Source organism: Centroberyx affinis, unplaced genomic scaffold (genome assembly GCF_046629955.1).
Source record: "Centroberyx affinis isolate AG114_WGS23_722 - 3 ecotype Tasmania unplaced genomic scaffold, CSIRO-AGI_Caff_v1 ptg002758l_1, whole genome shotgun sequence".
Classification (NCBI taxonomy): domain Eukaryota; kingdom Metazoa; phylum Chordata; class Actinopteri; order Beryciformes; family Berycidae; genus Centroberyx; species Centroberyx affinis.
The window spans coordinates 1-106,741 of record NW_027280919.1 but is presented as its reverse complement, the minus strand read 5'-3'; the positions used below and the strand labels follow the sequence as shown (position 1 = coordinate 106,741).

General features: G+C 40.1%; 1 protein-coding gene across 1 annotated transcript; it reads right to left on the bottom strand.

The window, feature by feature from the left end:
* Nucleotides 1-15,420: 15,420 nt before the first annotated feature.
* Nucleotides 15,421-64,487, bottom strand: LOC139657805 (neurexin-3a-beta-like; the record flags this gene model as incomplete). The annotated part of the gene is made up of 5 exons (XM_071535734.1): nt 64,457-64,487; nt 63,761-63,942; nt 35,664-35,835; nt 17,705-17,794; nt 15,421-15,728 (listed from the first exon to the last, which is right to left on the bottom strand). Coding segments are annotated over exons 1-5 (783 nt in total), but the record flags the coding sequence as incomplete, so codon positions are not given.
* Between the last annotated feature and the right edge of the window lie 42,254 nt (nt 64,488-106,741).

The following is a 106,741-nucleotide window of genomic DNA, read 5'->3' as shown; positions in this document are numbered from 1 at the left end:
TAAACCTTCTCCCTGCTGAACAGAATGGGTGTCAGAAATGTCTGCTGGCGTGACACAATGATAGTAGACTAATACTGCAATGAATAACTAATGGAAAGTACTTCAAGCCATTACCACGAGAAGGCCATTATTACGCTGACAACATCAAAGTCCTAAACATGTAATTACACATTATTCAGCACAAAGAGGAAAGGCGAGAGAGTCTTAATGCGCGTGGATATTCGGAGGAATTTATGTCTGGAATCCATGAAAAGTACTTCTGCCTGAGGGAAAGAAAAAAAAAAAAGATTTTCCTACTGTGCCGCTATTGCGATGAATTTTTTAAGAGTCTTTGAGCCATTGTGTTCGCTGTGTGTTCAGTCATGTTGCGAGATGGATTTTGCTGAATAGGAAATGAGGCACAACTAAAAGACTACAAAAACATGACTTACACTCCCGCACATTTGCTCTTTGTGAACTTATGAATAGTGACGTTGGGTGCTTTTTAACGTCAATACATTGCATGGTCATTACTAATCTGCCATGTTGTATTTGCTTAAAAAGCTTGTGCAAAGTGTTGACTCTTGTAGGAGAAAGCTTTACAAGTGCAAGCTATCGGTGGGCTAGATGCATCAGGGGCCAATTTGGTCTCATTCTGAACATTTTGATGGCACCGATCCGTCCCCGCTCGCTCGCCCTCTCTCCCTCACTCGCTCACTCACACACCCTTATACGTACATCCATATGAAGAGCTTCCATTGACTAATCTCATCTAATTTTAGCCCGAAACCCAAATCCGAATCTAGCCCCTTGAAAACGTGAGGATCAGCCAAAACGACCTCACTTCTCAAAAATGTCCTCACTCCGAAGGTCTAAAACTCAAACTGGTTCTCGCAAGGGTAGAAGTCCAAGAACACACACACACACACACACACATCTAGGAAGAAATCAAACCAGCTGTAAACTCATTTCAAACACTGTAGTTTTGCGAGGCCGTGAAGCAAAACCATTTCCTCTGACTGTACAGTTCTATTCCAGTTGAGCTCAGCTCAAATGCAGATGGCCAATACATCACCTTGTCGCCGGCATAAGGAGCCTTGGGGCATACATCATGTAGATGTACTGTACAGCCCAATCGCCTGTGGCCTGATTTACGGCGGAAATGGTGGCATGCTCGTTTATTCTGGCACCTAGACACCCTCAGGTCTTAATCGATTACACGGAAGACCCCGGGACCAAAAAATGCTGACTCTCACAGAAACTTCCCCCAGGTTTGTGAACTTCCTCGCTCTCATGTTTTTACACCTGGGCGAGATTGGAAGAGGTAAAAAAAAAAAAAAAAAAGTTCAATTGATTTGTGGATGTACTAATTAAGTGGGAATTGAGATGGAGGTTTCTGGCTTGAGGCTCCCTCACACTCCTAGCTATGTATGATGTAGTTTGTGTAGGGAAAGTGGTGCACAGTTGCTTGCTGGTTTCTGAATGACTGGCAAAGATTCTCATTGAGGTGCAGAGCTGTCTACGGGGGATGGGGGGGTACATGAAAGGGTGCTGCAGTAGAGGAAGGTGAGGTTGAATGCAAAAGTGTGTTTTACCAAATGAGAAGCATACTTATTTCCCATTCCCTCTATTCCTCACTTAACAGATACTACAGGGCCAAAGACTTGGCCCTTCATACTGTCTCAGCCCCTGTTTAGATTCCGGATTAGAGATCTTCACGGATCTACCCGGACCCTAGGATCCGAGACCCGACCCGGGACCCATACGGGTTCGGGTCCACGTTTCATTATGGTCAATCGGGTCCGGGTCGGGTCCCATTCTATTACCGCAGGTCCCGGGTCTGTTTATCATTATGTGTAATACCCGAGTGGATCCGAGAAGACCCGTGATCAGAGCTGATCATGTGACGAGACGAGAAACGCATGGAAGCACTGTGTAACTTGCGTGATGATTAGGCTGACCTAGGATCAGATTACAAGAGCGAAAATAATGTGGAAAAAAACGTTGAGCAATGCCAGCGAGTTGGAGCGGAGGAAAGGCGCAAGATGGATCCCTTCTTCACTGAGGTGAAAAATAAGCTAAAAGAAAATGAATATAAAGAGGTCAAACCAGCTGCTAGATTCCATTATGGAGTCTCACTGCCATCTACTGGACAAACTGTAGAATGGCACAACTTGACAAGTCTTTCTGTTATTTTGAACTCCTTTTATTAGGCTACCATATGTTGTATCCGACACGATAAACGTTTTTAGCAGTAGAACGGCATTTTTAGTATCAATTTTAATTAACGGGTTTGTCGGGTCCATAAAATAGGCCCGAGACCCCGGGTCTTATTACATTTTCATCAAAAAAAAGTGCAACTCCCGTATTTTGTAATAACCACCACAATATGTAATAATTTCTTACAAAATACGAGGAAATTTATTACATATTGCGTTCAGGCTGTGTATTACAAAATGCGGCAGATTATTACAAAATGCAGGTGTTATTACATAATGAAGTGAAAATGTATTACATTTTGTCGATTTATTACATAATGCGGTGTTATTAATGCATGGTTACACGCTGTTTCAGAGGCTTTTCCACCCTGACAAGAATCCAGTTCTGGGAGAAACACTGAATACTTAGAATTTTACGGGCATGGAAAAGGAAAAGATATTGAATATCGGCACAAAGTATTGGCTGTTGGCAGTGTCATTACAAAAATATCAGTATCAACCTTCAAATTCCAATATCAGTGGAACCCTTTCATACTTTGAAAAACCCTGTTGTCCTCAGCTCTTTTTAACACACATTTCCCTATCAGCTAGCACAATATTTGACTCTCTGCTACATTTTATTACATTTTTATTATTTTGCAATTAGCCCACAGCCTTACATTTATCCTGGTTGTATTTTTAATTTTTTTAAATTTTTTATATTTCCCTCAAAACTTTGTCAGCATCTTACTTGGCATGCACAACCATTGCTCTGAACAGATTTTTTTTTACCTCCAGGACTTCAGTATTAAGACCTAGCCCTAGACATTTATCTTCATGTTTCTAAGACTTCTAAATCAATGTAATCTGAACCAGCGGAGGGGAGGATCCCATGGTCAACCGCTGAGGTATATCTGTTAAAATGATCCATTCATTCTCCCGTTGATAAGAAGCGGCGTCTCCGGCTGTGAGCTTTAATCTGTCACTTGTCACCAGAGCTCAAGGTCACGGTTCGGTTTAAAGGACAGTGCTGAGGGAAGGCACGGGGCTTCAGGAAAAACCGATAGGGAAAGAGATTCAGCCTTTCGGAGAACAGCAGATTCAAAACTACACTAGGCAGAGCGTGACTGGTGAAAGAGAGGGAGTTGGGAGAAAGGGAAGGAAATCGACAGATGGGAAGGGTGTGACATAATGACAAAATGATGTATTGTTATTCCAGGATTTCAAATTGAAATCCTGGAATGGCAAATCCATGCATGTGGCCTGACCAACCCCTTTTCCTGTTTGTACAGCATTTCTGTAAGTGGAAGTGATGCTTCTGATCATTTTACAATTTTAGCTAAATGTTAAACTAAAGAAAAGCTTGACATCAGCATAATGCTGGGCCATAGTTGTATTGGGAATCTAATAAATTGGGAACTTTTAGGAGGGTCAGACTGACATGGCTTTATGAAGGCTGATACTGACAGCTGATATTTTGCGCCGATACGCAATATCTTTCAATTTGACCATTTTCATTTCAAAAAATGTCAATTGTCAGGGTTTAAAACGTCTCTGAAACAGCATTTAGACAATCACAGGACACTAAAACTCTCCACTGAAAGCCATACTAATGAAATCATTGTGGGTGGGTTTTGCAGACTGTTGAGTAAAACCCACCCCCACCACACTGGAATGATTTCTCTGGTCAGACATCTCATATACAAACAATAATAATAATAAAAACATATTGACTAGCTGTGGTCAGGGAGGAACCCAGAGGTGGACCGCACTGACTGGACCAGATCTGATTTTTTAATAATAACAATATCAGCTTGATATATCAGCAAACCGATATATCGGTCTAGTCCTGATTGTCATTCAACTGGGCAAAAAAAAACACTTTTCTACAAAAAAACACATGCAGCAACTTAAGCAAGTTCTGACCTGTTAAACAATATTTTAAAAGAGAAATGTTTTTTTTTTTAGCCCCATTGACTTTCCCTTTGCTAACAACTCCTGCTTCTAATATCTCGACAAAACAAAACAAGTGCTTTTTGATGAACTGGTAATTGGTTCTTGGTCAGTGATTTGGGCTTCTTAAAAATCTTATCTCGTTAATGTAAGCGCTGTAGCATAATAAATACTGTTGATCTTTATAATTTCTCATGGCTTCTACACTCATTTCCCCACATAGAATAGAGAGAGGGGGAGGATTTTCTGTGTGACACGCTTCATTAGGCAACTTCCACAGTCATTTATCACAATATGCGTTCACACTGAGAAGACCTGACTGCTGCAGTGGGGCGGCGAGTTTAATATAGAGGGCTGGCTCTGAGAAATCCACCAGACTGAAACAAGCAAACACACCAACAGCATACTTTCTACTGCGTCACATGCTTCCTTAAGACTCCTGTCTAAATCTTAAGTGAAAGTACTAATAAAGGTAAGGAACAAAACAATAATGTTACCAAACTGCTAGACACAAAATAATTGTCTACACACACACACACAACTGGCCGATTGTTCAGTTTCTGATGCTTATGGAAAGCCACAAAATGTGTACTCCGTATGGATGTGATTTAAAATATATCTTTAATAACATTTAGATTTTTTGATAACACTTTACAATAAGGGTCACTAAGGTAAGGGTTAGTTAATGCTCAATAAGTATTAACTAACCCTTAATGAACAGTTAACTAATGTGTCTGGTAATCATTTACCTAAGGTATTTATACATTATTTAATATTTCTTTATAAACTATTAAATAATGTATAAATTAATACCTTAGTTAACATGAACACCATTAGTAAATTACACATTAGTTAACTGTTAATTAAGGGTTAGTTAATGCTCATGAAGCATTAACTAACCCTTAACTTAGTGACCCTTAGTGACCCCTTGTAAAGTGTTACCAATTTTTTATATTTTGACATTTTTATATTATTATTCGTAATATTTTTTTTATATTAATATGTATATTTAAGTGCAATACTTCAGCAACAACGTTAAGTAAAAGTCAAATTACTGACTTTACAAATAGGCTACTCAAAAAGTACAAGTACAAAAAAAAGCTACTCAATAACAGTAACGGGAGTAAATGTAATTAGTTACTTTTTTTTCCCACCAACTAATCAGAGTGCCTCTATGCTTTTTATTATTATATTCTATGTATATCTATCTATATTCTATATATTATGGAGAGGGGATTTTTTGTTGTTGTATACTTTAATATTCTTACTCATTTCTCCAAAGTTGCCTATACACCCCAGCTTTAATAGAAAGAGGCCATGTTAATCATGTCATTAATTTGAGCAGAGGGACTCCAGCATCTCACCACGGAAATAATTAGAGGCTTCTGTCTCACTGACCGGGTAATAAATCTGTTCTGGCTGCTTTCATGGGACATTTGGAAATCAGTCGATGCTGTGTTGGGGCTGAGGTGGTTTATGATTTGTCCTAAGCTGTCCTGACATGCTAATAAAAATGACTGAAAACAGAATACACACTCATATATCCAAAGATGAAGCACATAGACAAACTGGAACCCCCTGATTTCCAATCAGTAGAAGACAAAGCTTATTTCATCTCTATATCAGATATATATTAGATATTTAAATCATCCTGAAATTTCATTCAGCCTAACTTTTAAAGCTTCAACCCATACAAATGGAGATGAAAATACATAAATAATAATAATAATAATAATAAAAATAGAAAGAATAATTGTTTATTAATACTTTACCAGTTTGTATTATTGTTATTATTATTATTACTACTATTATTGTTATTATCCAACCCCCATGAATCCTACTACTAATACTGCTACTACTACTACTACTACTACTACTACTAATAATAATAATAATATTAATAATGATAATGTCAATAGAGAATTGATTAATAAATCAATATTTAAAGCTCAATAAATTGACATAATTTTCCTGCATGTTGCAAGGTTGTTAGCGGATCTTTGGTTTTAAGTGTGTGTGAGTGTGTGTGTGTGTGTGTGTGTGTGTGTGTGGTGAAGGAGGGGGTCGCCGGGTGAAGGGGACTATTGAAAGCGGACACCCTTCCGGCTTGTGCATTATGTAGCAAGGGTGATCGAGGCCAAAACATATGAAAGCAAACTAATACCCCTTTGATGATCGATCCATAGGATGAAAAGCCAGAGAGAGAGAGAGTGAGAGAGAGCGAGAGAGAGAGAGAGAGAGAGAGAGAGAGAGAGAGTTATCTGTGGTGAAGCATGCTAAGGCCTCGCAACGTATAATAATGATCACGAATAAATGGGGAATTAATCATTATGTAGTATTAATATACTTAAGTAACAACCAATTGATGATCAGTTCATCTCCTAGAGCAGTGGTTCTCAACGTGCGGTCCGGGGACCACCAGGGGTCCTTGAGGGGATTCCAGGGGGTCCCCAGCAAACCGATGAATTGTTAAACTAATTGTTAACACAATTAGAAAATGTATAAGAATGACTATTTTGATCATAGTTTCACTGACATCTCTCCACCTACATTGCAGGTAGTCATGGGATTCTGGACAAAATCATATCTAACAATAAAAATATTTTCAGATTTGGGTCTGAGAGACAAAATCTCATCAAATGGGGGTCCGTGGCCCTAATGTGGACTGAATTAGGGGTCCTTGATATGGAAAAGGTTGAGAATCACTGTTTACTAATCAGTGTTTACTAATTATTAGTAAATATGTGCATTATTGAATAAATAATATTTATTTAATTAATCATTATTTAATTAATCATTTACATGTATTATATATTTTAAGAAATGAAATCAATGTTTTTTTTACTGGCTAATTTGTTAGCCATCATGTTAAATACTTTCAAATAGTTAAACAAACCAAGGGGAGCAAAGAGAAACCAAATTAGGGATCAATGTGAAAAAAACACTGTCTGACCAAACAGAATGCAGCACGCACCTGAAGATAAAGACCAAGAAGTAATGTTAGTTGCATACATTTTTTTACATGCATACAGTTGACAGTGATGCCTGATAATTCTGGTTGTTTTCAACCTGGGGCCTTGTATGGAAGAGGATTAGGGCCACATGTGAAAAATGTATTCAAATTCTGAGATTAGTCTCAGATTTCTGAGAATAAAGTCAGAATTCTGAGTTTAAAGTCGGAATTCTGACTCGGAATTCAGAATTCTGACCTGGGACCTGCGTACATCCTTCATAAATGCCGCGCTCAGTGCCACCTGTGCCCCACCTCGGCCACCCCAGTCAAAATGGCCTGGACACGCCACTGCTCCAGGCAGGCTTGATGGATCATGCAAACAGAAGTGAAATTGAATCTGACTCCCGAAGCATACAAGCTATCTGTAATATCTTGGTGCTTGCATTGAGTTAGAACCTACTGTTTCACACACTGGGCCTCATTTATAAAACTGTGCCTAGATTCCACACTAAAAGGTGAATAAAGCAGACATGGGTCATAATATCATTCTTACCAAGTGAGGTATGATTTGTAATGATTATCTCCACCATTCCCAATCTCAGTCACTATAAGGTTCATAGGGTGCAGCAAAGTCACAAGGTCATTGGAGAGGGACTTAAAACAAAGAAAGTGAAACGAAGAGGGAGAGAAGAAGAGAAAATGGCTCCTGTTTCATTTGAAGACGTAGCTGCTGCTGAATGCCAACGAGACAGTTTAATAATCCAAAGTCAGAGGTGATTATAGCATTTACAAAGTACTAAACTTCAGAAATTACATCGTTCGCCCCTGAACCACTCCATTACACACCGCAAGAACGGAAAGCATGCGACTGAATAATAAGTTAAAATATACATATTTAATTTGTAGCTGTTTGTTTGGGGAATATCCCGTGCAATACAGAATGAGCATGGCTTTATTACTGCAGCCAAACAAAACAAATATCAATTATTTGACTGTCTGCTGGGAATAATAGAAGTAAACAACATACTGTACATGAAATCCACAATCAATCAGGGAAAATAGAGACAAAGGCTGCCAATTGATGCGGGGGATAAACGGCAAGATAAAGGAATGCATTTTTCGTCACTGCCAATCATATAGTACATAATCAGGCTCTTACATACACATTTATTACTATACTTGTGAGGACTAGATGCGTTCCCTAACCCCTCACCCTAAACTTAAAAGCCCATATTCTCCACCAGTGTTTTATTTTGTCTTGAGGTCCGTTCAAAGCTGTGTGTGTGGTGTCATGTACCAAAAACACTCTCAATCCATTTTTCCACGTTTATTTTCCAGCATCTCTCTGAGCCTTACCAAGAACAGGCTGTTTCTGTCGCTGTGTCTTTAAGGCTCATTAATATTAACGACCCCTCTGTTCTGATTGGATAACCGTTTCAAGAGTTAAACGTGAGACACCGCGGCCAGGCAGCTACAGGTAGGGAAAACTCTCCGGTAATAAACAATGACAACCGCTCAACCGCTTTGAAAAAAACACTTTGTTAGTCTATTATTTCTTACAAAAATGATAATGAGCGAACCTTTGTGACGCCACAAAGTTACGGAAGTCCAAACGGCTCGTTTAGAGGCTCGCTTTTCTAATATGGATTGCAGGGCAGGAATTATACCACGGCCAAACGGCCAGAGCCGTGGATGCCCCGGAGTGTGGCCGTAATGCCCCTTCTAAAATGAACTATCCACACGGCCAGTTTGGCATGTCCTGTTTTCAACTGGCCGTTGTCCCTTAAAAGAAAGTTGACAACAAACTCACGTTTCCCAGAGTCTCCGTCGTCACGCCGGACATCAACAGTAGCGCGAGATTTCTCCCACTCCCGCAAATATGTGTGTAACGTTAACGCAAACATTAACAACACAATTATTAATTAAACTGAGAGGGAGAGAGAGAAGCCATCGCTAACTGCTAAGATATCGCTAACTGCTAAGCTAAGTAACTAGCAGATGTGAAAAGCGTGTAAACAACTGTGCTATTAGCGAGAAAGTCGCTAAAAGAAGGAGAGAGCTATGAGTGCTTGAGCAGAACTAGTGTAAGTTTAAATGTACAGCGGGTAATTAGCCGCTGTAATGAAGAATATAGCAAAATTAACCAGGTTGAGATCGAGCAGCAAAAACGCTATCAGTAGCAGTAGCCTGCATATGAGGCGTTTAGGGGACATCGGTAAATTGTAGCTACAGAAAATAACCTGGGTTACACTTACATTATCGTGTGTTACTGGACATGTAACTAACTTTGCAGTCTGAGCCATCTTACATATGTGCTGTATCACACTGCAGCACTTCATTTTTCTATTAGGATATTTATTTTGTTGAGGAAAAAGGACTGAAAAAAGGATTTTAATAACCATTGGTTTTGGTGCCTGACATTTTGGCCGCGATGCCCCAATAAATTTGTATCTATCAAAGGCCAAAGTGGCCTTAGGGTTAGGGTTAGGGTTAGTAATTTATCAGCAAATTTTCCACTACATGCCTACCCTTAACCCATACCCTAACCTAAACCTACTAATATTAATCATAAAACCAAATCCTAATTTCTACTTGTGACCAAGTACAGTAGAAAAGATTGTTTGACAACAATCTTAGTTTTGAGAACCAGATTAAGGCAGTCATTCAGTCAAATTGTATTCATTTTTGTCTTATAAGCACCTGGAATACCTTCATCTCATCGCCGTTGGACTATTGTGACTCTCTTGACACCTGCCTGACCCAGCAAAGTCTTCACCGATTAGCCTGCAGCGTATCCAAAATGCTGCTGCCAGACTCCGGTCTCCATTGGCTCCCTATATATTTCAGAATTGATTTTAAAATTTGACTTATTATTTTTAAGGCATGCTCTGGAACAACACTTTATCCTCTTTTAAATCCCTCTTAAAAAACAACTTTTTAGACTTGCCTTTATTGATTTTATGGGTTTAATTATTTGCCTACAGCTACACATTTCAGTGTTGTTTATTATTATCTACTATTGCTTCTCTTTTTTCTTAATATCTGCATTCTGTCAGGAACGTTTTATCTCATTTAATTTTGTAAAGCACTTTGTAACCGTGTTTAAATATGTGCGATATAAAAACAGAAATGAAATGAATGAATAATTATAAACTAGCCTTAATTTTAACTCTTACCCTAACCTAACCCTAATTCTAATCTTAATCCTATGCATAGATTCTACTCCTACCTTGTAGATGAGGACATTTGAGGACATCATGACTATGGAAATACACACACACACACACACACACACACACACACACACACACACACTCAAAGCCAGTGTGAACTTCCCTGAAAGACACTCTCCATTAGTCCTTGCCCCTCCTCAGTTAAGCCCCGCTCAACTGTTGTGGTGTGTCAACATTTGGGCTTCTGGGAATTCTGCCTCATGCTTCACCATCCTTAATGAGGATTACTATTAAATTAGAGACCTAATTGAGGACATGGAGATACGGGCTGGGCTTTCCTTAAATCCCTACAGTGGTACTCCACTACTACACCCAAACCTCCTTCTTCCCCTTTCTCCTCTCTCTCTCTTCCACTCCCTCTGCCTTAATTAAAGGGGCGAAACAACAACAGCGAGACCTTGTTCTGATTCCAACGAAGCCGATGAGCGCAAACGATGTATAAATAGAACGCTTCCCCCATTTCCCCTTCCCATGCAGACACAACAACGGTGCTCAATTCAATCTACCTCCAAACTGTGACAGGCGGCCGGTCTACCCTGGCTGCTAGTCCAAAATAAGACGAGAGGAAATCCCGATGTGACCAGAGGAGTGTGTGTGTGGTGTGTTTTTTTTCTTTGTCCATAACGGAATGAAATCATGACAAAAGGTTACGCATGTGTGAATGGATATATGTGTGACTACATGCGCATAAAATAAAACTAACAAAGTGGTAACACTTTACAATAAGGGTACAATTAAGGGTTAGTTAATTAGTTGGTTAGTAACCCTTTATTAACAGTTAACTAATGTGTCTGGTAATCATTTACTAATGGTGTTCATGTCAACTAAGGTATAAATTTATACATTATTTAATAGTTTATAAAGATGACTGTTAAATAATGTATAAATTAATACCTTAGTTAACATGAACACCATTAGTAAATGATTACCAGACACATTAGTTAACTGTTAATTAAGGGTTAGTTAATGCTTATTAAGCATTAACTAACCCTTAATTAATGTACCCTTATTGTAAAGTGTTACCAGCGAGGTCGCTGTTGAGGTTCTAATGAGAAATTCTGCTGCTAATTCCCCTAACTGCATACACACACTTGTGCACACACACACACACTGAAGTCCTATGGAAAAAGCATGTGTGCATGAGAATATGTACCTGTTTATATACACAGCCACACCCGCACACACATAAAAATACAGACATGCACACACACACACACACACACACACACACACACACTTTGGTCCGTGCCTCTGGGTTTTGCATATGATTTGACTTCTATCCACCTGGAGCAGAGAGCAGTTTGGGCATGCATGACTTTGTATACTTTGGTTTAGCATGGTTTCTAGCCTTGTACAGTTGCATAGTCAGATCAGAAAAAACAGCACCCACCCTCAGATGACATCTCATTCATTCATTCATTCATTCATTCATTACACTCTTACTCCTGTTCAGGGTCACTTTATAAAGCTGTATCTCTTTGATGCTAATTTTGGATATCATTAATGCCTGTTAATGAGGCGCTTGCAAAGCCAGGACACTTTAATTTATGACTAAGGCAGTTCATTTTTTAATTGTTTGGCAATGCAAGTAGCTAGCATTTAGGAAAACTCATGGCTGGTCTGGATATAAACAATGTCAGTCTTAGATGGCAGACACTGAGCGAGTGGAACAGGAAAGAAATCTGTAGGTACAGTAGAGGCAGTAAAATAATGACTTGCAAATAAACATATGAGCGGTGAGTCTTAACTCCTCTGGATTTCCCCTCCAGTCTTTGGCGAGAGAGAGAGAAACAGAAGACCCCATTCCTCTCCAGTCGTTCGAACTCCCATCACTCACTGAGCGGCGAAAAAAACAAAGCGCCCTACAAACACACTTCAACAGGGAACCCATTAAATCGTTCGGCTGCAGGAAAACATAATCGCGCTGACCGTTTTCACAGGCGCCGCAGGACAAATTGACCTGGCTGCCGGTCAAGATATTAAAGCCGTAACTCTTGGCAGAATCTTTGACGCATGGAGCGGCTAAGGTCCGCTGATGTTCGCTTTGCAATCTTAGCGCTGTGTGAGCTTCGCGGTCCACTTCAAGACAACAATGATACGTCTTGCAAAGTCCCTCTCGTGAAATTTGATTTGATCCTCGGTGCTCTTGTCAGACCGCGGGTCTTTATGCCGCGTTCGCATCAGACAGGAATAGCCGTTGGAACGATTTGATGGGTCAAAGCAACGACGCATGGAAGCATAAAGGTGTTGAAACTCATTAAGATGCGGTGGCTGAAGTTTTCTGTCGACTTTGGTAAGCTTTTTCACACTTAACATACATCAGCTTATCGATGCTACATATGAGTTCTTGTTTTACGGTACACCGAACATTGCAAGATGTCAACCGCAAATGAAAACTCCAGATAATTTCTAGCACGAAACCCTGAGTTCCCACGTGGTTTTACCATTTGAAAGTGGAGTTGAATTGTATTTTCTAGTAGTATTTACCATCTGAAAGTGGGGAGGAATGGTGTTTTCTAGTATTTGCCAGCTGAAAGGTGGGGTGAGCGGTAGTTTCTACTTGTACTGTACCACTGCCATCCTACTCTGAAGTAGCTTTCTCTCTACTTGTGACCTGGGGGATATTTGTTTCAATGGTCACATGACAGTGATGAGTGGCTTTCATATTACACCATGTGTTACCACGGAGACAAAAACCGAAACTTAAAGAGTAGCTAAATCTGTGGTGAAGCCTTACATCTAATGGTGAAAAGTAGGGTACTGAACTGGCCCTCTGCTATTGGCTGATCTTTGGTGCCAGGTGATGTCACCACCTGGCACCAAAGACCAGTCAATATCAGAGGGCCAGTTCAGCACCCTACTATTGACCTACTATTGACCTATTGCAGAGATCACTTTTTCTTTTGGTATGCTTCAACATTATCATCCATTCCCAGTATGAGTCAGTAAATGCCACGCAGCTCAGCTTCTGTGGAACTAAACCCTAACCAAATATACTTCTGGTTGCACCTGCTACAACAACACACATGTCTTTTGAAAACAAACCTACGCTTGTTTGCATATGGAAATCCCTCTCATGCTCGCTTGAGCGTGGCAATACTTCACATCTGTCTTTATAAACTGGCTGAAGTGAGCGTAGAGTCAGTTTTCCATTGTCCATGTCCTCATTTAACTATCTGGGCCACGTGGTTATTTGTGGTGGGAAGCAGGCAGAGATGATGAAAGGCTTTGGGCTAATTTCTACATCTAGACCACAGGGTTTCTGAGACTGTCTCTCTAGGGAGAAAGGAGCTCTTCTTTCCCAGCTGTTCTCAGGCCAGCAATCTTGTCTATAAGATACACTGTGGGACAAAAGGGAAACTCTGGGTACATTAACACTACTTCCAATACAGCGTTGTTTTTGTCATGATCCAAAGAAGAATTCTTGTTGCTACAATTTGTAAACATGGTAACACTTTACAATAAGGGTACATTAATGAAGGGTTAGTTAATGATAAGCATTAACTAACCCTTAATTAACAGTTAACTAATGTGTCAGGTAATCATTTACTAATAGTGTTCATGTTAACTAAGGTATTGATTTATACATTATTTAATAGTCTTCTTTATAAACTATTAAATAATGTATAAATTAATACCTTAGTTAACATGAACACCATTAGTAAATTACACATTAGTTAACTGTTAACTAAGGGTTAGTTAATGCTTATTAAGCATTAACTAACCCTTAACTTAGTGACCCTTATTGTAAAGTGTTACCGGAAACATTCATGTGTTTAACTCGAAAGGCCCACATCCAAAATCAATTTTTATTTATGAATTTAAAATGGACCATAAACAGAACAGCAGCAGATATTGCCTAGTTTTCGTAAAAGGAGTTGATTGTGTTCGTTTGAATATAACCGATAATCTAGATTTTTCTTACCTTGGACAGCCGACATTAGTGGATATGCTGCCATGTGTTGACACACTTCAGCAAGTTGTGACGCCAAGTGGAAAATATTACAGCTCACAAAAAATTCCTATTCCCATGCCCTACTTGTAATTACCACTAGGGGGGGTGAGGCAGCTTGTATTTAAGGTAAATCCGACAACGTAAATAGAAATAAATTCATGGACGTCAACTGGGTATTTGTGGCTCTCGTGCCATATACAAATTTGATCTTGTATTTTTTATCATTATAATGGGGAGAAAAGATCAAACAAATGCTAAAAACAAATGCTCCCTCTAAACTTATATTTTGGTAACCAACTGTATGTCTAATAATTTATGATACTGACCTGTCCGTCCTCAATCATTGCTCTACTTTCTTCCCAGAAATATAGTTTATTTATATGAGAAGGTTAGCACGTTTTGGTGATGATAACGGATGCAGGGACTTTGCCATAGCTTAGAGTATGCAGGGCGTACGTAATGTCACAATGGCCACATTGGTGATATTGGGTTAACAACAGCACTATCTCTTAAATTGACAGTTTGTGTATTTCTACAAACAGGTACCTCATCAGGTCCCTGTAGGCGTATTTATTACTGTGTTTTGTTCTTGTGTCTCCATTCGCAGGCAAGGGGAAAATTCAACTGTTTGCAAACTGTCAGTGAATTGTCGCTGTTGTTGGCGCACTGAATGACTGCAATTTTGTCCTTTCCCAGGATTGCAAATGCACAGAAACAAAGTTTTTCTCAGGGCTATTGCAAGTTACTGTGGGGTTTGCAGAGTCCTCTTGTCAAGGGCTAACTGCTTTCCGCACACTAGTATTTGCTCAAACAGGGCAGTGTCATTTTAACTGAGCTGTACTTCAGTTCAGTTTGTTTGCCGTTTTTTTTTTTTTTATCTCACCCTTACAAATTAGTAATCGCATCGCTTCTTTAAGTGTGTTTTATTGCCGTATTTTATCACTGTTTATACTTATCACTTCTATTTTTTATCACTGTGCAAATAAACAACACTAAATTGCAGTTGCCTACTAAGGTCTGGAATATCTTCACTAAGGTCCATCCTTGCATCATTACGCTCCTTGCATGCCTATATTACGTCACTGTCCACATTTTCTAATGTTAGAAGTGTACGTGATATTTCTTATCAATACGGTGTCCTGTCCATACCTGTACAGTGGAGGAAGAACGGTGTTTCCGGGTGGTGGTGGTGGACATGGTGGTGGTAGTCTCGATGAAGGTGGTGGACATCTCTGGGGGCATGGCGGTGGTCCTGGCTGAGCCGGCCACACTGGGCACATCGCCCACCAGCCTCACGCTGCCGTTGATCTTGATGTTAGGGTTGCCCTCGGCAGCCATGTTCAAGACCTTGAGGCCATTATAGTACAGGCCAGACAGCTGACCCTGAAACGGCCGACCGCGGTCACTACCACCAATGGCGACTGTCGCTTGGGTGTTGAATATCGTTAGCTGCCGGCCTGGAGGAGAGATCCAGATGTAAGTCATTATCAACAGAGGAAAGGGTCACACTTTATTTGGATAGTCCGATGTTGATACTCAACTTCCTATCGGGTGACTATTGTGTATCACTAAAAAGTCTGCCGAGTTTCAAGTGATACTCGTAATTGTGTGAAAAGTAGTCTATAACTATTCAGTATCTGGACTTGGGTTAATCTTAGGGTTGAGTTTAATGTTAGAATTAGGGTTAGGGTTGGGGTTAGTTGGGGTTGGGTTTAGGCTAAGGAGGTTCATAGTCTTTGGAGATGCACAAAAATGGGCAAAAATGACACTTTGTTGAACATCTATGTTTTGTCACCTAATAGGACTTCAAATAAAGTGTTACTGAGGAAAGTTCAGCTTTACAAAGATACTTTGTAAAGCTTCGGCTTTCGCTCTCTTGGATTCCCACCAGTGACCATACCTGACTTCAGAATTTAATTTGGAGAATGGTGCGAATCTACTGGGCCTCATTTAGTGGTGATGATATGCTCTTCTCTGTTGGAGGCCCACTTAATGATTTAGGCTGATTTTTTTACATAAAAATCTGTAAAAATGCCATGAAGCCAGAGGGATTATCTTTCCTCCACACAATTTTTAAATTCCTAAAGCACTTTTTTTTTTTTTGCGAGTTTGTGTGTCTATAAGGCCTTCAAAAAAATCCACTGAGTGCCCTCTAAGGTCGTGGAGTGGGGAATTGTGAAAACGTCTGGGACTATAAACACAGGTCACAGTGGGTGTAACATCTAGCATGGGAGCACAGAGCTAAACCCACACACAGAGGGTCATGGCTTCCAACTATGGGGTTGGTGGCTGCTTAGATGGAGATATCAGTGGAAAGGTCATTGTGCTGCTATCCGGTATCGTGGAACATAGTTGTTCAGCCAGAGGAAAGATGGAGGGAAAGGTCAAACATTTTATACCCACCTCCTTAAACAGGCCATTTGGGATCCAGCTACATCCCTATTCTTCAGTTAAATGGATAAGGGTAATCATTTCTACAAGGCTATGGAGACCAAGGTTATTATCGTTAACGAAAACTAATTAAATAACGAAAACTAGGTGTGAAAAAACATTTTCGTTAACTGAAATAAAAATAAAAACGAGGCTTTACAAAAAAACAATAACTAACTGAATTGTGTGTTTACAAAACTAACTAAAATAAACTCAAATTATAGAGAAAATGTCTTTAGTTTTTGTCTGTGTCAATTTATTTCATACATAAGTCTAGTATTTTGAATTTTTGAATCTCGCCCCTGACAAATACCCCATATTACAAAAAAAGACTAAAACTAACACTGAAACTAATAAAAACTAAACTAACACGAAGCATTTTCAAAAAATAAAAACTAAACTAAACTAGCAAACCCGCTTTAGAAACTAATTAAAACTAAAGTCAAGTCAAAGTCAAAACGAAATAAAAATAAAAACTAATGAAAAATGCAAAACTATAATAACCTTGATTGGAACATGCATGTCAAGTACAATATTTTAGTCTAACAGTTACCATATCATACCATGACTAACACCAAAACCACATTTAGAATCAGTCATTTACATTCCTTTATGTTGATGCTAATGCTGTTAAAGGGACTTCATGAGAGATAGAAAACATAGTTGTGGCCATACAGCATTAAAAGAGGTTTTCATGAAGATGCCACATTCTGGATCGATGTGGTATCTTCAAGGTTACACAGATATTAACACAGGGTATAAGCAAATGACAGAGCCTCCATTATTTGCCATTGTTGTTTAAACACTATGAACTCCCAGTCCCTTTAACCCTTAAACAGTGCGAATGAGCTTGAACAAGATTTCCTTACTATGCCTTAAAAACAGTGCATTCATGATGCAAAGTTGAATATTTAACATTTAACATTATGTCAGTGTCATTTCCTTAATTCATAAAAATTTGATGCAAGCAAATGAGGGAAAAACGGAGTTTGTCTGGGATTACCTTTCTCTTGTAGCCACTCCTCTACTGGTCTGGTGTATTTGAAAGGGATTTTCTTATTGGCCATTTGATAGCGTTCAATGTCGCTGTTCCCTTTAAAGTTTAAGAAAACATTTATGAAAAACATTTATTGAGCATCAGCATCATGTCACCTGGAAGAATTAATTATCATTTACATGCTAACATTAGAAAGATGTTTAAATGTTTTTAAGCGCAGATTATAATTTTTTATTCAACTTTTTTTTTTTTTGGGTTACAGGATAACTGAGAGGTTATGAAAATGGTAGCAATGAACACTCAAAATGTCAATTTGCTGCTGGACTTTGCATGCAGCCTGAAGAGATGTGTTGATTTTTCACAGCATGCAGTATCACATAATAAACAGTACATCAGGCTATAGCTAAACATATTATAAGGGTTATATATATTGGAATTTTTCACTGGACAGCATGTGCATTTATGGAATTGTTCTTTTCTTTTCTTCACTGTGTATTTTGTATTCTTTCATCAACATATAATTGTTTTTTATAACTATAGGTACATCTGTGTTCATGACATCATCCGAAAGCATCTTGGTAAATATAGCAAGTGTCAAATGTCAGTGTATTGTGTATGAAAAGTGTAATGAAAAAAATGTGTTCAGCAGTGTTTCTGTAGGTGTATATTGTGTATTTAAAGTGTAGCCTACTGAAAAAACATACCCCCATGGTGGATTATACCATTTTTTATCTGCGTAGTGCCATCTATGTACAGTAAAAGTGGCTGTTTATATGTAAAGCGGCATCTAATACATAAAGTAATGGGGTGGTTTATCTGTTGAGCTCCATCAACATGGACATGTCACTCAGCGTTGACATTGTCATGTAGCGTATTTTATCTGTCAGCTGTCAGTCAGCATCGGTGTGAGCGGTAGGGCTGTAGTCGAGACCGCCTTGGTCGAGTCCAAGTCCAGATCGAGTCATTGGTGAATCGAGTCCGATTCAGGACCAAGACCGAGGGGGATCGAGACCGAGTCGAGACCAAGACCGCAAAACTACAAGTCCAATTCGAGACCAATACCATAGCAATGTGTTATCCAAGGCTACCATTGTATTTATTGACTAAAATAGCATATTTTTGTTTATTGCCTAAAATAGAAGGGAGGTTTCTAAAGACATTTCAACAAAATTAGCATGTTTTGAGGACAAAATTAATTGTTGTTGTTGTTTATGTTCATGTTGCACCTTTACTTAACTAGAAGTGGATTCATCTATTTCACCTACTTAAGAAGGCGAAGACGAAGGAAAAAAGACAGAGAAAGACAGAGCGAGAGCAGGAGTAACGTTACATATGGACATGGTGAGTTTTTTTGTTTTTTTTTATCAAAACGAAGTCATTGGTTGGGTAGTTGGCATAAATGTCAGCCTATGTTTGTGCATGATGTATAAATATGGGTGTGGTTTCCATTTTTCAAACATTTTGACCTGACAAAGATCCAAGTAGGATCAAAATCACTATTAAACTTTTGTGGCATGGAGCAAGGCGGGTGTGCAGGCGTTACTCCTTTCTTACTGCTGACTGACACAAATCTTTATTTTCTCGCCTTGCTGAGAAGGTTAAAGGTCACCATTGCGTGATAACTTGGAAACTCAGGTAGCAAAATGTTCTCAGTATCTGACTTAATCATCCGAATTTTCAAAGTAAAATACCAATTAGGAAATACAATTTTCCGATATATCGGAAAAAAAGGTAAGCCTAAAATGCAGACTAAAAACAAATGACTATAACATTTCTATACTATTACTATAGGGCAGCGGTTCTCAACGTGGGGTCCGGGGACCATCAGGGGTCCTTGAGGGGGTTCCAGGGGGTCCCCAGCAAATTGATGAATTGTTAAACTTCACCATTATTTCATTTACAAGAAGTTAACACAATTAGAGAATGTAGAAGAATGACTGTTTTGATCATAGTTTCTCTGTTATCTCTCTACCTACAATACAGATAGTCATGGAATTCTGGACAAAATCATATCGAACAGTAAAAATATTCTCAGATTTGGGTTTGAGAGACAAAATCTCATCAAATGGGGGTCCGTTGCCCTAATGTGGACTAAATTAGGGTCCTTGATATGAAAAAGGTTGAGAATCACTGCTATTGGTGCTTAGCGTGTCTATGGTACTCAGTAGTGAGTTTATAGTCAGTGGTTATCTTTCATTCATTGGTTTCAGTTGGGAAACTGAAATTTTGGCACACGAAATAAAGCGAACATATGGCTAACATATTGATTTTCTATTTGACTTATACTAGCTGCCGGCGACAGCTTCAAATCTACAATCTTTTATTGTAGATGAAGTTAAAAGTAACAAATAAATTATCTATTCAAACTCGGTGATGCGGTCTGAGCACCAAAAACAACCCTGCAGGGATCAGGTTCTGAGACTGGCAGGTTGGGAAAAGATGTTGGACTCTAGAAAACAGAGTCGCCGCCCGATGACATGACATCACTTCATATTTACATCAGCCGCTGTCATAACATTGCGGTATCATCACGATGGCCCAAGGACACTCCTCCTTGTCTTTCTTTCCACTCTCTTTCTCACTATACACCCCCACCCACCCCCCCACTGACACTGGGAGGGACCCTCATTGTGAAAGATTCCCTCTCAGTGTGGCGGAAAAGTGACTTTATCAGACCGTCCGCGGTGTTTTTTCCATTTAATCGCAGGGGATTAGACGGCAAAGTCATAGTGAACGGCTTATCTTCCCCTCCTCCCAACCTCCCAAACACACACACACACACACACACACACACCACCCAGCAGCAAACCCCAGAACGGATTTATAAGGGTTCCAGATTTTGTTTTCCGATAGCGGTAATTGTATTCCGGCTTGTCGGGGTACACCGGTATTTATTTCCCCACCTAGGACGTCGCTGTCACCCCAAATTCTCCCTTTGGGGGCGCCTGAGGTCTGCACGCCCAAGGTGGATTGCTCCTCCCAGTCTTCCATCTGGTTTTCTTTTCTTTTTTCTTTTTTCTTTCGGCATTGCGCCTCCTCCAAAACTCATTTTCGTCTCTCTCTCTGCTTGAAAAAGTGTTCTCGGTTTCGCGAAAAGGTGACAGTGGATCCATTTCCCCGATCCCGTCCTCTTTCTCCCATCTGCACTGCGGCAGTATCAAAGGTCCTAAAACGCCAAAAACAATATCTTTATCCCCCCACCCGCCCCCCTCTCTCTCGGATCGCAAACCACGGCGCCTTATCGTTTCATAGGCCGAGCGTCATGGAAACTGATAGACCTATCTATCCGTCGGGCCCGTCTAACGCTGATAGCGGGGGTGGGGGGGTGGGGGGGGGGGGGGGGGTCAATTTCCCCCCTTGGCGGTTATCAAGTTTTTGAGTTTTTGAACCGCAGGCCTTGTGTATTCCCGCTTGTCAAAACCAGGCCTAAAGAGGCCGAAGCCGCGTCCCTCCGCACCCCCCCCCCCCCCCCCGTCCACCCCCCTCGCCGGCCCTCCATTGTGTGTCGAGCCAGTAGCGGCGAGAGAGAGAGAGAGAGACAGAGAGAGAGAGAGAGAGAGAGAGAGAGACAGAGAGAGAGAGAGAGAGAGAGAGAGAGAGAGAGGGAAAATAAACCTTGCAACGGTGCGGCCGCCTTTTTGACGAGCGTGAAAACAGGGGTACGGGGCGGGGGGGGGGGGGCTGTGCAAATGAAAGCAATCATCCTCAAACATGCTGTGCCGTTTTTCTGAATGCTACTCCCGATAAGCCAAGGAGGAGGAGGCCCCGGCGTTGTTGAAGGCAATTTGCCGCAGAGTGTTCTCTTTTTTTTTTCCCTGCTTTCCCCTTTTCTCGCTCTCGTTTTCACACACACACACACACACACATGTACATACAAACACACACGACAGATCCCAATCTTTGTGCGCTTTACCTCTCAGACATGGGGAACGGCGAGGCGGCAGTGAGGCATGCTGGATTTATGCTAAGCTATCGGCACAGAAACGGGCAGCTCTGGATGGCAAACCTCGGAAGAGAGGGAACATTTTTAGAGCCAGAAATAGCTGTGGAGGATAAGAGCTCCGGAGTTTTGGAGATGCTGCCCAGTCATTGTGGAGAAGGACCATACCTTGCCCATGTAGTCGGGTTCTATTTCAACCATAGTGTGGCATACCCAGTGGTGGAAGAACTATTCATATCTTTGACTTAAGTAAGAGTAGCAATACCACAGTGTAAAAATAATTTGTTACAAGTAAAAGTCCTGCATTCAAAATCTTACTTAAGTCAAAGTACAAAAGTATTAGCATCAAAATATACTTAAAGTAGCAAAAGTAAAAGTAGTCATTATGCAGAATGGCCCATTTCAGAATCATATATATCATGTTAATGGACTATAATTATTGATGCATTAATGTGTTCATCACTTTAATGTTGCAGCTGGTAAAGGTGGAGCTAATTTGAATTACTTTATATACTATAACCTATAAAAATATAAAATAATTTATTAGTTGATTTATAATTTGTATTAATAATCTGAATCTGCAAAGTAACTAGTAACTAAAGCTGTCAAATAAATGTAGTGGAGTAGAAAGTAGAGTTATAAAGTAGAATGAAATGGAAATACTCAAGTAAAGTATAAGTAACTCTAAATTGTACTTAAGTACAGTACTTGAGTAAATGCACTTAGTTACATTCCACCACTGGGCATACCACAGGTATCTTTAGAGATGTCGCAATCAATTTTTAAATAATAAGCATAAGCATTAACTAACCCTTAACTTAGTGACCCGTATTGTAAAGTGTTACCAAATATGGTAGCTAGCTAGCTAATGTTGAGCTATGTTAAGTTATTAAATGCTAGCACAGCCACAGTAGCCTGGTTGGCATCTGCCATTCATTTAAAGACTGTCCATCAATCAGATGGTATTAATTAGCCCTTTGCGGGGCAGGATTTTCAATAGTCCAAATATGTCAATATATAATTACCATTTCACTGAAAAAGGGCACTTTGGCCAATAAGGGCAAAGTGGCAGGATCTCAAGCACCTGCAGCAAACCCCTCTGCACTGTCTGCGCTAATATCTCGAAGTCGTTGTATTTGTTAGAAAGGCGTTTATTCAAGTGTCTGATTGGCAAATACCTCTTTATGTTAATTTGCATAAATGGATTGGAGGGGGGAAACTGAATAAATAAATGGATCGGAGACTGATTGGAAAAGCTGTAGCCGATATTGAGCATTTGGAAATGGAGGGGAATAGACTGGGAGTGTCTTGCAACTCCAATGGGTGGAGAGTTTTTGAAATCGGGCCTGTACCTGTATTGATCTTCTGTGATCAAAGGATAGTCTTTCCACTCATGATCCCATTAGCTACGTAAGCATGAGTCTGCTAATATCAGCTATGTCCAAGACAGGTAATGTGGGTGTAAAGCTGATATAAATTACAGGCATAGCAGATATCAAATATGAAAAGGTAGTGACAACAATTCCATACCTAGCCAACGAGCGTGGGAGGTAACCAATTCCCTTTATAGCATTTCAATGGAGATCATGTTGGCTCTAATCATTAGAGCAAATTTTTTCGGTCGGGTGTAATCCCTTTTTTGTCGTACAAGTTGACTAGGCGCTGGTGTAATGAGATAAGTCGCATGATTAGAAATTGCCTGTAATTAGAGATTAATCAAATAATGCATTCGCACATCACTATGGAATTTGACAAAAATAACTGTCAATATGATGGACACGGCAGAGGATACTGTCCTGAGAAAATCATTACCATTGTTACAAAAAAAATGACTGAAATTAAGAACTTTTTTTTACCAAGACATCCTGAAAGTCTTGAGGATACAATAAGAACTTTGGACCATGATTTCCAGAGTAACTGCAAAACAAGCCTTCTTGATTGAATAATATTTCAAATCTAAACTACAGTAACTCCAAGTTTATACATGGCAGCCAGAATAGAACATTAGTTCAATGCCACTATGATTACACCTGCGTAACCTGGTACAGTGGTATAACTAAAAGAACAAAAGATAAGCTTCAAAAAGCTCAGAACAAAGTAATAAGGGTCGTCCTTCATCTCAGTCCAAGAACACACATTAGCTCAAACCATTTTAAAGAGTTGAATTGGCTCCCTGTTGAAGGTAGAATTCAACAGTTAAAACATATTATGGTCTATAAGATTTTACAAGATCTATGTCCAAATTATTTTACCGGGTATTTTCACTATGTTCGGGACTCTCATGGCCTGAATACGAGGGCTAGTGTATCTAACCTGAAACAACCCAATCTAAAAAGCAAAGTAGGGAGAAGTACATTTCTCTACACAGAGGGGGAGGAGTGGAATAAAATCCCAAACAAAATTAAATCTGCCCATTCTCTGAATAGTTTTACAAAACAACTGAAAACAGTTTCGACTGGTTTCTGAACTTGTGTGTTTTTTTTTTATTATTTTCATAATTGTATAATATTGATGTTTCTGTTAGGTGTTTCAGTGTAAAAATTGGAAATTAGTAGCATATGTCACTCCCTTTTCCTGCCTGCCTCCTAGCCTAGACCTCAGGACCGCAATGGAAATAAGTCATGTGACCTTATTGCGATATCCTGATGAATTTTAGTACTGTATGTACATTTGTACATTGTATTTTAATTTATCGAATAAAGTCAATCAATCAATCAGACAAGGCAGTAAATGGGCCATATTCTTTTTTTCTTCAAAAGGAGAATGAGTCCACTGAATTCTAATAGCAAGAGAGATGTAGAACGCTCTAATGGAATAAAGGATCCAGATGTGGGGGATGTAACATCTCAGTGACTGTCTCTTAGTAACTATCTGAAAGCTGTTTTAACAGCTTCAAGCTCAGTTTTTTTTTCATTCAATGAGTCACATCGATATATATATATTTTTTCATTTAAAACGTTACACATAAGAAATAGTACCAAGATAGATTTGCCTGTACCTCTACTCAATATATACTTGCATCCTTACAAAATGACTGTATCTTCTGCTCTCAAAAGTCACTAAATATTTTTATGGAAATTTCTTCCATATGAGCTTGCCCCAGATCCTCAAGCAATACCCCCCCCCCCCCCCACACACACACACACACACACACACACACACTCTACCCATTCAAATACCCCCCAAGAGTCCCAAGAGTTCAGTTCCTATCAGTGCCTATGGAAACTAGCTTCCCGATTGGTGTTACCTGACAAGATATGCAACAACTGCCGCACCATTTATTACCCTAAAGCCAGTGGAGTGATGGTCTTCATATGGAATGAACTAACATAAAGAAACTATCCACACAAACAGTCACACATTCACTCATGCAAACCATTCTCGCATGCCAAAGCATTGTGGCGCACTCCTACAAACTTGGGCCACATGGGATTACAACACACAATACTGTATCTGTCTGACTTCTAAGTGGTGAGATGTTATGCTATGCAGGGGAACTACCTCTCCATCTGCTGCAGAGGAGGTGGTAAAGGAAGGCTAATCAGAAACACACAAATGGATGTCCTATTGAGCGGAATGGGAGCAAATGAAGGTTAAAGTGCTTCATTATTTATTGAGGCCATTTTAGAAAAATGGAATAGAAATAACAGGATAACTTTGCATTAAATAGCTTGGAAATAATGTGGGAATTAGAGGGGAACAGGCACTTTTTAGAAATGTAAATAGAGGTCTTGGTAATCCTGAGCGGAGTGCTTCTCTCTGTTCAAGCTCTAGTCTATATGCCCCATCTTACAAATGCACGGCCCCCAGGAATAATCATGAATCGCTTTGGAGCTGAGCTTGAAATAGTTCTACACCATAAACCTGCCATCCATTTGTAATTGTAGATTCCACACAGAATTGAGGCAAATGTTTGTGTGGAAGTAGCTTTTACGGATTTCCAATCAGCGCAGCTAGATACAAATCAGCAGGAAGTCATAGGTTGAACCGCTCCAAGCCAAGAACGATCCACAACTGTACAATAATCAGAACACAAACCACACATCATACCTTCACTGAATAAGACTCTCACACTCACAGATAGAGAGATAATGGTCTGTTGCTCTGTCCCTTAGATCCACAACGGAACTGACAATGTGCTAAGTCCTTACATGTGATGTGTCATGGTGATTTTGCTGTCACACACAGGATATGAAGGCTGGCAGTAACCTAGGCAACAGGGTCAAACAAGCATCTGTAGACGCAATTGTAGGCTATTTTCCCTGCTGTCATTCGGTTTTACTGTGGTTGCGGCCCGGAGGGTGCAGATGTAGATACAGGGAACAAGCCTTCCCAATGTTCTCAATGGGAAAACCCACCTTAAAACACAATTTAGTCATACTATTTAGAGGGTGCTCCATCACTGGAATCATATTCCTATGTAAGGGGGGCTTCCCTTGGCCCAATATTCCCTCAGCCCTTTGTTTGCCTGGTCCTGACCAGAGACACCCACAGAGCGAGAGAGAGAGAGAGAGAGAGAGAGAGAGAGAGAGAGAGAGAGAGAGAGAGAGACAGACAGACAGACAGACAGACAGACAGACAGGCAAAGAAAGGGAAAGAAAAAAATCTAAAAATGCCACTGCCAAAAATGCTGAATCTGCTTAAAAAAATGTGGCAGCAATTCCTCAAATTTAACATTTCAGCATAATTTGACATTATGGTGCATACACGATAGCTCAGTATATTGTGTTTGATAGATTGGTTTGTAAAGCAGCATGTCGGAATTTAAGTACAAATACTGTACATCTTTCCTGATATAAGGTTGCAGCTTCAAAGTTTGGGTGAGGGACTACACTCACTCACTTCACTATCATATGCTGTTTGAATGCATCTAATGCAATATTACAGGAGGGTGGAATGCTCACTACTGTTCAAAAAGATGGTGTTATGGGTGCTGTTCCATAAGGCCATTGGAACATGAGGAACATAGGGCTAAGGGACCATAAGGCTGTTGGAACATAGGGAACATAGGGCTAAGGGACCATAAAGCCATTGGAACATGACTAACATTGGGATGAGGGAACATAAGGCCATTGGAACATAAGGAACATAGGGCTAAGGGACCATAAGGCCGTTGGAACATAGGGCTAAGGGACCATAAGGCTGTTGGAACATAGGGCTAAGGGACCATAAGGCCGTTGGAACATAGGGCTAAGGGACCATAAGGCCATTGGAACATAGGGCTAAGGGACCATAAGGCCGTTGGAACATAGGGAACATAGGACTAAGGGACCATAAGGCCGTTGGAACATAGGGAACATAGGGCTAAGGGACCATAAGGCCGTTGGAACATGGGGAACATAGGGCTAAGGGACCATAAGGCCATTGGAACGTAGGGAACATAGGGCTAAGGGACCATAAGGCCATTGAAACATGAGGAACATTAGGTTGAGGGAACATAAGGCCATTGGAACATAAAGAACATAGGGCTAAGGGACCATAAGGCCATTGGAACATGACTAACATTGGGATGAGGGAACATAAGGCCACTGGAACATAAGGAACATAGGGCTAAGGGACCATAAGGCCGTTGGAACATAGGGCTAAGGGACCATAAGGCCGTTGGAACATAGGGCTAAGGGACCATAAGGCTGTTGGAACATAGGGAACATAAGGCTGTTGGAACATAGGGAACATAGGACTAAGGGACCATAAGGCTGTTGGAACATAGGGAACATAGGGCTAAGGGACCATAAGGCCGTTGGAACATAGGGAACATAGGGCTAAGGGACCATAAGGCCGTTGGAACATAGGGAACATAGGGCTAAGGGACCATAAGGCCATTGGAACATGAGGAACATTAGGTTGAGGGAACATAAGGCCATTGGAACATAAGGAACATAGGGCTAAGGGACCATAAGGCCATTGGAACATGAGGAACATTGGGTTGAGGAAACATAAGGCCATTGGAACATAAAGAACACTGGGCTGAGGGAACATAAGGAACATTGGGTCAACAAGCCTTGATATTCTATGAAAATATAACATTGTTCACAACAGTGTTAGGATTTTGAACAGGTTTGATGTCTGTCCAAAAGTGGTTTATTGTGTTGTCACTCCTTAATGGAAACGTGCAGAAAACCATCAGGTAAACTATGGGGTGATGTGTGTTGCTACAAAGGTAGAAAGAGAGAGTGCAGTGCAAAAGAGGTGGTAGGAAGAGAAAGGTGAAAAAGGAAGCAAAGCAGTGAATGCCTTTTTCCAAAAGCTATACTAACAGATGGCCTTTGAAAGTAAGGGTGAGTGGACAAGCACAGCACATGCCATTTTGGTCAATATGAGATTTCTGGAAGCGCTTCAGACCTCCTGGAAAAGAGTTTGTCATCTGAAAATGGCTGGCAGCTAAACAATAATGAAGGTGATGAACTCTGATGGCCTCATCATCAGGTGTCTTTGGTTAACCCTTCACTGGCCACTTCAAGCAGCCTTTGGGTGCGTTCACACCAAGCATGTTTGAGAACAATACCATGTTCTTCAAGAACGTCCTCTTCTAAGAGAACTGTGGTGTGGTTGTGTGAGTGAGAACTTTATGTGAACCAACTACAGGAAACAACCCCAAATGCAAGGTTTCATATTAATAGATGGATGATGATATATTTTAGCCAGCATTTACTCATGCTTAGAAATACTAGCATAACAAAATGAACCAAGGGCAAACCTCAGTCTGGACTGATGCTCATATTCAGCTATTTCTTCATAGGTTCTTAACTGGTATCAACCCCAGAGAGGGTCAAATTATTTTTACATAATAATCTATAATAACATTATATAAGAAAGGAGTTCAAGCCTTTACTGACTGGTAATAATATGAATGCTTGAACCCCTAATTACAATGTAGAAATGGGTTGCAGAAATGGGTTTGGCTATCTATCAATATAGTCCTGAGTTTCTAAAATTTTATTTGAAATATATTGTTTACTGTTTGTAATGTGGAAAGCATGCAAATTAAATTATTTTAACATGCTTATTTCAACAGAAATTGTTGAGTGAAGCATTTGCACATCAATATCTATCATTGGTCCAAATTTGATGTGTCTGCTGGTCACCAGCTCACGGCAATTTGAGATGCGGCAGAAGAACAAGGATGAAGTTCACTACATGGGGACAAGAGATGGGAATGACCTGGTTGCTATTGGGAAATGTTTGGAGCATATGGTGTTACAGTTATGCAGCTGTGCAGAGCAATTTTACTCCAACTCACAGATGTGTTACATGAATGTTGACAAACTGGGAAGCAAAAGTTTCAGACTTAATCATTCAATGTGTTCATGTGAAATTTCCAAATTGGAAATGAGTTTTTCTGATGAATGAGCCTCTCCGGTACTTTTTGGCAATTGCAATAAGCTATTTTTGATGACATCTAGATGTTACCAATACTTTGGTAACACAACTAACACTATTGTCTGCATTCAACACATGCAACCTGCCAACCTGGAACTAACTTTATTTAAAGAAAACAGAATTATGGTGTCCTGGTGGCTCAGTGGTCTATGGTAACCGTAGGACGTCTTAGGTTCGAATCCGGCCTAGGACCTTTGTCACATACTGTCTAATGAAGCAGAAATGCCATAAAAATGATCTTAAAAAAAAAGAAAAAGAACATAGAATTAAACTGCTTATGTCTAACAGGCCCGAATTTAAGAAAATTACTGTATTTTGCTCAAATCTCAACATATTAACATTTAGTTTGGTATATCTATTTAAAGTGAGGTTTCTGACCAACCTGAGGAATTTCAAGTGGACTAATTACTGTCATGATTTTACAGTCAGTTGAACTTTCAGTGCAACGTCAAACAATTGATAGGTTAGTAACTTTTTTGTACTGATCCCTTGGCTTTTCACAAAGGCACACCAAATTTGGTGAAAAAATCTAAAATGGGGCTGAAAATGATAGATGGGCATTATGGGTCCTAGAGACAAAAGTGTTCAGTATGTCCAGATACATATCTGTACCAAATTTCACATCTGTACAACTAACGGCGCAGGTGTTTAGGGCATATTGTAGCGCCCCCTATGGGCCAGTCAGTACCATTCTTTGTGTCCAAGTAGTGAATGATCAGGACTATCTATGTGCCAAATTAGAAGAAGGTTACTGTGCAATAACAATGGGGTTTTACTGCTAGACCTACTATAATAATAATAAACTAGCACAAAAACAATAAGGTTTCAGCCCTATGGATTTGAACCCCTAATTACAGCAATGAGCACAGGCAAGTCCATCATCCTTAGCTTAAATTACAGGGACCTTTTGACCCCAAGCCCCAGGCAGTGTGAACCTAAACGAACCAAATGAAAAAATACAAAGACCAAAGAAACTTTTCCACTGTGGTACAGACCAAAGAAAACCGACTGTAGATGTGATTTTACCCTTAGAGAAAACTATGTTTGCTGAAACTATAGCAAGCAAAGTCAGGCCCAGGTGCATTCACAGATGGCGGCAAACAAACAAGGCCTTTTACTCAAGTTTAGAAGTTATTTTCAGAAATTTGTCATTTCAGTCTAATCTAGTCTTGTTTATTCATGCAGCCCTTTATCACAGTCAAGTCTCAAAGGGCTTTACATGCCATCATATAGCATACTACATCATATATATAGTAGCTACATACAGTATACACTACCAGTCAAAAGTTTGGACACGCCACATTTTTCCACATTTTGGAATAAAAGTAAAGACATCAAAACTATGAAATAACACAATTATGCAGTGACCAAAAAAGTGTTCAACAAATCAAAACTATCTTATATTTTAGATTCTTTAAAGTAGACTTGATGGAAGGGCAACAGCTTTGGAAAGAAATTCATACATAAGATCAACTTCACTATCTATATTTGTCTAAGAAACTAATTTCAAGCATTTAAGCATAAACCTTTAGATCAAAATGGCTTTAAGATCATGAAAAACATAGTATATTCAATCGGGTGTGTCCAAACTTTTGACTGATAGTGCATACACATCCTATACATCCTATACATACATTGTTTACTACATCATATACATACTAGACATCATGTACTACTCACTCATGCCTATGGTCTTCAATTCACCTGACCTGCATTTCTTTGGACATGCAAACTCCCCACAGAAAGGAAATGGGCGGAGATTCAATCCCACAACCTTCTTGCTGTGAGTCGACATGTACTAACCACTGTCAACAGTCCATGAGTGAAAATATCCATAATACATTTTAGGTCCACTCTAACCCAATCCATTGTCATAATCCAAATGAATGATGGTGTTACAGATTAACAGATTCAAACTATAGATTCAAATATATTGCAACAAATAGGGATCCCATATGTAAAACTGATGGGAATGGTGTTATTTTTGCTTAGCCAGCTTATAAAAAAGCTCTAAAATAATGTGAAAAATATTTGCTACTCCTCTGGCAACTCTCTGAGAAACTGACCAAGACTAGCTTGAGTAGTTTTGCAATCAGTGACTTTTGGAAAGCGCTGTGACAGATCCATTAAGGACTAATGCCCTCTAGCATTAAGGAAATAAAGCCACAGCTGTTTTGGGCCATTACTGCAAACCACCTTACCATCTCGACTTTATAGTTGATAAACTTCGCAGTCCCAAGGGAGCACTTATGCACAGGAGATAAAACAAATGTAATTTGACTCTGCTGAATGTCTCTCTCTCTCTCTCTCGGTCTCTCTGGAAACTATTAAATGGAGACGCCACGCTCACCACCTGGCAAATAATGATGATGCATCCGTTTGATGGAGACAAGACGCAGATGCCATTATGTTCACTGGGACTGCTGAGTTTTGGCTTTACATATGCACTGGAATAACACTTGCAGGGTGCGGTGAGGATGTCTAATCGTCGTTATTAGGATTCAGCCTCTGACATCCACGTCCATCAACGGCATCAATGTGCTTCAGTTCTCTACAAACTTAGCTTTTACTTCCCCTTAGAACTTCAGAACACTTTTTATTTTACCTTTTAACGTTTTTCATTTTGTGCATGACTGTACAGTGTCCTTGGGTACTGTGAAACGCACTAAAAATAAAGCATATTATTGCGATGATGATAATGATAATGATGACGATAATGACGATGATGATGACAATGATGATAATGATTATTATTTATTTATTTTATTTATTTTATTTTTTTGTATATATATATATATATATATAATGAAAGGGATGAGAAAAAAAATTTAGATTCAGTTACAGGCATTAAGTTCTTAGAGGAAGAGGGATGTCTTGAAAACCAGACAACCGGAGAGGAACAAAGTAACAAAACTTCTATATTATAGTAGCATTTTTGAACCCCATTAGAACCCCCCCAAGTCTAACCCTTTGAAATAGGGGTTATTCAAACCATCAAAACCCCTTGTACCATGTAATTTGCTGAAAGGCTTCCTGTTCCAGTCTCAAAAGTCACTGCGCTCTATTAATAGTGTTGGGCAAGTTACTGAAAATTAGTAATTAGTTACAGTTACTAGTTACTTCTCTCAAAAAGTAATTGAATTACTTTACCAATTACTGCATAATAAAAGTAACTCGTTACTAGGGAAAGTAACTTTTGCGTTCCTTTTAAATGTCTGCTTCAATTCTCTTATTACACATAGCTATATTATTTTAGTGTTGCTGTGGCACAGTGTGGGACAAGACAACTGTCACATTATATCTATCATTGTACCCATTATCACTATGATGACAAGTAAGTAGTGGAACAATAAAACACAATAGATATGTTTTGATAGGCGTATTTATTGTAGCCTCGACAGGCTTCAGATCAGGCATTAGTTCACTGTGTGGGCTGAGTTACCGCACTGGTAGCAGTGTTGCCAACTAGTAGCTATCGGCTGCTCAGAAAGTCGCTAGAAGTCGCCAGATGATCAATATATAATGCGAAGCGGAGTAGCCCGTTTTAATATAAGTGCTGACTCCGCCCACCCAGGCCAGTTTCGGCGTATGCCAGTGACAATTACAAGTGGACCCTATCCTACAGTCCCTGCTCTCAGCAGAGGGAGGAGCTACACTGTGATCATCAGACTCTCTGGATTAGACAAGCAAGTAGAGAAAACCAGCATCAGCCAAACCAATTTATTGCCAAATGCTTTGGGATTCAACACATTAACTTTGCTTCTCATGGTCAGAAAAAGTCTCCAGATTTGTCGCTGGTCGCTTTTGAGAAATAAAGTCTCAGGGAGGTCGGTCGTCTTTTGATTCACTTGCTCCACCGTAAAGTCGGATGGTTACTCGTTACTGGATAATCCAGTAACGAGTAACGAGCCCATTTAAATTTCAGTAATTGTAATTGCGCTATTTAATTTGAAAAAGTAATTAGTTACATAACTAGTTACTGACAAAAGAAGTGGAATTACTTTGTAACGCGTTATTCCCAACACTGTCTGTTAATATAATATATTTTGAACCTGCTAAATGTCCATGCACATTGCCGGATATTCATCTTCCAGACCGGTCAGCCTGGATGTCAGAAGTTGAGGATGAATGAGCTTCTGCTGTGTGCCTGGTGCAGTGAACTCCAAGCGAAGAGAGAGAGAGAGAGAGGGAAACAGAGGGAGAGAGAAGAGCGACAAAGAGGGGGAACGCAGCATGGGAGTTGGGGGGGATGAGATTTTTATCCTGCCCAACAGTGAGGTGAACTTTCACATGCTTCCCCTTAGCTCATGTCTCCAATCATGAGTCCCACTCCTGTTTAGATTTGAAATAATGAGGCCGTACGGGATTTGCGGGGAGGTCTGAATGCTGAGCGATAGCGGCGTGGCTGGCGGCCTCAGAGGGGACGCCCCGATCTGTGAGTCTGCATGTGAGACAGCGGATCAGCCCCCTATGGAAAAGCCTATAAGGTATGCGTCTAGATCTCTACGATCTCTGTGCTGATACGACACGGAGACATCTGTGCTTCCTCGGGGGGGGGGGGGGGGGGCGGCTGGTGCTCTACGGAGAGCGGTGGCAACTGTACTGGATTAATCTTCGCGGCTCAAACAAACCAGGCTGAGAAAGCAGTCTGGGACAGGCAAGGCATCTTAATTATGAGGGAAAAACAAACTCACTTATCCAAACCTCAAACATTCAAAAATGCTGGGCTTCCCAAATGGGTATACAATATAAGAACACTATGTCGTGATGTGAAAATTGTATTCTACCAAATATGGAAGGTTGTTATGAATGTCTCGCATGTGACACTCCACTCGATTTTGGAACGTGTGTGAATCCGCGTTATATATTTTGAATAATCTTTTGCCTGCTATTTCAATGTACGTTGCTTCTCTGAACGATGTTAACTCAATTCGATCCTTATATCTCGTGGGATTCAGATTACCTATAGGCAGTGGTGGAAAGTAACTAAGTACATTTACTCAAATACTGTACTTAAGTACAATTTTGAGATACTTATACTTTACTTGAGTATTTCCATTTGATGCTACTTTATACTTCCACTCCACTACATTTCAGAAGGAAATATTGTACTTTCTACTCCACTACATTTATTTGACAGCTTTAGTTACTTTTCAGATGGAGATTTGACACAATGGATAATATAACAAGCTTTTAAAATACAACACATTGTTAAAGATGAAACCAGTGGTTTCCAACCTTTTTGGCTTTTGACGTCTTACAAAAAGCAGTGTGTAGTCGGGTCACATTTCAGATGTCTATGAGTTGTTAACAGCTCCACCAAATAGTGATTTTTCCCTCTAAACCTCACATGGTTTAATTTCAATAAATGTTCAAATGATCCAATATTTCAGCAAAAATCAAAGATTAGAGAAAAAGTCCAAAAACTGAAAACAGATTTGTGTATCAGAACTTTGTTTTTTCTTCTTTCCTCTCCCATTAATCATCTCACGACCCCTCAGATTTATCTGGTGACCCTTTGGAGGGGCCCTACCCCTAGGTTGGGAACCACTGGACTAAACTAGCTAACTGTATATAAAGTAGTTCAAACTAGCTCCACCTCCAGCAGCTACAACAGTAACATGCTGCTTACACACTGATGCTTCAGTATTAATAATCTAATGATGTCATATATAATAAAATATCAGTCAGAGGGACCAAACCACTACTTTTACTTTAATACTTTAACTACATTTTGCTGCTAATACTTATGTACTTTTACTTAAGTAGGATTTTTCATGCAGGACTTTTACTTGTAATGGAGTATTTTTACATTGCTGTATTGGTATTTTTACTTAAGTAAAGGATCAGAGTACTTCTTCCACCACTGCCTATAGGTTTACCAATCCAAATATTGTTAACAATATGGAAGCACAAATATACTTCTGAGAGATGCTCCCACTCTGACCTTTTCATCCTGTTTTCCAATCCTAAGGTGTTAAACAGTTGTTAAAGGGGCAATACGTAGGATTTTTACTGCCCGTATAGCACAAACAGACCGGAATCTATCTGCAGGGGGTTGATAGAGTTGTTGATCAATAGCAGTGACTCAACGATTACTTGGCCAGCTGCTGAGCTGAGATTTCTCACTTTCTCAACAACTCATTTTCTGGCCTGTACTCCGTAACACCCCCCCACCCATTGGCGTTTCAAGACCCCCCTTCCGCCTCCTGCATATATAAGACCTGCCACGTCTACTGAAATAAACGGTAAGAGACGGAACACAGACTGTCTGGCTGGGCTTTTTCTGTGTTTTTTTTTTTTTTTTTTTTTGTTACTCCCATCAATTTAACTCCGCACTGACAAATGTACTCCATTGTGTGCTAATTGCCGGTACGTGCTCAATTAAAACAGAGTGCTTAAAAGCTTAAAAGGATAAGTTAGATATAAGGAGAGAATGAAAAGCTAGAGGATTTAAACAATGCGGCTCCGGTTCTCAGAAGCAGATGCTGTCCAGTGAAGTTAGAAGTGTTAACGTTAAGTGTTTTAAACTCTTGCATAATGAAGTGGTCCCATTGCCTATACCTCTTTTTTTCAACTTGATCACCAGTACAATTTGTATAATAAAGACATCGGATCTAAAATATATTGGCATTCACGTTGTACCTGTTGGGAAGTGTTCGTTGATGGCCCAGTTGTCCACCTGCAGAGTAGCGTTGCCCCCGTTCCTGGTGAAGCGGACCACATGGTACTTCCCATCATTCACCGGGGTGCTGCTCTCCTGCACAGTGATATCCACCGTGCCGATGTTGAACGTCACACCGATTTTTCCTTGTTGCTGGAATAAAACAAGAAAACAAAATGATTCAGTATAAATGAGATAAACTTTCACCCTATGACTTGGACTCCGGTCAGACTCAAGTCACAGTTTTAATAGCTTGAGACTTGACTTGATGCACGAAGAGAAGACTTGAGACTTGACTTGACTTGGGTTCTGGTGACTTGGGACTCGACTCTGACTTGTACTCTGATGACTTGATGAAAAGGTTTCTAAAGTCTTGACTTGAGATCTTGTGTTTGTGTAAATGACTTAGATTGAAAGTGATGAGATTTGTTCCAGCAGACGACTGAATTTAAATTCTGTTTTCTGAATTTGTATGGAATGATTGAATTTATTGAAGATGAAACTGATTATAGAAATCAAACTCATGATGCTCTTACTCTTAAGTTTTTATCCTATTAAAACCATATTGCATTGAAAAGTCCTAGATATTTAGTTTTCTTTAAGATATTAAATTGATACTGGACTCTTGATTTGTTCTGACTTGACTTGGTGATCCACATTTAGACTTGAGACTTGACATTAATGACTTGGACTTGACATTAATGACTTGGACTTGACATGGTAATCTACATTTAGATTTGAGACTTGACATTAATGACTTGGACTTGACTTGGACTTGACTTGGTAATCTGCATTTTGACTTGAAACTTGACTTGAGACTTTTGCCTCAAGACTTGAGAGTGACTTGGGACTTGAGCAAAGTTGACTTGGTCTCACCTCTGATAGATACTATAAACTTGATTAGCCAACACATGTGAGTGTCCTTACAGTGCAAAAAGCTAACATCCCTGAAGTGGCTTAAAAGAAATGCGAAAGGTCATCATTGCTTTTTTTTCCTTCATCATCTAGCACAAAGCGCCACCTTAAGCTGCGCTCTGCAATGTGTGTCAAGCGGAGCTCGTCCTATTTCTTTAGATTTCTCATAAACTGGGATTATGCTCTTATCTTTGGCTACAATAAATTAACAAGGGGACAGATGATAAATGGCATGGAGGAAGATGCGTATCACCATGTTATGCATTATCACTGCTAATCAGTGCTCAGCGCATATGGGGAAACTAGGCCACAGAACTCAAGTTCACTTGGAAGACTGCAATAGTAGAGTATGGTAACAAGCAGCATCAATCCCTTTGGGCCAAATTTGAGCTTCTTGATAAGCAGCTGAAATTCTATTTTGATCTTATCGTGGAGAATCTCTGGAAAATAAGGACGTGCACAACAAGTGTGTCTTCAGATAGCACTTGCCTAGAATGGGATTGGGTATGCAGGTAAAATCCGGTTTTAACTTAAACGTTTTTCTGCCTAAACCAGAAGGAAGATCCAAAAAATATGTTTCTTCATATTTGTTTTGTATAGTTTTCTGACAGATTTAGCTTGGGAACATACATACTATGCTCAATGCTGCTAGCAATGACAAGATGATAAATAAATGGTAAATTCTCCCTGCTACTCCTACACTGCAAAAACTGACAAACTTGTTCAGTTATTTGATCTTGTCTCCAGACTTATCAAGCTTATTTTAGGATTTAGTGAAATCATCTTATTGCACTGGGCGGATCATTTTACCGCTTTCAACAAATGCGACTTTTTTTCAGGAGAACTTGTTTCAGGACATTTACTTGGTAAAAGTCAAATAGTCTTGGAGAAAGTTTCTTGTTTCCAGATTTTCTCCATTGTTTTGTGATGATTTCTTGAAAGAAGTCACATTGGCATGAATCAAATGAAATGGATAACACTTTACAATAAGGGTCACTAAGTTAAGGGTTAGTTAATGCTTAATAAGCATTAACTAACCCTTAATTAACAGTTAACTAATGTGTCTGGTAATCATTTACTAATGGTGTTCATGTTAACTAAGGTATTAATTTATACATTATTTAATAGTCATCTTTATAAACTATTAAATAATGTATAAATGAATACCTTAGTTAACATGAACACCATTAGTAAATTACACATTAATTAACTGTTAATAAATTATTAAGCATTAACTAACCCTTAACTTAGTGACCCTTATTGTAAAGTGTTACCATGAAATGTATTGAAGCCAGCAAGATTATCTGCCAGTGCAGTGAGAGAATTTGACTAAAAATATGATGAAATAAGCTTGATAGAGACAAGATAAAATCATGTGACAACTTGTCATTTTTTGCAGTGGAAATCAAGAGCATGAAGAGTCAATAGCTGAAGCATTACTTTTGATCACAGACTGTCCTGTATAGTCTAACTATAACTACTACTAACTACTACTAGTCTAACTAACTACTATACTACTTGATTTGATTTGATTTGGATCTCCTTTAGCCCATTGGCTAATCTTCCAAGAGTCCACATTAAAACATGTAAGCATACAATAAATCATAATAATACAACACATAATTGTTGACACACACATATCATATAAATGCATGCATACATACACACATATAACCTACATACATTTGCACCTATCCTGTATGGACCTACATATATACACATATTCATCTACATGTGTGTACATATAATACCAATACTCTACAAACCTACTGACAGTGCAATACAATAGTGTGATGATAACTACATTTGAATCTATAATCTATCAGAACTATGACTATCAAACAAAACTGCTTTGATGAACACTAACATAGTTATCAACTGTAATTGCCTGCGATATACTCCTTATTTGTACTGGAGCTGTTCAGCGCCTGGTGTGAAACATGAAACAAAAAATTTACATCGGTGTGAGAGCGATCGTTTATTTAAAATGAGAAAAGGCATGCAAAACACACACACACACACACACACACACACACGTCCATGTGTGAAATACGAGCCGGTATCACACAGCCACGGGGCGCGGAGCAGTGAATGAATCTGAAGACAAACAGCTTATTGTCAGAGATATCCCCATGACGGCGAGGCGTTTTTTGAAGCCCTTCAGCCGACCAAATGGCCATTTATCCTTTTAAAAACGCCTCGGTGTTTTTGCACACAGGAAGAGGAAGAGGTTATTTCACGCTATCACCTGCCCCGCATTGATAAGTGTGTGAAAGATGAAGAGGCGCAAACCCCCGGAGAGTGCGGCGTGTAAACGGCTGATAACATAATGGCACTTTTGGTTCTATACCGAGGGGAGAGAGAGAGCCGAGACGAGCGAGTTCATTACGAGAAAAGGGGGGTCAGCTAGAAGTCAGAGCGTTTGAAGAACAAATGAAACGACGGAAATAGATTATTTATTGATAAAAAAAAAAAAAAAAAAAAAAAAAATTCCGAAGCATAAACGGGGGCTTTTGTTTATCACCTTTGTTCTAGCGTCTAGAGCGAGTTTTTTTCCACAAAAGCTTTTTCCTTGGCAATTAGTACGAGAGTTCGCGGAGTTTTCTGGAATAATTACTATAACCGGCACTGGCGCCATGGTCGTTATTTCCTTTATCGCTGTCAAATAAATGGTGAAAACAAACTTGGGTCACGCTTTATTTTCCGGGTCCGCAATTTCCTAATAATAATTCCTGTTAATTTCTTAGGAGGTTTCCTGGAAAGAACCATGAAATGATGTAGTAGTTATATAGAAGATGTAAGCAGTCTGGTGGAGTCGATAAGATACTGACCATTTCTGAAAGAGTTTCCTGGAAAGAACTGCAAAACTATATTCTATTTATTGGAAAAATAATAGGCTGAGGCAAAGTCATTATTCATATAATTATATAATGTAGTTATTTGTTGAAGTCCTTCCTCTAATTCAAAATTTTCTATATAACAACTAAACACTTTCATGGTTCTGTCTTAGAAACAACAGAAGAAGTTGGAGGAACTTACCAACTACCAACTACCATTGAACTCTTTCTCTATTTTCCCTATAACTAATACATAATTTCATGGTTCTGTTCCATAGGCCTATGAGCGGCTTTCCATTGGCAGCCACACCCCGTCTCTTCTAAGACTTATTAGTCTACCTGTAGGGAACTTTACAGGAAATTCAAAGCCTTCATATTCGTGGACGGTTTTGCTGAGCTGTCACGTTCTCTTTTCGGCGACACCCCGCTTCATATTCAATTCAGTTAGACACGTTCACACCCGGGAGCTGCCCAGTATGACCCCTAACCAGGCTCTTTACTGGAGCAGCTGAGGGTTAATTAGGTCACCCAAATCAACAGAGATGGTGGTCATTGAGAACTACTCATTCACTTTGCCCACCCAGATTTTAGCAGCCGGTCTGGGGATTCAAACACGCAAATTTGTAGTCACATTCAAGTCAAATTCTCGACCGTTTAGGCCGCTGTTACAGTGTAGTTCTAGTGCAGTGATTCTCAACCTTTTTCATATCAAGGACCCCTAAATTAGTTCACATTAGGGCCACGGACCCCCATTTGTCTCTCGGACCCAAATCTGAGAATATTTTTATTGTCAGATATGATTTTATCCAGAATTCCATTACTATCTGTATGGTAGGCAAAGAGATAACAGTGAAACTATGATCAAAACAGTCATTCTTCTACATTCTGTAACTGTGTTAACTTCTTGTAAATTAAATAATGCTGAAGTTTAACAATTCATCAATTTGCTGGGGACCCCCTGGAACCTCCTTAAGGACCCCTGGTGGTCCCCGGACCCCACGTTGAGAACCACTGTTCTAGTGTATGCTGCGCTCAGTCATTACTGTGTAATTAACCCCTTGTACACTGACTTTACCCTTAAATTTCCCCTTAAGTAGCTTCAAAGTTAGAAAAAAAAATATCCTAACTGTACAACAACATCACATCCATATTCTGTATCTGCTGTTCCAACGCTTTCTTGAAGCTCTAGCTGCTTATATTGAATGAAATATTCAAATACAAGACGCCGTGTTTTTATGGCTGCACCATTACATCAAATGGAAAAAAATCTAGATGTTTGTGCATCATTATATACACATTTCCCTGTATGTAGCATATTTGGTGTCTTTGGAAAACATGTTATCTTGACTAGAAATTTAAATTAAGTTCTGTGGGTTTGAACAAAGCTTGGCCGTGCAACCTGCGTTTGTAATGATGAAACCAGTGGTGGGGGCGGCAGGGAAGAACAGGTTAAAGGAATAGTTCACCCAAAAATGAAAATTCTGTCATCATCTACTCACCCTCATGCCAAATGAAACACAGGTGAAATTTGTTAGTCCATATAACACACAGGGAGGTTGCCAGCACAACTTGGTAGCAGACTTCTCCAAAACAACTGAAGTCAATGGGGACCTGTCTTTAGAGTTCCAAAAAGACCTACAGTATATTTAATACAGTATAATTTTCATTTTTGGGTGAACTATTCCTTTAATGGCCTGTAATTTAAAGGGTTACTGAAATATCTTGTCACGTCATCTTGGTCAGTTATCCACAGGAATGAGAAAAATACACCACCGAACAACAAAATGGGCCCAAATGAGCTTGCGCACTCTCTATGTTAGCAGTGTGTCTGTGTGGCTTGACTCAGCATTGAAACACTGCAAGTTTGATATAAGAAGAAAATCAAACTATCACACCAGTCTTGCCAAGGTCAAGGTGCTAATATTGTTTGAAATGCCTTTGTGCTGGTGCGTCTATTTCCAGCAAGGCAGGTGATCATTTATTCAGGGAGCGAGGCTGGGTGTGATGCAGTGGGAGATTAAGTGAAAAGGAAAAGTAGCAAGGAATGAGTGCTGTGGAGAAATATGCCAGTGCAGAGAAACCATTATATCACTGCTGGACGAAAGATTGTCACATCTCCGAAGTCCACCTTGACGAGCAGTGGTGGAAGAAGTACTCTGATCCTTTACTTAAGTAAAAGTACCAATACAGCAATGTAAAAAAAACTCCATTACAAGTAAAAGTCCTGCATGAAAAATCCTACTTAAGTAAAAGTACATAAGTATTAGCAGCAAAATGTAGTTAAAGTATTAAAGTAAAAGTAGTGGTTTGGTCCCTCTGACTGATATTTTATTATATATGACATCATTAGATTATTAATACTGAAGCATCAGTATGTAAGCAGCATGTTACTGTTGTAGCTGCTGGAGGTGGAGCTAGTTTGAACTACTTTATATACAGTTAGCTAGTTTAGTCCAGTGGTTCCCGACCTAGGGGTCGGGCCCCTCCGAAGGGTCACCGGATAAATCTGAGGGGTCGTGAGATGATTAATGGGAGAGGAAAGAAGAAAAAACAAAGTTCTGATACACAAATCTGTTTTCAGTTTTTGGACTTTTTCTCTAATCTTTGATTTTTGCTGAAATATTGGATCATTTGAACATTTATTGAAATGAAACCATGTGAGGTTTAGAGGGAAAAATCACTATTTGGTGGAGCTGTTAACAACTCATAGACATCTGAAATGTGACCCGACTACACACTGCTTTTTGTAAGACGTCAAAAGCCAAAAAGGTTGGAAACCACTGGTTTCATCTCTAACAATGTGTTGTATTTTAAAAGCTTGTTATATTATCCATTGTGTCAAATCTCCATCTGAAAAGTAACTAAAGCTGTCAAATAAATGTAGTGGAGTAGAAAGTACAATATTTCCCTCTGAAATGTAGTGGAGTGGAAGTATAAAGTAGCATCAAATGGAAATACTCAAGTAAAGTACAAGTATCTCAAAATTGTACTTAAGTACAGTACTTGAGTAAATGTACTTAGTTACTTTCCACCACTGTTGACGAGCAGCAACAACAGGAGGTGGGTAGATGTTGTCGATTTTTGCTGACTGGCTAGAAAGGAGGAAGGCAAATTTGATTGTAAAATTGAAAGGTTGGAGAAAAGAAAAAAAAAAGAGACCACTCCAGAACATCAAGGGCGTTGCTCTAATCAACGCTAACTTCTGGCTGTAGATATCGCAGGGCAACAAGCCATATGGTTTAGGCTTGGCCGACATCCAAAATGTAATATCGCGATACTTTCCTGCCAAAATATCGCGATATACAATATTATTTCCCAGGGTTTTTTGGGGAGGTATTTTATTTTATTTCTTCCAAATTACATCAAATTTCTAGGCTATAATAATAAGAATTATTATAATTAACAGCCTAGAAATTTGATCTTACTATTCAAGCATTGGAGGAAACAATGGCCATTTGATATAAAGTGCTCATTCTATTTCCAGAAAAACGGGCTGATTAAAAAGACACATTTTTCACTTCAAGTATGATTATTTTTGTTTTTTTTACCACCACTAGTAGATTATAGGTTTATAAGTTTGTACAATTTTATTTTGTTAATTTTTTTTTCCGATTTGATAATATTGAATATCGGCCCAAGCCTAATATAGTTATCATACACTGACAGTGCCCAGCCAGATACAATGGAAAGACAAATACACACACATTCACACACAGGCCAATGTGGGTGGGAAAATATCGGTATCGGCTTAAAAAAAAACGTAAAAAAAAACGGATTATTACTTTAACTCTGGTTACAATCTACATGGGCTGGTGAACAAGGGGATGAGAATAAAAGTGGGGGTTAAAAAAAAAAAACGGGTCTACTTCATTGGAGAAGAATCGGGCTTTTGTGTGCCGAAGAGTCCCAGGGTCTGTGTTGTGGCTTATGAAGATATCAAACGCGTTGATGAGGCAGAACGGGCCTTTTAATTCGCTGGCTGTTGCCACAGCAGCCACTTCCATCCCCTGCTCTGCCTGCCAAGGCGGCCCGGGACACTGCACACACAGGCAGACGCCAAGACAGTTTGGATCTGCTGAGGGGGGGAAAAAAAAAATCCAACATTCCCATGAAGTAAGAGAGGGGGTGAGAGAGGTAAACAAGAGGGGGACGAGGAGGGAAAGAGAGAGACCGAGCTCAGGAGAGGTATAAACATCTATCCTGTCTTCCAATTCTCTATCATCTTTCCTACTTGTCTCAGGGAAGAAATAAATGCTCAAGGGGATCCGATTGGTCCAAAAAAACAAAATCGCAAAATCCACAGAGGTGCGACCAAGCCGACTTTGCTGGAGTCCCAAGTCAGTCTCAAGTCTTGAGGCACGAGTCTCAAGTCAAGTCCCAAGTCTAAATGTAGATTAGCAAGTCCAGTCCCCCACCTCCGCAAATCCAGATCACACCGGAAAGTTTGATCTCCAGCGGGTTTGCGGACCAAAAGCGGTGAAAAGTTCAGATGTGTCAAATGTTGTCATTTATCATCCAGATGTAAAAATGAATCATTTGCCAAAAAGTGCTACATTGACCTATTTAAGTCCTAACCAGTGGGGGCCATCTGTTTCAAACTGACAATGAAACTTTTTACATATTTCAACAGACTCGGGTGAAAATACTTTTGGCTCCGGTAGTTTTTCGGTTCATCTTTCAAGACACAGGCAGCAACAAAAATAGACGCACCACTTGTGAGATAAGACAAATCAAGCGCTCCTCGCTTTTTCATGTTCTGTCAAGTATTTCAAATATGGAACTTTTCCTTAACTATACTGCAGTTTGAACGGCTGTATTCAAAAAGCACAATCGCCTCTTTTAACCTCGTGTTTTCTCGACTGAAAGGTGACACGGTCTTGGCCACATACTGTCACTCTTATTCACACTGCTTCATTTCTGTCTCTGCCAATGCTGATGCTTAAGAAGAAAGTGACTGAGTGGAGCACTTTATTTTGAAGGATTTTTTATGTTACTGCCAGGCTTAATCAGTTGGAAAAATACAACACAGCATATACAATTAATTCAAAAATGAACATCTAAAATTCACAATAGTGAAGATTTACTATTACTAAAAAACAAGATGGGACTTGGTCAGAGCAAGATTACAATGATATTCTGTATTTCACATAAGCCCAACTTTTTGATACAGGATAAATATAAAATGTGTATGTGTATATATATATACATAGAGAGGGATTCAAACTGTATATATATATATATATATATATGGTCTATTTTTCGTTTCAGGCTAAATAACTTGGGGGAAAATTTATTTAAAAAAAGGAGAGTCTAAAGCAGTGGTTCTCAATGTGGGGACCACCAGGGGTCCTTGAGGGAGTTCCAGGGGGTCCCAGGCAAATTGATGAATTGTTAAACTTCACTATTGTTTAATTTACAAGAAGTGAACACAATTAGAGAATGTAGAAGAATGCCTGTTTTGATCATAGTTTCTCTGTTATCTCTCTACCTACAATACAGATAGTCATGGAATTCTGGACAAAATCATATCTAACAATAAAAATATTCTCAGATTTGGGTTCAAGAGACAAAATCTCATCAAATGGGGGTCTGTGGCCCTAATGTGGACTAAATTAGGGGTCCTTGATATGAAAAAAGTTGAGAATCACTGGTCTAAAGATGTAAATGAATTGAATGTGGAATATGATTACTTCTTATGGAATACTGTAAATGAACTGTAGTATAAAAAATCACAATCAATCAAATGCTAGAATACTATACGTCTAAGATTTCACTAAAATAGTTTTGTTGTTTTTTATACAATATTCATTCTTGTAGTAAGTACATTATTTTCTCACGTTGTGGATATTTATTGATAGCTTGCAGTAAGTATAAAAATGCTATGTGCACCGCTGATGCTACAATAATGCCCCTTTTTTCTTCATGACAAAGTCTGTTATTTGGAAACACAGAAAATGCAGGTAACAACCGACAATGACAGCTGTATCACAGTATATCTATATATTTATCTCTCCCTAAAAGGTATTTCTGTTGCCGCTATGTGTGGCACTGACAGCAGTAATAACGCCCTTACCATAATGGCACGGTAATTGGCCGGCCCTCGTGTGGGAGTAGCGGGGCTTTAGGGCCCGAAGTGTACCAGGAAAAAAAAAAAAAAAAAAAAAACTCGCCAAGAGCATCGCCCTCTGTAATTTGTTCGGGGGGGGAAAGCACATCGTGTGGTAATTGCCGTCACATCACAGATGCTCCGGAGACACGGTGGCTCTATCAGGCGTCCGTGTCCAGCAGTGAGGGAAACCATTAGTGTTTACTTTCAACGCCCCGGTAATAAGAACTTTGCTTTCCGTACTCGGGAGGAACCGTGAGCGAACGTACAGGGCCGCCATTCCGCGTTCGTTCAGATCCCCGAGACGCGGCCGTGGTATTTCCGCTTATGGGTTTGTGTTAATTAGATCCGATATTCTCTGCTGTCTCTAATATTGCGTCCTCATGCCTTTGGACGCCGTCGACTCTCACAAAGCATTTCACAAGGCGTCTTGATGAGGTGGACTTCAGAAATGACCCACTGGGGAATTAAGAAAAAACCAGTGGATTGAGTTGATTTTTTTTTTATTTCCCATGTGTTGTCACATTTAATCGTGTTACCACAGCACCTGAAAATGTTACAAAACCGTACATTTGAATGAATGAATTAAACTTTATTTATATAGCACAAGCAGAGGTGGAAAGTAACTAAGTACATTTACTCGAATACTGTACTTAAGTACAATTTTGAGGTACTTGTACTTTACTTGAGTATTACCATTTTATGCTACTTTATACTTCTACTCCACTACATTTCAGAGGGAAATATTGTACTTTTTACTCCACTACCTTTATTTGACAACTTAAGTTACTAGTTACTTTGCAGATTTGGATTATTAATACAAAATATAATCAACTAATAAATTGTGATGTATTATTATAGATTACTGTAAACTACCCAGCAGTATATAAAGTAGTGGAAATCAGCCCCACCTTTTCCAGCTGCAACATTAAAGTGATGCTTACACATTAATGCATCAATTATTATAATTCAATAATATAATATATACTGTATTATTCTGAAATGGGCCATTCTGCATAATGAATACTTTTACATTTGTTGCTTTAAGTACATTTTGATGCTAATACTTTTGTACTTTTACTCAAGTAACAATGAATGCAGGACTTTTACTTGTAAGAGAGTATTTCTATACTGTGGTATTTCTACTTTTACTTAAAGACCCTATAGACAACTTTTTAGCTTTAACTTATCATTATGAAGTAAATGTTGATTGCACAGTGTAATGTCTATAGAATAATGACACCATTGGCGTTTAGATTGGTTCCCTATAAGCCTCGCTTTCACTATGCAATTCTGTCTGCCACCGGGTACGATCTCCCAGGAGAATGAAGGCTCCATTTACGGCACAAGGTCATCCATTGCGCAACCAAAAGAGGAATATTTTCCCCAGTAGCTATTGGTAGCGGTAGCGTTAGCCATGTTGCTAACCCTACCGCTAGCAGCCAGAAAACGAACCAGGAGCTACAAGGAAGCCAGGACCAGCCAGAAACAAACATCTATGTTTGTTTCTGGCTGGTCCTGGCTCCATGGAACAAAAGAAACAAACATCTAATAACTATGTTTGTTTCTGGCTGCTAGTGTTAGCAACGTGCTAACGCTAGCTAACTCTAACTCTAGCAGCCAGAAACAAACAAATGATCCATTGTCCGTTTGATAATCTAAACAAAGAACAGGTTTTCTTGCAGTGGCCTTTCTAAAATGAGCAGTGGTGAAAGTTACTATATTGTGTTATGATCAAGGAGTTGATAAGCAGACAGATGGTTTGTTCTATTGCACTGAGCTAGGCTCTAACAGAAAGAGATCCGGTTGTCTTTGCGACAGCGGCGCAAACAACAATACCACTTGGAAACACTAGGGGGGGACAACGGGGGGAAAGTTGAAAAGCTGTCTGTATCCACTTTAATAAAAAAAAAGTCATTTTGAGTCATCTGTCTCAAGTCTAAGTCAAGTCTCAAGTCATGAATACCAAGTCAAAGTCAAGTCGAGTCTTTTATCAGTGTTAGTCAAGCAAGTCTCAAGTCCTCAAATTTGTGACTCGAGTCAGACACGAGTCAAGTCATGTGACTCGAGTCCCCCACCTCTGGCGGCCCGTGCGGCTTGCAGCAGCTGTGGTTTGTGCTGCGATTCGCACAGAAAAAAAAGACGAAGAAGACGGTCACGTTTCTTTTTCTTTCCCTGCCATTGCGTACGTTGGATCTTGTGTTTGCACTTCCGTTTTTTTTCCCCTCTTCCTTTGTCTGTTGCAAACTCAGTTTTCATTGTCTGTTGAAAATTCATGATTCGAGTCAGGATTATGCAAAGACTAGCCCTGATAAAATCAAACATGTTTGATTTAATCGCGACATTGTGGATTTGGATCATACAAGAGAGATTTCAGTCTTTCAATTACAGCTGCGACTATAACGCAACTCTGCCTGGTCTGAAATTGTTGCCAAATTGGGCTTGAAAAACGTGTAATGTGCCCCCACACAACTGCACCTCTCGCACTTTTGCATTGTAGCAGATGCTATTTTTAATTCTACTCATGTTGACACGGTAGGCATTTCAGGTAAGATGTGTCGTTTCTTTGAAATCAGGATTTGGAAGGGTCTCATCTCTCCGCTTCTGTTCCTTCGCAATACATGCAGTAGCTCTGATCCAAATTTTGGACTTCACTCCAGTCAGTCACACTGCTCGGAAATCAATAGGAGACGCCTGCCACCTGTACAAGCTTTCATGGTGAGGAGAGGGGAAGAGTGGCGTTTCTTTGCTACGGAGCTTAGAGCATCTGAAAAATATTCTTGTAAACTCACTGTGGAGAGTACTGCATGTTAAAGCAATATTCCACTTTTCCAGTTTTAACATGGGGGTTATTCGGCACTGGACCGCCATGAAAACCAGAATATAAAGATCGGATGCAGCTGGACGAGTTTGTAGCGTTTGGATTTTTACTTCCCATTCATTTGAATGAAGCCATGAAAATAGCCTGAAAACTAGGGCTGGTTGAAATCAATATCATGATAATCATAAGGAATTTCCTCGATATCAATATATATCATGATACGGTTCATGTATGCAAAATCACGTTAAATAATCAAATTAATGTTCATCTCATTGAACCGAATGGTGATGTTAGGTGTAGTGTCAAACAAAACTGAAAATTTCAAATAATATACCTACCATACCTCATTTTATTACAGTTTTTAAGTAAAATTTGCTTGTCGTCATCAATTTAGACAGCAGAAATGTGTGTCACGATGTTCAGATATCTTCATATCATCACGATATGATTCCACTGAAAGACGATAAACGATAATATTGAATTATCGCCCCGGCCCTACTGAAAACTGACATTTAACACGTTTGTGAACAGATTCAACAACAGATCCTGCTTCTAAGACAACAAAGTAGTCCTGGGTCTGTCCTCATTTTGCATTTCTGTTCTTGCTTCTGTACACTAAAATTAGTATTTAAAAGTAAAAATAGATCCGGTCTCCCAAATAGGAACTATCTCTCTTAAATGGTATCCCTCCGCTATGTTCTCTTCTATCAATAAAAATGCTTTTTGCAAAATTATGTTCTAAAACGTTGGACCCACAGTCAGTTGAAAATCACAGCAGCAGGATCTGTTGTTGAATCTGTTCACCAACATGTTCAATGTCAGTTTTCAGTTTATTTTCATGGCCTCGTTCAAATGAATGGGAAGTAAAAATCCTAACACTACAAACTCGTCCAGCTGCATCTGATCTTGGTCAGTAGTTTATATTCTGGTTTTCATGGAGGTCAAGTGCCGAATAACCCCCCATGTTAAATCCAAGTGGAATATTGCTTTAAACTCCTGCCAGACAAAGTAAACTTTCTCTATTTCCCTGAACTCCTCCAGTATCAGTATAAACTAACCTTCAAACAAGATTCAAACGGACTGAAATCAGCAGAAATAAATGGTCGAGGCACCATGCCGAGACTGCAAATAATAGACATTACAGGGGTGGAAGGTAATGAGTGCTCGCTGGAGGTGTGCCGTTAAAAAAAAAACATTAACCTGGCGGGGGGGGGGGGGGGGGGGGGGGGGGGGGGCGGGGGCACATGCTTACCATATTCACAGACAAGCATAATGCAGCCATGTACTGTGCCTGCTGCTTATACATGTGTCATTCTCATGGAAAGACACACACACACACACACACTTCAATTCAGTCAGCAATCAATGGGTATAATCTCAGTCCCTTTGATAATAAAACTATAATAAAAATGTATCTTCCACCCTCATCTTCAGAGGTTTAACATGGCTGCTATGTAACAACGCATTACGTAATAACACCGCATTATGTAATAACTCGACAAAATGTACGAAATTTTCACTTCATTATGTAATAACACCCGCATTTTGTAATAATCTGCCGCATTTTGTAATACACAGCCTGAACGCAATATGTAATAAATTTCCCTGTATTTTGTAATAAATTATTACATATTGCGGTGGTTATTACAAAATACGGGAGTTGCACTTTTTTTTTTAAAATTAAAATGTGATAATATGGTGCATTATGTAATAACCAACCAAAATGGATGTCTTCATTAATAAAAATCGTTATAACATTATAATAACAATGTTTATTTTATGCATTCTGACATGAATCATCAGCATCTGCAAACAATGCTAAAGGAGAAACATTAGAGGCCATTAAAAGAGCTGCTGACCTGGTGATATCTTTTATGCAAAATATGATTGTAGATCTGTGTATATTTTTATGCGAGGAAGGGCGAGTTTGAGGGGGTACATGCCTAGTTTTGTGTACAATTATGATATGTTATATTAATTTGTTTTATTTTATTTTATTTTATTTTTTTTATTTATTTGTCTGTTTATGCCACCTTGTGAGGATGGCGTGGAAAAACGAATAAAAAGTTGGTCACAAAAAAATCATCTCATTGGTTGACTTAAATCTCAATGGGCGGAGCCAAAGTTTAACTCAGCCAATGAGATTATGTCTGCCTCCAGAGCAGCTCTGCCAAGAAGTATCTGAAGAAGTAAAACCCCAATCAAGAACAATATACAGCGGTATAACAGTTCTATTCTTTTACTTATTTTCTACTTTCCCCTCGATTTATTTAACAGTATTACTTTACCTATTGATTTTTTTTAATATTGTTTTGTTCTTTCTAAACTTTTTTGGGGGTTTTATTACACTATATTGTAATTATGCATGACTGTTATTAAGGGAGACACTCCATAAGCCCCTCGGGGTTTCTTTGGTCTTCCTTGCACATGCTCTTTATGATGTTGGTATACATTATGGATATTTTGTTTGAACTACTATAGAGTACCAGGAAACACTAATTGTACCATGTCCATTAGTGAAGAGAAATTATAGAATAGATAATTCTGTCTAAATGTTTCTCATTATGGGAGTGCTAGGCCTGTCTGTTTACATGGATCAGTTCTGTGTATTGTTAATGTCACCTGAGCAGCTGTTTGGTCATTCTTCTACAAGACAAGGCACCACAGGCGAATGGGAAAGAAAATCCCCTTTCATCCTATCAGAATGACATTTCATTCGTGTCCACTGAATACGGACACAAATACAACATTGTCGTTTTCGTTATCAGCATATTCAAATTGGCTCATATTTCATAAAGATGCAAATTTGCATATCAGTCACAACACTTTAAAGTTGCATATTTTCCTGCTGAATACCTAACCTAACCTACCTGTGTTTCATTATTTTTTTTAATGAATTATTTACAAAATACTATGTATATGGCAAAAATGTCAGATTAAATTTTTTTTATGTAAAATACCCTATAAACATAAACGACAAAAGATAATAAAAAAGCCTCTGTAAATGACCAGCTATTATTGTGAAGAAGCAGAAGGTCGTTTCTACAAGTTTTTGTGTTTGGTGTACTTGATGCATCTAGTATAAAAATTTTATTTTATATTATTTTACTATATTATTTTCTAAGTACTGTAGTTCTAGAAGCAAAACTGACTATGTTGACTATGTTGCACACGCATATTACCTCTGGAACAGATCCATGGACTTATCTGAATCTGCTTTTATTATTTGCATTAATTATTTGCATGTATTTTCATTATTTGCTCTCTATTGTTGTATATTATGTATATTACCTTCATTTTATTTTAGTACCTATTTTCTTTTATTACCTTGTACTTGACACATACTTGACTTCCTTGGCATTGTCCGCCAATTAATGATGTGGCACCTGAATTTCCCCAAGGGGATCAATAAAGTCCTATCTTATCTAATCTTATCTTATCTTATTATTATTATTTTTTTGTAATTAAATGTTTTTTACTTTTAAAATTTTTAAATTTCCCTTTCATGGGGTGAATGACATAGTACAGATTACATTACATTTCACCCCCTACCCCCCTCCCACCTACTGTCCCTCCCTCCAAGGGGCACACAAAACAGAGAGATCAGGTCCTAAAATAAAAGTAGCAATATCCAGTTAAATGTAAAATAATCAGGCTTAGGATATTAAGTACATACAAAGTAAAATTGCAATTATACAAAGAAGAAAAAGAAAAAGGGGGTGAAAAATAAACAAAAAGAAAACACAAGGACACTTTAAATTAAACAGTTTTTTCACATCCTCTGCAGCATCCAATGTTTGTGTTTTAGCACTATTAACCAGTGGTGGAAGAAGTACTCAGATTTTTTACTTAAGTAAAAGTAGAAATACCACAGTATAAAAATACTCTTACAAGTAAAAGTCCTGCATTCAAAATGTTACTTAAGTAAAAGTACAAAAGTATTAGCATCAAAATGTACTTAAAGCAACAAAAGTAAAAGTACTCATTATGCAGAATGGCCCATTTCAGAATAATACAGTATATATTATATTATTGAATTATAATAATTGATGCATTAATGTGTAAGCATCACTTTAATGTTGCAGCTGGAAAAGGTGGGGCTGATTTCCACTACTTTATATACTGCTGGGTAGCTTACAGTAATCTATAATAATACATCACAATTTATTAGTTGATTATATTTTGTATTAATAATCTGAATCTGCAAAGTAACTTAAGTTATCAAATAAATGTGGTGGAGTAGAAAGTACAATATTTCCTTCTGAAATGTAGTGGAGTAGAAGTATAAAGTAGCATAAAATGGTAATAGTCAAGTAAAGTACAAGTACCTCAAAATTGTACTTAAGTACCGCATTCGAGTAAATGTACTTAGTTACTTTCCACCTCTGCTATTAACCCTTGCTGATGACAACTCCAAGTATATCTTATCTTATTTTGATACAGATATACAGTACTGTGCAAAAGTCTTAGGCACATGTAAAAGAAAAAAACATAAAATGAAGCTGCTTTCAAAAATAATTAAATGAAAAGTTTCTAAATTCTAAAAATGTACTATAAAGCAGTCTACTGACACACTAATGCAGAAAAAAAACGAATAAACATCTAAGACATAATTTATATAAAAACTCTTGGGTGCCTAAGACTTTTGCACAGTACTGTATATATTATTATTATATTATAATATCTCATAATTGACCAATCCAGCCAAAATCACCATGGCGGTGCCTCTCTCTCATGATAATTGGCTCAAATGCTTTCCTCATGACTAGAAGACACATTTTTAACTTGAGTCGATTATCTCCCAGTTACAGTGTACACGCGATTATCAACAAAGATACGCAACACCTATGTTTGCCTCAGTGTGGACACAGTTTGAGAGCTGCAGAGGCACTGCCTGTCAAAACTGCAATATCTCTCCATATCAGAACGAGGCACAACAGAGTAGCAGATTTCATCTCATCGACATACATCTGTCAGTGTCGGTCACGTTGGCGAAGACGCGAGCGGGGCCGGAAAAAAACGATTAGCCGGCGAAATCGGAAACCAGCTTCAAAGCGAGTCATCCGGTATAGCTGCCCTCCCCTGCCTTTTTTTTTCTCTTTTCCCCGAGACATCGTTCTGAGTTTTCCCCAATCCCCCCCCCCCCCCCCGAACAGGAACCTCCGGATCGATGGGCCGCGATGGCTCTGACCTTTGTGGCCGCGGGTCTTTTTTTTTTTCCATCTTCCTCCTTATCTACCACTCGAGCTTCGAGCGCAATCTGAAAAAGCCCCCGGCTCCGGTTCAGCGGCTCTCAAAGCCGCCGGGCCGATCTGAAGGCAACGTCCAGATCAGAAAATATACCTTGGGGAGATCGTGTTACAAGTGCTCAGTGTTCATTCTTTTCCAACCTACTCAGTCTAAAGGAGAGCGGGGTAAGGAGGCTTCAGGGACAATGAAAATCTGTCACTCGGCCTTTGATTCTTTCGTTCTCTTGATAAAAAAGCCCTGAAGTTGATTCATAGAGAAATTATATTTTTACTGAATAAAGCTCCAAACAGAAAAGATATAAGGAAAAATAAGCCCATGCAGACAGCGTAATGTAAAATGCTGTAAACAGAACGAATCACTCATGTGAGAGTAACGTATTTCTGCTTCAGCTCCCCCATGGATTTTGTTGCTATTTACATTTCAGGCTCATATTCAATTGCAACTATCTGTGGAGTGAATGGCAGTGTGACTGACTGGATACCCTGATGTTTTGAGTCCATCACAGGAAGGAGACAGATCGAAAATAGCTATTGCATAACAAGCCGGTCCTAAAGAGCAGCCGGCTGCAAAGTGAACTTGCAGTGGATTTCTGGAAGAAACATGAAATATTGTTTTCCAAAGAAGGCAAAATGAGCGTCATATTTTGTCTACATTTGTCACAAATATAAAACAGCAAATCATACTGTTGGTGCTGCAGCTACACAGTCATTAGACAAATGTCACAGTGCTGGAAATTGAGGTGACAGTTTTCCGAAAGGCCAAGAATGACACGTTTTATCCAAATGAAATAACACTTCATGTTGCGAGCACTGCATGTGGAAGTTGCTTCTGTTTGAAATGAGTGTACCTTTTCCCCTTAGCAACACACATCTGCACAGCTTTCTATCTGTTAGATGAAGAAAACGTGAAAAACAAAGCGACAGTCTGCCCTGGAGGGACTGGCAGCGTTTTAGACTGAAATTCCAATTGAAGTTGTGCAATAATTGAGTTTAGAAGTATATAATTCAATTATCTTTGGTCAACAACTGTTTTTAGATATCTAATAACTTCATACCGGGAAATCATTTTTCAAGTAGCTTGTTCATATGGTGGATATTCTGTGTTGCGACCAAACTCTAACTATAACGGCAGCGGTAACACTTTACAATAAGGGTAGATTAATTGTACCTTAATTGTACCTAACAGTACCTTAATTAACAGTTAACTAATGTGTCTGGTAATCATTTACTAATGGTGTTAATGTTAACTAAGGTATTAATTTATACATTATTTAAGTCATCTTTATAAACTATTAAATAATGTATAAATTAATACCTTAATTAACATGAACACCATTAGTAAATTACACATTAGTTAACTGTTAATTAAGGGTTAGTTAATGCTTAATAAGCATTCTAATCAGTGGTGGAAAGTAACTAAATACATTTACTCAAGTACTGTACTTGAGTACAATTTTGAGATACTTGTACTTTACTTGAGTATTTCCATTTTATGCTACTTTATACTTCCACTCCACTACATTTCAGAGGGAAATATTGTACTTTCTACTCCACTACATTTATTTGACAGCTTTACTTTTCAGATGGCGATTTGACACAATGGATAATATAACAAGCTTTTATAATACAACATATTGTTAATTATGAAACCAGTGGTTTCCAACCTTTTTGGCTTTTGACGTTTGACGTTTTTTACAAAAAGCAGTGTGTAGTCGGGGTCACATTCCAGATGTCTATGAGTTGTTAACAGCTCCACCAAATAGTGATTTTCCCCTATAAACCTCACATGGTTTCATTTAAATAAATGTTCAAATGATCCAATATTTCAGCAAAAATCAAAGATTAGAGAAAAAGTATATAATAACTTCAATAATAATCAACTGTGAGATTTATTTTCATACCGGGAAATCATTTTTCAAGTAGCTGTAGCTTGTTCATATGGTGGATATTCTGTGTTGCAACCAAACTCCAACTACAAAGGAGTTATAGTTAATGCTTATTAAGCATAGTTAATGCTTATTAAGCATTAACTAACCCTTATTAAGCATGAACTAACCCTTAATTAATGTACCCTTATTGTAAAGTGTTATCATGGCAGCTTCATTTTTCCAAGAAAAAAACAAGCCCCCTCTTTACTGCTGCTGCCGGGGGCTGGGAGGAGGGGAACAAGGCCCCGTGGTGTATTGATGGCTCTGTGGACAAGGTCTTCCACTGGACGAACAATCAACCAGTGAAGTGTGGTTATGGGTTTCGAGCTGATTACAACGATCGACAGTAGCGATTTTCTGTACAGTCGTATTGCTCCACCTTATTGTAAGTCCTCAGGAGCTAACATCCTTTGGCACTTTCAGAGCATCTTAGCTCTCTTTCTCGCTGTTTCACACATTAAAGTCCCATAATGTAGAGTTCTAAAAGTCCGTCATCACTCTTCCTATGGTAAGAACGAAACAAGCAAACCGCCTGGAACTTGCAGTGTACTAAAAGATCAGAAGTATGGAGAAACCTGGTATAACACTTTGCTAAAACCAAAAGTAATGGCCTTTAAAAGCCATACATGCAGAATCTTGTGTTTTTTTTATAATCTCACTTGCAAAAAGGTAATCACTTCACACTTCTAAACTTATGCAACTCCACTTATGAAAATGGTCGCAAATCGTAGATACATTTAGTTGTACATTATGCACCCTAATTATACCCTTGCTATCCTGCTGCTCAGCAGTAGGAGTGAAGGCATTTTGCTTGTTAATGACTACAGAAAGCATTTTCTGCCACTAACAAATATACTTCTCGGTACAGGGAGTCCCATTTGTAGATAACAGAGCAGAGAAAGAGAGTGAATTAAGAGAAGGATTTCAAATGCCGCCTCTTTTGAAACTTTCTCCAATTAGTTTACCATCTGAAACTGACAGCAGAACTGAAGAAAAAACGAGCACACTCAGATGTTGGGGTGGGGTTGCTGATTTGTTCAAAGTGTTAAAAAAGGTAGGTGCTTCTTTTAGACATTTGAAACAGGGAGAGAGCAGGGATTAAAAAAAAGAGAGGGATCAACAGTGCTATTTTATGTGAGGCAAGATTTTCCTGGCATACATTTTGGTAAGCAGATGGCCCATTTGGCTCGAGCGGCAATCTCGTGACGCCGCATCTTCAGCCTCTATGGTGAGATGACTTGGAACCAGTCAGGGGTCTTTAATGTTGTTTTTTACAGTATTTTAAAAGAGTTATTAGCCAATAGATTTTTTGTTAGCTCCAATAGACACCATTAAATGTTTGAACGATGCACTGCACTGCAAATCTATGCAATATAAAGATTTCAGCCGAGTGACCTAATATTTTTGTATGTTTCATGTCATATTTCAGTTTTTGCCTTCTATTTTAGTGTATTTAAACATACACATACAGAAGCATTGCCTTTGAAAATAATTATTGAATTCACAGATTGTGAGAACAGTCTCCTCCCAGATCTGAGTTTGGATTGTTAAAGGTCTTAATTGTGCAACTGCCAAGTATACATTTCTAATGAATGCCGTTGCAATCCAAAGACAAATGTCAAGTATCGATTTGGTGCCTGAAAACAATTGCGCATTCCAGCAGTTACACCTTTGTGTGTTGAATATAATTGATATTTAAGCTCACTCTCTGCCTTCTCTCCATTCATTAATCCTGGGGTTCTCAAGCATTTTCATGTCATGAACCCCCAAATAGACACCCCGGAGGCCCTGGAGCCCCATTTGATAAGATTTAGTCCCATATGGGAAGGTATTTGTTGTGGTTGATTTACTTTAATACCTACTACTTTAATACAAGAGAAGGTCGCACTCAGAAATACACTGAACAAAAATATAAACGCAACACTTTTGTTTTTGCTCCCATTTTTCATGAGTTGAAATAAAAGATCTAAGACTTTTTCTATGCACACAAAACGCTTATTTCTCTCAAATTTTGTTCACAAATTTGTTTAAATCCGTGTTAGTGAGCACTTCTCCTTTGCCAAGATAATCCATCCACCTGACAGGTGTGGCATATCAAGATGCTGAATAAACAGCATGCATATTGCACAGGTGTGCCTTGGGCTGGTCACAATAAAAGGCCAAAGGAGAAGGAGAACAACTATGGCTATCACTGTGGGCCTCAGGTTTCTTACTGTTCCTGCCATTCCAAAAAAGTTCAAGAAGTTTGAGTCACTTTGTAAGGAATAAATAAAATTGTTAAAAGTTGCATTATACCAAATTAGTAAGTGTGGCTTTGATAACAGATGTGCCTTTAGAGGCTGTACTGATCCCTTGATTATATGTACATGTTTAAAGGTTTTTGCCAACTATTGGTTTGAACTGATTTATGAACAGTGAGAAACCTGAGGGCCACAGTGATAGCCATATTTGTTTTGGAATATGCTTTGTGAATAATGCTAATTTTAAATATTGTTATTTCAGTATGTCTAACTGGATGGTGGATGTACTTCAGATGAAATTGTTTGAAATTACAATGCACAGTATTGACTGACAGTGAAATTCTATGTGATTCCATTCTATGTGATGTGTTTCCATGTGATTACAACACCACAATGATTAGAAATGAGGTTCACCTGGCAATCTACCTGTCCCCTGTAAATAAGGAACGTATTCCTTCATTTGTACACACTGATGAAGGCCGGACGGTCGAAAACGTTCTGTGACAGATGAACAAACTGATTTACTTTAAGACCCACTGCATTAGCCTGTGCAACTGCTCTTGTCCTGTTCCCTTTACCTTAGCCTGCCAACCACAATAGACTGTTTTTGAAGGGTAGAGGATCTGACATTTTCCTTGCCTCAGGCCATGCCTGCAATAAGGTACACTAGCATGCTGGCCCACCCCCAGAAAAGGCCAAAGGGCAGGGGTTTATCGGAGGAGAGTGGCATGTTGTGTGCTTGTCCTAGCAAAACGGCCGTGAACCTGCTAGCATAACCCCACCTCCACCCCCAAGAGACCTCACTGACAATCTGGCTGCTTTTTGTCTGAAGGAGCTAGAGAGCCAACGTGTCTTTTATGAATTTTATGGAGAAGATGAAAACATAAATGCTCACTGATGACCAATGCTGTTGAAGAGAGGTAAACTAGGGTTGAATAGCCTACATATAGTGGAAATACTGCTGTATAAATTCCCAGAACTATAGCTCCTCATGTGATCAGTGTTAGCAATGCTCTTTTAGAAACTCTGTGTTTCAAGCTGAAAAAGGACACCTGGACCCCCCTGTGCACACCTATGTCACTCAATATAGTGTATGCTAAAGTGTTAGCATGGAATACCGGAGCCAGCGATCTACCGGGGACACATGGACAATCTAGTTTCATTTAGCCTAGCATAGTTAATCGAATTGAGACAGCCTAGAACTTTACCCATTCTAGGAAGTCATGAATGTAGTTTGACTTAGCATACTAGTTAAATTTATCCTAGCATAGTTAATCTGGTTTAGACAAACTAGAACTTTACCCATTCTAAGAATTCATGGATGTAGTTTAATTTAGCCTAGCATAGTTAATCTAGTTTAGACAGACTAGAACCCATTCTAAGGATTTATCCCTGATTTACATGTTATGCATCCCAATGAAGTAGCAGCATCAATAGTGAATATCTACATGGCTTTCTTAGGAGCTCTTCAGATAAAAAGGTACCCTAAAGATTCTAAGGTATCTTAAAGATGCTACATGCTACATTTTAACATCAATGCATCTTTCCCACATTAATTTTGAGACATTAGTACATTTACTATAAACAAACCAGACCATCACAGCCTGTACACTGCATTTTACAGTGTGTACTACCAGTATATACCGTATATGATGCTGCAGCCTGCCATGGTGTAGATCTATCCCTACTGCTTTATGGGTATTTCTTCCTTTCTTTCCCATTTCCAAAAGCTCCACATTTGGGTCAGTTTTGTGTGCTTTTCAGCTTGTCCTTTCCCCAGTAAAAGAAGTCTCATATGGGCTGTGATTGTATGGAAGTCCGTTGGAGAGTCATTAATTTGGCAGGCCTCTCAAACACAAAAGTCCCAACAGAGCCGGCTTAAAGGCCACAATAAAATCAGTGGACAGATGGAGAGAGAGAAAACTGGATTACAAGGTCAGTAGTTTATTATCCAGTTTCTTTTGGTGGGTTGATGATTAAACCATCAACCAAAATCAACTGAAACATTTTAAGAAGAGAGATCGTGTGTGATATTTTATATCTGTGTGATCTTGAACGTGTAAAGGGGAATTTAATAAGTGTATACCCGATGAGTGTCAGATGCCCTTGCGTCTTGTGTACACGAGGCCGTTTGCAAACTCTGTGCATAAGTGTGCATGTGTGTGTCTGCCTGTATGACTGCATTTTGCGACTATACAGCAGGAATGTGTATCTGTGTGTGCATCACTCAGTCCTCAGAAATCCCAAGCAATTCGGTGGAAACAGCATGACTCCTTCAGATACACAGAATGCATGTGCACATGCACACACATATACACACACTGAAACAACCCAGGTGCTATTGTAACTCTGTGGACCAACGATTGCTTTTAGCGAATTATCATATTGGGTGAGATTTTATATAGAGGGTTCAACAATATTGGTTTTTGAGGATACTGATATTTTTAGATTGAAGCTGTCGATAGTTGATATTTTTGTGCCAATTATTATTAATAAATACATTTTCTTTTTTTGGCCATTTTTATGACAAAAATCCCTAAAAAACATCACATGGATTCAGCGTTTAACCCAGAATTTTAGGCTGTCAGGGTGGAAAAGCCTCTGAAACAGCATTTAGACAATCAAGGGACACTAAAAATCTCCATTTAAACCCAGGATATTACTACTACTACTACTACTACTACTACTGCTACTCATGATAATTATTATTATTAGAAAACATATTTGTGCATGCTTGTTTGGAATCTGATCAAAATGTCTCTCATCTCTCATTCTCATCAATTCAGGTTAAGGGCTTTCCATAGACAAATAGTGTAGTATTGATCAATTCTACAATAAATATGTAATCAGTCAAACTGGATCATATCCATGATATCAGACTGGACCAGATCCACTTTTTAATAAAAGGATAATATCGGCCCCACATATCAGTCTAACCTTAATAATTAACATGTAGCAAACACTCCATGTTACTCTATTTCCTTTTCACACCTAATGAGGCAACAAAATCATGTTGACATGATCTAATACTGTCTGCGGTGTCATCCAGTGAATCATCATAATCTGCATGACTGATTTATGAGTTATCTTGATGCCTTTAGATGCCTTTGCTCGTCCACCACGGGGCTCCAGTAAGAAGCAGACGGGAGTCAGAAATCAGTTTAACCTTTACTGTTATCTTCAATGATGAAGCATCAATATAATGTCAAAAGTAAATGTAGGCACCCTTGTACTGGCATATGTATGTACATATACACATTTGTTATGTATGTACTGTATGTATGTATGGATTCAGTCATGCGTACAACAGATAGGGAGAAAATGAGAGTGTGTGGGAAATGCACTGGTAAGAACCAAAGAACCTCCTATTGCTAAGCAACCAATTAACGAGGCAGGCACTCAATTAAGCATGTACTCCTCACATGCACGACTAACTTAAATGTCCAGGGAACTTTATGGGGGAATTTAACACAGCCGCCCCCCAGATTAGCATGGCTAATATGAAAACACTAAATTCCCTCTGTGCTTCTTCGTCATCGGGAAGAGCCGGGAGCCTGACCAGAAGAGACACAGGTCATAGGTACAGGCGGTCCTTCACCTTCACCTCGACTGACATTTCCACCGGTGCTGGGGATCAGCTTCACAACCCGACCAACCGGCCACTGAGTGCAGGGAAGCTGAGGATCAACCACCATCACCACAGCATCTTGGGTCAGATCCTTGGAAGGCAGTGGCGGACATAATGAGCCCAGAAGTGGTTGGCAATGATCTGTAAGTGATGCCAGCAGTGCTCCAATGACTCTGGTGTGCAGACGGCTTGGGGAAGGGAGGCGTCCCGCTGCCCCATCAGAAGCAGGTTAGGTGTCACCGGGTCCGGCTCGGTGATGTCAGATGATACATGGCCTGTGGCTTGCTGTTCAAGATGCCCTTGACCTCAACAAGCACAGTGCAGAGGACCACTTTTGGATCAGCTTGGATTGTTTCCCAATGACAGCTTGCAGGACAGACTTGCCCAATGTGATCTCATGCTCCCACACCCCACCGAAGTATGAAGCAGCCACTGGGTTGAACCTGACGGTGATCTGATGACTGGCCGGTGGTTCTTGTAACTGAGACTCCATCGCTGTGAAGGCCTCCCTGAGCTCTCTCTCAGCACCACAGAAATTCAGTCCCTGGTCTGAGAGGATCTCTGATGGTGTGCCACGACGAGCAATGAAGCGCCTCATGGCGAGCAGGAAGCTATCATCATCCAAGATGGGGAGAAGGTCAAGGTGGATGCAGCGGATGGTGAGGCATTTATAGATCACACCTGCTTCTCTTTTTGCTGGCCGACCTTCACAATGAAGGGTCCAAAACAGTAAAATGGTGGTTGATGGAGCCATAGGTAAGTCAACAATGATGTGCACCGTCAGCTGGGCTCTGCATCTCTGCACATCCTCTCTGGTGCTGCCACAGACAACTGTCTCCCCCTCGGACCCAATAGTGCAGGATCTTCCCAAGTTCTCTGCTTGGCCCAGAGCTTCTGGACCAGGACGTTGGTCCGAGTTATGTAGGGGATAATAAATCCTAAAGGGTCGTACTGTGAGGCAAGGACCTTGTAGATGTGCCTCATTGTTGAGGGATGCTCTTCAATGGGACGGTGCCTGTAACCCAACATGTCAGAAGAACAGTGCCCCATGAGGCCCAAAGCTGGCTCTTGGGGATCATCATGTTGTCTGAGGGAGCTGCTGAGGGAAGATGCTCAACAACTGATGACTTGTTGCTGGCCCACTGCCTGATCTCGAAGCCCCCTGAGGCAAGGAGAGGGCGCATCTTGTCGATCAGCTGTGTGGCGGACTCCTAGTGGGCAAACTCTGGAGACAGTTGCTGTAGACCTGACTGCAGCACCTCTTCGTACCCCAGTGTGTGGTCACGCATGCGCCTTTGTTGGGCAAAGGTAGCAAAGCACAGGTTGCAAGTGGTACCGAATGGTAACACTTGCCACTCGTATATCTCTGGCTGATCCTCCCTCCGTATGTTCCTCCAAATGAACCATGTAAGGGCGTATCCTCGGGTAACAGCCTCACTTGATGGAACATCGCTCGGATGTCTCCACTGATGGCAACCACATGCTGGTGAAAATAGAGCAAGACTCCAAGCAGTGATGGGCCAAGTGAGGAACCAGCTGCTGGTTGAGAGAGAGACGTTCATGCATGAAGGAACAGTTAAAGACCAGTCTGTCTTTACCAGTGTGGTAGACGAGGTGGGGCATCAACCATGACTCCTTGGGCTGGTGCACATCCTGCACCAGTTGCTGCATGAGACCTTCTAATGGTAGCTGTTGAGCTGGTTGCATAGGACTGAGAAGCTGATAAGAAGGCCTCAAGTCAGCAGTGGAAGAGGGCTGATGCTGATATGCTGTCGGTAGACATTATAAGACTGTAACTATGGTGGCACCTGACATAGTCTGCTGCTCAGACAAACTTAACGTGTTGTCTAAGGCTGCCTGGGACTGATTTGCTGCTCCATGTCACTGTACTGGAAGTAACATCTGGCTCAAATGTACTTAATATAATTTAACACATTACCAAATTAAAATATTCTGCCTCTATGGGAAAAACAGATGAAAACTTTTTTATCTGCTTTGTTTAACGTTTATTTATCCATGAAAATTTGACAGAGCTCCATGCTGTTTTTCAGAAACACCCTGTTTCATATATACACAGTCTTACACATTACCACTGGAAGCTGACCAGTACAACCACAGTCTTCTACTGTTGGCCACTGAGCAGCTCCACTGAATCAGTTGGGGGTTCAGTCACAAGCCAACTTCTAGGCTACTGCTGCCTCCAGATAGTTAAATACCAAAAGAAGGAAGGAAGGAACAAATGAGATGAAAAGACAGAAAGTAAAGAAACCGAAAAGAAAGCATTAAGAAAACTTAAAGTTTGAGAAAATAAAATGGAAAGCAGCGTGTCTCTGAGGAAGAGCCTCAGCACTTACTATGTGCAGCATGAGATAGTCCCCCAGGCCGGGAGCGCTGTCGATCCTGACCAGGATACCGTCTTTTAGGGAGGTGCTGAAGCCGACGGTCAGCCTGTCGGTCCTGGTGCTCGGCCTCTCGTTCGCCGGCCACTTGAATGTGATGAGGCCTCCTCCTTTCCCAAAGATGTACGTTGTCCCGGCTGAGGGGAATGGAGAGAAGGAGAGGAAGAGAGGAGAGAGGATCAGCAGCGAGGCCTCTGGTGCAATGACAGTACAGAATAGTGACAATTACTATTTACTACTGCAACAACCCAATTCCCCCCAAGGATAAATTGTTTAATCTTATCTTGTGTAAGTGTTAGATTTTTTTTTAGAGCATTTTTGGTTTGGGTGCAGTAAACAATGATGGGTTAGTTTGAATAGATAGAGTTTTATGCATGATTGAGAGTGATTGATTGCATTGATGAATATGATAGCTATTCTATTTTTTCTATTTTTGTATGCACTTTCTTCAGGTCACTGTGCTTTATGGGCATGAAAGTAAAAAACAATACTGCCAAAGTATAAAACTAAAAGATCAACATTATCTTTAATATTATTAGCATTTCCATTTCTTCGGTGTGTACTGTATATGCTGCAGCATTTTCTTGCTGTTTGTTGCCTCCGTGGCCAAAATGTCCTGTTTTAAACACTCTCTAGTTAAATAAACATTACTTTTAATGGGGAGAGTGTGGCGCCCATCCATTTTGCGCTTCATTAACATTATTAGGAAACTATCTCTCCCTCCTGTCTCTCGTGGACACACTAGACACACTAACTGCCAAAAATGATGGTGGGATGAGGGATGAGCTCCAATGTACCGTCCAGTCCACCGCCAAATGAATACATGACAACAGGGGGACGAAAAGCAATGTTCTTTTTGATTAGTGGCTGTAAAACCTCCCCTGCCTCCTACCCTTCAGCCAAGTTTGAAACCTTACATGGCTGAAGACACAGAGCAGACATGCTCCAGCACTAGGAAAACTCCATTAAACACTCTCCCTAAGCCAAGGAGGGCAGATGGAGGCAAAATCTCAGTTCCCTCCCAAGTTACAGCACCTCCAGCATCCCAAAGAGGTTAAGTATGAGTAATATGTTCACATCTAGGTTGCAAAAGTCATAATTCACAATCTGATATTTCCAATCCAGGCACCAAGGGAAACACTCTGACCTATGCAAGGTAAATATAACTCCCTGTCTGGATTAACAATAGACATTTTTGATAAATGAGCTCAGCAGCCCACATGTATAATATATAAAAAGGAATGCCATGGGAGAAAAGCTGTGTGAAAACTGAGCGATTTTCCTTTCAATTTAATCCAAGCACATTTAACAACACACAAACACACACTGAATCAATTTCAAAGTCAAAATGTGGAAGTTTGATAGAAAAAAGAATCTTGTGGAAAAAGGCTGACGTGGCAGTTGAAATCCATATGACTGGATGAAGTGTGTGTGTGTGTGTATCTATGCGTGTATGTGCTCTCATGCATAATAAGGAATTATTGCGGGTAAGTGTATTATCGTGCATGACAGTTTCCACGTGGCTGCATGTGTGCCTGTGTCTGAATATGTGTGAGCGCGTGCGTGAGCATGTGCACATTTGTACTTGCAATGTGTGCAAATGTTTGTACTTGCTTCAAGGCTTCGGGCCAGCTGGCTCTGTCACATCCCCTTGAGTTGTGTGTCAAGTGGAACATCTGGCCTTGAGTTTGAACATGGCCACTAGGAATGCCTTGGCGATACGCTGCCACCTCACTTCCCTCTACATTCTTCATTCACACCACTCCACCGCAGGGATCGCATGTTTGAATGTAGTTGCATGTAGAAAGTACAGTACAGTGTGTGTACACAGCGATTCACCCGGTGTGGGTTTTGAAGGCCAATACCAATCCCGATGATCCGATAGCTGAGATTTCAATATCTTTAAATCTTTCATGAGAAAAAAATCCACAAAAAATTACAATGATTCAATGTTTCCTTCAGAATTGTATTCTTTTCAGGGTGGAAAAGCCTCTGAAACATCATTTAGACCATGGGACACTAAAACTCTATTGAAACCCAGGATAGTAATAATAATACTTAAAGATTGTTTTCTGTTATGTTTCTACTTATAAGGTGCTATATAAATAAAGTTGGCTTGATTTGACTACTACCACCTCTACTACTGCTACTACTACTACTACTAATAATAATAATGATAATGATAATTATAATAAAAAATATTCATACATTACTTGTGTGGAATTCGGTCAAACTATTGCCTAGTATTGATCAATTCTACAATAAATGTGTAATCAATCAAACTCAATGTTTTAATAAAAAGCCAATATTGCCCCTATATATTGCCAAACAACACATTTCAGTCAAAGTGGGAAATAACGCTTTTATTTCCAAGGCTATGTAGGATCTTAATTACTACGGCATCAATCCGGTTCATCAACATTTCATTTCACCATGATCAAAGTCGACAAATTCCTGCTAGCCTAACTCTACAGATGCAGGGTTTAATTTCTTTGTTTGTCTTTCCTCCACCAGGGAGGCATTGGGTTGCGCTATAATGCTGAATAATGTATGTAATCATTACACAATTAATTAATGAAGAGGCCCTTGGCTGTTGCTCTGTTGCACCTCAAAGGGATACAGATATCAGGTGCGAGGCAACATTTCCAACTGGATCAAAGATGATGATGGATGGATGGATCAATGAAGAGATGAGTGCATGGGAGAGAAAGATATAAAGCTCCCAGAGTTCATCATGTAGTTGATGAATGAAGAGATCTTGCTTAATGAGAGCCTCATGCCGCCTCTCAAGAGTTACTGAAAGCAGTGCGGCCTGCTAATGTCTTTGAATAGATGCTCTTCTTATTGCAGTCATTCATAGCCAGTCTAATGTGGAGATTAGGCAATAAAAACTAGATATTGCCCCTTTCAGTGTAGGGTTAATAAAGAGGAACATGTCCATGGGGTTACTACAAGGATGGGGTATTTGGCATGGCACACAATGGCCCGACTTGGAGAAATCTGAAGAAGTGAGAAGGTATACTACAGTTCTCTATTAGCTATCTGAGAGAAAGAAGCAAAGTAATCCTTCATGAAAACATCTTTAAAGCATGTCAAGGCCTTTTTATTTCAGATCTCAAAATCTCAAAGGTGGCGTGAAGTCCAAAGTGCTTTCTGAAGTAAACCCATATGCTTAAGGAACGATGAGCTACTGGATTACTACTAGTAACATCAGACAAGAGTGGGAGTGATGCACCTAGAAGGGCCGGAAGGGAGATAGGGTTACATGATCTCGATTCCATATAGTACGGTATGGTTCAATGTGTCTCCAATATATTAAACAATTGATGTTCACTGCCCAATAGTGATAGGGTGATAGGGTGGTCATTTTGTATTTCTATTCTTGGTTTACACTAAAATTTGGATTTAAAAATAAAAGTAGATCCGGTCTCCCAAATGGAACTATCTCTCCTAAATGGTATCCCTCCATGATGTTTTCTTCTATCAATAAAAATGCTATTTGGTGAAATTCTGTTCTAAAACGTTGGACCCACAGTCAGGTTATTTTCATGGCCTCATTCAAATGAATGGGAAGTAAAAATCTGAACGCTACAAACTCGTCCAGCTGCATCTGATCTTGGTGAGTAGTTTATATTTTGGTTTTCATGGTGGTCAAGAGCTAAATAACCCCCATGTCAAAACTAAGTGGAATATTGCTTTAAGCAAGGATCTTGGCATCTTTGTTCAGTAATGAGATTGGCCTGTAGGAGACGGAGAATGTTTTCTTTTTATGTATTTTAAGTAAAAGTACAGGCTTTGTTTAATGATGGAGGGAATGCACCTGCCTTGAGAGAGTCATCAAAATCTGAAACCAGGAATGGGGAAAGTTGAGCAGAGAACTTCTCGAAAAAATTTTGAGGGGAGCCCGGGAGCCAAGAGATTTCTCTGATTGCATAGAGGATACAGCTGCTGAAATCTGCTCCTGAGCTGTAGGTCCCTCCAAGTCAGCCTGAGCATCTGGTGTTAGAGGGGGGGGGGCATTTAAATCACAGCAGAATGTCTCCTTGACTCTGGGGTCGTCTACGCATTCAGAAGCATATAACCTGTAGTAGAAGTCTCCGAAGGATTCATTAATGAGTTTTTGACTAGATGTAGTCTCTCCACTGTCCGTGTGCAACCTGGCGAAAATTTGCTTTGCTTTCCAACCCGGCGATGCTCTTGGCAACGGCAGATGGTGGAAGGAGTGAAAGGCTGATGGAAATATCACTTCCAACATGTTTACCCTCTTCAGCAAAGCCAAAGACACCAGGGAGGGGGGACAGGAGGCAACAGGGTTTATGGAAAATGTGGTTTTAATTTTGAGAAGCACTAGCCCTAACAATACCACTGGTGTAAGATAGAGCAGTGGTTCTCAACGTGGGGTCCGGGGATCACCAGGGGTCCTTGAGGGGGTTCCAGGGGGTCCCCAGCAAATTGATGAATTGTTAAACTTCACCATTATTTCATTTACAAGAAGTTAACACAATTAGATAATGTAGAAGAATGACTATTCTGATCATAGTTTCACTGTTATCTCTCTACCTACAATACAGATAGTCATGGAATTCTGGACAAAATCATATCTAACAATAAAAATATTCTCAGATTTGGGTCCGAGAGACAAAATCTCATCAAATGGGGGTCTGTGGCCCTAATGTGGACTAAATTAGGGGTCCTTGATATGAAAAAGGTTGAGAATCACTGAGATAGAGGCTACCAATCATCTCAACCATGATCTCATTTCTATACAGTAATTATAGGTATCACAATTAATTTGACAGTGATATATTGATGTTTAAAAATGCTACATCTAGCACCTTCAATGTCTTATTTAGGTTAATATATTTGCATGAACCTTTGATACCATGTGATTGGGTCTCCCTGCTGCCATGAATAAACCAGTTAATCCCCCCCCCCCCCCCCCCCCGTGACTAAGCAATAGTAGCTTACTTCTAATACTAGGAATGCTGATCTCAATAGTAATAGTAGGTGCTGCTCACCACCATGTTTTTTTTTGTTGACATCAAGATGTCATTGAATCATATTTGACTCCAAATGTTATAATTTCATCGGTAACACTTTACAATAAGGGTGCATTAATTAAGGGTTAGTGAATGCTTAATAAGCATTAACTAACCCTTAATTAACAGTTAACTAATGTGTAATTTACTAATGGTGTTCATATTAACTAAGGTATTAATTTATACATTATTTAATAGTTTATAAAGATGACCTGTTCACAGTAATATGGGAGTAAGCCAGGCATCATAACCAGGCTTTTAAGAGTGTACATGCAGTGTTTGCATACACTGACCAAAAACCAGGTTAAGAAGGGAATTCTCTGTGCATGTAAATGTAATCAATGAAACAGAATCTCCTGCATCACAAGCAGCAGAGTTTTCATCTTAATCACTAAGAAATTCATGCAAATCATGTTGTGACACAAAAGAGCCCTTGAAAAGAGAACCGAGCGAGCACATAGCCCCCTTCATCACCAGTTCCAAGCGCAAATAGCTTCAGCTGTAATAGTAATCCACCAAGGCTGGCACCCTTTCCATCCTAAAGCCTCTTTATAATTGGAGCGTTCTCTGATCTGATCTGAGATTCTAGGATGGAAAACCCTCTCTCTTGCTGTCTGGCTTGCTGGTGAAGATGCAGTGAAGACATCAGCCATTCTGAATGGAGATAAGCAAAGTCTGCAGATTGGGATAAAATGAAAATTTGACCCAGACTGGCCCACCAGAACTGACCCACAGATACCCCATCCACAACCCAGCTTCTCACAATATGGACATATGTAGAACAGGGCTGTAGTACTCGAGTCCGGTCTCGGTCTCAAGACCAGACTTGAGACCGATTTTTGATGGTCTTTGTCTCGTCTCGGACTCGTAGTTAATATGACTCGGTCTTGAATCGGTCTCGGATTAATTAACGTTACATAATGTTATTGTTTTTATAATTCTTATCTCTTCTAAGAAAGTGACCAGCAGCGAATGATACAATTTTCACAGTTGATAAAGTAATGCGCCCACCGAAAGGTTTAGTGAGTGCTTATTGGTGATATGCCAACAACCCAACCAATGGCTTTGTTTTGATTAAAAAAAACAAAAACTAACCATATGTAACGTTACTCCTAATGTTACTCCTAACATGCAAATTTTGTTGAAATGTCTTTAGAAACTTCCCCTCTATTTTAGGCAATAAACAAAAATATGCTATTTCAGTCAATGGTAGCCTTGGATAACACATTGCTATGGTATTGGTCTCAACTCGGTCTTGACCCCCCTCGGTCTTGGTCTCGACTTGGTCTCGACCCTCTCAACCCCCCCCCTCCGGTCTTGGTCTCGACTCGGTCTCGGCCCCCCTCGGTGTTGGTCTTGGATCGGAGTCGATTCAACAATGACTCGATCTGGACTTGGACTCGACCAAGGCAGTCTCGACTACAGCCCTGATGTAGAACAAAGTTTTGTTAGAGGTTCACCCCGTCAAAACCACATCACTGTTACCATAAGTAGTTGACAAGGTTTCCATCCTCTCTGCCCATAAACGTCACATCTCGACAACTCTGGGATCATAGACAATCCTGACTTTCCCTGTCATATTTATCCCCTTGTTTATATCGTTCAAGCGTGCTCAAATCGTAATTCTGATATTTCCGACAGCACCTTGAAAGCAGCATAATGTTCATTCACTGGGTCAAGTCGGTCACAGATTTATGCACAACACAATCAGTCTGTCATTGTCAGTTCAGCATGTGAAAGGTAGAGGTGTTAGTCAATTGGGCAAAATTACAATTTCTATGGCCTCACCTGGAAATAAACATTAAGTGGGCAAACTGATGAGATTTACATATAATTTACATATGCATGAATATGGTAAATAGGCTTTAGGTACACTTTCCACTCATTGTGCCTGGTTAGTGAATAGCATGGCACTCTGATTTGGTAATTTTGGTGATATAGGCGGATTTTCCCTGTGCAAACATTTAGTGAGTCTGGGCTGAGAGTGTGAAGTTGTAGCATGATAGAAGGCAAACTAATTATAGGATCATCAACACATTACAAATACACTGAAATAGAGTCCTAAATCAACTCAGCCAAAATCTCTGAACAGTGACCATTTTGCTACATCACTTTCTCTGCCACTGTCAGAGGACCTTTAACATGTTTTTGAAATGGTTTCAGATGCAGTATGAAACCATGCATGACCAAAGATAGGGTTGTGAGAAAACAGTTTGGATTGGTCAGTCTGGTGTGGAGTGGGCGGGGTTTAATGAAAGGTCACTGAGTGCATCGAGACAGACGAACAATGACACAAACTAGGGCTGGGCGATAATTCAATATTATCGCTTATCGTCTTTCAGTGGAATCATATTGTGATGATATGAAGATATTTTAATATCGTGACACACATTTCTGCTGTCTAAATTGATGATGACAAGCAAATTTTACTTAAAAACTCTCATAAAATGAGGTATGGTAGGAATATTATTTGAATATTTCTGTTTTGTTTGACATCACACCTAACATTACCATTCGGTTCAATGAGATGAACATTAATTTGATTATTTAACGTGATTTTGCATACATGAACCATATCGTGATATATATTGATATCGAGAAAAATCCTTATGATTATCGTGATATTGATTTCAACCATATTGCCCAACCCTAACACAAAGCCTTTAAAACTTTTTCAGCATCAAGGACGGACTAACTTATGCACACAAATGACTTTTAAATTAAGCACTTTGCAACAATAGGTGAGTAAATTCACATCATGTCAGAGCATTTTAAGCAGATATATATTTGCTCCACAAAAACAGGTTCCCTTACAAAGGGATTTGTGCATCTTTAAGTAATGATTCACGTAATATTTGGCATTAAAACCCCTAATGGGGATCAAAACCTGAAACCCGCCAGTACAATTAATACCTTTTTGTCTTGATTACCATGAACTGTGACAAAGAATACATTAAAAACTCTCTAACTGATATCTTCCCTGGGTGAAACATTGTGTTAGAAGCTGGATTTTAGTGCCTTTTTGACTATGCAATTTGCTTCTCAAAACATTTCGCAGCCCCTTACGCAAATGGTCGACCCCGAGCCGGTCTGATTTGTCATTCCCAGCATCAGACTAGCCTCGATACCTGTGTTTTTTCTAGAGAAACTGCTGCACAGGCCAAGACTATAAATTGAGTACACTATATAAATATAGTGGTTCGTAAATATCTCTCATGTATGTGGTTTTGTAGTTTTTTTTATGATGTATTATTATTTTTTATGTTATTCTTTTATGATGTATTTTTTACAGGCCACATCAAATAGGCATTTGACATAGACATTTTGGGTTGAGGCCTCTTCTGTACAAACTCAAATACCACCCCTTAGTTGCACATCTCCAGTTTATGACCCAATATGCAATATGGTGTCACCCATGCCCCTTATTGGACACTCCCCTTGCCTCTCTGCCAGTCTGGGAGTACGATTGGCCTGAAGCCAGTCTTACAATAAAGTGGTTCTATATACTACAAGTGTTGCTGGAGTTTTGACCTTGTTAGACCTTTTTCCTTCCTAAATTGGAAATGTGTAAGAACAAGATATTTAACTTAATCGGCTATGTTCCAGAACAGTGCACATTATAAAGAATGCTTCTATGGCTAGAGTTATATATCCATCCATATCAATTCCCACCTCACTCCACAGAGCAAGCCGTGTTTCTTTTTGGTTTAGATCATATAACAGCCCCTCTGTATTCTGTATACCTCATTTATTTAGCAAGGAGTATGCACACATGCAAACGAACATACGCACACGTGTGTTCATTGTTCACAAAAACAAAGCAAAACACAAAAAAACATTCTCTCACACACACACACTCACACATATACACACACACACACACAACACAAAACACACTCCCATCACAAATCAGTCTCTTATTTTAGCTCAGCTGATAGATGTCAAACCTGAAGACTGCTGCGACCCTTCAGCTTCTCCTTTCACATCATCCCTTTAGTGTACGTGTGCATGTGTGTGTGTGTGTGTGTGTGTGTGTGTGTGTGTGTGTCAGAGAAGAAAACAGAGAGGGAGAAACAGAAAGGGAAAACGTTGAGCGTTGAGCCGACCATTTACGCTACACGTACCTGAACGCTGCCATACATTTTGAATTCATTTGCTGTTAATGTCATTAAATGAAAGCTGGTGCATTGAAATGAAGCCAATTATATACATGTTAAAAGATAATACCACAACTGATGTGAACTATTTTAAAGATGCCGTTGCAATATGCGCTTGTGAATGTACTGTAGGCACAATACCATATAGAATACAGTCAGGATTCTGACTTTAGAATTCTGACTTTATTCTCAGATTTCTGACTTTAATCTCAGAATCTCAGAATTCTGACTTTAAACTCAGAACTCAACTAAATCTTTCACATATGGCCCTAATCCTCTTCCATATGTATCCATACTTATATCCTCATATAATGGGATGTATGGCAGTTTGTAGTGTTTTAGTGAAGCTTGTTCGGTAACACTTTACAATAAGGGTCACTAAGTTAAGGGTTAGTTAATGCTTAATAAAGGTTAGTTAATGCTTAATAAGGGTTAGTTAATGCTTAATAATGTTAGTTAATGCTTAATAAGGGTTAGTTAATGCGTAATAATGTTAGTTAATGCTCAATAAGGGTTAGTTAATGCTTAATAAAGGTTAGTTAATGCTTAATAAGGGTTAGTTAATGCTTAATAATGTTAACCCTTAATTAACAGTTAACTAATGTGTAATTTACTAATGGTGTTCATGTTAACTAAGGTATTAATTTATACATTATTTAATAGTTTATAAAGATGACTATTAAATAATGTATAAATGAATACCTTAGTTAACATGCATACCATTAGTAAATGATTACCAGACACGTTAGTTAACTGTTAATTAAGGGTTAGTTAATGCTCATTAAGTAGTGTTGTAGTCGAGACCACCTAAACCGAGACCGAGTCAAGACCAAGACCAGAGCATATCAAGTCCGAGTCAAGACCAAGACTTTGAGGGGGGCGAGACCGAGTCAAGACCAAGACCGAAGGGGGGCGAGACCGAGTCGAGACCGAGACCAGACCAATGCGAGTCCATTTTCAAGACCATATAATCAGAGTGATGGCTCAACATTTACACCATTTCTCTGCTAAAATTCAAAAAGAAAGAAAGCATTATTTAGGACATTGCAATTCGATTTCACTGACCTTTGGAAAGGCTCAAGACAGTGGGCAGAATGAAACATAAGTGTTAAAACACCCTGAGCAGATAGCTTCACTAAAACATTCAAAATTATTATCAGGTTATAGCTGACCCTTGCCTTGTACATTTATTTGGTTCCTGAAATGAGAAGAAACACTCTACGATTTTCATAATTTACTGTCATGTATAGGCTACAAATTGTTTTTATGTTCTAGTGTTTTGACCAATGTGACAACTTGCCCCGCTCTCCCCTACTCAGTCTGCCAGAGCCCCGCTTGTGCAGACGAAAGTGAAACTTAAAATTCCACAATGTACTCTCCTGTGTTAGTAACGGTTTACACAGTAACCTGATAACGTTATTACCTTGTGGAATTTAAGTAACATTAGTGAAATAATTTAACCTTTAAAAGTTATTGGTTGCAATTTGAAGGGGGAAGTTTTACATCCAATCACAGTAAAAATAAATAAATCAGACAATGCACCGGCAGGTAATGATGTTACTGCAATTGTGGTCTTGACTGGTCTTGAAATAAAATTCTGAGTCCTCTTTGTCCGAGACCGAGTCAAGACCGAGTAAAAATGCAGTCGATTCCGAGACGAGACCGAGACCATCAAAATGTGGTCTTAAGACCGGTCTCGAGACCAAGACCAATCTCGAGTACTACAACACTATCATTAAGCATTAACATAGTGACCCTTATTGTAAAGTGTTACCGCTTGTTCTTACCTTTCCATTCCAACCCACTTTATGATGTTGTGGCTATAATTATCAATGCTGTTGAGGGAAATTACAGGTAACATATTGCTTGTAGTGCTGCTCATGAGGCATTATAAGGTGCAGTTGCATTTAATCATGTGCCAACTGTATATGCTGGTGTTTGTCTGATAATTATACTGTAGGAAAAGTTTACCTCGGGCCTTCTAATCTACTTCATCCTACAGCTCCGGAATAAGGAGTGAGAGGGCAGAGAGCGATTTTGAAAGGGAGGAATATGACAGTCTAAGTGAGTAATACAAAATGCGTCACCCTGCATATCATAGCTTTGGCGGTGGTGAAAATGAGATAAGGTGGAGAAGAGAGAGATGGGATCTCGATAGAAGCCCCGCTTTACGGACGCCGCCCCTAGACCTCCGAACAACATCATTTCCAGAGGTAGCATTCCTGCACAGCCCAGCGGGGGGTTTATTGTGTTCAATACGCCGGTGAAAGTAGAAGCCTTGTAAAGCAATTTTCCAAAAGAGGCCCGACATACCCAAAAGCCCCATTAAAGCTGAAATATCATAATTATGCTTTAAATAAGGTGAGGGGCACGTTCTGTTCTGGGCCGCCGCTATTTCACTCTGGCACTCTTATCTTTCCTCCTGCAAAAAAAACCCATTGAAGAAATATGACTTTTATTAATAAATATAGAGTACGAGTTAACTCAGGGTTCCATTTTCGCTCAATATACATTGTTCAAGTTGCAGGCGGAAGAGAGTGAATGTTTCAAAGTGATAGCTGCGACATAAGAGTAATATTTCATTAAAGCCTGTAAGTAGACTTTCTAACTTTTCGAGCGGACCGGATCGCCGGCTCATTCTTTCCGGCCTTGAGCAGATTATGATGTGCAAACTTCCACAAATAATATCCACTCCAGCTCAGAAGCAAAGCTAGCCGTCTGTTTGTTTGATACACGCGCGCTTTTGTGGCCACCGACCAGAAGAGAGAGGGAACACTGTGTGCTTTTCACTGCACATCCTCTGGTGTTATGAAGACAAATGTGACTGCTCTGTTTGGGCACATATTTCACTTTCTCGGTATATTTTTCATATCGAACATATTTTCAGTCATTTTTTTTTTTTGCTTTGTCTCCATGATCTACTGCTGTTATTTTGCACACATACATAATGCTTTAACGCTAGAAAGGTCAATGGATATGGAGGGGTCTAACAGAAGAGCGACAAAGTGCCAGCTGAAAGGGATAAATATAATTAGAACTACTGTTTTACTGTGTTGCTAAATCCAACAATACTGGTTTAAATAAAAAAAATCGGCATGGAAAAGTCAGAGGGGACATTTTGAAAGCTGAAATATTTCAATTCTAAAATTCAAAAGTTGACTTGGTAACACTTTACAATAAGGGTCACTAAGTTAAGGGTTAGTTAATGCTTAATAAGAATTAACTAACCCTTAATTAACAGTTAACTAATGTGTCTGGTAATCATTTACTAATGGTGTTCATGTTAACTAAGGTATTAATTTATACATTATATAAGTCATCTTTATAAACTATTAAATAATGTATAAATTAATACCTTAGTTAACATGAACACCATTAGTAAATTACACATTAGTTAACTGTTAATTAAGTTAATGCTTAATAAGGGTTAGTTAATGCTTAATGAGCATTAACTAACCCTTATTAAGCATTAACTTACCCTTAACTTAGTGACCCTTATTGTAAAGTGTTACCGTTGACTTTTCATTCATACATTTCTATGTCATATATTTTGGACACATTGGAAATGGCAGTTGCTCTATGTTTAATACGTTCCATTTGCTATTTTCTTGCTGCAACGACTCAATTTCCCCACAGCAATCCTTAAAGTTTCATCTTATCATAGCAGCTTGCTTGAGAATTATAACTAATCTTGGATTGGATCTACAGTAAAATGCTATGATAAGGTGTTCATCGAGGCACAATCAGTGACAGTGCACAAGGGCATGTAATACAGCACTGTACTGTACAGTCAGCCAGGCAGCCAGTATCTATTGTTTACAAGTCAAGGAATCCAACAGCTTGCCTTGCCATCTGCACAAAATGGCCGCCAGGACCGTAGGAGGCGAGTCAGGTCGGCGCCGTTGCTGAAGATGCAGCCCCCCCCCCCCCCATGTGCCATTTCACTTGTTTTCTTCCTGCAGTCGGGGCGGCCCTGGGAACCGCATGCTGTAAACCGCCACAGTTTACATTTCTAATCAACAATAGGTGGCTTCAAACGGGCCGTGGCGGTGGCCATTTTGAAGCCAGCTGGAGCCGGGTTCAAGCGAGGGACACACTTGTCAGCGCTTCCCTCTCCGGGGGAAACCGAGATTCACTGACGTAAGCTAAGGGATGATTCGCGAGGGGAGGAAGTGCAGCATGAAAGTGTGGGAAAATGGGTAACCTCTCCTGCTACAGTCACCCTTAAGGCTGATTTATGGTAGGGGCGCTCGACAGAAATGACGTATTTTCAACAGGAAAAAAGTGTTTCTCGACACTTTCCTTTCATGTCGCTCACCTGAAGAATTTCGTTATGTCACGGACACCGTCGCATTTTGTCGCGCAATGTGATTGGGTAGTCACATTGCGTCACACTAACGTCGCCATGGAGATTGTAGTTTTCACTGAACTGAACGTCCTTATTGATATTTTGGTCTGTAACTTTTTCGTCCTTGTTTTATTAGTTTAATTAGTTTAGCTTAGCTCGTAGCAAATATGGAGGGTATAGATGAAAGACGGTAGAACAAGTTAGACAGTATCGCCACCTGTATGATTCTTCAATGAAAGAATACAAAGATGCGCAGATGGCATTAATGTCGTGAGATTGCCGACACCCTGAATATCAGTCTGTTGGACTGCAAACGTAAGTGGAAAGATCTACGGGACAGGTAGGCTATGTTTACTATCCTTGCTATCTTTATTGGTCAGATGAAAATGTTGCAGTAGGCTAAACAATAACCACTCGGTGGTTGAGAAGATTATTCTGTATCATGGAAGTTTAACGTTACTTGGCTTGTGTCTTAACAGTCAAATACAAAGTAGCACAAATATAGCTATACACTGATCGGGATGATATAATGTAACTTAACATGTTTTAGAAATTACAGACTCAAAAATCATTATTTTCCAAAAAAATAACACCACACATACGTCAGCAGGCACTCATAGAATAAGTTCATGCGACTAACTCACAAAAAGGACAGATAGAACCTTATAATACCAAGGTCACGATTTATCTGTGACACCTACAATGATAAAGAGTAACTGAACCAAACCCAAATCCATGGTGAAGCCTGACACCTAATGGTGAAAAGTAGGGTACTGCACTGGCCCTCTGCTATTGGCTGGTCTTTGTGCCAGGTGATGTCACCTTCTATAGAGTACAACTGGTGGTGACATCACCTGGCACCAAAGACCAGCCAATTTTACAATAATAATAAAGACATCAAAACTATTAAATAACACAAACGGAATTATGCAGTGACCAAAAAGGTGTTAAACAAGTCAAAACTATCTTATATTTAATCTTCTTTAAAGTAGCCGCCCTTTGCCTTGATGGAAAGGCAAAGGCTTTGGAAAGAAATTCATACATAGGCATCAACTTTTGACTGGCAGTGTCTGTGCTTGGTAAATATCTTGTGACTGTAAAGGGTTACTCAAAAATGAGACAGTAATTGGGTCTACGATGAATGGTTATTGCTATTGTTATTAATTTTTCATCCCTGTCAGTTTTATCTGGCATAAATTTTAGATGTCTCTCTTCAAAATGCTGTAATCCATACGTCGTTTTTTATTTTTTTTTACCATACTTGCCATTCTACCTAACATGATGTAACACTGCTGTAATTGTTTACATCACCCCAATTTGTTATATTTTTGTTTATATCCCTTTTTTTTCCTGTTTTTATTCTAGTATCCCCTGCTGTATTCTATTAAAATTTGCTGCTGCAGCGACCCAATTTCCCCACAGGGATCATTTAAGCTCCATCTTATCTTAAAATGATTCTCTTTGGGGTAGGGGGAGAATTTAATTGCATTAAGAGAGCGATCATTATGACGCTTTACATTTTTTGGAGTGATTTCTCATGCTGTCACTCTTCAACCCGACCTTGTGAGCGCCTGACAAAGCCGAAAGACCACAATGAGATGCTGTAGGTTCAAACCCATTTCCCCCTTTTCAGAAAGAAAGAGTGGAGGGCAGGTCGAAGGGCAAGAATGATTTCCCTACTTAAAAAGGAGGCATCGAATGAAAAGCGTTTTTTTTTTTTTTATGAGTGAGGGTGGAAGACGGAGAGGTTTTTGCCAAAGCACAGAACAACCGGAGAATGTGCTCCTGGCTGTGAAGAAAGAGACTTGGAAAGATAGAATTCAAAGAAAGAAAGAAAGACATAGAGAGGTGGCTAAAGGCTCGTTTATTTAATTTAGAGCCGGGCTACATGTGTTCATTATGCTCCGCAGACCAGGGAGCACAGCGGGATCACATAATGATTTCCCCATTGAAAGAAAAAGAAGCTGTATTAAGCCAGCTTAAATCTCACTTGGACCTTGAGGTGCATACATGTGATTACCACACTTACTCACACACACACACACACACACACACAGCAGAATATGTTCACTGAACATGACGCATTTCTTGGTGTTACATTGTATTTTACATATATTTAAAATGCAAATTGCTGGATCCCTTTTGTATTTGTTGGAATTGTTTCTTTAGGGCAGTGATTTTCAAACTTTTTCATATCAAGGACCGCTAATTTAGTCCACATTAGGGCCACGGACCCCTATTTGATGAGATTTTATCTCTCGGACCCAAATCTGAGAATATTTTTATTGTCAGATATGATTTTGTCCAGAAATGTATCTACACTGTAGATAGTCATAGAGAGAGATAACAGTGAAACTATGATCAATACAATCATTCTTCTACATTCTCTAATTGTGTTCACTTCTTGTAAATGAAATAATGCTGAAGTTTAACAATTCACCAGTTTGCTGGGGGACCCCCTGGTGGTCCCCAGACCCCAGAACCACTGCTTTAGGGGTCCAAGCACATGAGCACACGAGCCCTATTGTATTTGCTTGATTTCTTATTCTTTCTTCTTTTTCTCTGCTAAAATGTCTGCAGCTCAGAAACCGTCATATACTGCAGGTCACTTTCAATGTCCGCCATATTTAATGTTTAAATATGGCCATTTAATCTACTGATAAATGAATGAGTCAGAGGAGACATGGGAACTTTGTCACCTATTTAAACAGGTAATGGCTCACTTTTAAATGGTAATAATTCCTTCAAGCTGTTCTGAAAGGGGAAATCCATATAGGCTAATATTTTGCATGTTTTGGACTAAAATACATATATTGTAACCCACTTCCTTCAGGGGGGTTTAGCGGGAACGTCCACAGTTTTCAGAAGATGAATTCCAGGTGTAATTTAATCTGCCCGGTGTCTAATGTCTGACTTAATGATCGTTGTCTCCTGGCCTCGTTCTATAATGTGTCATGAATCTTCATTATTCTGCTGCCCAAATTGTATTGGATTTTTGTGGTCTTGTCACACTCACATCATGCATGAAGACACACAAACATATTAGAGTTACACTGATGTCTGGGACCGATACTGGACTTTTATTAAAAATTGTTTCTGGTCCAGTCTGATATGATGGGTATGATGCAGTTTTTCAATTAGGGTAAAGCTGGGACAAAAGAGACACTTTTTGGTTTGTGTTATTGATTTAAATAGGGTAACGCTTTATTTTCCGGGTCCGTAATTTCCTAATAATTTCCTAGAAAGCAACTGTTAATTTCTTAGGGAGTTTCCTGGAAAGAATTAAAGGGAAAATAGAGAAAGAGTTCAACGTTGGTAACCTGGTAATTTCTCTGCCTATTATTTTTCCAATAAATAGTTACGGTTTATAAGTTTATTTATTTATATAGCACCATTCATACATAGAATGTAACTCAAAGTGCTTTACATAAAATGCACTGATTAAAATAATGCATGAATTGAAAACAGTGAATGGGTTAAAACCGTTACATTGCATTAAAATAGCATTAAAATTTCAACAATAAAACAGCAGAATAAAGAAAAAATAAAGTTAAAATGGTAGGTTTTGAGTTCGAAAGAGCTCACTGAACTCGCCTTTTTGATATCTGTTGGTATATAACTGAATAACTGAAGAAAGCTGCATCCCCAATCTTTTTATGAGTGCGGCTGTGAACGGTCAACAAGCCAACGTTTGAGGACCCGAGGACTCGTACAGGGACCTAAGGCAGAAGGGAATCTGCAATATGGGCCGGGCCTAAGCCGCTAAGGGCTTTGTAAACAAGTAAAAGGACTTTAAAGTCAATCCTAAAAGCTACAGGGTGCAACTGCAGTGATGTGCTCTCTCTTCTTTGTTTTAGTTAAGAGCCTAGCAGCAGAGTTCTGGATTAGCTGTAGTCTGACAGCAGTAGTAGTAGTAGTAGTAGTAGCTTAGTAGCAGTAGTAGAAATAGCAGTAGCAGTAGTACTAATAGTAGTAGTGGCAGTAGTAGGCTAGTAGTAGTAGTAGTAGTAGCAGCAGTAGTAGCAGTAGCAGTAGTAGTAGTAGTACTATCTTAATAACAGTAGTAGTAGCAGCAGCAGTAGTACTAATAGTAGTAGTGGCAGTAGTAGTAGCAGTAGCAGTAGTACTAATAGTAGTAGTAGCAGCAGCAGTAGTAGTAGTAGTAGTAGTAGTAGTAGCAGTAGCAGTAGTAGGCTAGTAGTAGTAGCAGCAGCAGCAGTAGTAGTAGCAGTAGCAGCAGCAGTAGGAGTAGTAGTAGTAATAGCAGTAGCAGTAGTAGGCTAGTAGCCTAGTAGTAGCAGCAGTAGGAGTAGTAGCAGTAGTAGAAGTAGTAGTAGTAGCAGCAGTAGTAGTAGCAGTAGTGGTAGTAGTAGTAGTAGCAGCAGTAGTAGTAGCAGTAGTGGTAGTAGTAGTAGTAGTAGCAGTAGTAGCAGTAGTAGTAACAGTAACAGTAGCAGGAGCAGTATTATTATCCTGGGTTTCAGTGGAGAGTTTCAGTGTCCCATGATGGTCTAAATGCTGCTTCAGAGGATTTTCCACCCTGACAAGAATAACACTTTGGGGGAAACACTGATCAGCTGTCAGCAGCTTCAATCCAAAGATATTGGTAAATTCAAAAACCCATATTGGTCACACACAGCTGTACCAGCATCCTATAGACGCCCCATCCTCCACTCCCACCTCCACCAGAAAGGACGGCTTGCTTCGCGGCATCAATTAAACACAAAATGAACAGATGCAATCAAGACTTTGCAGAAGTCTCTGAAGAGGAAGTAATTGGGACAGTATTTGCGCGGGGAGAGATGATCGAGGCAAAAGAGGCAAAAAAACAAAACCAAAAAAAAGAGAGCGAGAGAGACAGATTGGCAGGGAATATTTAGAGAGAGCGAAAGATAAAAAGGCAGTGAAGGGAGAGGAGATGGAGGAGAAAGAGAAAGAGAAAGAGAGAGTGAGATAACACAATGGGGATGGGGGGGTAATCCTCCGGGTGTGAGTCACAAAGACTGCAGCGACGCTTCGTACCTCTGTATTTCTGTCCCCCGGTCTTTCTCACTTCTTTGCCTCTCTTTCCTCTCATCCCTCTCTTTCAGTCTTTCCTCTCCAAATCTTCCCTCCTTCCCTAGCACGCCGGGCCAGCGGCTGTTTTATCCGACTTGATCTCAATTCCACGCTGAAGTCTAACCACCTACTGCCTGGCCCGGCCGCTTTGTCTCTCCCTCCCTTTCTCTCTCTCTCTGTGCTCCGTTCAATTCAGTGTGCTTTATGATGGGAATGAAAGGAAAGAACAATATTGCCAAAGCACTGAGATAAAAGATTAACATTTTTACATGAAATCCCCCCTCCCTTACCACCACTGTTGTATGAATGCGTGTGTGTGTGTGTGTCTCTCTCTCTCCCTCTCTCTCTCTCTCTCTCTCACTCTCTCACTCTCTCAATTTCAATTACAATTTCAACTTTCTTTTTTGGCATGACATGTAAATACATTTGTGCTGCCAAAGCACATAGAGGGCTGTGGTAATAACAATGAAAGTAAAGTCTCTATGCATGTTGTAATATTATACATTTATACACTTATACAGCACATATATATATACATACATATATATATATAATATTAAAGTACCTTAAAAGACATGTTTCTACTTATTTTCTCCCTCTCCCTCTTTCTCTCTCTCGCTCTCCGTGCCTCTCTATCTTCTCTCTCACTGCAAATTGTTTGACCGTTTGAACTCCTACAGTGTGGCCAAGTTGAGCGAAACACACACACACACACACACACACACACACACACACACACACCGGTAGTGCAGTCTACACTCGCTGCTTGATGCTGTTTATCTCAGCAACGGCTGGATTTGATATTATGGAATTATGGATCAGGCCCTGGCTGGTTGAAAGAGTAGCAGTGCTGCTGATAAATAGGTAAAATGTGTTTGTGTGTGTATTTTTGTGCTCAACACATACACATTATTCATATATACACACACACACACACACATACCAATCTGGTATTTGGCCCCGGAAAGGACAGACTATACAGGCAGGCATGGATGGCTTTGGTGTATCTATGTGTCTGCTATAGCAAATACTACTCTGTGTTGTGTGTTGCGTGCCTGTACATATGTGTGCATGCAATCGGGTGCACATACATGCACGTGTTTGTGATGCACCCCCCCCCACAACTATTCTTCAATTCACCTCAACTGTCAGGCTGCTGGAGACAGTCGCTTCTGCTAAACCCTTCCACCTTTGAAGATGTGCTTAGAAGAAAACAATGGCAAATTAAAGAGAGGAGGGCTGGCAGTTTGCAGTGGCACATGAAAGGGAGGGGGAGAACGCTCACAATTCTTCTGGGAGAGATTTAAAGTTTTGTTTTTGCTCTGCTATTAAATTAGGAGAATGTTACTTATGCCCCTGTAAAGCCTCAATATTTATTGTAGAATTGATCAATGCTACACTGGCTGTCAATGGGAAGCCCCTAACCTGAATTGATTCTAATGAGACATTTGATCTGTTTTTGGTTCTATTGTAAAAACTGACTATTTATTTTATTATTATTGTTATTATTATTGTTGGATTTTATTTGGCATGGAAATTATGCTACCAGTAGAATTTAAATGTAGGCTAAGTAGAATTTAAGTACATGAGACACTTGCCATTTGTTCCCCCTTCTGCAGACTGCAGGCGGAAGACAAATCTCTATACAGAAGAGGTGATGTGAAATTGCCATGATGCAGATTGAATAATGGAACTGGAATAAACTCTGCGAGTTATTTTTCCCAAGGCACAAGACAAGACGCGTTCATCAGGAGCCAAATCCAGGTCAGTCAAATGGCGCTCACTCACCTCGTATTGAGCGACACTTGCTCGACCAGTGTTATGGTCTTGCTAAGCTTTGTAACTGCAGTGATTAATACATGTGTGGCAAAATATATTTTTTTTGCCAGTGAAATTAGTTTGAAATCACAGGGTTGAACACCTCTCAATGGAACAAATCACCGCATCTAACAAAAATCAAACAGTTAAATTTCATGACACCTGGGCCCCCTTCCTGAAAACTCCTGAATCTGCCAATGAACTAAGACCCTTTTTTTTTTTCTTTTTTTTTCCATTAATTATAACCTGTGGAGACTGTCTGACTGACTGTCTGTCTCTCTGTTCTGTCTGTCTGTCTGTCTGTCTGTCTGGCTGGCTGTCATTTTATCGTCACTAACACTATGTAGGGGCGGGTGGGGCCTTTTTGGTTTTTGTTTGTTTCTTTTTTTTTTTTTTTTTTTATGTATGCACTTTATCTTGGTTCTGGTGTGGTGACACCTTGTCTGTAAATAATAATAATAAGAGAAAAAAAAAAAAAAAAAAAAAGAAATCACAGGGTTGTGGGCATTTGAAAAATTGTTGAGTAGTAGGGTGAGCACATTTTCAAACCCCCAAACCGGGACCCTTAAGTGTACCGCACATTCATGCACACGCACATGTATGCCCTTATGCATGCACCATAGGCCTTTTCATCAGGATGGGGGACAATTATTTCAGCGCTTAGCACACCTAGTGACTGCACCTTTCAACACCATGGACAGAGCCTCAGCAAACCAAAAATGATGTTTTGTCTCCAAAAATCCACCAAAACATAGTTTATGTGGTGCATTGTTTATGTTTTTTGATTGGGTTAGGTAATAATGAGCGGGACAGAACATGATAAACGTCTATGTAAGTGCAGAAAACAATAATAGTATTATTATTATTTTAATTGTGGTGAAAATTTGGTAGTGAATGTTGAAAACCGGGACATTTTAGTGTTTTACATTTTTTTTTCTTTCTATGCTTCAGAATAACTAGAAAAAATTCACACATTGCTGCTGCTGCTGTTGGATGAACACAGTTTTTTATAGGTTTTTAATAGGTTTCATGAGCCTTAGGGTCTTGGAACCTGCTCTACCTATTGAGGACAATGGCTACGCTGTCATAGAGAATTTTATGGAGCATTCCCTTCTTAACCCGGTTACCCAACTAACGTGGCTTTGGGTCGATGCATGTAAACATCATAACTGGGTTAGAATAATCCGGTTAAACTCAGACTATGAGAAACCTGGTTAAGATGCCTGGCATGCTCCATATTAAACAGGTTACTGTGGCACTGCTTAGACTCGCACAGCATTATCGGTACATTTTGATGTAATTTTCTTTCCCCTGCGTTAGAAGTGAGCTGCTAGTGCTCAGTTGCTCAGTCAAAGATGATTGATGATTTATTAATGGAAACTGGGAGACTCAGGCTATCAGACCGAGGAGCTGTGTCTGGGAGGTAGGATGGGAGCAGGCAGCATAGGGCCTGTCCTCAAGCCAGCTGTCATGAAGGGGCAGGAAGTGGAACAGGTCACTCACTTTAAATATCTGGGAACAATCATTGACAATAAACTTACCTTTCAGTCCAATGCAGACTACTATTTACAAAAAAGCAGTAAACACACCCTGACCATGGTTTACAGGTCACTCACTGAGAGTGTCCTCACCTTTAACATGGTCTCCTGGTATGGGAACCTCTCAGACAGACACAGGAACAAGCTGACCCAGGTGGTCAACCAGGCCAACAAGATCATCGGAGACAAACAATTGCAACTCCAGAACCTATACAATTGGTCCATAACCAAAAAGGCAACCCAGGTCTATAATGACCCCCACCCACCCCCCTTCACTAATCACTCCAGCCGTTGCCATCTGGCAGGAGACTCGAGGTCCCGCTAGCCAGGAAAAATGGGTACAAGAAATCATTTGTGCCCTCTGCTGTGACCATTCTAAACAGGGACATAATAAAATACCCCACCCCCCTCTTAGTTGCTCTTCACTGTCTGTTCTATACTGTGTTCTGTTTGTTTTATACTGTGTATTGTTTGTTTTATACTGTGTCCTGTCTGTTTTATACTGTGTCCTGTCTGTATAATACTGTGTCCTGTCTGTTTCATACTGTGTCCTGTCTGTTTTATACTGTGTCCTGTCTGTTTTATACTGTGTCGTTTGTTTTATACTGTGTCCTGTCTGTTTTATACTGTGTCCTGTCTGTTTCATACTGTGTACTGTTTGTTTTATACTGTGTCCTGTCTGTTTTATACTGTGTACTGTTTGTTTTATACTGTGTCCTGTCTGTTTTATACTGTGTACTGTTTGTTTTATACTGTGTCCTGTCTGTTTCATACTGTGTACTGTTTGTTTTATACTGTGCACTGTTTGTTTTATACTGTGCACTGTCTGTTTTATACCGTGTCCTGCCACGATCTGCCATTACAGAGAGATTATAAAATTTGTGCTAAATTCTAACACAATCCAAGTACATTTTGCACTGCATTAATTACAGTTACACTGACATACACTGACTGCTTCCGAACTGCTTTCACAACGTAGGCTAACTGTAGGCTAAGTGTTGCCCAGGCTGAATCACACTCCACTTTACAAACTTGGTTGGTGACTGCTTGGACAAGCTAACTAATTGGCATAGACTAGAATTTGTTATATGTTATATGTTATATGAATGTTGATAATTTACAGAATTACGAGATTGCGAGGTTGCTTTGCCTGGTTCTTATTATTGTTGTGAACATCAGTGTGAGTTTCTCAGGGAAGTTACTCTCTTTACCATTATCCACTTATTCACGTCTTTTTTTTTAATCATTTATTTTTTATTGCAACACCGTCAAGTTACAGACAATACAACAGGTTGCGGAATACATTTTGACTGTTCCACTTGTCTTTTTGATTTTTGGTACATGAAATTAAAGTACTTGAACGGAAAAACAGAAAACTGTCATCTGCAAGCTTTGTAGAGTGACTGTCATTGCTAGGGGTGGAAACACCAGCGGAACCACCTGAGCCATATGTGACTAAGACTATTGTAAATTTTTATTTTAGCTTTATCCAAAGTTGAGGTGAGTGTTCCAAATGAAAAGTGTCAAAATACCTTAAATTAATACAAATTTCAGGCAAAAAACTGTTTTTTCCACAGCTTTCTTGTACTTTTTTTCATTTTTCAAACATTATCACCAGAAAAAACAGTAGATATGAACCTGGAAGACCTGGAAGTTGTGATCCATATCATGATACTGCCTGAAAAGATTGCGATATGATATTTTTGGCCATATCGCCCACCCGTTTTCCTGATTGTTTTTACATTGATTGATCCTTTTACAAGGACTGATGGTTTGCCACAGCTTGAGTGGCTTGTTACATTTGTAATGTTGAACAGAGAATTTCCTGCATTATTTGTTATTCGTGGATTCTGGAAAGTTGCAAACAGCTTCCAAGCACCACCTTTTAGAAATCTGAGTATATACCCATAATTGATATACGCAAAATAATTCTGGATTTAAGCTTTGAGGCTTACAGTGGCTGCTTGTCTAACTGGCTTATTTTAATCTTCATCGAGATACCCACTCCCCACTCTGAAGCACAGGAGCAGTCAGCCCAGTCTAAAAGCCAAATAACTGGAAACTTTCCAGTGGCATCCATCTTGACTCACCATTTTTGGACACTAGGTATTGGCAGTGATTAGACAGTCTATCCACACTAAGAGAAAAATTCAAGAAGAAAGAGCAGGAGGGAGAGAAACTGGTAAAATGAATGACTTTTACCAACAATGCCAAGCATACTCAGAGTGAAAACTCACATTTATACAATTCACTGGAATTTATGACATAATCAGTCATCCAGCCCACCTGAACTGAATAAGTCAGTTATGGGTGTGCCTCCCCATCCATCTCCTAGTGTGTGTGTGTGTGTGTGTGTGTGTGTGTGTGTGTGCGTATGTATTGCAGGGAAAGGCAATAAGTTCACAACTGAACGATGACTGCTTGGAGACGGAGAACAGGGAGGGAGGGAGACTAAGATAAAAGACAGGGAGGGGAAAAGGAAGGTGAAGGACAGAAACATACACACACGCACACACAAAATAGCCACCCCAGGTTTGCTGCTATATGATGCGGCTCGAACCCCTCTAACAAAAACAAGCGCGCAAGACCACAGAGCGTCCGATCATTTCCACACACTTCAACAGTAAATGGAGAAGTACGGCATAACAATATCTGCACGCTTCAGCGGCCAATCCGGCTCACTTGGCTGTGAATAATTCAACTGTCGATACAATCTGTTTGACTGACTGCAGAGCACGGGCGGTCGGGGGGGGGGGGGGGGCCGGCGCTAAAAGATGCTGCCGTCCCAGCAGCAGCCACCGCAGACTGCAGCCTCAAACATGAAAATGTTCATCGGAGAGGACATAAAAACATGTTCCAATTCCTGGGGCAAAGGAGAGAGAGAGAGAGAATGGATCATGAACGAGAGAGAGGGAGAGGGCGTCGCACTTTACCAGAAGTGGTGCTCAGAAGGCGTTAATCAGAGCATGATATGATAAATAAAAAATGAATGAATGAATGAATGAAATTTTATTATTGTGTCGTGCATAGAATTGTATGCCCAGCCCGCATGGGCTTACAAGACACCAGAAATTCAAACAAGCCAGGACCAGAGTACAGTGTATACCAGTGATTCTCAACCTTTTTCATATCGAGGACCCCTAATTTAGTCCACATTAGGGCCACGGACACCCATTTAATGAGATTCTGCCACTCAAACCCAAACATGAGGATATTTTTATTGTTAGATATGATTTAGTCCAGAATTCCATGACTGTCTGTATTGTAGGTAGAGAGATAACAGATAAACTATGATCAAAACAGTCATTCTTCTACATTCTCTAATTGTGTTAACATCTTGTAAATGAAATAATGGTGAAGTTTAACAATTCATCAATTTGCTGGGGACCCCATGGAACCCCCTCAAGGACCCCTGGTGGTCCCTGGACCCTACATTGAGAACCATTAGTTTAGGAGACACTGTTGGATTTCACTCTTAAGTTTGGATTCATCACTTGCTGTGTGGAGAAGATTTCCCACCAGTGACCATCCCGACACTAGAATTTAATTTAGAAAAAATGGATGGAACTCTTCTCTTTCTGACAGCTGGATTTTTACATTGCCTAGTCCAGCATTAAGTTGAATATTATTCATTGATATTTGCCTGATGATGTTAGGTCTAGTGTGTTACAAACGTTTATCTATGCTTCTAGTAGGCTTAAAGGGATAGACAGTTGACATGAGGATTGATGAAAAAAAAAAAAGCATGGCTAAAAGGCAAGCAAGAGAGAAAGAATATAATGTAAGCATGAGAGAGAAAACCGAGGCAGATTGCACCAGAGCACAATAAGACAAATCCAAAGAAGAAGGCATGAGTGCAAAAGCAGCGGTCCTCCCTCCCTCGCCACCTCACCTCCCAAAAAAAAAAAAAAATGTTGTGATGATAAAACTAGTGTTGAAGCAAGGCAGCACATCAAAAAGACAAAGCAAAAAAACAAAACAAAAAAAAAACAGCCCCAGCTCCCTTTTGTTGGATTGTCTGTTGAGCTAATCAACACAGCCAGGCAGTCTCTTCACACCTAGACACATCCCAAACGCCTCGCTTCCCATGCTGGGTGGATCAATGCAGGCCAGAAGGAATCATATAGAGAGCCCAATATATCCCCATTATATCAGATGGCAAGGGGAGTTTCTTCCAGAGGCATCATAATTAAAAGGTGATTTTCTGCCTGAGCGCATGGCGAGCTAGACAGCAGCTGGCCCGAAGAGCAGGGACGGCATTTGAGGATGCTGTGCAGGTGACTAAAGGTGGGCTTCATGTTGAAATAATGGCAAAAAAATGGGACTATGTATGCTCAAAATTGTGAAGGATATGAGAAATGTTCTATGTTTGATGTCACTTCTTAAGACATATTTTTATAAAAAGTAAAATAAAATAAATAAAAAAAAGCTTTTATTGTGTGATGTTCTTTTTTATTGTATTTCTTTTTTGGTTATTGGTTAATAGATTTTTTTTTTTTTTATGTTGTGAAGCAGTTTGTTACCGGTTTTGAAAAGTGCTATACAAATAAAGTTATTGTTATTGCTATTATTTAAATGTCTGATTTTAGCTGAATGTCCCTTTACTGACTAAGTTGTACCCAGATTAAAAGACATAACAAAAGACAAAAGACATACACAAAAAATAACACAGTACTAAAATAAAACAATATTGATTTAAAGAATAAAAAAAAAATACAAAAATTAAATTGTTCTAAAAAGAAAACAAGGCAACAAAAACCCCACTAAACAAACTAGCAAGCAAGAAAACAAAGAAATAAACCCTCAATAAATAAATATTTGTGAATAAAGAAATGTTTTCTCATATTCATAGATAAAACCTAAAGATAAAAAATAAATGAAAAATAAATATTTATTTAAAAATAAATGTCTAAATACAAAAAGGAAAGGAAACAAGGCAACAAAAAACCTACCAAATAAATAAATGAGTAAGTAAATAATAAATGCATAAAATAAGATAAAAGTCAAGGGTAGGATTATGAACTCCAAAACAAATAGACTTTTACATAGGGATTCACTACCGACCACAACAATATTCAAATATATGTATGCAGCACACAGCCACTGTGTGCTAATACAACACAATGGGCTTGGCCATTTTAGCATATCAGCACTCACACTGTAGACTCTTTCCACTTTGACAAAGGGTTTTATTGTTTTGGCCAATGTAATTTGGGGTTTTGGCAGCTGACAGATTTTCGTTATCCAAATAGTTATAATAAATCATAGTTTTATTAAATAAATACACACATAGTCATGGCAACCTCTTTGTATTAAAAAAAATCTACTGAAGAGATGCGGGCTCGGGGAGAAAAGGACTATGATTAATGCATCTACAATACTTCATTCGTAGTCCAGGCATTCCAAATGGCCTTCAGTGATTGTTTCACCATGGTTCTTGTCCAATATGGCGCCATATATTGCACAATATTGAGTAACTTTGATTCACCTCTCTGTGAAATCTCAGCAGACCATGGAAGAGAAGGAGAGGGATGAGGTGAAAGCAATTCTTGACTTATTCAAGGCGGAACTAGGCTATCATAATCACAGACTTGGAAACTGCGGCCCAGACAATTAGTTTGGCTTTGTTTTGAAGAATGAATCGAGTTCTGTGTTCGGAAACTCATGTCTCCCTAATGATCCCGGTCCAGAGTGCAAATAAGGATATCTGCGTTATGTGGGGCTTTCATACCAAAACGGGTCTGATGAGCTCCTCGGAATGACTTCCTTCTACTGCCACTGCTGCTCTCTCTTCCTGCATCTACAAAGCAGCGAGGTGTCAGGAAGAAAAATGCTAAGTTATTCACGTCCTTCGATGGCAAAGAAGGACCATTATCCTGCTGCACACCTTGTGAGCGGCAAGCTTCACAGCTAAATCTTAGCAGCTGTCTTTTTTGTTACCCTCAGCCCCGCAGCTATGAAAGCTACCTCAGCCAAAGCCTGATAGCATACAAATTTCACTGGCTTTCAAAGACTATAAACACAATCTTGCAAGCTGTGCCCAGAGAATTAAAGCAGCGAGTATTTTTTTTTTTTCCCTTCACTTCAACAGCAAAAGCATAGCCATATACCAAGAAAAATTCTCTCGGTTTTTAAATGCAACAAGTGAAATTGGCGAGTTCATGCCTTTACGTGGCTTTGGTTGATAGAGTAAATGATCGATCTGTACTGGCCAGATCTTCTGTGGATTTTATTTTAATTAAAAAAACATTTAGAAAAAAGTGCCTGAAGCGCAGGCAGTCATGACTACTGCATAAAGCAACCATGTCTGGAAGGTTGCACTCAAAGAATATACCTTCATACCTTCAAATAGGTCAGGTTTAGCAGAATGCCCTGGAGTTTACTGGCCTCACAGGTGGAAAAAACATCTGGTGGTCAAATTTAGCCGTTTGGATGTACATCACTAACTTGCACTGACACTGAAACCGTCTACCAGTCAGTCATTCTCCTCATTTCACCCACATTAATGAGACGTTCTCTTCCTAGACACCCTAGAATCCCTACCACCTATCCCTATAACCCATCAGCACCTCCTCACCGCAGGGCAACAGCCTTTCCTGGGATACATGAAAGCAGCTCGACGCGAGAAGACCACAAAACTATAGACAGGTACAGACACTTATTACTCAGAACGGAGAGTGCCAGCATCGGAGCCGGGAGCCGCGAGATGGCCGACTTACGTCAACGAGTATTGCGGCGAAGTACGGCGGGAAAAAAAATAAACGCCCGCAGAAACAGACAGCGCTGTCGTAGTAATTGGACACAACCGCGTCGGCGCTAAACGGGGCAAAAAAGCACAGGCGTACCGTGTCAACATTGCTTCTGACAACATCTAAGAGAGGAGGGCACCATTAGAGAGAACGAGGGAGAAGGAGAGCGGCGGTCGGGTTCAATTTGGCACGCTGTCCGGGGATCAAAGAGCCAAATGGAGATAGATGGCTAGATGCTTTTGTCTGTATCGTCCCTCTTGACTCCGGGTTATGAGGAAATGTGGTGCAAAGCGGACTTCTAAAGGCTGGCGCTGCTGTTTCTCCACTCAAGGGCACCTCCAGTTTCTCTGGAGATAACGGGTGAGGCAAGGGTTGTTGCCGAGTGTGTGCGCATTACAGGGGCGGCCAGTATTCTGGAGGTTTTGAAGCAGGCTTGTAACCGGAAGGATGCGGGAAAATGTGGGTGGGGAAAGTGAATGAGGTGCCCTTGAGCAAGCACTGAACCCCCAACTGCTCCAATGGAGCTGCTCAGTGGCCACCAGCAGAAGACAGTGGTTCCACACATTCAGCATGAACTGGTCCATACCCGGGCAGGAAATGGAAAAAACAGTCCCTGCCTATGCCAATGCTCAATGCCCATGTGCAGTTTCAGATTGATTGGCCAACCCATCGAGGAGCATAATGGATGCAGACAGACAGACAGAAGGACAGGAGTTTTCCTCATTTTATACTGTAGTAGGATGTGTGGAACTGTATGAATGTGAAGCAGCTTGTCGCTGGAAAAGAGTCTGGAGGTCTTCCGCCTCTCCCTGGATAATTTAAGGTTAAAAACAAATGCGTGCAACTTATGTACACATCAGTGGAGGTTTGACAGATATGGCAGCAGGCTGCATCCAAACCATAGGTTTCAATTTCAAATAGCTATTGACTTTTCACAGCAGAAAGCCAGACTGGTCAAATGTAGTTTATTATGCTGCTCCCACATCTCCTTCTTGTATCCAGTGTCCGTCATCCTGCCTGTTTTTCCTCCCCATTTTTCTCCATTTCTGTTTCTGCCCTCCGACTTGAATTTGTCTCCATTCTCCAATCTGTGTCTGACTCTCTGCCTAGGTTGGTTTTAGCAATCGATACGGTGTTGATATCACTATGTTTACGGTGCCCTGCAGAAACTTTGCCTCTACAAAAAGCCAACTTTTCAGGAATTGAGGGAGACTGGCTGATTTTCCGATTGCATCCCTGCAATTTTAAGATTCACAGTTTAATCAGTTAATCGTTTTGGCTTGGTCCAAGGCCCATGAACCTTTTTCTGCCCAAGCTTTCTGCAAGACAAGACATCCAAAATTACAAAAAAAAAAAAGCGCGTCAATGAATAGAAAAGACGGCAAATGAACCCATGTAGTAACAGAACTTTAACAAAGTCCCAGAGCTCAGCCCCTTTAGCCCTCCTGCTGTCGTTGAACTTAAATCCGACATTCCTCCTTCCCTTCCTTTCACAGACAAGAATAAGCAGACAAATTTAACTCCGCCACCAGTCTTTTTAGATGTAGAAACCCGCAGAGGTATCAAGGTAAAGTGAAGCTTTTATGAATCTGACAGGCAGACATAAGTGGCCGCCCGTCCGCCGTGTGCCTCAGCACTTCCTAGACCAAGAGGGCTGGCGAGACGCGGCGGTAATTTATGGAAATGGAGAGAGCGAGAGAGAGAGAGAGAGAGAAAGAGAGGGGCCGGAGTGTCGTTCCACACACTCAAACACCCATTAAGTGAAGTTAACATTTAGGAAACGGAGCAGAGAGGGTGCTGTAAGGCAAGGCAGAGAAAAAAAACGAAAGAAAAAACGAGGTCCTGTATTAAGGAGTGAGAGGGTAGTATCATTAACTCGCTCTTTTACGGGAGGACCGTCCCGTTCAAAATGTTCACACCTCGCGGGGGTGAAAGTGTTTGCGGAGAGAAGGTGCACGGGCAAATATAGACTGCTCTAACCCACACACACACACACACACACACACACACACACACAAAAACATCAATGGTGTTTCCAGTGGCCTCTTAGTCATGGGAGTAGAGTGACGGGTTTGATCACACCATCTGCTTCATCACAGCTCGTCAACAACCTACCATCACAGCTGGTACACACACACACACACACACACATAGCACAGATTGCCTCCGTGCTTCCCACCCACACACACACACACACCCTCCCCCCTTCCGAGCACTCCGCACACACCTCCCAGCCTTGACTCACACCTCTCTCAGCGCAGGAGGAGACAGCACTCGCTACATCTGTATTAATGATGACACAATGTTTCCTCTCTCCAGGCTCCACAGTGGGCCGCCTCCACTCCCAGCAGCTGCTGTACCACTGTACTGTCCTGTGGTCATTTGTAGCAGCAAGTATCCACGGGCGTCAGCTTAGACCCGCAAACGTTAACAACATCCCACAAACGCAATAAACCACAAACGTAATACAAATCTGCAGCTTTTAATGGAATAATCCCGCTAACGTAATAAGTTTCCCACAAACGTAACAGCAGTTGCCTACCACAAACGTAATAACTATTATGTTTTTGCGTTTGTCTTTGTAATAAAACCTGGAATAAATCTGGAATTAAAGAGTAACTAAACCCCAACCCCAAATCTTTGGTGAAGCCTGACACCTAGTGGTGAAATGTAGGGTACTGAACTGCCCATCTGCTATTGGCTGGTCTTTGTGCCAGGTGATGTCACCCTCTATAGAGTACAACAGGTGGTGACATCACATGGCACAAAGACCAGCCAATAGCAGATAACCTGTTCAGTACCCTACTGTTCACCATTAGGTGTCAGGCTTCACCAAAGATTTGGGTGGGGTTTAGTTACTCTTTAATATGATGGGGTTTAGTTGCAACAACACTTGATCAGTCTAAACAGGCAAGAACCTAAAGGACAAGAATATGTGGGAAGAAAATGTCATTGGCTGTTGAAGACATTTAGAGTTAGCAACTTGTATAAGCTGCAGATTTTGATTATATTAGTGATTTATTACATTTGTGGGACGTTGTTACAAGTTTGAAAGCTGAAGATTTTCACCTTCCCGCAAACGTAACAAATCCCTGCAAAAGTAATAGTTATTACGTTTGCGGGAAATGACGTATTACGTTTGTGGTAGGCAACTGCTATTACGTTTGTGGGAAAATTATCTGTTAAGTAGTAATTGAAAACATTACCATGCACTCACACTGTGAGCAACACATTCAGCAAGTCCATTAATTTCCTATAGAGCTGAGCGACCAGGGAAACTCGGCTGATGTGTGGAGCATGACGCTTGAAGAAGAAAAGTTGGCCGCAAGTGAACTCAACAACCAATGAGAATGCCACACTTCCTGGTTTCTGATGTTTCCTTGTTACTGATGTGATTTCGGTTCATGAACAATAGTTGCAAAAAATGGACGAGAAGTTGATTCCAGCCATTCAAAGCTTCCCACTTCTCTTTTATTTGAGAAACTACAGGAATAAACTTCTCAAAAAACAAAAACAATGCTTTGGAGAACTGCTGCATCCACTGTTGGGTTGATGGTAAAGCTATGAAGTCACTTTCATTTTTACCTGTTTCTTTTCCAATGACGCTACCTAATTAGCACTTGCTGGCTTGCTTATGTCAACTTATCAAAATGCTGTAAAGTTATGAAAGGCAATGCCAAAGATGCAAACTGCTCACAGTGTGAACGCATGGTAAAGGTTTCGCGTTACAATACGCCGATTCAGTTCCGTCTTTTTAACTTTTGTGAAAGGATTGGCTGCCTTGGTTGTCGGTGGTACCGGTGGAGAACGATACAGGATGGAGGACTTTTCCGATAGCTGCCACTGCATCACTGAGTGTCGGTGAGAGTCCCAGGATGGTTGTGGTTATTTTCCTATGTAATTCCCTACTACCTGCCAGTTTTTCATGCCAAACAGAACGTTCGACCAAGGTACTCCTCTTGCAATGTCAGACCGGGGAGTGAAACGACTATGTCAAGAAGGAGCGACGGCAAAAAAAAAAATGGAAATGACATCCATCTTTCAAAAGAACGTTAAGGGAAAGATTGATTTGATGCAGTGGAAATTGTAGACGAATGGCTGTTGTAGTGGCTTGCAACACATATAAAAGCTTTGGCGTAGTGTATATCATTGTAATTATGTGCCGTGTGATACACAGCTACAGGAAAGCGTAAGTGCCTCGTCGCCTTGGCTTTGATACACACTCCCACACAGGCTGTCGCAGGCACAAACAAAGCCATACACACACACACACACACACACACAGTCAGCCCAGGATGCTTCCTTGTCCCCCACCCACACACCTTTCGGTTTGGAGCAGCATCAAGACGAGTCACCATCTGGGAATGGGAATCCAAGCTGGCAGAGCGACTACAGAGCGACCTACAATAGCAGCGGCCCGCAATGTTGTACCAAAAGAACACATGGTACAATGCAACAGACGGAATAAAGTTCAGCGTCACAACAGATTGCAGGTCATATAAATATTCATATTTCGCCATCAGATAGCCCCCCGAAACACAAACACACACACGCACATATAATGAGCAAGGAGGATAGGCTTTTACCTCATGATTTGGGGTTTTTTGAAATCCTAAAAAGCCCCATATTATAAGCATAAATACAATTTAGGAGCTTGAAAACTTAAGTTCTGCAAAAATATGCCCTTATGAGACGTGTAAGTGGTAAAAGATTTTTCCAGGAAAGACCTAACCCAGTGATTCTTAACCTTTTTCATATCAAGGACGCCTAATTTAGTCCACATTAGAGCCACAGTAGGACCCCCATTTGATGAGATTTTGTCTCTCAGACCCAAATCTGAGAATATTATTATTGTTAGATATGATTTTGCCCAGAATTCCATGACTATCTGCATTGTAGGTAGAGAGATAACAGTGAAGCTATATGATCAAAATAGTCATTCTTCTACATTCATAATAGTGAAGTTAAACAATTGATCAATTTGCTGGGGACCCCCTGGAACCCCCTCAAGGACCCCTGTTGGTCCCCGGACCCCACGTTGGGAACCACTGCTCTAGATGACATCATCTTCAGCTTCTTGCTCAAGGACACTTCAGCAGTGGGGAGACTTGCTGGCACAGTTGTTTTTTTTTTTAAGTCTCTCCTCCCTCTGGCAGGGCTGTGCTCCTACACAGTGCAATCTCCACTTCAGTTGGATCATGCAGGCAAAAAAAAAAAAACGGCTGACAGAAATCAAAATCCGGAAAAAAACCCAAACATTATTATTCAAAAGCCAAGCTATTATTTGTTAGGATGGTTGCTCATCATATTTCCACTTTTCCTTTTCAGGCTGTGGGATATTGCCACTCCAAAACTGTGGGGAAGCATAGTGCAGTCTGCAGTCTCCTATGGGAACTGTGGAGTGAAATTTTGAGTGTGAATCTGTTACTATCAACAGTGGAATACCTTATAGCAGTGATTCTCAACCTTTTTCATATCAGTATTAATATTAATTATTTTTATTGTTAGATATGATTTTGTCCAGAAATCCATGACTATCTGTATTGTAGGTAGAGAGATAACAGTGAAACTATGATCAAAACAGTCATTCTTCTGCATTCTCTAATTGTGTTAACTTCTTGTAAAATAAATAAATAATGCTGAAGTTTAACAATTCATCATTTTTCTGGGGACCCCCTGGAACCCCCTCAAGGACCTCTTGTGGTCCCCGGACCCCATGTTGAGAACCACTGCCTTATAGCGCTCTTTTTAGTGCAATGCTCTAAAAGTATACACACACACACACACACACACACACAATATACTAAAAGTACATACAGTAGATCATTAACATATCTTTGGGACAAAGATCAGATCTTCTCTTGGCTGTTTTATATTCAAGAGTGGAAGAATGAATTACAATTATTCTTCTTACTGTAATTGTGTAGTGTTTTGTGCACCTTTTGGAGTAGTTCTGAAATTGTGGTTTTTGCTTATAATAATAATAATAACTTTTATTTGTATTCTATTTAGGCCTTGCATTAGAATGGCGCCAGAAATCGGCCAATTTACATGGGTTGAGTGAAGGGAAACAAGGTTAAGAGAAAGTCAGTGAATGGAATCAGATCCAAATTTAAATCCCCATCCCAGCTTTTTACTTCTCTTCAAGCAAAACGTCAACAACACTTTTTCTTGAGTAGGATGTTTTTTTTTTTCCCACTCCCATGCAGAATATGACTTCTCATTGTAGACAGCCATGAAAAGATCCGATTTGTTAGGGGACAAGTTATACAAGTGGATTGTATGCAGACGCAGCCGAAGTTCCCTGCAATAAAAAAATTTCCATCTCAATAAGTCATGTCATCTATTATTGAGTCATTTCACTTGTCTCCAATGCAGTTTCACTTGTTTCAGGAACTTAGGAATTATTCGCTGCACTGCTATCAAGAAAATGACACTGGATTCTAGAAAATTCTTGAATTTTTCTTCTTGATTCTTGATTTGCATCAGAAACAAGTGAAATTATCTCACCCCAGTGGCAGATCTTTTTTAACTTATTTTCAGAAAATTTGGATTTTAGGACTCATATACTGTATATAGTATAATATTAGACTGAATGACAAGCCAAGATGGAGATTTTTTGCAGTGTAACAACCAGCAACCCACCTCTAGAAACTTATACTCCCCCCCCCTACGCCCCCCCGCCCCCCATCCCCCCCCACACACCAGCTTGTCAAGTCCCAGCGTGGTTCAACCAGGCATCCCACGGGACAACCAGGAAGCACCCTGGGTGATTCATCATCCACAGGCGCACTCTCATGGCCCGATGTGGTTTTTTGTCCTGCCATGTGAGTGTATGTGTGTATGTGTGTGTGCGTGTGTGTGTGTGTGTGTGTGCGTGTCGCTGCAGGTGGACGCAGCAGGCTGTGTCAGCAGCACTTACATTCCAGCTGCACACATAAGTACGAGCGTGCAAACACACAGGCACACACACACACACACACACACAAGTGTATACACACACACGTACACGCACACACACTCTTCTATTCATCATCCCTTCATATACTGAGCTGATTTTTTTCTGTGTGAATGGAATAAGAGGAATAGCGTTTTGAAACATGGGTACAATGGAATGGGAGGTAATTGAGGGAGATTTCGCTTTCTTTTTATATATGTGTGTGTGTGTGTGCATGTGTGTGTGTGTGTGAGCACTTGTGTGTGTATATGTACTTCTGCAATAGTAGGCAAAGGCTGTAGCGTGCTGTGTGTGTGCCAGGTTGGATCACGCTGCTCACATCTCTTATGTTGCCCCGAGAAAAATCACATAAAGGTGAACACCCAGAAATAAGCTAATGGCACAATCAAGCTAATACTATGGACTCTACACTAAGTTTATCTACTGTTACAGTGTGTCTGTGTATCAAGTAGGGTTAGAGGGATATATGGGACCGATATTGTCCTCTTATTAAAAATCGGATCTGGTCCAATCAAATTCTGCACCCATTAACCCAAATTGATTCTAATGAGGCATTTTGATTGGATTCCATTGTTATTATTATTATTATTAGTTGTAGTAGTATTGCTAGTAGTAGTTTAGGATTTAATGGAGAGTTTTCGTGTAACATGATGGTCTAAATGCTGTTTCAAAGGCTTTTCCTTCAAGAATACTTATGGGGCTGGGCGATAATTCAATATTATCGTTTATCGTCTTTCAGTGAAATCATATCGTGATGATATGAAGATATTTTAATATCGTGACACCCATTTCTGCTGTCTAAATTGATGATGACAAGCAAATTTTACTTAAGAACTCTGATAAAATGAAGTATGGTAGGAATATTATTTGAATATTTCTGTTTTGTTTGACATCACACCTAACATTCGGTTCAATGAGATAAACATTAATTTGATTATTTAACGGGATTTTGCATACATGAACCATATCGTGATATATATTGATATCGAGAAAAATCCCTATGATTATCATGATATTGATTTCAACCATATCGCCCAGCCCTACTTATAATAATTTCTTTTAACCTAAAAATGGTCATATTTAAAGCTTCTGAATATCAGCACAAAATATTGGCTATCGGCAGCTTAAATCAAAAAATATCGGTATCGCCCTTCAAAATCCCATATCGGTAGAACCCTAACCGTAACCACCGCCAACTCCAAATTCATCGACAGTACAGTGTGTGTGTGTGTGTGTGTGTGTGTGTGTACAAAAACCAGCATCTGCGGCGTTGCTTGCAGCATCTCAAGAAATAATGAGGATGTGAGAGAGGAGAAAGAGTGCGATAGAGAGATTAAGAGAAGGAGTGTGAGTGGCAGCAGGACGACAGGCTCGGATGGAGCTCATTATTCAGACCCACAGTAGACTGGCAGCGTTTGATCAAGTCTGGCCACTCGGTGCTCTCAGTGATAGGTGCTTGATCAGAAGGACTGCCACCGCACTGATAGTAATTACAAGTGTATCTGAGATGCATTATAAAGAGTTCCAAGCTGTGTGTGTATGTGTGTGTATGAATGCAGCTGTGTGTGTTCTTGTATTTGTATCCTTAAATTTGTAATTTTAATTTCTACAAGGAGCTAGTTAGTACCGAATTAGAAGAAATGAAATAAGCTCCTGAGGCCATAAACTCTTGTCGAAAAATATTTATTGACTTTATAATTTTAGCGGGAAGTTGGGTTTTGGTCCCATTGACTTGCATGGAGTTGAGCCCGGGTTTGAGTCTTTTTGGATCCAGCATCTAGTGGACTTAAGAGGAATTGCTGCCTGCTGACACTTCCTTATTGGCTTCAAAATTCACCTGTGGTTTTGCCTGCTTGGTCCACAATAGCTCATTGGCTATGTTCCATGCTAACACTTTGGCGTACACTATGTTGAGTGATAGTGGGCTGCATGCTAACACTTTAGCGTACACTATGTTGAGTGATAATAGGCTCCATGCTAACACCTTAGCGTACACTATGTCGAGTGATAGTAGCCTCCATGCTAACACCTTAGCGTACACTATGTCGAGTGATAATAGGCTCTATCAGACAGAGCCTAAGCGTCATAGGCTAGCAACAGCTTTGACAACGACACATTGATTGATTGACACACAGACAAATCACTGTTGAACTCAGACCCGTGGTGCATTGTTTATGTTTTTTGATTGGGTTAGGTAATAATGAGCGGGACAGAACATGATAAACGTCTATGTAAGCGCTGAAAACAAGTATAATACTGTTATTATTATTTGAATTGTGGTGAAAACCGGGACATTTTAGTGTTTTACAGATATCTGTCGGGACTCGGGAGACCCATCTTGAAACCGGGACAATCCCGGACAAACCGGGACAATCCCGGACAAACCGGGACGTCTGGTCACCGAACTCCACTCGACATAATGTACACTTTAGCGTACGTTATGTCGAGTAATACTAGCCTCCATGCTAACACTTTAGCGTACACTATGTTGAGTGATAGTAGGCTCAAAATCTAAAGCTAAAGTGTTAGAATGGAGCCAATAATTTAGGTGCCTATGTCCTCATTCCTTAAAGGCTAAGTTGACCATCGTAATACAAATGTGTCTGTGTGTCTGTACATGTACAGACATGAAACCACGACAAGATGAAGGCCGACAGCTAACAGTATCTAAAGTTAGCTTGTCTCCTGTCCATCAAAGCCACAGTTCTCTCCCTGAAAATCATGTTTCAGATTAGTACAAGTGGGACTCTGTTCCATCCAAATGAGGACATACACTGCGGAATAATAGTGTCAAACCATTCATTATTATATAAGTGCAATAACGTCTCTCTCCCTTTTATTCTCTCTCTCTTTCACACACACACACACACACACACGGCTCAGTGCGTAGGTAATTTTCTTTTTTGGCTACGACACGTCGACTGTGTGGCCATATGCTACTCTGCGTGATTGCTGGTAAGTTGAGAGGCATTGGTAGATGTATGTGTGTGTATGTGTGTGTGTGTGTGTGTTGGCGTGTTTGTGTGTGTGTGTGTGTGTGTGTGTGTGTGTGTGTGTGTGTGTGTGTGAGAGAGCGCATGTTGTTCTCCTACCTCCCGTAATTGTACCCGCCAGCCCACGCAACCTATGCTCTCACATGCGCAAACAGACGCACAAAAACCTTCCCTCGCACAAATACACACACACACACACACACACACACACACACACACACACACACACACACACACATACACATACAATGAGGCCCGGCTAATGCTAATGAGCAGGCGCAGGCGGATGAGGAGGCTCTTTGCGGAGGCAGATAACGGTGGGCACAATGGCAGCAGCGCGTCGCCAGGGCCCAGAACACCCCCCCCCCCCCACCCCCCCGCTCTCCTCTCTCTCTCTGCCCGAGCCGTTTTAGCCCGTACACATTAAGGCCCTTATGAAAACACTGCCCCCCCCCCCCCCCCTTGGTGCCCGCCAGAGAACTGTGTATTCATCTCCTAATACAATATGCTAATACTACGTGGGTGTACTAATTCCAGCTGCATGCCCCCAAAACTCACTCCCCCATTCTCTACACGGCTGGCCACTTGTGCAAAGGCAGAAAGACAGAAATATGGAAACTAGCTGAGGCATTTGCCCCTTAGGATATGGAATACAATGCGGCATTGTCGGGCGTGCTTAGCGGCGATTGTATTGCGGAGTAATGGGGGTTAGATGTCATGTTATGGACGTCCACTCGCTGGGTCCGAGAGGGGACGGCCGTCTGAAACGCTCAATAGACCGACGACAAGGTGGCATGGCTGGCTGTATAGCTTTCATTGCACACTGAAACAAGCAAATAGTAAACATGTTCCACCCTTGGGTCAGTCAGTGATTGCTGAGTGAACTTGAAATATGAGTGAAATTGTGTAAGCATTTTGGTATGGGACAATGAAAGGACAGATTGACCATATATTTCTGTTGCCTACTCTCCTCAGAATTAGGCTTACAAGTTATATCTTGAAATGTAGTAACTGTAATTGTCCTGTTTTTACTCAATACAGTACAAAATATAAGAACTACAATACGCAATAAATACAATCCGTACATTACACAATGTACACTACAATACCATTTATAATACAATATACAATATAACATACAACACCAGGAGCGTGAGTGTTATGAATAATATAAATGCTAAATGATAAGTGATATATGGTATTGCACAGTAGGTAAGTGGTAATATGATAGTAGTCAACACTGAGGCACAGTGGTAGTGCAGTGATGATGCAATAACAGTACAACAGTCCAACAACTGTACAATAACTACAGTGTCTTGTGGTTAGAGGTTTGCCCAAAAATTCTCCATTGACCCTCACATCAACACATCAACCCAGTCTGATGTCTCCAAGTGTGTAGCGTGTGTAGACTATTATGTTACCGATGATAACTTTAACTGTATTGCTTTACCACTGAGTCCCCATTCATTGTCCCCCACACTGTATGATAACTTTAACTGTATGACCTGCTTTACCACTGAGTCCCCATTCATTGTCCCCCACATTGTATGATAACTTTAACTGTATGACCTGCTTTACCACTGAGTCCCCATTCATTGTCCCCCACATTGTATGATAACATTAACTGTATGACCTGCTTTACCACCTAGTCCCCATTCATTGTCCCCACATTGTATGATAACTTTAAGTGTATGACCTGCTTTACCACCGAGTCCCCATGCATTGTCCCCCACATTGTATGATAACTTTAACTGCATGACCTGCTTTACCACCGAGTCCCCATTCATTGTTCCCCACATTGTATGATAACTTTAACTGTATGACCTGCTTTACCACCGAGTCCCCATTCATTGTTCCTCACATTGTATGATAACTTTAACTGCATGACCTGCTTTACCACCGAGTCCCCATTCATTGTTCCTCACATTGTATGATAACTTTAACTGCATGACCTGCTTTACCACTGAGTCCCCATTCATTGTTCCCCACATTGTATGATAACTTTAACTGTATGACCTGCTTTACCAGTGGCACAAAGTCAACATTACAGTGTGACTAACTAACGAACGAGCGAACGGACGGAGACCGATCCATAGTCCCCCCCCCAACCAACAAGCATAGTTAACATCAATGCTATCATTACTGGCTCGCTAGCTGCTAACGTTAGCTACAGATTGAACCTGTAATCCCGCCCATTGATGATTTCATTGGTTTAGCGGTCGACTAAATTTTTTTATCGGACGATTTCATTGGTTTAGCGATCGATCTGTAGCCCCGCCCCAATCTGTAGCCCCGCCCCATTCTGCAGGCTGCAGCTGGGTGCTTCTCCACTGAAATGCACTTGGGTTTTGCATAGAGAGATGGAGGGCTGTTCTGGTGTGTGTGTGTGTGTGTGTGTGTGTGTGTAAAGCCCACAAAAACACAACTGACAAAGAAAAAACACACTCGACGAATGATGGATGCTGCTGACACAATTTCTGTTTGTGCTTCTGTGCAAACATTTGTGCAAATTGATTTGACATAAAAGTACGCGCACATTCCGCCGTCATACACACACACACACACACACACACACACACACCTGGCCACTCCAAGTGGGGAAAGCGAAAGCGCAGCGGAGTGAGGGGGGGAGAGCTGTGTTTGCCACCGCGGAAAATAATCCTGATTGCAATAATCACATCACAATGAGGATCAAAAGGTGTCCCATCGCAATCACCAAAACACTCATTTATCCACGAACGCCAACTAATAGGCGGCTTTAGCAACTGCAAATGAACACTTACCGCTTTGAAAACAGCCAAGAGAGATCGATGTAAACACTTGTCGACTCCAAACGGGCAATTTTTAATGAAGCTGGATTCGGCGGGGACGGGTACGGGGACTAGTTGAAAAGCACATTCCTTCTCACAAGCAAAGGAAGAAAAAAATATAACCTTGCCAATGTCAAATTGTTGCAAACTGGAAATATTTGGAATGAATCCGTAGCGCGGTACTGTGGGCTTTTATCATGCTTTTGTTTTATTCGGCAGCCTGTAAAACCGCTAAAACTAAAACGATTGAAAGTGTGACTTTCAGTGGAGAGTTTTAGTGTCCCATGATGGTCTAAATCAGTAGTTCTCAACCTTTTTCATATCAAGGACCCTAATTTAGTCCACATTAGGGCCACGGACCCCCATTTGATGAGATTTTGTCTCTCGGACCCAAATCTGAGAATATTTTTATTGTTAGATATGATTTTGTCCAGAATTCCATGACTATCTGTATTGTAGGTAGAGATAACAAAGAAACTATGATCAAAATATTCATTGTTCTATATTCTCTAATTGTGTTCACTTCTTGTAAATGAAACAATGGTGAAGTTGAACAATTCATCAATTTGCTGGGGACCCCCTGGAACCCCCTCAAGGACCCCTGGTGGTCCCCGGACCCTATGTTGAGAGCCACTGGTTTCAGAGGCTTTTCCATCCTGACAAGAATAAGAAAACACTGAGTACTTATATATTTGTGGAAAATTGTAAGATATTGAATATTGGCACATATCAGCTATAGGCAGCCTCAACTCAAAAAATATAGATATGTGGAATATACTAGTTTTGTTACATTTTAGGCATTTAGGTGACTTATCAGGGTGACTTAACAATGAGTGCAACATCAGAAATAAGCTTCAACTCCTACATCATCAAAACCTACAAGCAACCAAGAATACGTTGTACAAGGTCTGGGTGTTTGAATTAAAAAGACACCAGCACAAAAAATCAATCATAAATATTAATTATAAATGACTTTCATGAAACAAAGACAGGAAAACTGAAGAGTAAAAAAAAAAAAATGAATTGGGCTCATTATCTTTCTCTTGCGCACTTGGTTGGGTAGAGAGAGAGAGAGAGGGAGAGAAAGAGAGAGAGGATTCTTCTTAAACCTCGCATAGAACAGAAACCAAACCTTGGTATGTGACAAGAATGAAAAAAGGATTTTGAGTGGGTGTGTGGGGATGGACAAATGAATCACCTTTCTGAATCACTGACATGCAGACACACACACACACACACACACACACTTTAACACCCTAGTGTTCTTGTCAAGCCACTCGAGCGAGAGAGGGGGAAGTCGGGATGACAACGGATGTGTCATTGTTGCTGTACTGACAAAAACCCGGACAACACACACACACACACACACACACACACACACACACACACACACACACACACACACACACACACACGTGGTACCAAAGAAGCACTCTCCGATGCCACCAGCTACTTAGAAAAAAATGTA